Source organism: Phaethon aethereus (assembly GCF_964289735.1).
Source record: "Phaethon aethereus genome assembly, chromosome: Z".
In the NCBI taxonomy this organism is placed as follows: Eukaryota; Metazoa; Chordata; class Aves; order Phaethontiformes; family Phaethontidae; genus Phaethon; species Phaethon aethereus.
Window position 1 is genome coordinate 85,661,638 of NC_138577.1, and position 144,179 is coordinate 85,805,816.

Here is a 144,179-nt window from a genome sequence, read left to right on the forward strand (position 1 = left end):
AGCCCATAGAGGCATGCCTCTCCCTCTCCCAGCACCCTTTATTTTGTGCAGTGTGAAATAAAGATCTCCAGGAGCTGCCCCCCTTCCTCTTCGCTGAATCATTCACATGCAAAACATGATGTCCCAACTGTGGTCCACATTTTGGGACTGAGCCCGCACAGTACCTGGGGCAGCCTGATGACCACTCCAGTGCCAATGACACAGCCCCGTGGAAGTACTGCCCATGGCTACACGAGAGCTGGTCAGCTGTGCCACAAAGAAGTGACCCGGTAACACCAGCTCCCATCCTGCTGTCCCCGAGACCCACAGCTCAGGTCCAGGTTTGACGGCGGTCCACAAGGTGGTAATGAAAATGATAAAATAAGGTGACAGTGGAAAGAAATCACCCCTTTGGATTTCCGTTAGACCATCTCCCTCAAGATCTCTCTTCAATATACGCTACTGTTTTCTAAAATTGGACATATTTGAAGAGGAGAGTCTTGTCACCTTCTTTTAGACCTTCTTCACTCTCTTCTCTTCATCTTTATTGACACCTTCCAGGTGACTCTGTCTTCCCAACTTTTATTTACTTGTACTGTCACCTCTGTCCCCTTTTCTCCTTGTAGAGGAACTTGTCAAATCTCTTCACCTCTCCCTCCACATCAGAACACAGTGGAAAAAGGTTACTGCAGTGCCTGTAATTCAAACTAGTGCTGTGCTGCGACTCAGCATAGCCCTGGGTAAATGCACACAGACATACGCTCCCGTGTTTTGCTTACAGAGATGGTAATTTAGTCCATTAGTTGATTGTCTTATTTCATGACATAAAGTAATACAAACAGGTGAAATAGATTTTCCCTATGGCCAGCTTTTTTTGGTAAGGATTGTCTGGTATGTTGTCTTAAAACCATGCCCTCTCTAACACTGTAGCGGTAAAAGAACAGACACCAGTCATGAACTTTTATCTGCCACTGATTTCACAGAAAGGTAGGGCTTTTGTATTAAGCTCACAAAGTCTTCTTTTACATTGAAATTCCATAAACTAAGCATTTATATTTAAATTCCATTATTGTGTATCATGAGTGATAAATTTAACCATAACATAACTATATAGTTATGCATAACTATGGACTTAATTTGTCTTACGCTTTGTAAGTTACGGGAAATATAGGCCATATATTGCTAAATTGCAAACCCAGATATAATTACAAGTGATCTTCAAAGTCTTGTCAAATATGCCATGGGCTTCTCTGAGGAGAGAAGGTAATGTCAACTCATAAGAAAAATAGTGTTTCCACCTTGGAGATTTAAGGTCAGAAAGGAACATTTGTATCACTCTCTTTCCAAGCTGTGGAAGTTGGTGCAGGAAGGTAACACGAGTGATATTTTTACCAAAAGCTTGCCAGCTGGGAGCGGCAAAGCAGTGGCACTACCAGTTTCTATAGCTGCTCTGCCTGGTGGGAGCTGCTGTTGTGTTCCTGAGGGCAGAGCTGGGCCCGCAGGGACTATTAACAAGCTGGGGTTTTACCTGCGGATCTATTAAAACACAGAGTTATTAACACAGTCGCACACAGAGAGAAGAGTGCACGACTGCTTCCAGCAACGCTAAACGTAGAGACTGCAGATCACACAAACAGTGGGGAAGTGTCACAACAGCTGTCCTCATCTCCCCGGCTTCGACAAGTACCTGCTGCTGAAGACGAAAAGGAGCTCCTGCTGCTCGCCCAGGAGTTGGGAATGGGAGCACTGAGGAGGGACGCAGAGTTAAGCTCCCAACAGGGGCAAAACACTTGAAAATCACTCTTAAACTGCTTTGCCATTTTTCATTAGTGAAACTCTTGCATCATGAGCAGGGGTTAGCAGATGAAGGGGCGGATCACGCTTTCATGGCATGGCTTAGCTTAAACGGGGTCCGTGTAGCGAAACCAGCAGACGCCCAAGGGAGATGCCCAAGGGAGATGCTGCACAGAACACATGTTGTCTGCCTGCTGCAGTGGCCAGGTAGCTCCCCAGGTGAGTGTTAGGGAAGTGCCTTTGGGCAGACAGGTCCTGCTCCAAAACCTGCTGAAGGCAGCTGGAGGCCTGCCAACACCTCCAGGGAGCTTCAGCTTGAAAGATGCATGATGGACCTGCCCTGGCCAGTTCAAGCAAACTGGTTATATAGCTATGCAGGGTTGTCTTGAAAAAACCCTTTGTATTTCACATTTCTTTGTCTACGAAGCTGGACTGATAGTCACACAATGTGGTCTGAAGCCACCTAATCTCTCTGCCCCTTTGTGGAGATAGAAGACACTAATTCCACCGAGAGGTTTCTCCATCCCAGCAGCAAGCCAAGGCAAGCCTGACGTCCTCGCTCGCCGTGAGTACAACGTGTATGCTCACATTCATCTTTTGCCCACTTGGGGATTTGCAGCTGAAAAGGTCCTGAATAGTTCAGGAGTCTTTTTGACACAGGAGAAAACTGGGAGGCAGGTAGAATGGCTTGCCTGGGAGGAACTGTGGAATATTTATTAATTTAAATTAAAATGGTAATTACAGTGAAAGAATTGCCTAAACAAGGCTCTAGGGATCTAAGACAGAGTTAATAGTAACATACAATCCTAGCAGCAAAAATAATGATTTGTAACATCTCAGCTAGCCAGTTACAAAAGTTTTGTTGCAGTCCTACATCACTCCAGGAAGAATGTTCCCATTGCTCTCCAAAAAACCTTACCAAACAGATGTCTTTTGCAGCATGCCCAGAAGAGTGACAGCCCTAAGTCATACACATTACACAACAGAGAGGTTAAGATTATCTGTGCAACCTTAGCTTCAACATAACACCCATATGCCCTGGCTTGGCATGCCTTTGCACACTCGCAGTCTTTTAACGAAGACTTTAAAAAGTGTTTCTGTCTTGTTGTCGGTCTATTCACTAAGTCTGCTATTAAAATTAAAATTTTAATCTCCCGTCATTCATAAAAAAACTACTTTGGAATTAATGGGAGACAGGGTATCAGAAATGAGTGGCAAAAACCTGAATTTATTTCTTTATAAGCATTACAAAGATCTTTTAAGCCCAAGCTTGCGGGCAGGAAGTTTGGTTGTTTGTTGTTTTTTTTTAATAAAAAGGCAAAAGTCAAGAGTTTGGTAGACTTTCTTTTCTCTTCTGTACCACACAGGCAGGTAGACAGTGCAACACCGAGATCCAAAGCATTTTGGTAACTGTTGAATAGGCACTAACAATTCACAGACGGTCCACCCACTGACAGACTGGTCTGGCACAGTAAGGAGACCTGGACAGGGAGACCCTGTGTAAAGTCTTAAGGATCACAGCCCTTACACAGGGGATCTACCCAGGATCTGGATAATCTTTGAAAAATCTCCTCTGCTTGACCTGTTCTCTGTCTCTTCTAAACCTGCCCTGGCGTTCCGCAGAGGTGTCTGTGGATGCTGCCTGACCCTCTGCGCCGGTCCAGAGCTCATATTCCTTGCTACGAAGATGGAGCCGTGTGCTTTAAAATCTTCACCACTTGATATACGAGCTGCCCTCCAGGAACACTATGTGATGAACGTTACGTGTGCCTCCACCACCTGAGTACCCTACAGAGCAGGGCAAGTTGCCGCCTTCTGCTTTGGGCCGTGTGAGGACAGGATAAGGTTTTTCTACTAACTGTAGCCACACAGAAGAGTTGTACACTGTAAATTAAACCCAGTCCTGTTTAGCCTGTACTCTGGGATAAGACAGCATTAACCTCAGGGAAATAAAGTCACCCAGGAGTAAGGCTGAGCCAAGGTGCTGCTGTGCAAAGCCTCTGTGGCCTCCCTCTCTCTCTCTGGCTGACTGTTTGCATCTACCAGCTAAAGGGTTGATAAACCTGGTTGAGCAAACCATAGAAGTGGGACCACTTGCTGACGGAGAGCATGATTGCACCCATTCTCCAAAATTCAGTGGAAATTCATGCAGGCAGCGGTGAAGAATGAGGTACCTTTAAAGTGACTGGATCTAGTCCAATGAGCAGAACTGGGTTTTTTTTGGTAAGGAATGGGGGTAGCTGCTTGGGATCACTGGCTGCCAAAGAGCAAGATCAGAGGAAATCACCAAACACCTGTGAGGTGGAAAGGAAGGGACTTCCTGAAGACTTTCTAAGTTGAATACTCTGCATCTCCAAAAAACAGGATGGAAAAACTATATAAGAGAGATAGGTACTTCTCTCTACTGGCAAAATTATCTTCCTTATAATTTAGTAGGCTGGAGAAATCTGCTGCCATTCAGAAGATGAGAAAAGAAAAGGTCTGGCTAATGCTGTCTCTTTAGCAGCTTTTCATAGATTGGTTGAAGGAGACTGATGTTAGTTTTAGCAGAAAAACCATCCAAGCTTAGCAATGTGGCCTGACCCCAGCTGGCAGCATAACTACAGAAGCTTCTCAGAAACAGCAGTCAGTCTGTTTAGCTTTGTCAGAGGAAATCAGTGCGAGTGGACAGCTCACACTCTCACAGATATAAAAACTTCTATGATTAGAGACTATATTGGATAAAAAAGATCAAGAGGGTTATACAGTCTACTGAAAAATTAGCCCTAGTTTAAGGAAGTTTTACTGTTAGCATTATCTTTCCATGCTTGGCAAACAGACCAAATAATTATGAGGCAAACTGGTTCGCCATGGGATAAATATATTACTGTGTTTTTTCTTCCAGCATCTGGCTAGGAAAAAGTAATTTTTCAGTTAGTGAGGAACCAGAGAGGGATTTTACAACTTAACACAGAACAAACCTTTTGGTATAGACTAATTGATGTTTTTTTGTGCACCCACAGTGTCCTAGAAGCTAAGTTCTTATATCCTTAAATAAGTGTTTGATGAGAGCCTTGGCTGAGCTGAGCCTTCAGGTGACACTGTCTGACTTTCTCTTACTGTCAGCACCCTCACTACTGTTATCTCTCAAGCAAGGTTTTCTTAACATGCTAATTGCTAAACAAGAAAACTTTAAGTGGCAGAATATCAGGTCTGCAGGAGCAGATATTAAATAAGAGTAGGGGAATTAACTCCTTTGTCTCCCTGTTCATTGTAGTCTTCATTACCGGTCTGACACTCCACTCCAGCAGCTTTTGACAGCCTCTTGCACTGTAGAATTTTTAGACAGTTCCCTCAGCCTCCTTGGAAATGTTCCTTCCCCTCTCTCTTTTTAGTCTTTTCTGGGGGAGGAGATTTCTTGCCATGATCAATACCCCACTCCTGCTGGGTGGCTCAGCCTGCGATTATACATCATGCCAGAAACTCCCTGCTCAAGTACTCTGCAGGGAAGGTTCCATCTCCCTGTTTTTCCAGAGGGTTCTGCCTGCCTAAAATAGTAAGAGACAAGGTAAAGCAAACTGGTTGGCTTCCCAGACACAGCCTTTCAAACAAAAAATGCTACCTGCACACAGTAAACTGCAAAGAGATAAGACACTCCCTTCAGAAGGTGTATCACCTGTAGAATAAGCAATGCAGGAGCAGAAGAGAGATCCCAGTCAAAGAAACCATCTTATTCAAGCAAATGACTTCATTATGCAAAAACTTGCAAAGTCTCAGAATTATAAGCAGTTGCTTATAGTTTCCGTGTTTCTTCCCTCAAGACCCTCATTCAGCCGTTACACAGCCTGTGATTTTCAGTTAGGATCTTCTTACACAGAGTGTAAGTAAAACTAAACAAATCATTAGCCCTGAGGAAGTGAAGACCTCCCTCGATATCCTGGCTGTGAGCGGAAGCCCTGATCCGAACTGAGGAGGGGAGACTACACCGGCTGATGGCTACTCGCCAGCACCTACAAGGGGGTGGGAGAGGGGTGGAGGGGGTTCATGATTCTAATTATTATTAATCACCCAAGTGACAAGCCAAAAGTGTTGAACACAAAGGAAAAACTGTGATCCAAGCGCTGCTAAGCAGTTATGTAGAGGAGCAATGAAACTCTTACACAAAGATGTCCTCAAACTAGTGCTCATTCTCACAAACCATTTCTTTGTGGTCAAGTCTTCTTGCATGTGTAGACACACATTTAAACAGCACTATGTAGATTGACCACTAACTCTCAGCTTAAATTTTCTGATTAAAATGGTTTCTCTCACTGGAAACATATGATTAGCTCTCTCTTTCTAATGTGATAGCATTCTGCCCTAAATTCTGCCAAGTTATATAAAAATGTCACCAGAAAAATTAAAAAGCAACAAACTGGCACCTTGTGTACATGGCACATTAAAAAAAAGAAGAAGTCATGACAAGTCAGGAGAAATTTGGGATATCACTTTGCACAGGGAAATCTTCTGAAAAAACAAATCCACAAAGATATGCTATTACATTAAATCATCCCTCTTTTCTGTCCTCCATCTTAAAATGTGTCAGAAGGAGATAAGCAACCCCTGAGGTCCAGCATAAAAGACATGTGCTTCAGTCTTCCTTCTAGCCAGAACTCATCTAAGGCAGTACAGCAGAAGGGGGCTGAGGGAAGAAAAGGGACTTTTCTCCTTTTCCTGTTAGCCGTCAGCAATGGGAGAGAGGGACAGCCGAATGTTTGTTACGACATTGCCTTCACTGACTATGCAAGTTGTTGGAGCACTTCTATTTTTGTGGTTTTTGTGTGACTGCCTTTCCCTAAAACAATAGTTCAGCTGGCACTGTGTTTCAAAGCTGCTGTTTGTCTGGCAGTTTTCTGAAGCAAAAGAATTTTGCTCTCTCTGAGCCACGTCGATGCAATGATGGGGTTTTGCGTGTGTCCTCACAGTGTCCCAAAAGCATCTTAGAATAGCAAGAACTAAAGAGGGGAAGTGCTAGATATTTATTACATTGACTCAGGAATTTAACTGCAGTATGTAGCTAGTATTTAATAGGTGAGAGGCTCAGAAAAGCCAGCAGTGGAAGGAAATTTAAATGAAAAACTCAGGAGGTGATCGGTAGGTATCTGTTACATATTGGAAGAAGCAAAGACTCCCAAATCGTGCCAAACCACAATATACCTCATGCATATCCCATTTAATCCTGCAGAAATCGAGTGAATCAGCCATAAAAACTGTGCCTGAAAAACGTTTCCTATGTTTTTGGGAGGCAGAGTATGCACTTCCTCTGCTAAATTCACAAGTTAAGAAAATAGTAGCCTAATGCTTCAGAAATTCTTGCCCGTATCATACTCCTCTGTGTGCTGATAGGCCATCTTTGTTCTTTTGAAAACCTGGATTACAGCCATACTGTTCTTACTCTTTTCAAGGTCCTTTACCTTTAAAAGGTGATTAGAAGTCATTGCACTGGTAACTTCCATTGCTTGATCTGCAGGCTGATTCTAGTTGTGCAAACTCCCAAACAACTGCTATTTATACTTGTGAGTGACACTGACAGCGCCATATGAAAAGCTAGACCAGGATTAGCTTTACAACTGTTTAAATGTAACTTCTATTTTTTAAACATTCAGATTTAGAACAGCTAAGATTTCAAACAGATTTCAAAAAGATGGCACTGGAATGATGTTTGTACACTCTTTACTCTTATTGTATGCTTTTTCATTTGTCCAACTGCAGCCTACTATCTATCTTCTATCTTGGGACAAAGTTTGTTTTCTTGCAAGAATCAAATGACTTTATACATCGAGTTGTTCAGCTAATATTCAAAGGGTATAAATAGAGAATTCATTGCAGGAGGCTGTGTTTGACAAGGGCTCAGCCTCTGACACTACATGCTAGGATAATACAAGTTAAATTTGTAAAAATCATTGTTATCTTTACACTGCATCTGTCATGAGCATTTCTCATCAGTTGCAGAATTATTTTCACTAAATGGTTTCATGGTTAGACTATTAATAAACTTGACTAGTTCACAGTCTCACAGATACAAAAACATTTTTGGAAACTCCTAAAATACCTCAGTCTACACTCAAAGAATCAGAGGATGTAGAAACCACAATCTGGAAGCCCTCGAGTTTGAGCTGTGTGGAATTTTGCTCAGGAGTTTCTACATTTTGTCCTGTAATTTTGATTAAACTACAGCATATCCTTTGTTAAATTTTGTTAAATAAAAAAATGTCAGTCTAGATATACAAAACAAGGTCTGCCCAGGGATGGTGCGGCTGACACACCTGAGGGACGGGATGCCATCCAGAGGGACCTGGACAAGCTCAAGGAAGGGGTCGGTGTGAACCTCCTGAGGTTCCACAAGGCCAAGGGCAGGGTCCTGGACTGGGTCGGGGCAACCCCCGGTATCAGCACAGGCTGGGGGATGAAGGGATGGAGAGCAGCCCCATGGAGAAGGACTTGGGGGTCCCGGTGAGTGAAAAGCCGGACAGGATCCGGCAACGTGTGCTTGCAGCCCAGAAGCCACCCGTGGCCAGCGGGGCGAGGGAGGGGGTTCTGCCCCTCTGCCCCGCTCCGGGGAGACCCCCCCACAGGGCCGCGTCCAGCTCCGGAGCCCTCGGCACAGGAGAGACACGGAGCTGCTGGAGCGGGGCCAGAGGAGGCCCCAGCAACGCTCCGAGGGCTGGAACAGCTCTGCCGGGAGGACAGGCCGGGAGAGCTGGGGGGGCTCAGCCTGGAGCAGAGAAGGCTCCGGGGAGACCTTCCTGCAGCTGCCAGGGCTGAGAGGGGCCTGTAGGAAAGGTGGGGACGGGCTTGTTAGCGGGGCCGGGAGCGACAGCACAAGGGCCGCTGGGTTTAAACTAGAAGGGGGCGGGTTTAGACGAGAGCTAAGGAAGACATTTTTCACGAGGAGGGTGGGGAAGCCCTGGCCCAGGTTGGCCAGAGAGGTGGTGGATGCCCCGTCCCTGGGAACCCCCCAGGTCAGGCTGGACGGGGCTCTGGGCACCCTGCTCTGGTTGGGGATGTCCCTGCTCACGGCCGGGGTTGGACTGGGTGGCCTGGAGAGGTCCCTTCCAGCCCAAACTGGTCTGTGATTCTGTGGCTAATCCATCATATCCATCTGTACACTGGTCCAATGGGATCCTTGCAAAAGGCATCTTAAGCCCCTGAGCACATGGAATACATTTCCCAATAATGCCGTCCTGTGGAATTTCCTGTGAGGCTGGGTATTCTGACAGTAAACAAAGATTTCACTATTTATCCTATGTGTGTATGTGTTTTATCAATAAAAATTTGCTGCCTAATACTGGCATATTTAGATATGCAAGCAGTTTTTTTCATGGGGGAGTAGCCCCAGTGCATTAACTGCCACTTTGCAGACAACTACAAATCTGTCTTATGAGCAAAGTTTTGGTGCTTGTGTTGAACAGCAGGTATGTGAAATTACAGGCCCAGGTATTTGTGGCACCCCCCTGTTTTAATTTTCCACCCCCTTATTTACACACTGATATCGTCTCATGCTCGTACATGCACATTAATTCTCTCAATCACACACCCTTAACTGTACTCGTGTGTCTGTGATTTATGCAGTTATTAGTTTTTCCTGGCTGTTGTGGAATAAACAAACAGGTGCATGTTTACGCTTAAGTCAACTGGGTGTGCCTCACAATATTGAAAAAGGGAAGCCACACTAAATGGAAAGGCCTGACAGTTTCAGCTCTTGGCTTATTAAGTATGCTGACTGCTTCATTTGCACTGTATTAATTTCTAACACTGTAAAATCAGGATGAATAATCTGAAGAAAGAAGGGTTTGTAGGGAAAAGAGGGATGGTTATGTTATGTGATATCTAGAAACAAGAACTGCCATATGGGATCAGATCAAAAGTCCATTTATCTCATTATCTTCTCCCTGATAGTGGTCTGTAGGGGATTTTCGGGGAAGAACATAAAAAAACATGGCATATAAGAATTCTCCCCTAGAATACCTCTCATTTTCCAGAAATAAACTGTGAAAAATCTTTCTTTACTCCTTTAGCTGGGAACTGTAAGTAATCATGCTTAGTAGGACAAATGTAGCTATGTCCTGTTAACTTATCTAACCCCTTGTGAACTTACCCAGGCTTTTGGCTCCCACGACATCTTGGGGACATAACTGCCACAATTTAATTACGTGTAATATGGTCATTATATGTCCTTGTGAATCTGCTGTCTGATGGTTTCTTTGGATATCCTTTGTTTCCACTGATTTTGAGAGAGAGCACATAGTTGTTTTCTGCAGATCTGTGTTCTCCATACAACTCACATAAGGATATACTCTCTCATTAATTTATTTTCCAAGTTGAAAACTCAACATTTTACGTAATATCATTTCAAGCAGATTTGTCCCCAGTTCATATTATTCTATATTATTTTCGTGTATCAGATCAGGGTTTCCCACTGCAAGAACACATAAGAACACAAGTCTTGCTTGACCAACCTGATCTCCTTCTATGGCCAGGTGACCTGCTTAGTGGATGAGGGAAAGGCTGTGGATGTTGTCTGCCTGGACATTAGTAAAGCCTTTGACAGCGTCTCCCATAGCATTCTCCTGGAGGAACTGGCTGCTCATGGCTTGAATGGGGATACTCTTTGCTGGGTAAAAAGCTGGCTGGAGAGCCGGCCCCAAAGAGTTGTAGTGAATGGAATTAAATCCAGCTCGTGACTGGTCACAAGTGGTGTTCCCCAGGGCTTGGTTCTGGGGCCAGTTCTGTTTAATATCTGTATCAATGATCTGGATGAAGGGGTCAAGTGGTGAGGTGGGTGTTGGTCTCTTCTCCCCAGCAATAGGATGAGAGGAAATGGCCTCAAGTTGCACCAGGGGAGGTTTAGACTGGATATTAGGAAAAATTTCTTCGCCAAAAGGGTTGTCAAGCATTGGAAGAGGCTGCCCAGGGAGGTGGTGGAGTCACCATCCCTGGAGGTACTTAAAAGACATGTAGATGTGGTACTTAGGGACATGGCTTAGTGGTGGACTTGGCAGTGCTGGGTTAATGGTTGGACCCGATGATCTCAAAGGTGTTTTCCAACCTAAGTGATTATATGATTCTACGATTCTAACACATCTCCAAAGAATGTCGTAATCATATTTCTAGTCTAGGACTCTGTTGCTTTCAAAAAAATTCCTAATGTATTGTAGAAAGTTGCAAGAAAGTGACTTGGGCTTCTGCCAAGGAGAGATAAATTTAATTCAGATTATATATGCATTATATTTTTACAAGCTTGTGTTTGAAGGTGTAGAGTGTTGCTGTGAGACACAGCACTAAGTTTATATGCATTCTCCTCCAAGTTCATGTCTTAAATGCTGCTGAGTGAAAGTTCAGTATCCATAGCCTGAGAGTACTGCTGTAAACCAGGCTACTTTTCCTTGGCTACTGACTATGAATTAAGCATACTTAGGCCAGGAACCTCTTTTCAGCTTTTCCACATTAACTAATGTGTAATACAGTAAATCATAATTAGAGAAAGTGGTGTTTTTCCTGAGAAATGTCAGAGTGAAACAAAAGGGTTGCATATTTCAAGCACCACACTTTTGACATATATTGAGATCTTTAGGCACAGAAAGGCAGAAATGTATGCGTTTTGTTTTGCTTTTTTTTTTAAATATGAAATTCCTTCCTTTGTGATTATTTTCTCAGTGGTTCAAAACGTAACCTGGTAAAGGCAAGCCATTGCATTCCTACTGGCTATTTTGGTGGTCTGAGTGCAGTACCTTGGCTTGTCAAATCTTTGTAGTCAGATTTCAGATGCTTTTTCCTTTTTCCCTGCTTTTGCATTTTGGTGATACAACACACTTTTGTACATACTTGTAACAGGATTCTGTGTTGCCACTGTGAGACTGCACAGCCTGTCCTGAGAAACTCTCCTAAACACAGAAAATACTTAGCTACGTAATGTAGTGTCATAACAAAATTGTTGTTTACACCAATTATGTTTATCATGCAAATATACTACCTTTAAGCCTTATCACCTTTAAGTTTTTCCCACACAGTAAAATGTTCTGTTACATCACTCGTCTTCAGTCAAAGAAGTGAAACCTTCATAGCTAACAGTTATTAACCATGCCCCCTCAGAATAAGGCAATATATTTTCTAGCCTAATACAGCTTACGAGTCGTAGTCCAGACAAATACAAATGGACACTTGAAACCGAAAGCTCTGGGCAGGCTAAGAAGGAATCACAAATAGAAGCACGAAGACAGAACAGGGTAGAAAGGACAGTTAGAACTTGATAGCTTTTGGAAGCAATGTACTCATTTCAAATCCATCATTCGCGCAAGCATCCTCATGTTAGCTTTAAACTATCTCTAGCAATTAAGGTGATGCAGAATGGAACAAAAGCGTGCTCTGAAATCTACTGGAAGAGGAGGAAGAAACACTTTCATCAGTAGAAATACTATTGTTAGCCACAATGCCTGCTAACGACAAAGTCATCTTGGATGCGTTTACATGAACTGCAGAGAATGCAGTATAGGTTTATTTATTGCAGGTGGTCTGAATACTCAGTGTAAACTGTCAAGTGCAGTACAGGATTATAATGCAGTACAGGATTATAAAATAAATGCAGCCTGAGTTTGCTATGGCTAAGCAATCTGAGCTTCCCAAAATCAAGGACTCCAGAAAACTGGAGTTCCATTTACATGTGTATATAAGGTGGGAACATTCATGTAGCAGGTAAACCCTTGCTGCATTGGTCTGCCTTGGTAAATTTCCACTGGATTAATGATGAATAGGCTACGTTTGTCACTAGAGGCATGAGCAATGTCCTTCTGCTGCTTGCAGACTAGATGATCCCATTGTTTTAAAATCATCCTTCTTTGCTGCTCCTTGGACTCTCTTGCCTCCCAAGTATTTTACCTGTAGAAATGCAGGCATTGTGTTTGAGGAAGGGCTAGGTACAAATGGGTCACACTGACAATTAGCAAGGATATGAACAGAACTGACAGTCTATGCTCTCTTTTGAGAGACATATGCAGCAACTCTCTCAGCATCGTTTTCCAGTTCTAAAAAGAGGCTGTGTTGATTTTTCCTGAAGAAATGGAGAAAAAACATTGGAGGGAGAGCAAAGGCTTTGGAAGGAGAATGTCTCTTAGTTATCTCAGACCACAGACTTTACAATTGCTCTTCAGAATGACATACATGAGCCTGAAGTGAGAAAGCTTATTTAAAGAACCGGTGACCTCCCCACTGCTATTTCCATGCACAGTTTTAAAAATTGATCACAAATACAGTTCATAGAATCTAAAGCAAAGTAATCAGTATGTGTATGGTTATTTTTCTGGAGTAATAAATAACAGAACACGATATGCAACACACTCTATTTGCTACGTGCAGGTATGGCATTATCAGTATTAATCACACAGATGACTGATTGCGGGAGCAAGGACTCCCAGATATGAATTCTCTAAGATTTCAGACAGTATTACACTTTGACCACATTTCCAGAAATATTTTGCTTATCCTTGCCAATAACGACAAAAAGTGATTTACTCAAGAAAAATGTATTATGTAATAAACCCAATGACATTTAGTCTCAGTTTTAGCATCTAATTATTATGCTGTGTCCAATACTGCAACACTAAAAACACTTCCCTCTAAAAAAATTGTCATTAAAAGCAACATGTAAATAACAGCACGGCTGTTTCCTTTCATAAACAGATTTAGAAACTAGGCCTGGTAATATTATGTTTGAAATTGCCACATTCACCAAGAACCTCAAGCTATTAATAACTTGTCTGCCTCTGGCGTGAAAAAACATCTTGAAATAAAGTGATCCTTGTATTCTTAGACTCCAAAATTATAAATGTTAGCAGGGAAAAAAATTGAAACACAACAAAAAAAGTCCACAAAAGGGAATAGATTAATTCTGATGCAGTCCCTATGAAGTTGTCATGTTAACTTCATATATATATACATGAAGTTAACACATATAACTATAGAGGATATATAACACATAGACCCAACGATATATGATTTTGACACAGAACGTGCTTTTTTTGTAGTTTTTTTTTTGCATGGTTCTCTCCATGGGTAGAATTTATAGGACATGCATACACAGAAGCCTGGATTCCCTGTTGGGGACCACGTACCTAAAAGCCAGGCAGGAACTCGCCCAGCTCCTCTGCTCGCTCAGCCATCAGGGCCAGATTCAGGCGGCCTCGTTCAAAGTGAGACTAACTCCCAGAGCAGTAAATGGACTTTCTCTAACTTGGTGGTGTGTGGTGGGGCATTAACCGTTGAGGCACCGATATGCTCAGGGTGCCAAAAAAAGGTGCTTAACTTCCTAAGGAAGCACAAGTGACAGGCAAAGGGACCTCGAGACAACTGCCAGTTGTTAAAGAGCTGATTCTTTTGCGTGTTACAGTGCGAAACAGTGAAAATGGAACATTGTTTAATAAAAAAATGCACCACAGACACCGTATCACTAAGAAAGCCAGTAACTTTACTGATTTGTCTGCAAAATACAAATTATACCTTATTTCCAGCAGGAGAATCTTTTGAAATTTTCCCATTTTTGTTCACTACAGACAGCTGAATTAAGTCCCTTGAGATACACAGATGTGGTTTAACTTAGTTATAACATCTTGTCATCTAGTGGCGACAAAGTCCAGCTTATGCCGCTGTGAGCCTCTACTTTAATATTTGTTGCAAATGCTTGTATGCTCCCATTTACAAGCTATTTTGTTATCACCATTGTTTTATGGAAGCAAATCCCCATGAAAGAGAAGAAAAAAAGAAAAAAAGGATACAACAAACCATCTGAAGCAATCCAAGTGTAATGCCTGCGGTAACCCAGGGCTGATATTAGTTACTCCACAAAAGACTCTGGTACTGCATTTTTTTATTTTTTATGTTTTTTTAATGAGTTACTTAACTGACCTTTTTTGAATCAAACTGAGGTACGGATCAGTCTGAGGTATGAACAGGGAAGGTAGAAATGCAACACCTGATTATGAAAATAATCAAATGGATACTTTTGATGCAGAAGGTCTGTGGCTCAAAGCTTGGATTGCTCCACATCTTTGGTTAAAATATATTAACAAAAGCCTTTTATTACATCTACAGTCTGAAGCATTCTAACAGACACCAATGTTCCATCAGTCCTTCAAGAGACCTGTAGTGGCAGGAAATTAATGCCATATAACTGACGACATCACAGCAGATGGCACAAACAGGAACAGATGAAGTATGCCATGTTTAGGCAACAGGCTTTATTGAGGTTTCAAGTGGCTTTTAAAAAATTACAAAGCATTTACCTTCAAGGCGAAGGAAGAAGGAAAACAAAACAGCTCTGTTAGGACTATAGATAAAAGAGGGTATATAGGATAACACATACAATACAAAAGGGTTGACATCCTTGAAAACAGTCTATGAGTTCTTTTATTCTTACGCTAGCTTTACCTGAAAAAGATCTGAGGACAACAGATATTTTTATATTATTCATTAAAAACTGCTAGATTCCTCTTCTGGGAAAAATATAAGCCATTTTGTTATAAAACACAACTTTTGAAAAACACTGAAATGACAAAAGCTTTACTGCGAATGGCTCAATGCATACAATATACAGGTTGTGCAGATAGGGTATATCATATAATTGTCACCAGCAATTAAACACTAACTGACAACACCTTTTAATAAAGGTTAGCTTAGCTATAACAATACTTGCAGATGTCTAGAATGCCACTTCAGGTGTTTGAACTTACAATTAAGAATGTTGCCTAAAACATTATATAGCATGGGTTAAGGTAAAGTAAATGTTAATACTCTTTCAGGGCTCTGCCCCAAACTCCTTAAATACAAAGGAATCACACAATAAACCCAAATTAGCTTTGCAAATACAATAAATGGTAAGGTACAGATAAAGGAACAAGAAAGGTAGACAGTAATAGTTTACAGAAAGTGACTTCACAATCAAAGTTGTGCTTCTTATCATTAGATCAGTTTGCAAATATGCATTATCCCCCACAATTTTGCCAGTATAAGTTAGTCGCCCTCTGCAGCAGGAACAAGAGGGATGACTGGCATTTATTTTCACGTGATTCTGTTCTACTTGTGTTTATACAAAAATCACTGTCAGAGTTAATATAAATTGCCCAGGCAATACTTTTCACGCTACTTTCTGCTTAGTTACTTGCAGTAATATATTACACTGCATCTTCGTTAAATACGATATCTTTCCTTTTTCATGCGTTGCTGAGGCAAATCGCAAGGTAAACTATTAATATGGCTATTCTTCATATATCAATAGACCAAATCCCCTTCCCCACTGACAAGTTTCTACTACAATACTGATAAAGTTGTATATTTTCTTGAAATGACAAGGTACATTTGTGATATATTTGCATATTTTTGACACACCGACGTTTAAAATTCTCAGAAGAGAATATGAGTATAGGTTCATCTGAAGGTGAAGAAAGTGGTTTCAAAAACAGTTTTTTTGTGTTTTAAAATTAATTATGGGCCCCATTTTACCTTTTTTTTTTGTTTGTTTTGGGTTTTTTGTTTTTTTTGTGTGTTTTGTTTTGTTTTTTGTTTTTTTGTTTTAAAACATGCGTATCTTTTTCTTTACCCTGCAGATTGCTACACAAGATAAGATGGATGCATTAGTAGCACAGTATTCTGCTTAAAGAGTGTCCAGATTATGCACTAGCCCCTGCACGGCTGAGAGTGCCTGTAAGGCAGGCTTCTAGAAAGTCATGATAAGTGACAAGCGTATGTCCTGATGCACACTGTAGTCTGTTCATCATCCTCTTCTACAGAGAGATACACTCTCCCATTGAGCAGTGCACAGCAACTGCATGTCTACGTGGGAAATAGAGTGTGGATTTCCCTTAACAAAATATTCTGTGTTGATGTTTAGCTGTTGCAGCTATATCCTTCATCATAGTGTCAATGTATGTAGGTGAGGGTTGGAAGGTCTCTTGGAAAAAGGAGAAATATTACGGTTTTACTATGGCACTAACTTCTGCTTACACACTTTTTCCCTTCAGCAGAAAGGTTAAACTGAAACAATTGAATATACCACCTTCTTCTAATGAACAAGAGGGACAAAGAGGGACTTAGAGAAATGATACATTCCCTCTGGTCAAGTTATTTTAGTCAAAGGAACAATATGAGGCAGGAGAAAATGTGAGTGCCGTATTTGTGGAAGCAAATCTTCCTAGGGTGCAAATACCCAGGGAGCGTTGTTCAACAACGTGCCCACTGCGAGACGATGTAGCCGCAGAGGTCCGTCAGAACCAGGGACCTGATGGCCAATATTGGCTGCGTAAGATCAGCCGACTTTGAACGGTCCTTTAATTGATGATTTCTCTAAGAGTTTTAAATCTGTGAGAGGAGAGTAATCTTTATAGCAGGCATGTTCGTGCCTACCCCCCCCTTTAACTTTCCCTACTGCTTCTGCAAATATTCACCTGCACTCACGTAACTGACAGCCGTTAGAGCTGTACATCCAATTCTGACAGGCAGAATACCAGCTTCATTAATGAGAAAGGGCCAAGTTATGCCACTTTGTCATTTAACCCATGGAAAACTACAAGATACGCAGGACGTTAAGTAATAGAAGGGCCCTTAACTTGTTACAATGCACAAAACAGCATGAAAGAACTAATCAGTATATACAATGGATCGCAGTTCACCCAACTGATTGTAAAATGCTGTATTAAAATGATTTAAGTTGTTACACCATGGGTAAATTCTAACTTTTTACAGATCAGTCTTCCAACAGCTGACTTTGATCTGTAAAATGTATACCCAGTAAAAGAAAACTGAAAGAAAATAGTTAAATGTGCAACTGCACAAATATAATTCCCCACTATTAAGATAACAAAAACTTTTGCTATTACCATAATTATTATATATATTAGAAAGCTATACACAAGCATGTTAATTTCACAGATTTTTTTAAAAGATTCTTAATATTTTATATAATTAGAAATACACATTTCAAAAACAAAACTTCTGCAAAGAGAAAACAGTTATCTTGGTTAGCAAAGCATGGAGTTCTTCATGGCTTAGGGTAGTGCTTTCTATACAAAAAGTCCTTTTTGTTTGTTTCTTCAGGACTGTTTAAAAGATTAGCGAAGCTATCAAGGAAAAAAGAACACATTTTGGCTTAAGGAAACTGCAAAAGCCACAAATGCTTTGCAAACTCTGTCTTACTTTTTAATATGAAAATAAGCAAAATGTAATGTACATATTTTTATATTTTTTTTATTTAATAAGTGATGCAGACCCAGAATTTTTAAAATTAAATATGTTAGCCCTCGAACTCAACGTTTTTACAAGTATGGTCCTCTTTAAGTGTTTTGATCCTTTTAAACTGAGTGCCATACTCTAATGATATGCCTGCATGTTTGTGAGCATTTTCGGTGTGTTAGGTGACCCAGTCTCTTTCTAGCATCAATTCATGGCCACCCAACTGCTGGGTCTGTCAAAACATCTGTACATTTTCTATATGTTGCATAACAGCTGCTTTCTCTCTCAGTAAAGATCTGCCATTGCTGGCAAATGTTTTCCTTTTGTCTATTTACATGTAAATAACGTTGAACCTGCAACATGACACTATCTATTGTAACATACATTTTGCAAGGGAGCACAACAGTGAAAAGAAGTTAGCCTTAAAATCTATTTTGTACAAGTGTTCTGTTGTACAACTCAAGTGCTAAGCTTATCTCAGCATTTCTGTTTATCCTTATACTGTATCACTGAGGCAATTTAAAAGTACTTTTACAAAACAGAGTACCTGACTTTTTTTTTTTTTTTTCCACACACGGCACATATAATGCATATCGACCCCCCCTCCCCCATTAAGGTATAGCACACACACACTGCAAGAAAAAAAACTAGTAGGTAATAATGTTATCATGTCGCCCATCCTTCAGAGAGCCGCATGCGCTTGACAGAGGGGCTTTCCCTTTCGTCCGGCGAAGGTCTGGTGAGTCCAATGGGGGAGTGGAATTCGTTCCGGTGATCTTCTCGGTCACTTCCATCATAGGAACTGCTACAGCTGCTCAAACTGTCAACGGGAGACCTCCCCGCCTCATGGCGCGTATGCTGTGGGTATCTCGAGGGTGTGGTGGTACGGTCTCTAGGAGGAGAAACAGGTTCTGACTTGATGTTGAGGCTTTGAGTAGAAGGCAGGGAGAGATTTGTACTCTGAGATAAATGAGTGCTAGTGCAAGCTCTGTAGGAGGAAAGGAAACCCAGTTACAGACGGAGGAGGCATGGAGCCCCCAGATATGCACAAACACTCACACAAAACACCAGTGTAAAGGCTCGCCAGGACCAGCGCATGCGGAGAGCATGAGGACTGCTTTCCAGGCAGGATTCACAAATTCAGAGAGATGAAAGTGTCACAGCAAATGTGGTTGGCTTGAGCGGGACATGCCCTTGGTTCGAAAGGAGGTCTCGCTTTCATCCTCTCTCTCCTTTTTTTGACTCAAGTGTCACAACAAATTTTGGAAGGCGAGCCTTTGCACTGTTGGAACCACCTGCAGGTTTCTTGGTAACTAAGGCTTGTGTGTGTGTATGCACCAGCTGAGACAGGGGAGGCAAAGGACTTTCTCTTGGGATTAATCCAATTAGTTTGAATGCACCCGGCTATTTTTATCACTGTTCATTTTGACATGCGACTTCAGATGCAAAACAGAAACAAAAACGTGGGCCGGGCACATTTTATACCTTTCAGAATAGAGCTGAAATTACCAGTCCTGGGATTGACATTAATTAAATACCACAGGCAGGCGAGGATTTAGATGGGGTTTTATGGTTTAAATCTATGAATGCATAACTCAGTCCAGAGTGCTTTTGAATAAACTACCAAAGAGAAGCTGAAGAGTTGTGGAAGATGTCAGAGCATTGGACTGTTTGCCTGTAGGAGAGCCCAGCTCAGAGGATGCTCCAAGCATCAAGAGAAACTGCTACGCTAAAACTTTTTCGAAGGCAAGCTACGTAACCGTCTTGCGTTTATTTTCTCTCCATGCATTTTTGTGGGCAGGCAGTGGCAGAAGAAAGCTGGAGCAGGCAGGGAGGTGAGTGAATACTGAGGATATGCTTTATCTCTATGGGAGAAATGAGATCACTCGCATCTGCAGGATGTTCTGTACAAAAGCACCACCTCCTGGTAAAACCTGGCTTTTCTCTTCATTATTAAAACAGTTCTCAACAGGCAGTTCACATTAGGTTCCACTTCAGGGACCATCTGCTAGGCTGAAGTTAGTGTGTAACCCCAGAGACACAGTTCCAAGGTTTCTCGTAGTATTTATATGGGGGGGGGGGGGCAGAAGGCAGTAGGGGCAACAGGCCACTTGGCCTCCTAAGGTTTTAAACCCAAAGGGATGTGCACACATTTTTACAGCAAGCAGAAGAAATGCTGGCATTTGGAATTAAATTTTTAAACATGTAGAAGGAACAATTAAGTTTAGATGTGGTCTTTTCATTTATTGAAATATTTCACTTTTCCTGATATCCTATCAACTGGGAGCTGAGCTTTACTTAAGCAACATCTACTGCAACTTTGATGAAAGACAAAACGTTGTTTTCTTTTCTTCTGACAGATTTAAAATGGAACTATATGGCTTCAGTATGGAATGATATTAGCTGCTTTTGTCAGGAATTATTGCAGTCTTTAATAATGGATGGATCTTGTTAGAAAACAGACAAAACAAGATGTTCTACCTCCAATTGCTGTTATCTACCCTTCATTCCTATACAGATGAATGTGCCAAATTTGCAGCAATCCCTTTCATAAGTCACAGAGTTAGTGAGTAATAGCCCTCGCAGTAGCAAATGTAGGCTTATTTTTTTTAGCAAAAAGGACATTTTCTTTGCTTTTGTAACTATTAAATTGACACATAAAAGAAACTGTAAATATCAGACTTTGTCATTCCAATTTAGTGAAATATTTCACTCTTTTCCCATAAATTTGTTGCAAAAAATCCAACATGAATATAAAATAGATTTCGGGGTTTTTTTTGGTTTTTTGGTTTTTTTTGCTTTTCATTTCCAGTGACTTTATTTTTCAGTTGCTTAGGAGATGCTAGGACTTCATCTGGGAAAACAGGCTGCCAGTTTAGCATGTACAGATTACATATGATTTTAGATGCCAAGCTTATAGCTAAACCCGTAAGTCCCATATTACAGGATGGTGGAGCCTGGGGATTTTATTTAGAAGTGTTTGATATGAGCAGATGACATGTCACTTTGCAAAGCTGGAGACAGCTAAAAAACCATGCTAGTTAAAAACAACCATATTCAGTCAAATTTGTTCACATGGAACATGCTTGCATTTTATTGTGTGACAGCCCTCAAAAGAACAAATCTAGAGGGGTAAGCTGCCTTTTCTATGAAATAGAACTAGTATTGCTGCACTGTAATGTTGCTTTTTTAATAGTGTTTCAGAAGTGAGTATGAGAACGTATCTCCATAGACTTTCCTTTAGATTCCCAGCAGGGTTATGTAAATACCTGGCATACATATTTGTGGCAGTTTTAAAAATGCTACGGCTTGATCTGTACTTTGAAAACTGTTTTGTAAACTGAAAAAAGGTTAAGAAGTCATTTTGGCAGGTCAGGACTAAATTTGTGACATTTAAAAGAGTATAAATAAATTAAAGCTATTATTTGGTGTCATCATTCAAATTGTTTTCTTTTTAAATATAGTCTTTCTGCTAAAATATTTCTGAATTTTAATATCTGTTTTTTGGTGACTGTAATTAACATTATTTCATTAAAATTTTCTGAAACATTTTTATGAGAATCTCATGTAAGATAAAACAGTCAATTACAAGGGAAACCTACTGTTACACATAGATGTGAATAGTGAAATAGTACATAGGTCTTAGTCTTTAGATCCGTATTCTAAACAGAGGATTGACCTCTATTTAGAATAGAAGCTGTATTATAAAAACCTCTGTCTGCTAATAAAATTATTGCTTTTCATTATGCATATGTATCAGTGTAGAAAAAGCTGTTTGTATCTATATATATCAATGTATATTTTACATTGATCCTTCATATAATTTTGTAATTTTGGTCCAGGCATGTTTTCATTGTTTGAAACGCTACACTTCACTGAAAAACAAACAGGTTTTGAATATGGAAAATCCACAAAGACAATAAAGCAAATGACTTCAAAGGATTGTGTATCATTATAAGCACTCAGTAAGTGCCATGCAGTCTACTCATGTTGACGTAATCACCTTTTTCCATATATTGTATGAAAACATTTCATTTTACGGGGACAATGAAGAAAATAAATGTTTTAATTTTACGCAGGAGTTCCTACTGAGACCAGTAGAGTGAAAATGTGATGTTTATTTAGAATACAACAGCCACATGGGAGAAATGTTCGTTCCTATCTGCCTTCATCACTGAACAACTACACAGCTCTGCTGTGTGAGAGGTGGGAAGCAAGTCAGGATGCAACGAGCTTGCAAGTGGGTTTAGTCCTTGCTGATGCCAGTGAGATCAGTTCTGTGTGTGGTATGGAAGCTCAGCATGCACAGATAGAAGTGCAGGTCTGAGCGGGTGATGAGTGAGGACATGAACATGCACCCGACAGGTTTTTACGGAGGGAGAAAGTCTACTGAAGGAAGAGAGAGCCTCACATACCTTTTCTTTTATGCCCACACTTCTCTAAATTAGTTTACTTCCTCACTTCATATAATTTTCCCCATAAATACATACAAGGAACCATTGAAAATGCACTGCAAAATTTAGTTATGCAACTTTAGTTATGTGCTAGTATGTAACTAGGAGAATAGAGGATATTTTTAACTTGCTAGCAATGCAACCTTCCTTCCACCTCTTGGTTTTTCTTTCAGCTAAAAGCAAAGTTGTTTTTTCATATTTTTTGATCAATGTAAAAGTAGAATAAGAATTTCTGTGTCGAGATATTTTGATTAGCTCTCACATGTTAAGGTCTACACTTTAAAAAGAAATTTCTAAATGAAGGATAATATGAAAGTGGATCACTGGAACATCTTATTTACAATGATGGCATAAGAAAAAAGGCTCAACCAGAAATATATAAGGCTTTTATTCGAAACAAGGAAGTTGGCAGAACTGATACAAATGCACAAAACATGATGTCACTGCATCTAAATTTTTCATTAAAAATTGTTCAATGGAGAATATTTGTCCATATCTAGCTATGGCTATTACCTAATCAAAATTAATCACTGCTAAGTAATAAGCTTGCAACGTAAGAGTCACAGAACAAGTCATCAGTATGCACGAACTTGGACAATTTTTTGTTCAGGTGGGTAGAAGTTGGGAGAAACTTCTTTTATGTAAACAATTATCTATATTGAAGATTCTTCAGATGAAATATTGTTTCTATGTTTGCACTTATATTTTAGGAAAGCCAAAATTTCACCTGTGGATAATACTTAAGGAATAAAAGATTCTATCTTAGACTGGGAAATATGGATAAAAGAGAACATTTTACAGATAATGGACTTGTGCCTAAGAAATTTAGACCATTTATTTCAAAGTTTGGAATGGACTTCGCTTCTGGTTAGCAGCAATTAACTTCTGGTAGACTCTTTGGTCCACGTTAAGTAATCAGTTACCCTCTCTGCAAGAGACATTGCAGTAATATTCAAAGAAAATCCCAAAGTATTGGGAGGGATGGATTTTCAATATAATTTGTGTGTACTTTTTATAGATGTAGACTTAGTTAAAAGACCATGAATGTACTTTTTTGCTTTTTAACCTAAAAGGTTGAAAAGTTTTATTTAACATCACAATCATATCAAAACAGACTCTACAGTGTTACCCTATTCATTAGGCTCAGCAAAAGCCCAAAAGCTGTGCAGACAGGGAAGGTGAGCTGCTCCCATGTTCTCAGGTATTTGCCCTCAACCCCACTGGCACTAGTATGGTTGCTAATTGCAGAGACACCACAAAGAGTTAAGAGCTAGGTTGTAGAGGCCTTCTCCAATTATCTTAAAGATGGTTCTGACAGTGCTGCTGAAATTGTTGGGGACTCATCTGGAGCAAGCTAGTGCGTCTAACCATATGCTATTCTGTTATTAACCATATTCTGCTGACATGCATTGAGGAAGCAGAGCTGTTTTTCACCTTTAGGCATCAGTGAAAAACAAAACCTGCTGGAGAACTAGGATGCCTCTTCCAGTAACTCTGTTTTCTTACAGGTCTTTACAATTTACTGTTGTCAGCAAACATCTCACATCTGCCAAATCTTTCCAGCGTACAACCTCACTCAGTACAGGGATTTGGGCTGTCAAACCCTTTCTAGATGTATTTTCTCAAATGCCTGGTGATGGCTATGATTTTGTGTGATTGTTTTAATATCCCTGCAAATTCTAGCTCAGGTTGACGTGGACTGAATATGTTCTGTATAATTTCAACTTTTTCAAATAATCCAAAAGTTAGCACAGGTGCTTTTGCATACAGAACTCAGTGACTAACATAAAGAAATGCTTATGATTTTCTGTACAGATAGAAGACTTCTCCAGAACTGTCAGTGAAGCAGCTTTCATAGCTGAATTCATTTACAAATCACTGAAAGAATAATAATAAAAGTAGCAACTCAGAATGTATTCCACCAGCCACAGCCATTACACTTTGACATTCTGTGATATGAATTAGAAACAGATGACTATGTGTGACATATCTGAAAAGGCATGTAGTTAGTTTAGGATTTAATGTATACTTTTTTTGGTTAACCAAATAGCCTTATTACATTCTTTGGTACACCACTGAAAACAATCAGCTTATTGTAAGGTTATACATTGATATGTAACATGTGAATTTTCAATTTATTTGAGACTTCACATTTTTAGTTGTACAGTTAGTCTGAATGTTGCTCCAGAAACAGTGCAAACTCAAAAGGAAAATGGAAGAAGCATAAAAGAAAGGTATTAAGATTATTTTTTCTAGCACAGAAACTATTTCAGTTATATGTTTTTATGTAGTTAGTATCTATATATGCTTATTTATATAGAAGTGAGGTTCAAAAAATAGTTTCCTCTGAAACATTTGTATGGCTGTCCTTTAGAAACCCAAACCCGCTGTACATGGTAAAGAAATTACATTAAGTTACAAAATGTGGTCAGATAAATTAGAAGGAGAATTTTGAAGTTTAAGCCACATTTACAGTATTAATATTTTCACATTATAGCAACCATCTTGCAAAAAAAAATCAGTGCATATGTGCAACACCTCTTTCTGGGGAAAAAAAGAAGTTGACTTCTCAAATACATGTGAATTAAATTTCTCCTCATAAATACACTCCAGTCGTTTTCAGCTTCTGTTTTTGCAATGAAAACTTTTAAAATTCAAACATGTCTAGCCATACCTTAGGCTGCGTGTGGCACGCTGGTGAATGCCTACAGTCTTAATAGAAACTGTGAATACCAGGATTTTTGAAAACCATACTCTTAAAGTTCACTTCAATAAGCCAACTCGTTGCATTTTCAAGAATGCATTAGATGATTTCCCCGTGTGAATTTTTGCACTTTTAAAAATCCTGAAATGATTTAGCAGTGTGCTTCACTGATCTTGAACAAATGTCTTGAAATTAGCCACTAGAGGGCACGAATACCTCTCCTCCTCCACACAGGCAAATCACAAAGAGTTTTGTGGGCTTACAGTTCTTAGGCCTAATTAAGTTATTTTCTTGTGGAAAACATTTCCAAAGAAATGAAACTTGAATGTCATAGCTGAGCAGAAGGCAGCATGTGATTATTACATAAGGTTAAGGCTTAATCTCAGATCAAGTCATTATGTCACTCTCACTTGCTTAAAAATGTTTAGAAAATTTTCAAGTTCACTGTAAAAGTTTGTGCTATAGTAACTGGAAATAAAAAGCATAAATGGAAAAATACAGCAATAGCACAGGGTGTAAGTGTTTAGTCTGGTCTTTAGCAGTGAAATAAAATGCTATTTAAAGAAATAAAGAGTAAAACATGAACAGGAGTCTTTACTACACTACTGATAAAATGTTATGGGCACAGAATATTTCACTGTAGTTACCTAGCAGAGTAGGTAAATGGAGCTCTTACACATAGCAAATATGTGCTGGTATGTTATCTCTATATATTTCAGATTTGGGATTGCTGAGAAACTGAAGTCACTATAGAACAATAAAATAAACACTGCTTACCCCAATTGACTGAGGGCAGATGGTGGCATATTATGTAGGTGTTGCTGTTGCCAGCCAGTCACAGAACCAAGATGGAGAGCACTGGCTGTATTAAACCCAGAGAGAGATGATATATCTGCACTACTCAGAGAATATTCTAGGTTTGAAAACAGAAAAGACAATAATTAAAAGAGGATTAAGGAGGAAGCAATTAAACAATAACTAGCATCATAATTTTCACATCACTTTACAAGCCTTTTAATTTTAATTACACCAATCACATTAAGTTGCAGCAGAAAAGGTAGACCTTCTTCTTCCCTCAACTTGTTAACTTGGGAGCAAATAATGCACTAATAATTACTCTGTAATTTAGCAGGGCTTTTCTGGATCTGGAAGTTTCAAAGCATTCTTAGCCTGCATATCCACCATAACTACAGACGCATTCTCACAGAGTCACAGGCTTGAAAAATGTAATAATATTTCAGTCGCAGTCTTTCTTGCAGAGCCCAACAGGAAACCTGTGTCTGAACCAATGCAAGTCTTCTCTACAAGCATTGGACCTGTACGCCAGCATGGTCTATACAGTGTGCAATGGGAATGGGAAAGGATCTCTTGAGGCTTCATTCCTACTCTCTCCCAGGTAACTATGTGGTAGACCACAAAGTTATCGAACTCTGTTTTGAAGACAGTGAAACTACTTGCTCCCACTACCCTTATGACTTTAAGAAGGTGCACTCAACTACATGAAATAACCTGTTGTGTTAAGAGGTTTAAGAAGTGTTTTTTAAGCTACATTTTTATTAAAGCCAGTGAAAGAAAGCTACCAAAAGAAGTTTTCCATCTGAACAAAATAGCTAACTTTTAAATAGATATGTCTCAAGTTAGTGACAGAATGAGTAAAAGAAGTGCAAAAGCATATCAGCCATGAATTTTTCAGTTTCTCCCAACACGCGTTAGCTAACTTGTTGGTGCTGAGATAGACACTTGTCAGCAGTTGCTCCCTCCCCCACCCTTTACATCTTGCACTGATACTTACCAGTACCATATGTTGTTGAGATGGCTGATGGGTATCCTCCCATCCCTTGCCCTGGCAGAGTAGGAGTTGCTACGGAAACCACTGGAGTAGCCAATGACTGAGCAGACTGGGAGTTATTTATCCTCTGATTCTTTTAAAGTAAGTAAAATAAACATATTATTGACTAGTTTTAAGTTGGTTGAGTGTATTAGCTTTCTGGGTATGTTTTGTGCATGAGAAATACAGGCTGATACAATTTTCCAGAAATTAATCATTTAACATGTGGCTTTTATGAACTCTGCCAACCCTATCATTTACAAGCCTTCAAGAGACCAGTTGTCACCATAGTAACCCATTACATCAGTATCTCCTAGGTAACTGAACTAGTACCAAGTAAGATTGCTTTTATTGTGGGTAGAAGAACAGATCGTGTGAAAACTAATGAAATATGTAAACTCTATTTCCATTGTTTTCCTTTTCACTCAAATGAAAAAAAAAGGGGGTGAAGAAAAAAAGTGAAAGAAAAAAACCCCAAACCCAGTCCTATTGCATTTTATGCTTTGAAAGTGAGATTTCTGAACACTGAACTCTTACCAGCAGATGGTGCTCTGACTACTTCGATTTCGTGCAATAAAACAAACTTCAAGAGCGTTAGGTACAACAGCAGTTACGCGCTTATATTTAACTCTGGGGCACTAGGTGTTGCATTGTAAAAATTGCACTAGAGAACTCTAATCCTGTGAGTGGCAGGATAAAATGACCAGAGAGCCACTCAAAAAATGTCATAAGGCTGCATCATCTTCAAGAGCGCAAGCTTACATGCTCTCAAAGCAGCAGCAAGAAAGCTTTATTCTAGCATGTGTAATTTGAATATGTGCAACAACTGCACCTGGCCTTCCATATTGTTATATTTCAAAAATTATGATTACCTTTTTGTTCACAAAATAGTTATGGTGAAGTTTTCCATCTTATTGCAACCAACACTTCACCTACACAGGTATCTATCAATCATACAAAAGAACTGATTTTCTTTTCCTCGTTATTAAGATGAACATCACTACCACTTACCAAAAGCAGATCAACATCCTCAGACTGAGTGCATAGGAAAGGAGCATTAAAAATTAGTGAATATAAATATTTACCAGGATGCAGATTTCTAGGCTAGGGAATAGCTTCATCTGATAGGCGCAGCAAATTAAACACTTTCTGAGCATAGTTTGGAAAAATAACATTTCATAGATCTCTTCTTTGTCCTTCTAATGAGATGTGTGCCTCAGTTGCGAGGATAATCTATGCAGTTTTCAGCACAAGACTTTCTTTAAGACTTCATTATTTCTTCCACAGCCCCAGTGGCTGCAGACTGTGGTGTTATACCTGATTTCAGGAGACCTGGCCATTCACAGAATCCCTTGGAAAGTATCAGTCTTAAGGACCTTGGAATAAATCATTTGATACAGACAGCTTGTCACTGCCTTGGTTGACTTAGAGCGTTGCCCTGTAGGAGACTATTTGTTATTATCCTCTTAGAAGGCAGCATCATATTTATGGGGGGTTTTACTTTGATGTTCAAAGTGAATCTAGTATGCATCAAGCTAAAGTAGTTTAAAAGTTTAAAGTAGTTTAAAGTTGTTATAATAGTGTCTGTTATATAATGGAAAATGTGTTTATAGTGTCATTTAAACTTACCACCAAGATCCTTTCTAAATTAAGCTCACTTCTAGTGTTAAATTGCTCATGAAAGATTTACTTGCAACCAGCTTTCAGAAGGGAACTACAAGTTATGCACGCGACACCTCCACAATTCAACCTTCTAGCTGTTATATAGCCTGCCTAAGTTTTGTTAATCCTGGCAGGAGATATAGCAGTGTCATACTCCTTTTTATCCTGCTGTATCTATTTACTACCTCTTATCTTTATAAAATTTGGAGCTCAGAGTGATAGAGTTCAAATTAATTTGTTTGTAGTTACTCTGCCATCTGCTGAGAGTCTGTGTGGCTAAATATTTAAGACAAACATAGTAGGTTAGGAACACTCAGGGTTAAATTCAACCTTTATAACAAATCCAGGAAAGACTCTTCCAGCTACTAGGAAATGGAGTGCAGAAGTTTAGGCTGTGCAGGACACAGTTCCTATTTTGCAACCCAGTAGAAAAAAGGGAGGAGGTAAATATGACTTCATAAAAGCAATCGAACAGGCTCTGCCTATATCCTCAGCTTGATATCAAGCCTGAAGGTTAGACAGAAAGACCAAACAAGCAAGTTATTCTGCTGATTTTAGTTGCTTGTCCAGGCCTTGAAATTCCTAAATGTCTCTTATCTGAAGGAGATTAAAAAATCTTTGAAAACGCATTACCACTGATGGCATTGTATTCTTGCTGCCAGGTGGAATAAGCACGCGGAGATCTGGTTTACGGTTGTTCATTCCCAAATTCATTGGAGGCGGAGATTTTGCTTGCATATTCTTGTTCAAGTTGCCAGGTGAGACCAGCAGACCTGGTGAGTTGCGGGGGTTGCCATATCCATTTCCTGTTTAGGTAAAAAAAAAGGAAAAAAAGGATTATTAACTCCAATGTATTTTTTTAAGACTGAACACTAAAAATGTCAAATAAAACCAAGCCAAGGTAAATACCCGTGACATGTAATGCATCTTTATAGGAAAATACCACACATACTGCATTTGGAACAACAGCACTTGAAATGGTTTCTCTCATGGCAGGTGAATTCTCAGTGATGTGCTGAAATTAACTTGATTATATGACTTTGTTTACAGCACTATGATATATAGCACAGTATACTGTGCACTCAAAGCAGCCAAGACCTAACGTTTGCCTTACAGGAGAATCAGGAAAGTCAGACAGTCGTATGACTAAAAAAAAAGGTCAAAGCTATGCTGTGATTTCTCGACAACTACAGAGGATTCTGCCTTGCCTGACTCAGCCCTTTCCAGGTCATGATTTTGTTTTGTTTTTAAAAAAAGGGTGAGTGTAGCAAGGTTATAATTTCCAGAAAAGGCAGGGGGAGGACTAGGAAGATTCTTAAATGCTTTTGGCTCTCTTTCACCACACTTTTTGGACCTGATTCTGTCAACACTAAAGTCAATGGGAGCAAGAGCATAACCTTATTTGGAAAATACCACGGTATCTTTCATCCTCATCTCTCCGCTGCCTTCCGCAATTCCGACAGGCAAATGCTTCATTTGCCTTTTCCAGAAAAGGTTTGCCTTCTCTCACCACAGAGTAGTGACAACTGGGTATCCACAAGGTCACTGACCTGTCATTCCACTAAAAACGAGACCTTCCTACTCTATCTGCCTAATTTAACCTCCTACCCACACCACGTCTGGGGAAAGAGATAACTTTTTAGTGTAGCCTTGAAATTCTGTCTGCACAACTCAAGAGAGGTACAGAAACTGCCCAGCCACTGAGAGGGAATTGTATGAAAACTAGTACAGAAAGAGAAAACCTTCATGGATAAATACCAAGAAAACAAATGCTAGGGGAGACTTTCTGTTCTGGGTTCATCTTTTGTACACAGCTCGCAAGCTGCGACACACAACCTAGAAATAGTGTGGGAAGATGAGCTAGTGAGTGTGGCAGAGCCCTGCGACTTAGAAGCTTTAGACTTTCAAACTTCCTTTGTAGTCCCAAAGTCAGTGAAACACTCAGTATCTCACTTTTTTCCACAAGTGAAATGGCGTTTACAGCCCTAAAGGACATAAATGGATTACGGAACTAAATTTGACAAAGTCTGTGAGGTGGGCATAAAAATAACAGTACGTGAGAATGAACCTGTCTTCTAGTTAGGATAATGAAGTGTGTCCAAGCATGGTTAACATTAAATCATGTTTTTAATCTGCAAGCACATCAGCTAATTGTATTTATCAGATCAGAAAATCCACGGAAAAAAAAAATCTGTCAAAGGCTATTAAATACAAAAACACCACTGTAGGCTCTGGAAGACACTGAGCTGTGAACACCAGGCTTAGGACACAGGAGAAGTTTCACAAAGTGCTTGACTTCCATATTTGTGAGGTACCTTTAGTCATTGGTCTGGTCTGCCTTGTTTATTCTCATGTTTTTTATTACCATGATCCCCCAAGCCTTTGTAAAAAGGAATTAAGATGAAAACTTAGAATTACCCAGATCACTTCAGAGATTCTATATTAAAATATTTTTCATAGTTCATCTTGTTGTGTATTTCTTCCATAATATCTTATAGTTAATGAGATAGAATGAGTTGATGAAAAAAAGTGTTTTACACTTACCAAGCTAAAATAGCAGAACACTGTCAAGAATTTTCCATTTTGTGTCAGTAGTCTTTTTTTTAAATGAACTATTGCTCTCAACATGGATTTGCTACATATTATGCTCTCAGTAATGCTATGTGTTACTAGAGGCAGAGAAATTAGAAGGGGCATTTTGAATATAAACCAGTATTTTCTTCTAGAAACTACAGTGCCTTTTAAAAGTTGATCTTTGGCAACTTGAGCACTGAAAAGCAGAAATGACGTGGAGAAGTGATCAACAGAAGAAACTGAAGCCAAAGTAGAGTTTCTCTGGTGCAGGTTTCATACAGGAGCTATTTTACGAGCAGGAAGTAAAACTGCCTTGTGAAATGTGTCGTTATGACAAGCGTTTGTTCAGAGAGTGAAAATGAAGCTGTTTGAAGAAACAGTGTATTTTTTTTTTTTTAGTTCTAGAGCATAAAACCTAAGCTATTTAACAAAACAGCATGCACCGTAATCTGTATGTTTGTTTCTATGGTGGTGATTTCCAGAGAACAGAAGCCCTTGCAAGAAAGAACTCTACAGAAGGTTTACGTAATATAATTTTCAGATAAAAATTAAGAGAAAGAATGCGCCCGTATCAAACTCTACTCTTCAGAAATTTTTGTCTGACCTTTATATTATTTACGTACTGCTGTAAAATATTTTGAACAGTGATAACATTTCTTACATTCATATTTTTAGAACACCAAATTATTTTTAAGAACTACTGCAATCTTCTCTTTACCAGTAAATTTCTGCTGCTCGTGGCATATTATGCCAGCTAGCATTTTGGAGCCATATAATAACCGTTCCTCTTTCCAGTCACCAAATTGTTATTCTTTGGTATAATGTGGATTCAGGAATGTAAGACTGTAGACCTTAAACCAATGGTACAGAAACCCATCATTTGAAAATCAATGATGAATGCATGCATGTGGTTTACAGTTAAGAAGAGTCTGCATTTTAACCAGCTCTTTAAACCGTATCCTCTTTACTCAGAAAGCTGTGGCCTGCTCTGAGGCAGCTGTCCCACCTTCAGATAAATCCACTGAAGAGAATGGCCTCATTTACATTCAGAAGCAAAAAAAAGTATAAGACTTCTAATATACAAATTAAACCTTCCTTCATCCTATACTTTAAAATTACACTCTGCCTGGACAATTATCAATTTAGATGTGACTGTATGCAGAACATTGCATTCCACTATCCACTTGAAAGCGCAAAAATTATATGTCGTGTATGAATGGATTTCCTGATTACAGATTATAAGAAAATGAAAAACAGATGGATTTTAGAGCAAGTTGGCTTTACATTTTTATTTGGTTAAAAGCCATATTTTTTCTGGAATAGAACATTTTTAAACATTACAGATATAACTTGTAATGTATGATGAAAATAAAAACAGTAGATGCACAAGTTTTAAAGGGCATATGTCAGAATTTGTAAATTTACAGCATTTTCAATTCAAGGAGTTTTCGGAGAAAATAGTTTTTCCTCGTGTTGTTTGTTATACTGACTTGAAAGAGCAAAAATATTTTACACAGAAAAGAGCTTGTTTCTAGACAGAACTACTGGAGCAGCACGTGTCATGAAACGCAGTGCCAGACTTTGTATTTGGACTAATGGCAGACTATAAAGACAAATGCTTTCTGAGCATAGAATGCTCTTCTTGGGCATGTTCCCACATGCTGCAGTGAGGTACAAGTGCGATTGACTTTAGAAGGAATTCTGCCCAAGTACAGACTGCATGATTAATGCCCGCAATAACACTTTTTAAAAATGTCCAGAAAAGCTATTTTTGTGCACCTGTAGTTAGAAGAATTAGTAAAAAAAAAAAAATCATTTACTCATGGAAAACTATGATTTGAACTATGTTACAAATCCATGTATTACTGTCTTAAGAGGTCACTTGCATGCTTTAGGAACTTAAGGGTACGAGTAGAGCACAAGTTTATTCAGGACAGGACACAGAGAAAAGTTCACTTCTCTTCTTTCAATCCCCCATTAGTAACACCTGTACCTTACATGTAGTTTTGGTCATTGGTATTACAGTGGTTGCAAAGTGGTTTCAATTCTTGATATTCTGAGTTAGGGCAATAATTCTGTACTGAGCATTTAAGCCATAAAACTTTCCATGTGTTAAGGTAACACCAATGAGGAAAGAACAATTTATTTCCCTGTCTCTCAACATTCTTGAGCAGCATTGTCATGATTCAAAGGCTTTAAGTCTTGAAAAACTGGAAAATTTTTGTATTTTGATTTCTTGAAGTTTTGAACCTGTCGTGCATCTACTTTTTTCTTTTTAATTTGTGAGTTCAAAGATGTAAAAATATATCAACTGAAAAAACCTCTGCGGTAGTCCTGAAAGAATGAGGAACAAGACACACAATTTATATGTCCCTTCTTTGATCTCTCTTTCATTTACTCTAATGCTTTTCACTGATCATGTGGTTTGAGAATTTACAAGATTTTTAGGAACCTGGGATGCCTACCTCCTATTAATTTTAGTGGGAAAAGAGCTTTCAAATTCTCTAAGGAGTTTCCATACATATTAATGGTCAATTCAAGTTTCCAACAAGTGTATGCTCTTACTTGTGGAAATTATCATTATCATATCACAGTTATCAATATGTACATTCCATTTCATGGAGGATTCCTCTTTCTTACTGGGTTGTGCACACCCCATATATATGACTTTATGACTCACCACAAAGCCTCTCAAAACCAGTGTTAAATTTAGAATGAATCTATGCAAACATGAATGCCAACTATGCTACAATTTGCCTCCACTTCAAAATATATATATATATATAAAAGAATCAATGCAGCAATAGAAATTTTCCTAAATTTACACCCAGTTTTGCACTATCCACTCAGTTAATTTTATCACTTTCTGGAGGAATGGTAATTGTTCCTCATAGTAATTAAAGGGCAATGAAAAGGTTCCTTTTCCCTCTCACATCTTATGTGTAAATTTTTTTTTTTAATGCATACACACCATTGGAACAGGCTATGATTTACCATCCAAACAAGAGATACCAATAGTATAGCACTAATGCCAGGAAGTTGTACTGGTATTCACCTAAATATAATTTTTAAAAGAGGTAATTGAAGGTTCTTACTCACATGTTGCATGTTAGTCATTTCACAGTACATGAACTCTACTAACTGCAAGTGGTAGAAGAAAACCAATCTGCAGATATGCTCATCCAGAAAAAAAAAAAAAATCTTCACATTAAAGTAGCTGCCCATTCCCACATTACACTAATGGACCTTCTTTACTGAATTACTAGGAGCCAGCTCAGACAAATGTGGTATGTGAAACATACTGACTTTGTATGAAAGAGTTCTCAATCATCTTGTGAAATATCAGCTGTTTTTTGCACTGAAATAGGATGAAAGTGCTGTGAACGCATAGACATTTGGAAGAACAGGAAGAGAAGGAGGAGAAAACTATCTCAACAACTCTTTATTACAGGTTTAGAAATGAACCATTTAGAAATAATGCAAATATAAAAGTAGAGATTCCTACAACAATGTAAGATTAAGTTGATATTCAAGTCTCTCTCTAACTCGCTCATTCTTGCCATGCAGATTGTATAACTGTCAATAGGAAATTCTTGCTCTTTAAGTCTAAAACTATGTGAAGAACTCTAATGGTGCTACAGTTGTCCTGTGCTGGGAAAAAAAGACAGTATTAAAATACTGCTAATACTGTAGGCAATTTAGGTGTACATGGAGAGCCACCAGTACTGGGACTGCACAAAGCTAAAGGTAACAGTGTGCATCCCATTTCACGATTCTGGCTGTTGGTGAGATCTCATTTTGGAAACCGGGAAAAACTCCACTGCTTCCACTACAGCGGAGGTAAATGATCTCATCAAATTTCCCAAGGGAAACTGTGTGTATGATCTGCTTATATTTGTCGTATATTACGAAGAAAGTGACTTCTCTGTTCTGTGGCTCATATTTTTCAATTTTGCTATGTCCCTGGGCTGGTTCAAGTACTTGGGCTCAGATCCAACATACTGAGGTAGTAGGGGTCTTACTGCTAAATCTCATGTTTAGTGTCATTAACAGTCCTCTAACCAGTCTTACGGTTCTCCTCACAGGGCTTGATCCAGACCCCCACCCACAGGCCAACCTCCTGACCCATCCCTGTCCCCATGGAGGTGCCTGATGCCTGGGGCTGGGTCAGCCGCTGGCTGCCCCTCGCCAGCCCTGCTCCCTGGCCGGGACAATGGGGTGGGTCCTGGATGAGAAGTCCTGCCCTGCTACTCCCAGAAACCTCCAATGCTCCCAGCCCCCCACTGGCCCCAGGCCTCAGGGTGTCCTGGCAGGATGTTCCTCATCATGAAAGAATTAAAACCCAACTCTTCCTCTTCAAATCTTCATATTGAGTACTGTCAGCTAGCTTAATGAGCTGTTTACATGGATGAAGCAGTCAAAACTATTTCTAACCCTTGGGCTAGTGCCATATAAAATTTGGAACATCCTTACAATCTACTCTATGTGGAGTATTTGCAGGTGCACACAACTATCGCTGAAAAAGGGCATGCGTATCCCATACTGCAGCAACCAGTCTCAGATTTCCTTCAGGACAGAGATGATGCTCCTCAGGCAGAAGTTGAAAGTAAAGAAGTGGCTCTTTGGCCACCTGACAACATGGAACACATTCCAAAACACATTTCTGGAAATGTAAGTACACACCATGAACCTAGGAGGCTAGAAATCGGAGATGCTTTTTCAGCCAAATGGAGAAATAGATGAGTTTATTTAGATGTAGAATGAAAGACTATGACAACAGAAACCTGACCTGTGTAGCACAGACCATTACACTTCATGCAAATACTTTACTGCTGAGTCAAGTGCATAACTAACTACATGGCAAACTAATCTGATCACTAACGTTGTGGTTATGTGTTGTTGCTATAATAAGATCCATATTTAAAAGTTTCTAAAGCAGTTCTTGCACTAGGTATCGCCCTATTTTAGTCTAGGACTTCACACCTTAATAAAATAAATGTAAAGGTGTCACCTGACTGTCTACAGAAGTAGCCTGTGGCCACCCACAGAATGAACTGTGAGCAACCCTTTGAAATATTTCTTATTGCAGTTAGGTTTCCCAAGCTGTCAGCAGATATTTCAGCACATCTCTGGACTCCCTCCTTGCAACCTTTGGAATAGGGGTATATCGCATAGGCGGTGAGAGCCTGTTACATACTATACACTGAGAGAAGGGGGAGTACTCTTCCTTCTTCAGGGATGATCATCCTTATTCCCTTCTGGGCTGCGAGCACACATGGCCAGCTCCTGTCCAGCTTTTCACCCACCAGGACCCCCAAGTCCTTCTCCATGGGGCTGCTCTCCATCCCTTCATCCCCAGCCTGTGCTGATACCGGGGGTTGCCCCACCTGGGGGCAGGACCCTGCACTTGGCCTTGTTGAACCTCATGAGGTTCACACAGGCCCATTCCTTGAGCTTGTCCAGGTCCCTCTGGATGGCATCCCGTCCCTCAGGCGTGTCAGCCGCACCACTCAGCTTGGTGTCATCTGCAAACTTGTGGGGGGTGCACTCGATCCCACTGTCTATGTCATTGATGCAGATATTAAAGAGTACTGGTCCCACTACAGGGACATTCATCACATCACATGTGATGCATCACATTCCCACACCATTCATCACTGATCTCTATCTGGACATGGAGCTGTTGACCATTACCCTCCAGTCCACCCAACAGTCCACCCATCAAATCCATATCTCTCCAATTTACAGAGAAGGATGTTGTGGGGGACCGTGTCAAAGGAATGGCCAGCGGGGCAAGGGAGGGGGTTCTGCCCCTCTGCCCCGCTCCGGGAAGACCCCCCTGCAGGGCTGCGTCCAGCTCCGGAGCCCTCGGCACAGGAGAGACATGGAGCTGCTGGAGCGGGGCCAGAGGAGGCCCCAGCAACGCTCCGAGGGCTGGAACAGCTCTGCCGGGAGGACAGGCCGGGAGAGCTGGGGGGGCTCAGCCTGGAGCAGAGAAGGCTCCGGGGAGACCTTCCTGCAGCTGCCAGGGCTGAGAGGGGCCTGTAGGAAAGGTGGGGACGGGCCTGTTAGCGGGGCTGGGAGCGACAGCACAAGGGCCGCTGGGTTTAAACTAGAAGGGGGCGGGTTTAGACGAGATCTAAGGAAGACATTTTTCACGAGGAGGGTGGGGAAGCCCTGGCCCAGGTTGCCCAGAGAGGTGGTGGATGCCCCGTCCCTGGGAACCCCCCAGGTCAGGCTGGACGGGGCTCTGAGCAACCTGCTCTGGTTGGGGATGTCCCTGCTCACGGCCGGGGTTGGACTGGGTGGCCTGGAAAGGTCCCTTCCAGCCCAAACTGGTCTGTGATTCTATGATCCAAGTCAAGTTCCTGTTTGTGTTTTTTTAATTTTCCAGTAGAATTACTACTGTCAGTATGCTTCTATTCTTATACTGTCTGATCATATTTACTTTCATAATTCTTCCATGGCACTTCATTTTGGGAACCTCAGAACATACAGCTTTCATGCAGAAACACTATCTTTCCTGTATCTTTACTTCTGATTGTATTGATTCATTCATTTCCACTTCCACAACACTATTTTGCTCTAACATGGTTATTTATCAACAGCTATGCTCATCTCAAAGCCCATATATTTCAAGTTATCTTCTTTGCTTGAAGCTTCATCTAATCAGCACTGTAACGATGTTGTAATTATTGAGAAAAATTACTCAGTGGTCTTCAATCTTGTGCTTTATGGGTATTACATGTCTGTAGTTCAAACACATGGGTGCTGCACAGTGAGCATCAGAAATATACTCCTGTGCATTACAAGTTTTTAAAGGCCAAAAAAAAAGTCAGGAATCAGAGAGTCATTTAAAAGTGTCTTACCACCAGGCTACCCTGCCTCCGCTGTTGTAGCTGCTACCACGAGGAGAGGCACAGTGCAATGTCCCCGACCTCGTGTAGTGCTCCTCCTCACTCGCTCTTCACGTTTGCAAAGGTTAAGTCCACGCTTTGCACTAGGAATGGAGTCATCTCCCACACTAAGGTTTAGTCTAGTGGGAAGGGTCCACACCAAAAAAATGAGGCTGGTTTTCAAAGCTGCTAATCTGAAATTTAGCTCACATAGTAGCTTTTCAAAAAATCTTGCCGTTACTGGCATAGGCCTGCTCTTTTAACATGTGCAGGGTGCACAAATCATATCTGGTCCTCACCCATCTGAGATAACGCCCTCTCCAAAATAACTGTTTTCAGGACTTAGCTGGACTTTTATGATTATAAGTTGATTCTTGTTCCACTAAAACCAGTAAATGCATATTAGGAGCATGTATCTTCCTTCATCTTGAATGCTAGCTGAAAAGATTCTCCATTCTAGTCCTGCTTACGCAAAAAACAAACAGTATTTTTCCTTTCTTTATATGAGCTGTTCTAGAGTCAGAAGAAAGGGAAAAGAACTGGCTTATGTGAGAGAGAAAACCATATTACTGAAAAATATAATCTTTTCTGTAGGTATACAGGAGAAATATATGAGCCTGGGAAGAGTAGAGGACATGTCTCTGCTCCTGACTGCCTGAGTAAAAGCCTTTGACAAGTCATCTGGTTTTAACAAATTATTTGTTGATGAGAAATGATTTCCTTTTTTGAGTGTTTAACATCAATTATAATTTTGGGGAAAAATGCTTCTTTAATGAAAAATATTTTGAGACAAGAAGTAATTACAATTATAAACTGAACACATTATTTGAAAATGTATTTTCTTGCTTCCCTAAAGAAATTTTAGAAAGAAATATTAACATTTTTTTCATAAACATATAGCTAAAGTTAAATTGTTGATTTTTGTTAAATGCACAATTATTGCAAAATGAAGAACGCATAATTTAAAATTCAATGTCAGGAAAGCTTCAGGACAACATATATTAAACACAAATGATATATACGTATATTTTTAGCTTACCAATGCTATTAGAATATATATGCATCCAAAAGAAAAGTGTTTTGCACATAGATAATACTACTTAGATTTGTTTTGAAATTTAAGCGGTTGCAAAGAAAAGATCAGTAGCTAACCCATCCCTGTCTCCTCTAGCTTTTCTTTCTGGGAGACTGTTCCAGCTGTTACCAAAGGAAAAATAAACTTGCAAGAGATTCAGAAAACAAATGGAATTTATGGATTGAATATCTTAATTGGGGAGTCATGTTAAAAGTTAAAGGGCAGGGGTCACATTAACTTAATACTGCCAGGAGCTTCCACATGTGGCTGCAGTCCCAGCTTCAAGACGTTAAAAGCATTTCTTGCTTTCTTTCACAGAGCAAAGTCATTGCTGCATTCCAGATCCAGAAGGCATCAACTATCTCTTTCAGGACTCAGGATAGGCATGAAATCCAGATGTTTGTTAATTTGCAATGCCTTCTTATGTTTTCTGAATTTGAACAAGAATATGGATTGCAGTGTGCATCAGAAGGCAGTGTGGTGTCTTAATGAGCAAGAACGGGCAGACAAAAGAAACAGTGAAATCCCTGTCTCACTAAAGTAAAGCATAAAATTCCCCCAGACTTCACTAGGAAAAGGAATTTATCTAAAGAATCCAAATTATGCTTGAGGAGCATTTGAAACTGCTTGTCATAAAGGAAAAGAAGTCAATCACGCCTGTCTTTAAAATCCCACTTACAAAGAACCACAGTTTGTATGACTCACTTAATTGTTCATTACATGTGAACTTAGGGCTTCCTCCCTTTCAATCCTTTCAAGCTGTCTTTTTATAAATACAAATATTGAGACACTGCTGATTAGACAGATGATGAGACAAGAGAATAACTAAATAAATTATTAAGTCAACACTTACACAACTGATGGAAACCTAATAAAGGCCAAATTTTCACAGATTTTCGTTGAGGTCTACTTAGCGTGAGTTTACATGGATTTCTCCATTGGTAAGAGGTCACACCAGTTAGCTGAAAATACACGCATCCAACCTTTGCATGACATCCATTGCAAGATTCTTTTGATTTTTACCTGGACAGTAGCATCTATGCTTTCGAACTTTCAAAGTTTCACTGATGTAATTTTTACCTGTATGAAACTAGTCTGAATAAGCTGTATAAAACAGATCAGTTGCTTAGGGTAGAAATAGGACTTAATTTTGGAGAGGCCTGTGTTGACTGCCTACACAGATACGAAGTTCAGGTGCTGTTAGATAGACTATTTCCTTCACACTGTGTATTAGAGCTGTCAGGCAAGTCCTAGTGTTCTTCCCACTTTATCACAAATCTCCTACCTGTAGGTTCTTCCCTTAAAACAGTGAAAAAAAAAGAGTCTATACCATCCTTATATGGAGGAAAGTTTGGAAAAGAAACACTTAATGGCATAATGAGTGGAAAAAGAGAAAAGAAAAGGAGAGCTGTTGTGTTTTTCATTTCTTATCCCCCTCCATGTTTTTAAGACAACCTGCCAATTTATGATTTCTTATTGTTTGGATTTGGCACTATTGCATCACGAACTCTGTTATGAATGACTGCATGTTCTTTCTTTTGGACTGTAAACTTCCTTGGACAGGAACTATTGTTTACTATACTTTTGTACCGCATCTTGCCCAATCTTTGGATCAGAGGTCTGTGGGCGACTGCACTCATCGAGTAACAAGGGAAGGGCAATGACTTATCATGCTCTCCCTGGCAAGCCCAGTCCTAACAGGTTGCCCATAAACTGTGGTTTGGGAACCATTGTTCTAAGCTCATTTATTTAACATATTCCACACTTGTAGCCTAAGAATTATCTTCTCTTGACTATGCCAAGCATGGTTTCAGGGCACAGCAGAGAATACTTATGTAAACTTTCAGTTTTTAATCTTTTTATTATTAGTATTAGTTTGCTTATTTATATCTATAGTTTCAAAAGACACTAATGCAACTATGTGCCTTTGAAATCCCTGCTTATTTTTGGTGCTGCTTGGAGGTTTATTTGGGCAGATTGCTTCGTTTTAGTAAATCACTCTTTTTTTGAGAAGATACAATCCAGATTGCTTCTACCCTGAGGACTTATAAATTAACCCCCCCCTACTATTACATATATTCCCATGTGGCTTGAAATACTAGTAGAACATATAATACATTTACCCACAGTCAGTACATGACCAAGAAAAGAAAAAGGAGCAGGAAAGCACTAGCAAATTATGATATTGGCTGGCAGATCCAAGACCTCAGTGCTCAGAAGATGAGAAGGCAGCTGTTAGCTTGTGGTTAATTTCCATAAGGAAATGACTAGCTGCTGATTTATAGGTAAATAAGGGACTGAGTTATTAGAAAGACATAGGATGAATTTTTCAAAATGCACTACTGATCTTTTCAGTTTCCAATGATTTTAAAGAACAGGTTTAAAAGTAGTTTGAGGATGCTTGATTTAAAGAGAACAAGGACTTAGCCCCTCTGACAGCATTTGTAGAGTCCCAAGTACTTTTGAATAACTTGCTTCTTTAGTTTAATATTAATGTTAAGATGGAGGCAGTACAAAAATCAAATAGTGAAATATACAAATTACAGGAAGTGAATAAACAGTTCAAGCTAGTGTATTTTTTATTATACCCATCCTGGATTTAGAACTTCAGATTGAATTTTTCCTTCACTTTTATTATTTATAGTGGTTTAAAACATAAAGTAATTATGTTGATTTAGACAGGCTTATTCCATTAAAAAGAAAAATTAATTATAAAAGACAAAATTTCATAATATGAAAACCATATAAAAATGAAAAATATAACTAATTTAAAAATATAACTCAGTCTGAAAATCAAAAGCTTAAAGTACAGATGCAGAGAAAGATGTCCTCCAATACTCTTGTATTTTCATTTTAAAACTATTGAAATATTTTTTGTTTTAAGATTTTATCAGGCTTTCAATATAAATATTAAGCCACTAAATAAAATTTGAGTTCATATAATTTACAGTACTTAAACTTCATAGACATTATTTATTTCTGGTCAAGTTACTGTTAAGTAGTTTTCTTAAAGACTATGGTCTCTATAAATTAATAGAACTTCACATAGTCTACTGTGTAAACAGGTAACATGTCACTTAGTCTTCGTATGAGTTATGGGTTAAGGTCCAAAAAGTTCTTCTTCTCTCTTTCAATCAAAAACCTCTGGTTTGAGAGAATAATGCCAAAGACATTGCTGTATTTATAAATTAGAAACTATACTGAATGTAAAGTTCACTCCAGTTTTGCTGGCAGTTGCTACTATCACATGATAGAAACTATTCAATTAGTGTTTGGCTAAGAACAAATTTACTTTAACAAACCGGAGATAACCTTGGTTTAACTTAAAAATACCACTGATGGTATTTAGTTGTGTAGGATAATAAAGAGACAGTCAGCTTTTTAAAGTTCTGCTTATGTCTTGTGTTGACTCTCGAGGTAAATTGTGGATGATTTCAGGGTTATTACCTGAAATAATCCAAAGCAACAAAATAACATACTTTTCAAAACACAGGCTTAACTCATCTTTTTCCACTTCTGATATTGCAGTTATAATGTCATTTGTTCTAGTGTAATTTGTTAAAGTAGAGCAGAAACTGAGGCCTGGTGTTAGCTATCAAAAGTAGTTTCATTTTATAATGGCAAAAATGAAACTTTTTAGACTCTTCTTCCTGAAGTATGTTATTTTGAATATACGCTATTTTTGGTCACTGCAGAAAAATGCAAATTTATAATGTTCTAATTTGGCCAGAAATATGAACCCCAACAGATTAAACCACATGGTCATGCTACCAGCTTCTAAGATGCCAAATAGAAAAAAACAGAGAGGTCTCTGTTTCTTGCGAAGAACGATGAACAAAGAGAACTTTTGATGTTTATTCTTCTGCACCCTAAAGAAAGAGGACCGTCCAAAATAGTACCATTGTGGAATGATGCAACTAAGATAGAGGATTCAACCTTATAGTGACCTTTTCATCTTCCTTCAGCCCTGTATCAAATTCTTCCTACTGCTCCGCATTTAAGAGATTTAGAAAACACTTCCTTAATGGTGTTTAAAGCTCTTATTGCCAGATAAAGAACAGAGACTATTCATACAATTAAATATTTATGACGCATTCCTAGCAATGCCCCTCATATATATATGCCTCTCAAATCAATTGCCTACTCCAAAGCTACATTGGTTGAGAGCTTAATGCATAACAGTGTGCACAGGAAATACAAATTCTTAATTTGTAAGTAAATAATCAAGCTATTCCTCTTCCTATGCTTATGTATGCTTTTAATATATTTCCAAGAGAAAGAAATTTATTTAGAAATAATATACATTTTCAACTGGCATATTGATATACAGATTTTATTAAGCACAAGGATTATTAAGCCAAATGCATGTGCAGAGGAACTTTTATTTTAGTATGTGCGCTTTTTAAAAGAAAACATTGCCTTTACTCATTGCTTCCCAGCCTCTCTTTAAAGGAACAGGGAAACCAGGAACGAGACAATGATATTTCTCAATAAGCCAGTAGAGGGAGCCAATTAATAGGGCAATCAATTTCCTACCCAAGTCCCTCCGTTGCCGTTCCTGAAGTTTCTACTATACATGAGGTTCAAGCGAGATGAAATGCGAACATCGCCAGAACGAATCTTTCTTTAGCTGTGTTTCGCAGGCTAACAAAAGATAATCATGCTTTCTTTTTTCGAGAACAAAGGAGGCTAATAGCTAAGTTCCCGTGGTCTGCCTTCCCGACTCCTAAATTAATAGAAAATGACCCCTCGAAGCTTCAGCATGTGTTTAAAGTGCCTTTCTGATACAATGCTGTGCAGTTTCAATTTTACTACAAATGCATCACACAAGCATCTGTGACTCATCTACGCATGAAGATAAAGGGGGGGGGGGCTAACGCAGGCTGAGAAGAAAAGATCACTATTTCCATAATTTCTTTATAAGTAATTTTATGTTATTAAGTAACATCAGAATTGGCATATATATCAGCCTTGGTTTATAGCGCACAAAATGGATCTTCCAACTATTTTTCCATACAGTTCTTTCTGAGAGCAGTTAACCCAGTAAAATTGGATGTGCTCCATGTTTTACCACTCAGCTTATTTTCTTCAAACATATGTGTTTACTTCTCAAACTGAAACAGTAATCTTGCCATTGTCTTTTGTAATCCGTATTTGCAATAATGCAACATTGCTGACATTGCTAACAAACCACTGAGTTTACTGAGCAAAGGGGACTACTCTGACAACATTGCTTTGCTAACACAGACCGTAGCAAGTACAGTTCTCATTAGTTCTATGGGAGCAGGACTAAAGGGGCTAATCTTTTTCTCTGCATGGGTATTTTGAAAATCCTTTCCCTGTTGTGTACCAAAGAACTTAAGTAAATACATAAAACTAAGCTTAAGTTAATTACTGATTATTTAAGTAAATGCTAGCAGATTTTGCTGACTAGCAATGGTCTTAAAGCAGGGGCTTGAAATCAAATCTGTGCTCAGCAGATTGAAGTCTAATGAAAGACTCAACATTGAAATCTTTACTCAAGCTTAAATTCATAAAGCAAAACACCAGTTCCATTAAAGTCAGTGGAAAAACTCCATGTGACTTAAAAAGGATCAGGGTTTCTGACACTGGCCTCAGTAGGAGTTTTGCCTGAACAGGGGTATGCAATGGACCCAAAAGTTTTTATGGAAAGGCTAATGTGAAGGAAAACAGACATTTGTATCTGTGGAATTTGTTGAGGTGCAAGATTTTCAACGTTGCTGAAAACAAGCCTCTTCCTACTAATAAGAGAAGCACAAATACTAACTCCCCACCCCCAAGCTGGCAGAAATAAATCAATGCTGATCACTTTCTAATATCCCACCTACAGTATGGAGCTATTTTAGGACTCAGCCTTTGAAGGAAGTCCTTTGTTCGCTTAGAAAAACAAATATAAATTCTTTTCTCTTTACCTGCACTGGTGCCTGCACCGGTTGTGAGGTCCCCACCCATCAGGCCACCTAGGGGGTTGAAATGAAATACTAAAAATGAGCATGATGAATTATAACAGGCAAACATTCAAAACATTCTCTATAACTTCAAACGGCCAGTACCCACCTCTGGTTTCCTCTGACTACACCAGGCATTGGATCAGACACATAGTCATAAAATTGTAATGTTTAATATCACCCATACAAGATATTTGCCTTTCAAGGGCAAACAAAATTTGTAGTAAACAACATTTCATTATTTTATTTTCATACTTCTACAGCATATGAAAAATAAATTAGATTTGAAAGTTATGTATAGTAGTCCTTCATTTGAAAAGTATCTTTAGTTCAGCATTAGTCAGAAAAGCAAAGGCGTCCACATAGAACTGGGAGGAAGAGACTGAGTTACGTTCCTGTACAAGAACGTAACTCAGAAGCGATAATATATATTTACATAGCTCTTAATTTTAATTTCCTCAGCCTTTCATAGACATTCACTCTAAGGATTTTTAAAACTTCTCTTTGTACTTGGAGACCTCAAATGGTTCTTTGAACCCAGTATATTTAAGGATCTTGATGTTGCTTCAGCCAGACGGATTGAATGAACTTAATCCCCATTTATCCTATTCAGAGGTGAGCCCTCATCATCACCAGAGCAAAGTACAGCCTCTTGCTATACAAGGCACTCAAGTACCGAGCTCAACTAACATCTATCCATCAAGGAACCTATGAATACATAAATAATAATAAATTCTGCATTTAGCCTCTAGATTGTTGACTTAAGTAACGAATGTCCTATTTTACTTGCCTCAACTTTTTTGTGTCGGCTACATTTTCTCCCCTGCTCTCTTAAGCTTTATGGTATAGTGAGTACTTGCATGAATTAAGCAGACAAGCTGCCTTTTTATGAAACAGCAGATTGTCTGCCCTTTTATCCTTTATTGATTTTCTTTAATCTTAGTCAATATCCAGCTTTTTGTAGAACTTTTTTTTATTTTCTAAATTTGGAATAGAAACCACTTTGACTCTTCTTTTGATTTTTCAACACAGCAATTTTGGACAAACTTATGACTGGTAAAAACAGAGTTCTTGTTTCTCAGATTAAATTTTAAAGTGACCTAAGGCACAGAAGCAGCTGATAAAAGAGCATTTACAGGGATGGGACTGAACAGAACCTACCTGTGTTACCTGCACTTGGAGGCCGATGTGTCACGCCAGGAGACATGCTATTTCTTTGCAAAGAAGGATGAGCCAGCGGCAAAAGGTTGGGATTTCCCAGTGAGCTCACTGGGTTACTGTATACCAAACTGTTGTGGTTGGACACTGGGATAGAAACTGGCATCTCAAAGTTTGGTGGTGGAACAGCCTGTACAAGCAAAAAAGGGAAACAAAGACAAGAATAGTACAGAAGCACAACAGCCTTCAAGTACAGTTACTCTATATGTAGTTCAAATATTTTGTAGTTGGTGGTTAAAATATTTATGCTTGCCCCTCTCCCCAAGAGTCAAGAGAAGAATTTCAAAAGAGTTACCAAGGCTTTTAAATATGATTTTTCAAATAATGACTCCATCTTCCTTTAATGCAGCTTGCACGTTTACTTTGTAAGAACCAGAAAGATTTTTTCACTTTTTTTTTTGCTTGAAACAAACCCCAGCTTTATGAGGCTTAATTTTCTTTTTCTTTCATTCTGTGAAATCATAATTGTTCATTTGTGATATCTTAATCTAGTGTCACAGATGACTGCAATATCAAAGGTACCTGATTGTGATGACTTCATTGCATGGAGAAAAATTAGAAGGTGTGGAATGCAAAAGGAAAAGATTTAATTTCAGCTTATGTTGCTTTAGCAACTAGAATGATCCCAAATCACGTTAAAGGCACCAACACAGTAAATTATTTTTTTAAAAGTTTCTATCTTAGCTTGGAAAGGCTTAAAAGAAACAAAATTTTACTTGGGAACAGGTAGCAAATACAAGACCTTTAGATGCACACCAGTCTTTGGGTTCTTGGTGTTTGGGTTTTTTCTGTGGGTTTTTTTTTTTTTTTTTTGTGGGGGGAGTGGTGGTGGTGATGGTGTTTGGTGATGCTTTTTCAATATACTGTTTTCACACTTTAAGGCAGGATCCTCCTCTGAGCCAATTTCCTTTGCAAGAATCCCTTTCAAAACAGAACCAAATTATTGGCCACTCTGACAGAGGGTGTCAGGAGATGCAGCGCCTGATTCTCATTATGCTCTTATTAAGCCCAACTGAGGTTTTCTTGGTTGGTCGGTGTGTTTATTGGTTGGGGTTTTCTTGGGTGGCAGTTGCCTGAATTTCTCTAAAATTTGTGACTCTGGTGGCATTCAAATACATTAGAACTCCATGTTTAATTTCCCTGTTTTAAAAATAATTAATCTCTTGTCTTTGTGAACAGAAAAAAAACTTTTTCAGAATTACCTGACAGCATTTTAAATATTCAAATACCTGAATGCAAATGAAGTACCCCTTAATTTTCCATTTAAAAATCTTATAAGCTTCAAGAGTCTAAACCCATTAAAAAATTCTTCAAACTAGCCTTGTAACATCTTCAGAGGGAGGAAATCACAGATTTTAATTTTGTTCTTGGCAGCTGATAGTACTGGTTAAGTCTTTAAGGACCGAGAGCGAGTATATTGAGAGCCGGACACATAATCTGCTGTGTCAGGCAACAGAGGTGACCATTTGCCACCCACATACCTTTTCTATGGCTGCCCAGAGCTCTTGGCTGTGCCCTGCATATTACAGCGCTGACCATCAAATTACGGTTATCTCAAGGGTTTTTGGTTTTTTTTTTGTCCTCTCCCCTTTCTAGGGGCAGACATAATTTTGGTCTAAATATAGAGGAATCATTTTGCTTAACCACTGAAACACAGAGCAAGGTTTTAGTTCAGGGTATGATGTGAAGGATACATTACACAAATGCCTCGGGACTTATTTCAAGGTGTTAATTTAGCTCTGAAACTCTCTACGTAGCCCATGGCCTGGTTTTGTGAGAGGTGGCCATAGCATAATGGCTGAGATCAGGTCGGGCACTTGGGCGGATGGACCTGCTGGCACCGCTCCCCAGCCGGAGGGCTGCATGCTGGGACTCGCTCCCTTCGCTGAGACGCTGGAGTGCACCCCAAGGGCCTTATTTTCCACAGAGTTGATCGGTCTAAGTAGAGGTGGGAAGGGAAGGAGCGGTGTCTTGGGGAATCTATGTATTCACTCAATAAGGGGCAAAACTACACATGCTGCTAGGTCTGTGTAGGAATCCTGCAACACACGAATGTTTGTGTCTCACAAATAGAAAAAAAAGTGAATAAATGATTATGTGGGGCAAAATGCAATTGCTGAAGTATGTTCTTTATTTCTTTCAGGACCAAACTTTTTTTGCCTGCAGATGTTTTTACAGTTGAAGTCCAGCTCACTAGCTGCACGTGAGGCTTGTCTTTCAAAGGAAAATTTACAAAATACATAGCACAAGGAGTACCAGTGTATGTCACAGCTGAGGTCTAGGCTCCTTGGAAGTAGGTTCGCATAGCATAACCTGAAACATTTTATCAGCCTGAAGGTAGGTTTTGAAGCAAGACGCTCTCTTCACTGGCTACAGAAGGACCCAAGAGGTTCCCAGCTCCCATGTAAATCAGGAGTGCATGGCTGCTCCTGGAGCTCAAAGCCAGCGGCTGCTGCTGCTCTTGGTTTCTGTCTTTTCAAAAGGTTTTAGTCAGTGAATTCACATGAGGATAGATGTCTTAGCTCCACCTCCAGCCAACTGTAAGACTTGAACAAGCCAACATGGAGTCTCTTGTTACTGCAATGTTCAGGGCTGTGGTGGAGGTGTTTCTGCCTGGTGGCTTCGGGAACATGATCGTGCCTGCTTGAGTGCCAGCCCATGTCAGATCGAGTGTCACCCACTGGGGAGCACTTTGCACAGTGTCTTCTTCACCTCCGTCATGAGATCTGTGAAATCTGCCATCTGACCCTGGGTAGACACCTGATGATACCAATATTGTCTCTATTTTCCTAATCCCAACCTCTGCTGGGCTATTTAAACTAAAACTTGGGTATAAAAGCAAATCTGAAGGTCTTGCCAATCCTCGACAGGCTCATCTACTTCCATCATTATGCTCTGTAATTCTTCTGCAAGCGAACCAAACCTTTCAAGGTCTGCAGTCTTCTTTTTCTACATGAGTACAGCACAAAAGAGCTCCAGTCTTGGTTGCTCTTGCGGCTGCCAGTCTCACTAGTCATCACTGAAACATACAAACATTGCTGAAACAGATACTTAACTTTCTTTTTGGGATTTTAAAATTATTTATTAAAACTAGTTAAGCAAATTATTTTCTTAATTTCTGTAGTAATGCTTTAAGTTTCACCATTTTGACTACTGTCTGACTACTTACATCTTTTTACAGACTACTTCATGGGCAATTTTATCATTTTATCACGGCAAAGTCAGTTCACTCTCTGCTTTGCAGCACAATACTCACTCTACCTGGAATATAGTAGTTTTTATTCTTCTCCTCAGTAGTCAAAGGTTAGAGGGAGAAGTTTGTCTGGATAAGCACCAGCATTAAATAGTAAGTCTCCAGCTACAGTTTTGCTCTGATTGCCCAAATTTTCTGAGTCCTATATGTCCTTCACCAAGAACTGCAACCTACTGCAGATTCCCTAGTCATTCTTGGTGGTAAGTCACGGGGCATATCTATTCCACATCAGCCTGATGGACATTAAAACTTATGATGCACTTGCGTAATATCTATATTAGTCAATTAAACTCGCCTAGGAACTGAGGCCATCTGAGGCCACAGAGCAGTTCATGTCCATAGTATTAAGCTTTCTCAACCTCAAAAACATCATGACTACATATAAACTGACAACTGGGAATTGTTCCTGGCCTGGGCTAACTACCAAACAGAGCTAAGAAATTGTCTGTGAGAGCGTTATTTGGCTGGTGCCAAAAGCATGCCAGGGACTGTTCAAACAATTCAGGGCAGAGATAAGCACCTCCCGCTGCCTCGGTACGTTCTTTGCCATTTGCTAATTTACTAACATAGATGTAGCCTTACTCTAACGTGTCCACAGCTTGCCACATTTTGGTTTTGGTTTTTTTTGCCCCCTCTATCTTTTCTCCTTTGGACACAATTGCCAAAGAGGGCCGATGTCTCACCTGAGAGGAAACCGCCAGTGCACAGCACACGCTGTGTTAGATGTGCGCTCCACAGGCTGTGGTGTGTTGTGCAAAGCAAAGCGCTGGGGACTCAAAACCCTTGGAAATGAATGGACCAAACATTCTGTGTTAAATACTGTTTTTATCCTTCCCATGTTCAACCAGGCCTTCATTTATTTAGAGACAGAGATACTTATAGCTCCCTTCTAGTGGACTATTTCTGTCTCCTCTGCTTTCATCACTCTTATGCAAACTACAAATAAATGTCTAATTATTATCAGATGTTTTAGAACAATATAAATACTTATCCCCAGAAAATTATCTGAGGAAACATTATTGGCTTTAGCTGTTAGGAGCAAAAGCCAATTTTATTTTCATTTGGCAGCAGCTTTATTCTGTTACAAGATCAGGCACAGGCATTGCATTGTTTTATATATTTTGTAAGTAGTGATTTAATGACTTAACTTGGTGACTTTTTGTTCAATTTTGCTTTCTTCCCCCCCAACTTTTTTGGCTACCTTTGATCATCACAAGTAAATGAATAAAACTTCCCTGACTTCCCTAAAGTTGTATTGACTTGTACAGTTAAGGATATTATTGTATATAAAAATATATTGTATTTACAAATTTCCACTAGCTTTGAGCTCCATGTTGCCCATTACATCTTGGCTTATGCCAAGAGAAGGGGCTTCTGTTGCATTGGGGGAGAACACCTACTGATTCTTCCTTTTGTAGTAAGCAGCTTGATGGAGCACACAGACCTTGAGCTCTCCGTGTGAAGTATTCAAAGAAGGGATATCCTGTCTCACATGAAGAAATGCTAACATTTTGCAGTTCTGTATCTCTGAAACATCTCTGAAGTATTTGCACAAAAAGATAATACATTGTACCTTGTAACATCCCTGCAAGGTAGAAAGTTACACTATACCCAAAATACAGCTCAGGAAACCAATTTAATGACCACGTTAATAGACGAAGTAGGACTCTCAAAATGTTAAATTTAATGAAAGTAACCAGTGGGCAAGTTCATTAATTTTTGGGTGGACAAAAGTGATGTACTAGATTTAGATTAACTGTGTTGTTTATAATTCTTAGAACTTTACTAGTTTTATAGAAAAGACTGTTTCCCCAAATGCTTGTGGAGGTAAAGAAATTGATAGAACCCGCTACCAGAGGAATGAGTTTTTTTACAAGGGGTTTTTTGCATGTCTTAAGATTTCAAATGGTTATAACATGTATTGCTTTGTTGGAACACAAACAGGTAGCATGAGAGAAACAGAGGATCTGAAGGATCACCCCAAACACAATTTTTAAGGTTGAAAACTAGTTTGGTTAAATACTACCTGATTGAAAATTCCATCACTTTGATTTGAACAAACCAAAAGTTGTCCTTGGAAAAGGAAAGGAATGGCAATTGGTAAGATTGTGATGTGAAAAAGGGTTAAGCATTCCAGCTTATAACAGTCACCCTAAATGTTGCAGTCATAATTTGTTGAACTGAGTTCCACTCCGAGAAACCAAGTTCATGGTGACAGCTTTAGAGCTTTTTTCTGGAGAAAAACAGGTATGCAAAAGAAGCAAATAAAAAGGGGGGTAAAAAAAGATGGAATATATATGTATTCCTCCCTAATATTTTATATACATGTTGGGCATCTTCAACCAGTCCTTCCAAATACTAATTTATCAAATTTTGTGCCATCTGGTCTCTGGGAAAATCTTTATTATTTAACGTTTTTTTTGCAAAAATATATTTGCCATGATGTGAAAACTTCTTCAGATTTTAGTTGAGTGAAAATCTTTCTGCTGAGAATTAATGGAAAGAACACTTACAGTGCATGAGACAGAATCTGAGCATCCTTAGGAGGTATCCTCAGCTCAGGTATCAGATTTTGTACGCACAGTTGACTAGCAGCAACAGAGGAGATTTTGCTCATTCTGGGTATACAGACATCCTTTTTGCCAGCTAACGCTACATATGGGAATGAGGAACGAACACATCCAAGTGATCTCTTCTAGAAGCAAGCAGTTACCTATGCAAATTCAGGTGCTTCTTTGGACCTGGGCAAATCTTTGGCTTGCTACTTTCTGTTCCACACACATTTGGAAGAAGGAACAAATATAACCTCCAAACCTCCACATTCTTTTTGTCGGTTTTATAAACGTAATAGTAAACATAATGACAAAGTATCCTCCCCTTGTATGTCTTGTGCAAACAAAATAGCACATGCAGAGTTATTTCTCTTAGATATCTGGCAAGGCATATGACTGATGGTTAGAAATTTTGACTTGGTTAACACAAAATTTAGCTCATGTTAAAGCTTTAAAGAAATGCTGATGAGGTCAAAGCAAATTCTCTGATAAAGCTGTAAAATCACCCCAACACACAAACATGTCTGAATCCTACCATTAGGCTCTCATGCAGTCTGTTTCTCTGCAGCGAGCAAGTAGCTGTAACCCTTCAGTGCTGCAACTGAGTTTAGCAGAGACACTCGAGAACTGAAGTGACACGCACATAACGCACTAATTGCTACAGGAATTTCGGTTCTACATTGTTTTTTCTATATCACCACAGAAAGTATTCTGTGGGTTTGTTAGCCTGTCCACAAAGAAAGATTTCCATCGTTATTTTTTAGATATAATTTGGGCGAGTGATGTGGTAAAACAGTTCTATAAATCAAGTGAGTGTAATGCATACATGTATATTTCACTTCCTTCTGTAGGTTTCCCCTATAGTAGCCTTTGTCTGTGTGTCAGAGGTAGAGACTTGGAAGAAAAATATGTTGTGTGAAATTTTCTGACCACAGTGTTTAATTATATACTGGGCTATTAAAGCCTGTTTCCAGCTGAAATGCTTTCCTTAAGAAACCAGAACTGAAAGGGTTATGGTTTGTTACTGCAGCAGTTATCAGCAGACAGCCATCTAACCTTTGGTACTTACAGGTATTTTATGGCTCTTGATCATATTATCAAATTCTTCATTAATTTTTTTGTATTTTTCTTCAGTGCGTGGGGTGAGAGCGTAAGAGGAGTCAGGATCGGGGCTTTCACAACCTTTGTTTTCTTTCTTGTTCAATGCCTGCCAGGTTCAGAGAAATATCAAAAAGTAAAAAAAAATGAAAGGGAGCTCAGAGTACTTACACATAATCTTTGCCTGCTGATCATTAGATCAATATCTTCATTAATTTTTCTGTACTTGTCCTCAGACTCAGGGCTGTGACCTACTGAATCGTCTGCATCGGGGTCTGGACTGTCACAGCCATTAAGTCCTTTCTTTCTCAACGTCTGAAATACATAATTTGGAAAGTTCAGTCCTTGACACAGGCTGCAAGAAAGACTCAGCAGTGTTACAGTAACACAAACTGCCCAGCAGTGGAAGGTTTTACTTTATGCTTTAGGGAAAGAAAGTGACTAGAAATCCGGCACACTGGTGCTATAGGTCGCCAGTTACGAGCAGAAGGAGAGGACCATACAGATCTCCTTCTTCTGGACTGGAATCAGTCAATAAAGAATGAATTTGGCAATCTGGCAAAGTGCCTGTGCTAGTCCACCACCTCCCACCATACCCGATAGAATTAAGGAGTTAAGATACCCACCCAGAATTCAATTTATGGTAACATATTTATCCATTTCAAATGAATCAACGTTAAAAGCAAAGGACGCATACTGTTTTACAGTGGAATACACTGGTGCTTTCCTTCTCTCTAAAGAAAGATACTGGAGGAAGAACTGAAACCATCCCTCCCCGCAACAAATTTAGGAATTCAAGCTCTTGACAGAAGAAGAAGGAGAAGCACTAAATTGAAGTCTTCCTTTGAAATGGAGATAAGGGATGACATCAGCACTGCCCTGCCATTCCTAAGTGTATGCTTTTGATAGGACAAGGGGGAGGACAGAGTTGCTAATGTGGCTGTGAAATACCGATTAAGAGCTTCTAGACGCGGTGTTTACTTTTTATTGACTCCAGTTACAGTGCTACAAATGCACAGTGCTGAAGCTTAATGTACAGGAAAAAACACTGCTAAAACAGATGCTTAGTGAGAAGTCAAACCAGATGCAATTCAGAAGGGTTGCCTGACCTCAGACAGGTTTTAGCTGATCTGCCTCGACAGACCACCAAAGAACAGTCAGGGCCTTTGTTAAGATAAAAGAATATGAGAAGCAAGTCTTTGTGGACTCCCCAGGTACAAGCAATAGTACACAAAGTCAATATTTGTAAGATTTCTCAAATTTAGCTTCAGGAATGTCTCTGTCAAAGACTCTTCAAAGAGCCCATTTGGCTATCTACAAACTTTATTAGACATCTTGCAGTTAATTCTGAGTTGAAACCTGGCTAAGCAATCTCAGTTACAATGTACAGATCACATCATAACTGTTGTGTTAATAAGTGGCTATGCTTGTGCTGTGTATTAGTGCGGAATGCTCTTAACTGGTTTCTTTTTGCTTTCTCAGAATGGCTGCCTCTCATCTGATCTTTTATTCCTTTTGGAAAAGTAAATTTCCTAATTATTTTTTTTATGGTAATGCCCAGTTTACCACCGTTAAAGCCCTCAAGTATTATAACGTCATGCCTTGTTTCTGTTCTATTGTATTTATTTATTAAAAATTAGATTTCATTTTCTGCATTTTACCTGAGACTTGAGAACAGAGCCCTCTTATTCCTGCAAAAGCTATAAAGCTGTTCTCCTTGTGGAGACACACTCCCTCAACCTCACATTTTGATCAAGTCAGCAATGTGACAGTCATCTGGTCACAAGAGATCTGAGACTTCCAAACTCATGTTGTGGACCTCTGAAACAGATTTAGGCAACTGGCTGGCTCAACATAGGTCTTTATTTTCAAACTTGGTATCTATACAGACTTTATGTCTAATCCCATGAGCTACTACTGACACACAGACAAAACTATAAATCCATTGGAATCAAACCTTTAGAAACTAAAACAACCTGAATGATTCTCTACACCTCCGCTCCTCTTACCTCTCTGTTATCTATTAAATGTTAACTAGCAGAACAGATAGTCATGTACTATGTCACCTACTGCTATTAGCTTGAAACAAGTCAATTATAAAGAGGGCTTTTGCAATCAGCTGTTGGTTGATAAAATTAATATATACAATATGACATTAAAAGTGCTGTTTTTATTTTACATGTGCATAACTAATCTCAACTAATGCTCTTCTCTTCATACAAATACAAAAGTATTGTCCTCTGAATACATAAAATACTTTGTTTTCAAGATCCATTGGATCAAGCTGTCCAGACGTGAAACCCAGATCAGCACTCTTGGGACATTTTCTTGAGCTCATCTGAGTCACTGATGGACTCCTGTTGATTCACCTGGGGTCTCTGAAGAATGATGCTGGTGTGAGCTGGATTGGATGGCATCCTCAACTCCAAGCTCTGAGATGACAGTCCAGCTCCTCTATTTATAAATGGCAATGACCTCTTTTTTTTCCCAGAGGTCAACACAGCTGCAACTGAATGGGCATAGGTGAGGGTAGGGAGCTGCACAATCGTTAACCTACCAGTCAACCCTGATGAAGAGCAACATGAAAAGACAAAAGGGAGAATATCTTGCAGCCTCTTTGAATCTTTTCCTCTCCTATTGTTTCCAAATCCTTCTCTGCTGCATTCACAAGACCGTGTCTGGGTGAAAGAAGATGCACCTTGTTCTCAGCATACTCACAATGTGTGACACTCACACAGACAGCTCTGTGACTGTCTACTTAGCATGCATGTGAAACAGTCACTTTTGTGATTTGTAGACGTTTAGGAATGCATTGCCATCTTTCAGATGTTCAGAGGAGGAAAGGCAATGTAACCCAACGAATGCCTTGCAGCATCTCCAAAAAGTGACCAGATTCCCTCCCAACATAGTAAAGTTTTTATTTTCATACATATTTATTTTTATTTTCACATCCTTAGAAAGCAGGTTGCTGCTACACCAGGTGGAGAAGAAGCAAACTCTGTTTTCACCAGAAAAGTCAAAGACCAAATTTAGTAAAATCGTGTTGGTATTCTAGCTGAAATTAACTTTAACCCTAAAGGGTAGAGGCAAATTTTGCCTTGCAAAACCCATCAATCCAGTGTGTTTGGCTGGTACCTTTGTTGTCATGGCTAATCAAGCTCACTAATGCAGTGTGCTGCTCCTCTGCCCCTCACTCCCCAAAAAAACCCAAACCCGAAAAGAACACGCTTCAATGAGTTGGGTTAGGCAACCGATATTTCCACAAGTATGCTGCACTCAGAGGCAGAGCGCCTAGCTTTGTGAGTGCTGGAACCAATGCCTGCTTCCCTGTGAATTGCATTTTGGGGTAAAGTGCAATATCCACAGAAGCTTTCCTGGGTCTCTCGGGGCTTCTTTTGCCCCCTACCTTCTACTGATTCTTTGTTATTTCTGTGTGTAAGGACTCATGCTGCAATGCTGCCTTCAGCTGGGAGTCTTTCTGGGAGTAATTTCTAGTTCTCTTTTTCTGCATGAGAGCATATAATTTTCACGAAACTTGTTGGAATTTCATTGTCTGTGAGACCCCTCCCTTTGCACCAGATTTGCTTGGCACTGAAAAAAAATGAAGAAATTATATGGGAAAAGAGAGAAGAACAGACTGATAGACTGCACAGGCACATGAACACACACTGACGTACGCAGTCCTCCTCTGGAGAGGAGAGCAGGCTGAAAGTGACACACTTGTCCTCTGCACTAAGGTACTGAGTGGTATTCAGGACAAATATAACGAACATCTTAGCATTATCTCTGGCTTCTCAACACGCAGGCTACAGTTTTGCCTGTTCTATTGCTTTGTTTGTTACTCCACTCTCCTCCCCATCATTACCTACCACATTATACCTCTCATGAAGGTCTTAATAAAGCACAACAATAAAGTTGTGCTTCAACACAACAGAAGACATGTTGACACAGCACAATTAGAAGTGACACTGACCAGTATCTAACTGATCCATCCTTATTCACAAACTCTCTGGACTCCGTGTCAATTTTTCCTCTTTTCCTCTGCTCTGTGTCACCTCTTGAAAACAGAGGCTGATTCTGGACATCGGAGAAGACTGGAGTCATAAGGATGACCAACTGGGCTTCAGCAAGCTAGAATCTTTGACCCAGTCTTGCAGCGATTTAGAAACCATTTTTCTTACCATGTTAAGCTGTCATAGTCTCTTGCAAACCCTGGAAAATAGCCAGACCTATCGCATCCTCCTGGAGATTAGCTGGTTTCCAAAGATTTAATGACTATTCAGGGAATTTTTAAGAGGATAAAATTACACAATTGTATAGTGCCTTGCATTCTAGAGAACCCCAAGCCAGATTTCAGTTATTTTTAAAGAAAATAAGCCATTTTTGAACTACGGAAGCTCTAGTTCTTCCAAGCAATTAAGCAAGTAATTATATTGGACTCCAATAACCTAAAATCAGCCAAGGCATTTGAAAAACAAAATAGTTAAAGGAAAACAACCTTTGGCTGAAATCTCATATGCCAGCAATTTAGCCTAAATCCTGCTCTATAAATCTCGGAAGAGAAGTGCTGACTTAGTGACATACTGGCTGCTGTAAAATGAAGTATAAACAACTATTTACTTTCATTCCATGCAAAATTTATCACCACTACAAAAGCACAAAAGAAAATACAGCACTACCAGCCAGGTCTGATTTTATCAAGGCAATGGAAATCATCACAATTTGAAGGCTTTTGAGGAGGAAAAGCCTTTAATTTTCCTAATCCAGTCTCTGTTTCTGCAGCATTAACCTCTTCTTTTAGCATTTCTTTAACAGGAAGAGTGGAGAAGGTTAGAAAACAATTTTTTTTCCATCCTATTCTTTAGTTTGCTCATCGTTGTAGAGTGCTATCTCCTTTCTTCTTAATCGGTTCATCTGCTGTGGAACTGCTCCCCAAAGCACTCCAGGGCTTGAGAAGCCACAGATATTGGGGCTTGGAAATGCTCATGACATAGCTGCCAAATTAAAAAGACCAGGTCAGTTGATAAGGTCTGCAAAAGGTCCAGACCAGCCCACTCTATCTGTTCCATTTTGATATCCTTCTGTAACAAAGACCTAACTATCGCAAGGTTAATCACTGTCTTCATTTGTGTAATGAAAAATGCAATCTCACAGGCTCTTCATGTGTAATCAAAATTTACAGTACGGAAAAATCTAGAATTACAGGTCTACTTCTACAAATTCCCGTGTCTGTTACGTTGTCTAGAAGCCACCACAATGATCTCTAACTGATAACCCCACTAGCAACCATGACAATCCACAGAGTTATAATTTGGTAAATTATATTCCACTGTCAGAAGACAAAACCCACAAGTGCCCTCAGTTTTCCACTATCGCTTTCTTTCCTGTATCTGCATGGGATAAATCTTTTAGCCACAAATGAAAAATGGTTTCGTCTCTCTTTTGCTCACTGGAGCCACATATCTACGTGGCAAGGCAGACAATAGTCAATTACAAAGGAATGATATGCTATTGTTTTCAACTGCTTTATTATTTATAGCCCTTCCAAAGAACCCGGCCAAATTTATGGAGGCCCCCCAAAAAAGCTGAAAATATTTAAATCATGGGCCTGATTCATTTAAGCATCAGTTAGCTGTTGGAATGGGTCCACAGGAAGGCCACCAAAATGTTCCGAGGGCTGGAACAGCTCTGCCGGGAGGACAGGCCGGGAGAGCTGGGGGGGCTCAGCCTGGAGCAGAGAAGGCTCCGGGGAGACCTTCCTGCAGCTGCCAGGGCTGAGAGGGGCCTGTAGGAAAGGTGGGGACGGGCTTGTTAGCGGGGCCGGGAGCGACAGCACAAGGGCCGCTGGGTTTAAACTAGAAGGGGGCGGGTTTAGACGAGATCTAAGGAAGACATTTTTCACACTGAGGGTGGTGAAGCCCTGGCCCAGGTTGCCCAGAGAGGTGGTGGATGCCCCGTCCCTGGGAACCCCCCAGGTCAGGCTGGACGGGGCTCTGGGCACCCTGCTCTGGTTGGGGATGTCCCTGCTCATGGCCGGGGGCTGGACTGGGTGGCCTGGAGAGGTCCCTCCAGCCCAAAGATTCTGTGATTCTCAACTGTGTCTCGGGCTGCCCCCAAAGCCGCGTGGCCAGCGGGGCGAGGGAGGGGGTTCTGCCCCTCTGCCCCGCTCCGGGGACACCCCCCTGCAGGGCCGCGTCCAGCTCCGGAGCCCTCGGCACAGGGAAGGCACAGGAAAGACATGCTCTCTGGGCAACAGAAACAATGAAGTTAGAAAGTGTTGAGTGGAGACAACCTTCGCTCTCTTCTCTTGCACAGTTATATAATGATGAAATTTTATAATGAAATTGCAGGATACAATGTATGGTGCAATCAAGTAATGAAAGTTTCTAGCCAAATGAAAAATACAAAGAGGAAGAGATAGGTTGCTATGGGAACCGTCCATCTGAATTCCCTGACTTCTGTGTAACTAAAAACTCAAATTTTATGTTCTATTAATGTAGAGGTTTTAGATTTTTACATTTAATAATGAACACAAACTAGTATGCTGGTACTAATGTACTTTAATTGCATGTTTAGGAGAATCAGATAAAACATTATTATACTTGCTGTTATCTAACAAGCTGCATACAAAAAAAAAAAAATTGTATACCAGTCACACAGAAAAATGGAACGTTTCTTACTTCTTTTGTATAAATCATAAAACGCTTTTGTGGTTTATACTCTTTTTGAAATAAGCTACAGGGCTTATATAATACCTGAACTTCTATAACCACATGTTAACCTCTTTGTTACCATTTTATTTTCACCAAAGTTTCAAAGAGAAAAAATAGTTCCGTTGTCTGGTCCTGTACATCTCTCCGCTTAAACGAACGCACGTATTTTCACAGCAACACGCCAAACCCTCTAGGCTTGGATTTGCCTCTCATTTTTGCGTGCCAACTGATTATTCTCTCCTCCTTCAAGTACCTTCTCTAATCGCACCTCTTGTGAAGCCAGACAGTGCCGACACCCTTTGCCAGTGACATCTGCTTCTCTTTGCCTACGGACGGTGCACCAGCGTGCCACGCAGGCTTGCACGTGTGTACCGCGAGCTCATGGGGACGCGAGGCTTCCACCCGCCTACGGAGCTCGGTCTCTCCCCTTCCACCCGCGCCCCACTTGCCGTCCGGCTGCGGAGCCTGGCTTGCCCCTCCGGGGCGATGGAGATGTGGAGACGGCAAGGTGTGCCCTCTGAAAGAGACCAAGCGCAAGCCCTTTCTCTGATGTTCATTCTTACCCACTTGCCAGGGTTTTTCTGCTCAGTATTGACTTAAATTACAGAGCGCAACTTTGCCTCTGTGAGGACAAAATGTCAGGTTCAGAGATCTCAGAGCAGCTAGTCTAAACCAAGTATCTTTTTGGGTTTTCTCAGAACGAAACAACAGCAAGTCACATGAAGACTCCAGCAGGAAAGCCTTGTATTAAAATTTCCGTTAATGCATGCAGCTAAGCTTACACCGTCCTACGTTCACAATCATTTCACAGGACACGCGAAAGACTTCTGTCCGTCGCTTCACTTGTAAAACGTTTTCTTAAGAAGAACTTAGATCTGAATCATTCCCGAGGTTCTAAGTAAGGATATTTCCTCATCCCTCAGGCTTATTCCCGTCCGTCGCCATGGCGCAAAAGGTCTGAAAACCCCACAAATCCCCCCGGGCAGCTGACGTAGGATTCCTACGCCAACCCTCAACGGAGGGGATCGCGTTTCCCCGGCCGTGACAGAGGAGACGGGCGGCAGCACCCGCTGAGCCCAGCCGCCCGGGAATCCACGGGGGGAGCGGAGCATCAAGTGACGGGCGGCGCTGGCCGACGCGATGCGGCCGCATCCCGGTCCTCGTCCCGGCCGCAGCAATGCCATGCATCCCCGCCATCCGCACCTGTCAGCGCCGGCGCCTGCTGCCCCGTGGCCATAGATGGCTGTCCCCGGCGCCGCGGCGCTGGCGGGGGACGCTCCGCTCCCGGCCCCGCCGGCCGACCGGTTTGGCTTTGGGTTGGTTTTTTTTGTTGTTTTTTTCGCACCCGTGCTGCTGTCACACTTCTTGGCTCTCGTGTGGTTGCAGTCTGCGGCGGCATTTGTGCTCTACAGATGTACGTATATAAATACATGTGTATATAGATCTCTACATGTATTTATAGATAGGCATACACACCCTCTACTAGATCACTTCTCAGCATCTCTTTCTTCACATCTAGAGGGATTTTCTAGAAGCCTTCATGCACAAGCATGACAAGCCTCCGTGTGCTATGATGCAGTATAATACCGGCTTAATATTGCTTGTGTGTTGGATTAGAGGAGATAAAAAAAAGGATGTGCTTTTCCAGACAAGATTGGCATTTCCTAAATAATGAATTCACGTGTGAGATTAATTGGAGGTGTTAAGATTAGTGACATAAGCATAATGCTGACCTAGTTGTGATTACAGCTTCTGATCAAACCACCTCTATTTGGTTTGAGGTGAGGTTTAAACCAAATTTAAATACGTGAGGTTTAAAAAGAAAAAAAAAAATCAGCCTTGAACAACAAATATTCCTTCTAAACATTAGTCAAAATTTTCTCTACTGTCAAATGCACCCTTTACACCCAAAGACTGTGTTAAAATGAAACTTCTGTGAAGCTGTTTTTTAAACCTGTACTTTGAAAAGACAGTCAAATTCTGCTCTGTTGTGTTAAAAAAAAAATGACAACTTTCCAGAGACTGGCTGTCAGTGCTTCACGCACAACATTAGCAGATTATTGACTTAGATCAGAGGTATCAGGGTATTTGTGTTTTATGGACGGAATCGTTGTCACCGCTCTTTGAGCACCCCGATGACCATTACCCCTCATTGAGGGTTCAAAGGCCTGTTACAGGCACTGTTTTTGAGTGATGGAAATAGAGAAGATGTAGGTAAGGGCAGAAAACGTCAACTTGCCCCCCCGTTCTTCCCACCACTCCTTATGCACGCTGCCCTGCACGTAAACATGTGCCTTCTCCTGCGGCATGAAGGCTAGCACCACAGCCTAGCCGCCAACACCTCGTTTTCCACACCCTGTCTTCAAAGCTGGATTTTCAGAAAATCCAAAAATAAAAAAAAAAATTACCAAAAAAAAAAAAAAAGGATGTCCCCTGTTCCTTAAGGCTCAGTACTTGTGGAATGACTCCATGAAGACGAAACTTCTATATTCTGGCCATTTCCACTAGTTCACTGGCAGGAGCACCACCAGTCCGCAAGCAGACACGGTTTGCTGAGGGGTGCAAAGATGGCTCGAAGCCATAGATGCATCTCTGACTTGCCTCCTGCCCCTTGGCCACAGAATAATACCAGTCAATTATATCCTTTACTGATTTTTCAAAAGTGTTGAAGTGTGTGAAGTATTTAATTTTAAATGGCCAGGTTTTCTCTAAGCTTTATTGACCATATTTAAAATAGAAGAAGATATTGGTGAGACATAGTGTATTTGGTTTTTTACTAGGTTTTGCTGCCAGACACAGAAAGTATATGAATGGAAAAATAAACTTTACAGTAGTTCAGCAGAATCAGATCAGCTTCTTTAGGGAATATGAGGCCACTTAAAAATAAACACTGTAATCATCAACAGGTTTTTATTTCCCTCCTTCTTTTTATGTTCATCTATCTATAATCCTTCTCCACCGACTCCAGCCCTTCCAGATGGAGCACTGCCCTCAACATTTTCATTTGTGTCTAATTTAGTCAGACATATACACAAATACAGGGCTGAAGTCAGCTCTCATTTACACTGGTGTAAATCTGTAGCTGGATTTGGAACAGCTGTAAAGACACCAGTTGAGTTATTCTAGATGTACAGTGATCTTACCAAGTCCGTTACATCAGTGTTACTATCTCTTGAAACATACAGTATTTGAAATATGCAGGGCTTAATATAAATGATGTCAGAAACAATTAACTATATCAAAGGCAGCTGGTGTTTTTCCATGATATAAATGGGAGCCTTTAATACTAAATGCCATATGCAAAATACTTGAGAAATGTGACATACAGAGTGACACATATATTTTACAGAATCTTTTGTCACAAAAACTTATTACAGAAAGAACGGCAGCTGATAGGAATTATACTTTGCATACATTTTAAGCATTATCTGTGTTCTAAAAGATCCCAAAGAGATTCTGAAATTATGTGTTAAAGGACTGCTTCACACATCATTAAAATGCAGCCATCCTGGGCTGAATATATTGTTGACTTGTGTAGCTACGCTAGCCCATGAGATGTTCAGGAGCAGAAGTGGTATATACCTCAGACAAGTAAAATTGTAATGTATAAGTTACTTGGGAACTTCCTTTAGCACCCACGTTTTCTTTGGAGGTCTCCCATAAAAATCTTGAATGCATCAATGTTCTGAACAGATTCCCCCCGCCCCAATTTGAACATTTATTTCACAGCAGATCAAATTACAGGGTATTACAAAAAATGGTACCAATATGACAATGAGCAAATGTTGCTGAATAGCAGTTCCTTTTAAAGGAAAAAGAACATTCCCTTTTATTTTTATAGTACCATAATTGTTTTATCCACTGGTAAAAATGCCCAAATCGATATATTTTTTAAAAATGGTGAAATATAATAGAGGTTAGATCTCTGAAACTCTAGCCTCCTGTTTCTTTGCAGGACAGAGGCCTTAAATAGCAACAAAGCAATAACCATCAGCTCACGGTTCTGCTGATAGAGTCAAGATTTCACCAAGGAGAAAGAGAAGGAAGTTTCTCCACTAAGTATAGAGTGAACAAGCACTATTTGAGAAGAAGAATTGGCCCATGATTTTAACTATGAAAACAGATGACTCAAACAGTGCAGACTTTCATACTTGATTTAAGATAGCTTTGTTGTTTTCTGTTAGACCAACAATTTATATAAGTTCTGTTATTTACCAGAAACATTTGTGCAAGTTGTATCTATCTTTAAACATCTGCTAAAATCTTTAGACTATGATATACATTTGTCTGCTTACCAAAGTGTCATCTGCTAGAAACAAAGAACTGGGTTTTGTTTTCCCATGGAAAATCCTACAGGGGTGTTAAGATTCAGACAGAAGCTTTGCAAGCTGAAACTTGCAGATAACTCAACTAAAACACTAGCCAAAAAAGGAGTGAGAAAGTACAGTCAGGAGTTGTATAGAGGAGCTGGATGAAATTCCAGAACTTCACAATTACCCTACAAAGCTTGTTCTTCAAGCAACTCTCTCTCCCTGAAGTACAACTTCTTCAAATGTCGTACTGCTCCCATGACTCTGTTCTTCCCTTGAGAGGACTAAGCCCTTCTCTCAAAAGCGAAGAATCAGAAATGACAGAATTAGCAAAAAGTGGTCAGATTTTGAAAAGATTTTGAGAATTTAGGAAGCTTTCCAGGCAAGGGAATTATAGATTTCCAAATTGTGTTATCATGGGAGCAAATGATTAGCCCTTTTACATAAGATTATCTGCACTCTATACCCCAAGAAGCTGCAGTTTACCTCCCACCTCTGTTACTAACTTCCTGGGCTTGGGCTTTGTTAATTCACTTTTCTATAGTTCTCCCTCTATAAAAAGTTGAATGATAGTAACTACCAATGTAGTTGGGGTGCTATAAGAAGGAAAAACCCAAGCAAGCTGTAATGTACTCAGTAAGGTGTCTAAATTTAATATAGACAGACAGACCCTCACATACACCTGCAAAAACTGGCTTACATGCTGCCATCTGTAGCTTTGTTGAGTAGAGGCTAAGTTAAATTAACAACGTAATGGTCAGTTTCAGTGCTCAGTTTGGGAAGGAAGAAAACTTGACACACAGAGCAACTTCTAGTTCTTATCACTGCTTGAGAAAGTGGAAGTGACAGAGGCAGACTCAAGATCTATCAAAAATTTTGACCAGAACTGAAGACTGAAATAAAAAAAAAAAAAAATCACAGCTGAGAAAGTAAAATAAAGAAGAAAAGGGAAAAAAAATCTTCATTCAGAAACTAAGCATCTCTTTTGAAAATTTCAACTCCTTCCAGAAGCAGCTAAACGTATTTTAAATGTTAGGGCTTTTCATTGTAAAACTGAATCTCTTTTTTTGGACAAAATTATAGTTTTGTAAAGAAGAATTGGTATATTGGCCTGCCAAAGCCCTACTGTCTGAGATCTTCAAACCTTTAATCATATGGTATTCCCACACAGAGAATTCTGTGGGCTACAAGAGATGTTTCTACTTGGGTCCCCTAGTTCTGCAGGAGAGTTTGAGAAACACCAGCAAGATTTCAGCCTATTTAATTTCTCCGAAGACTTGGTAGAGGTAGAAATGAAGGATGCTGTGAACACGTTCATGACTGATACTGTCTCCCTTGGTGGAGTCTCAGCTATGGGCTCTGACCAGCTTTGGTGGCTCTCGCCACTGCAGTACAAATCACCGTGGAGGGCTGCCGGCTCTGCCCTGCCATCTGAGATTACTCACCCCATACCAGAGCTGCGGAGGTGGAACGGCCAAGGGGTGGGCATGCATTCCCTTCCTCTGACTCTGCTGCGAAGGTGGTGACCTCCAACAGAGGAAAGGCAATAAATAGCTTGGGGGTTACTCGCATCTCCAGATACTGCAGCTGTTTCCTCAGACAGCCTCAGTCAGAGTCTCACAGAGCCATGTTACACATGAGAAAGGGAACTTTTCTTATTGGGCATCCCAAACGCAGAACAGCCTGAAGGACTCTATTTGTTTTAAGGAACTGACCTCTTTCATGGTTTATCACTTCACAGTGTTTTGCAACATGGACACAGGTACTGTTTTGGGGACTGTGTTTCATGAGAAAAGGTAAATCTTCTGGCTAGCAGGGAAAAAAAATATTCAGAAGTCAGTAACCTTCTGACTTTTTTTCTAACGTGCTAAGCTTGTGTGCAAGGAAGAACCATACTGGATCCCCACCTAACGAGGAGCTGAAATCCACAGGTGCACAAGCACTACTCCCAGTTCCAAAACCTAGCTATGCCAGAGGCTTGGACCAACTACAGACTCAACCTGAAGCCATTGTGCTGAGACGTGGAACCGTACTATTTCCTATCGACATTATTGTGGCAAGAAAACCAAGCTCATTTACTTATTCCATTATCTTGGCTATCTTCTAAGCTGTTTGCAGACATCAGCCTGCTGGCACAGTAGCGAGAGCTTTTCCCTAAGCTCTGCAGAGCATTTATAATGTAATAAGACAATCTAGAGGAAAGGTAGAAGTGTTACATGGAATGATAAAGGAATACATCAGGTTCTTTAACATTTATTTCATGTTTGAATATGAAAAGTCAATTTTAAAATCAATCAGAAGATGACTGTGCCAAAGAAATCAGAGACTCTGATAAGGCTGAAGATGAGATTACCCCAAAATACATGTGGCTTTGCCTCTTACTATTGATATATTAAAACGAAAGATCTGGCAAAGAGATCCTGGTTGATTTCAGTGGGCCCAGGCCTTCACACAGCACCTAGAGTGGAAAAAGGAACCAGTAATGTCCTAAATAACCAAAATGTCAGTGGAAAGCAGTAATGCTACAAGATCCTTTTCATGATCAGACCAATGGGCATATAAGCAATGAGCATATAAGAATTTCTCCAGTTCAGAAGTGCACAATTTTCTTCCAAGTATCTGCAGAGAGGTTCACAGTCCTGAGGTTTGCCTGCAGTTTCTCAACAACATGAAACTTTCACATAAACGGCACCAAAGCTTACTTACATTGATTCCAAAGTTTGGCAGGATTCCTCTTTCTGCCTGGGGTATGCTAGATCACAAGACCCCAGAATAAAATAGTGATAGCAGGAATAGATGAGTACTTCTTTTATTCCTGCCACTGAATTGGTCATGGAGATCAGTAGGAAGCAGATTTAACTGCAGAATGTTTAATCAGCTCTTTCGCTCCATCACTCTCCGTGAAGGAGGAGGTGGAATTAAGAACGTTTCTCCCATGAAAAAGACTGTACAGAAAGAGTAGGAGGATTTCTCAGACTTCTTAATGGGAAGTGAATGAAAAATTTAGTTTGTGGGAGAGACAAGAGAGGTTTCTATAACCCTTGAGGATCCAGTGTTTCACCTCAAGTCCAAGCCCAGAAGCATCTACTTCTGTTCAGGCTACAGTTGTGAATCCCTCATGGGCATGACTATCAATCAGGTGAGTTTAGTCCTACTAAACAGACTCTTTACTGTTGACTCAGGTCAAGTCATGATTGTCAAATATAGTTATCTATGGGTGTCCTAAGAGTTCAAGAGTTTTGCTAATGAGACCAGTTAGGCAGAATGCTCCTATACCTGCCAGCATTTGAAACCTATACATGAAGACATCTCCAGGGCAGAGAAACAAGAACAGGCGTTTGTAAGCATCCTTTAGAATAGAAGCATTTTTTTAAAGTGACAGGGTAGGTAAATGGTCAACGAGGAGTGTTCCCTCTTAGTCACATTGCTTTGAGCTTACACTGAAACCATAAAGAGCAGTCAACTGCTGCAATTCCCTTGCTGCAAGGAAGGGCCTTGTGACAGGAAAGGGCCATGGAATTGGTCCAATAAAGGATTCAGGGACATAGAAAGCTCAATTTGGCAATACTTACTATTTAGGCACCTGACCTCCAGAGTGGAATTCACACTGTGTTAGGATATGAGGCTTCCCATGCAAGGCACCGGAAGTTTGGTGCTACAGAACAGGATCCAAACCTAGCAGCATGTGTTGAAGTTGTGAGTGACCTAGACCAAGCAGATGGGATTTTGGAAACTCTATCCCTCAACAGAAGTTACACTGCTTACCCAGGACTGCAGGGACACCTTCATCCACAATGCCCTACCAGGCATTCAAGCATTGACTCAGGCATGCTGACCTACAGCTAATCTTTCAAAGACTTGAGGAAGAGTCACTCTTACCCTTCAGGAAAAGGTTGCTTTTGCAGAATTTCTGTAAAACAAATAGTGGTTAGACACCTGCTACAAAACTGGAAACACAGGTTCTGTTTCTTCTTTGATCTGACTGGGCTCAAATCTGTTGTCTCCCGTGTCCCTGCAAGGATTTACGCAGCTTCCCATGCTCTACACACTTCTAGATAGGTTAAACCTCTGCATTACCCTGTAATATTTTGCTTTTGTGCATTAACAAATGTAAATTTGTTGGGTCAGAGAAACAGAACTCAATAGAGCACAGAGCTCCGTGGCTTGTTACAGCGTTTTTTTTTGAGGGAAGAGTTTGTTGAAATCTGATTTCTGTTCCAGAGCTTGGGGTTGCGTTTTACGATAAATAGGCTCTCAATAAAATGCAGAAAGAATCCTTTAAGAAAGGAATTAAGCTGAAGCCTCTGTCCCTTTGATAGCACACAAAAACCAGCCATATTTCCTCATTCCGTTCTGTGAAAATCCTGATCCTATACTTGTGCATTGCATTAGGAATTGCTTGCCAGGGATATTTTATTCATGGAGGACTGAGAGTTCCTAGACCTTTTGGGGCTTAAACTGCAAGAAGACTCTACATTTTGGCCCAGATTGTGTTAATACTTAGTAAGCACAGTACAGGCCCCTAGGAATCTTCAAGATCAAATAAGAAGATCTCTCACAAAGTTCATGTGCCTCCAGATTAGGCTTTTGGATAAACTGCCTTGGTTGACATATTTTAAAGTTTATGTTTAGTCACTTCTGCGAAACACTTTCACACATAGGATGGAAAGTACTGAGCATAATTATGAATTTTTATTCATGCGTTAAACAATGTGAAAATCTACATCTGAGAAGGCAAGCCTCTTTCCACATAGGTCACAAATGTACAGATTAAATGCTAAGGCACATACTGCTAACTGCTGGTGACAAAAGTGTAAAGCTTCCATTTTACTGCTATATGTTCGAACATGCTAGAAGTATGTAATAACCAAGCCTTGGATTATAAGAGTGAAAGGAAAAATTATGTGTTTTTATGTTTTTCATGTTATAGCCATGATTCTATTGTAGTAAGTTAAATATAGTTTAAACACCATACACTCCATTAGGAACTGCTGCTTTGTCAAGATTCTGATCTCTTTTGAATCAATCTATAGCAGCTGTGTGCTGTTTAAAGTACTCTTATTGACTCTTCTATAATTTGCTTTCTTTGAACAGCCTGTGTGCTGTAACATTTGATCAAAGAAATAAACGTATACTTTAGCAACCCAAAGTAAAGTGCATGCACATTTTTATAACTCTGCACTATAAAATGTAATTATAGCTGTCTATAGATCACAGAGGATGATATAAATAAATGGGTTTGTGATTCTTTTTAATGCAAGCCTATCCAATATATCACAGATTTTTCCCTTTAATACTACCGTCTATCATGCAAAAGCATTAATGAACTGTTTAGAACACAGATGATGCAACTTCTTTTAGCAGATGTTTTTACTCCTCCATTAACTGGTAACCATATATAAAAACACTCATAGCAAAATTAAATAAGGAAAACACAACAACTGAAAGTTGTGGATTTATAAATTACAGCATAAAGAAAATGTTGATTGAAAGCCTGTTTTAAAGGCTCTTTTTTAATTCAAAGTATAATAGCTATTTAACTACATTCAACAGTTCTGGACTACGGACATTAATTCACAGCTGACCGCTAGACTTGTGATTATTAAAAATGTAAAGCAATAAAGTATGTGTGTTTGAGGTTTTATAGCCCTGCAAATTCGGTAACTTACATTAATTTCAATCGTCTTTTATATAAACAAACACACAGAGGCCCCCCTGAATTCAGGGCAAATGGAGTCTAATCAATATGAACTACATAATACATAAAGGATGGATGCAAATTTCATAGTACACAAATAAATAATTAATTTATATCTTCTTACTGTAACAAGGAAGAAAAGTCAGCATGTTCTGAAGTTTAACAGAACTTCTGCCAGACCTGTGAAAACTGTGGAAAGGCATCTCAAGAACAGATAGTGCTATCTGTGTGCAGTCCAGGGAAGGAGATGTATGGAGATCTTTTGCCTCATCCAAAATGGACGGACAAGGTGCTCTGGCCCCAGCAGAGCATTTAAAACACCAGCTCCCTAGCCGAGGGAGTGAAGGAGGCAAAAAGCCAGGATCAGACTGACTTTTTGTATCCCCATCCTCTCTGGTGATGAAGCTCCTCTTGCACAGTGCCTTTGTTACACAGGGAGGGGGATCAATTATTGCCAACTCGCTGTGGCATGGAAGGGAAGTGGATGTTTTTATTTCTCAGTATACATACATAAACGCTACTCATGGTATGAACTATTTAGGTCCCAATTCTGCCACCCTTACTGACACCGGAGAAAGCCATGATTCTGCAGATATCTGCAGGAGCATCAACTTCCTTCTTGTGAGCAGTTGCACTGTCTGAAACAGGACTTCTATGAATCTTTGTAGAAATAAGACCTGTTCTAGTATTGCTTGCTGCAAAAGGTGACAGAATCCATAGAAACTGGTCTCTGTGCTAGGAAATGTAACCAGAGAGATTTGGAGTTAGTCAGGGGGCTCCCGTTGGCCACTCTAGGCTTTAAATCAGGGGTCTTAATTAAACCTGAATGGTGGACTTCACATATCAGTTTTATGGCTTTTGATAGCATAGGGCTCTTTTTACCTAATACAACCATGAGCAGTGGCTAAGGGCCCACATCTGGGAACACTTATACACTAAAAAAAACTTTGCCTATGTGTAAGCATATGAAGAACTGTGCATCACTTGCTGATTTTGCTAGAAATTCAGTGCTGCATAATCTTCAACACTGGTTTGACAAAGAAGAGTTGGCAGCTTATGGGAGCCCAATAAAACAAAAAGTCTTGGGGGAAAAGAGGGCAAGGTCAGTAGTTTGCATTACAGATAGTTGTGAGGTAAGACAAGATGTGGTATTTCGACACTTGTGATTACTACTGCTGTGTAAGAATCCAGGTAAATAACCACATTTTGTATTTACCTTACAAAGCAGAGATGCCTCAATGATGAAAATGAAAAATAGGTTTGCTCACAAATGCCTTTGTGTCTGGAACATAGCTATAAGTAGCTCACTATCTAGGTTGAAAATGGTAATGCAGGGTAGTGTGTCCTATTTTTCCATGCTTGCAGTGAAGATACAATACGGGAATTCAGCCTTGGTAATTACTAATACACCACACAGACACAATTACACCCTGTGTAGTGCATAAAGGAATCACTTGTGGTCTGTCTCCATTACAAAGAGCAGTAGGGGGCCAACATGCAAGAAGACAAAATGCTTTACAAGGAGGAAGGAGACCAGAAGAGTCGATGTACCCAAATACAAGGACCTTGATTCTTTTTGGAGTGATTTAAGTCCCTTTCCATCAATTATCGTCCTTTGTCTCCAGAGTCTTATCACAAGCAGCATTACAGGAACTGAACAAAACAATACTCAGGCTCAAATAACCCTGTGAACTGCGCTGACATTTCCACACCCTGTTGCTGTGTTTGACCAGGTTACTTAGATGTAAAAAAAACCCCAAACCCAGAAAACTCCATACAGAACAACAACAAACATTCCTGTTTTAAAGAACATGCTCAACCCTTCCTGGTGTCTTTTCTGCCGTCTAGTATTACTGATACCTCGCACTGCAATACCACAATGGTGATGTGATATAAAGACCTCTGCAGCACAAAACAAGATTGACTTTCTTTAATATGACAGCTTTTCAAATGAAAAGTTCCTGCTTTGTGGGTCTCTCAGGTTTATTTTTAAGTTAATTAGATCCTGCCCCTTGCCATTCCCATCTCCTCTACCCTCTTGGTGAAATTTGAGGATCAGAAAAATGAAGAATTACAAATGAAAGACTTCGCTGATATCTATATGCAGAAGAGTTCTGCAGCTAAAGTATGATTTCTTAGTGAAAAACATCAGCTGTCTACCCATTCACTTTTACTGCTCGGAATCAGAGGCATAAATTTTTCTTTCTTATTGATACATGAAGTTTGGAGGGCATGATTTTAAGTATGAAATCAATGAAAAGCATCTATTTTTTTCATTCATTCACACTAGATATGTGACATTTCATGGTAATTCTTGACAGAACATTGCAGCCATTGCTCATCTGAAAATAAATTAAAAAACATGTGGAAAGTAAAAAAAAGGACCTTAGGAAAGTCAGCTATTTTTGACAGTAAGTTAGCTTCTGTGAAACAAAGCCTTGTCTTTCAGAAAGTGTTTACGATCTATGAGAAAAAAAAAATATCCCTGGGCTAAAATGTTTATTGGCACCTAGGAGTCTGAAGAGAGCAAGTCAGGCCTGTGGTTTTTTGAGGGCACTTTATCATCGCCTGCATTCTCAAAGGGATCTGTGAATGAATAGAGCTGGATTACTCAGCCTTCTATTCCACGCCTATTCCTCTCCATTTTCCTTGGCAAGACTGAGAGCCAAGCTATTTTTAGTTAGGCAGTTTTCTATTTTTAGAGAAATATCAGTTAAGAGACATTTGTTAGGAAAAATATAAAAAAAGAAAAACACAAAAGGGGGAGGGGATGAAGCTTCCCATCTCATATTGTGAAGCAAGCCCTTCAACCTGTAACTCCAGGCATTTCAGCTGCTTCCAATCTTGGAAAAATAAAGAAAATTCAGAGTTCAGGGATTTAAAAATAAACCTACCCTCTGGCAAACAGACCAAAATGCAACAAGCTGTTACTATGTGAAACAGTGACTACAAAAACAAAGAACATTCTCCAATGACTAGATTGGGATAAAAGTTTGGAGCTATTAAGTTATAAGAATGTTACACAGACATGTAAGATTTTTCCAGCTTCTCAGCCAGATATATCATGTTTTGGAGAAAGAAACAGTCATCTGTGAAATAGACCTTGCTCTAAGAAATACAGTTTTAAATTCCCAGTTTGACAAAGAACTATGAACAGAGTTTGAAACACATTTATATTCTGCTCATACTTTTCACCTTTGTCATCACAGCATTTTTACAAAAATCCATTTCTTAAGTTATTAAAATATTTTAAAAATGATTACTAAGTAGAAAAGAATAAAAGAAAAATAACCTGGGGACATGATTAATAACAAAAACTGATCCTCAATAAGTAAAAATCAGGAGGTGCAGAGCTCCCTCAAAATATACTCAAAAATAGCTTTTGTTCTACCATGTGCTTTAGAGTAACTAACTTTGCATCCATTTTAGTTTTCTCTGTCCCTATTTTCCTCTTCCAGGTATGGAAAAGCAAGCTATCAGGTGAGCTATTTCACCTTCATTTTTAATACATTAGGATTACAAACTATGTTTCATGTCAACCAAATACTTGTTGCAAATAAATCATAGTGGATTTTTTTTTGAGAGAAAGCAAAACAAAACAACTCATTATATAGCTTTCCCTTAGCTGCATTTTTCACATGGTGGATTAATTTGAAATATATTAGGAAAAAAATAATAGTGTCAACACTTGACCTCTAACTTTCTTCTAGGCTGCAAAGCATCAAGTCTGTCACTTACGGGATGCACAGCAACAGGATGCTGCAGAGTTGTTAAGGAGAGCTTAAACAATAGCCTGTGGATGGAAAGATAGAGTCAAAAATCTCATGTGGATAAGTGGGAGGAAGGGAATAAATTGCTATCAATTGGGTGTAGTAGAGGGACTAAGTTGGACAGTCCCACTGACTGGAACAGCAGTCCCATTGAGGGACTACTTTGGACAGAATAGAATTGCCTTCTGCAGTTTTCCAGCTTTGAAGTTTTTCTTGTGGTCTTGTAATAGCTAATATTTACATAAACCCCAAATTGATAGAATAATAACATTGGGTAAGAATATAAGTTTTTGTTTAAAAAAGATGCATTTCTAAATTAATTGCTTGAAAAAATGAAATTGTTTGATTAAGCAGAGAGCTTTTTAGTATTTTTAAAATAGGATATTTTCCCCTCCAAGATCTTTTTGTATTAATCATGGTTAGAAAAAACATAGAAAAAACTCACATGAGGATGTTAGGTTACAAACACATTTTTCCAAAGGCTCAAGACTCAGAAGGCAAACAAAGAAAGACCAAAGGAATATTACAAAAATGCAGAAGATCTTGAAACCAATCCCATGATTTTGTCATACATGAGGTTAGCAATAATGGTTTGGCTCATTTTTACTAAAAATGAAACAAGAAGTAAGCATTTCAAAAGCCTAAATCATCATCCAAAGGAAATTCTTTGGCCAGTTGACCCTGTCCAATCATCTCCTGGTCTGTGGAAACTGGTAACAGTAGCTGTTTTTTTAGCAAGCTGGTCTTCAACCAATTTACAAAGGAAATCAATAATGCTATCCCCATTTTACAGATAGGGAAACTGAAGCATTAGGAGGAAATGTGACTTGTCCAAGGTCACACAACAGTATTTGGCAAAGCTATTAATAAAATCCAAGTCTCATGAGTCCAAGTCCAGGGCAGTATCCAATAGACTGTACTGTCTTTATATCACCCTGAATAACCTTTCTTACATACAGGCTTACTTTCTATACTGTCCCAGATCTTCAGCCCATGGTAGCTGAAATAATTCCCCTGATTTCAACAGATGAAGAGCTGACCTGATGTGTATTTCACAGCTTGTTTATATGCAGTATTATGTTATGATGACAAGAGAAGAAAATATACTTATTACATTAAACAAGCTACAACAGTTGCCTTTTCCTAAAAAAAGCACATTTAGAGAGTTATATGGGCTTATTTACTACAAAATATACAGATAAGAGTCTTAATTGATATGAAGAGGCTTTCAGAATCTAATTAACCTCCCAGCTAGTCATTAGCTCTGTGACCTTTAGAAATAATTGACAGAAGGAATTTTTTTTCTCTTCATCTCATTCAGAACTTCCACACCAAGTGACTAATCCTACATGTGCTATAGGACCCACAGAACACCTGTAAGAATTGATGGGATAATGTGCAGTAAGTCCATCAGCAAAACAGGACTGTGGCATTCCTCTCGGGCACAATATACTGCCCATGTAACATGTCACATGCTTTTCATGATTTTCAAAAGTCACCTTTTGCTGCCCAAGTGCCACCCTCATCAACTCCAACCTTTCAATGTGCTAAAGCTGTACTAAGATTTAAGCCTCAAGTCCCTCAAGCCCGTAGGAAATTTAGTAGTATTTCATGGCTACTCTGTTACTGGTCATACCAAAAGTGATCGGGTTTTCAACTCAAGTTAGTTCTGCAAATCTGTGGAAGTATTTATTGTTATCTATAATTAGTTGCAAGTTTTCATTATGCACATTTTTTAGGGCAAAATGTTTTTTTAACAAGCAGTAACACACACACAAAAGCAAAATTCTGAATTCCACCACCCTCTAGGGCTTGGTATTCGTTCCCTACCATCTTAACATTAAGGTCTGTAAAGATGTCTCCGTGTGTTGTAAAACACAGAGGATGTGCAATCTGCAGGGAGAATTTCACATGTCCACAAGCTCACTTCCTCCCCTTGGGGGAAAACGCTGTTGCAAATGGCCCTCATCTCTCCTGCTATCTCCAGTTTATTGTCCCTCACCAAATAAAGAGTCCACTGGGGAAGGGAAAATATTCTGCAAAAGGTCAATTCATCAGCAGTTACTAGAAGATGTATGACCCTATGCAAAACGAGCAAAAAAGACAATGCTAGATGCTGATTATCTATGAAAAAGAACCTATAATTTGTACGTTATTTAAAAATCGGACATATAATTGCAAATTAGAACTACTTTTTTCCCCTGGCCAACCAACAGCCCCATCAAAATGGTCCTAGGATAATTAAAGTCTCCTAGAATAGCTCAGGCTAATTCTTGATAAGGTCTTCTGTATCACTAAAAGCAAGAGTTCACCCAGTGTGAGTTTCTCCAAACTTGCCCAATTTCAGTGAGAAAGAAGAGGGAAAAGAGGATGGAGTAGCGTCAAGTGTAATGGAAAAGTGATCCCTAGCACGCAGGCTGAAGGAGCAGTGGGTGAGACAAGAGACAAAGGAGAGCACAGCTTAACAGTCTCTCAGGGACAGGAAGACAGGAAGAGAAGTACGTACTGGAGTGCAGCTGGCAAGAGATTAAGGAGAGTGAAACTGAGGATGAGCTGAAGATGAGGAGATGCTGAGAAATGGTCAAAAGATAGTTCTTGGTACAAGAGGAGTAAACTTCGTTTGATGGAAACAGGATGGATGTATCTTACATGGAGAATCATGTAACTGTATCATCATCATCTTATTTGCTACCTGTTCTTACTCTACTGTGAAGTAGGGCTGTAAATACTTTGAGGTAGGACCTGTTAGTGTGCATTAGAATACAACAAAACTGCAAGAGTGAGCGGAGTGGTGGGTGAAAGGGCATTCTTGATGGGTACTCAGGTAAAAAAAACCCCCACAGAGTAAGACAGCGTATATTTGAGAAGCCAAACTAGGATGAGGTTTTATTGAAGCAGAAGGGTATGACAGTGTATTGCAGGAGCTGACATCTTCCTATATGTAAAAGCCTATGTCAAGGACCCTGAACCCTTTCTAAGTGTAAAACAAAAGAAAAAAGAAAAGAAGGAGTAGTTGAAGCCAGATGCCAGTAAAAGATAGAGCCAAAGGCAGATAGCAAGAGAGATATTTCAGGAAAGGAAAAGAGACTGAGGTCAAGGAAGAGTTTCTTGTAAGATAAAAGACTGCTGCAAAGATCAGACAAATGTGTGTGCATGCATGTAAAGTAGCAGTTTTAAGTAGTGAACTGTACAAAATTCAGAGAAGATTTGGTGGGTAATCAGCATTGATAACATAGAACCTCATTTAGCAAAGAGAAAAATGGAGGAAGTTTGTGTTGTTCCTCTTTTTTCTCTACCAGTGATTAGTGGTATGGCAGAGGGGAACTGAGGAGGTGGATGTAAGGTGGCCAGAAAATTGAAGGTATGTTTAATGGGATGAATTTGAAAGGGCTGACCTAGTAGGAGTTCTTGAGTTGAAGGTAATGACCACCGAATCAGTAGAGGAATAGAAGCCAGCTGGAGAAAGAGGGACAATAGGAGCAGCAGGGTCAAATAAACTGATGGACTGGGGGCTTAAAAAGAGCGGAAAGATGAAGTGGTTAGTGATTTGTGCAGGAATGGTTTATGTGCTCACAGAGCAAGGACCAGTGTATTAGACTTGGTATCTAAGAAACAGAATCAAAACCAGGGCTTCGTAAAAACTCACTAGTGGTCTGCTGAAGCTGAGATGGTAGCTGATGCTTTGAGATGAAAGAGGTGACAAGGAAGAAGAGAGAGTGAGAGAGAAAACAGGCAGGCAGTTTCACCTTAAATCAGCAAAGGCTTGATGGCTTAGCTGAAGAACCACAGCAGATTTCTGTAATTAAATTTGTAACCAAGGTGCAAAACATTTCCCTGTATTCTTACTTGGAAATATGTCCCCTACAATCTAAGGGGAGGGGGTTATCCTTTCTGAGCTCCTAAGCAGTGGGCTTACAGTGCTTCGTCACTGGATTCTCGTTACTCACAGTGGTGTGGCAGTGAAATAAGTTGTGTTACATCCACTTCTCTTTTACTGAAACAAGGAAAGGATCTGGCCTCATTTTAAATAAATGCAAAAAATGCATAATGCACGTACTTGTCTATTGTAAAACCCTTGACATTTGCTCTTCCCCATTTCCTCATTGCCACAGGAAAGCTGTTGCCTAGTCTTATACAACTGTATTGATAATGGTAAACAACAAACTAATAAGGTAAGTTTTTTCTAATACAGCATGTAGAAACTGGATGTATTGACAAACTTTGAGGGACAGATTGGAACGCCAGTTGTAAAAACACTACTTCTGTACCAAAGACTGTGTACCAAATGCCACATGATTTTGTAATGAGAGAAAATGTAATCCTGTTTTAAAGTAAAGAATTACAAATCTTCTAGTAATTATATCAGAGTATTTTAAATGACAGCTGATGAATACATTGTTGTTGGTATTTACACACAGCTTAAAGGCAGCATAAAAAGGAAATTAATCTTCTTTTCCTTGGTCTTGAATGAACCCTGCACAGGTTCTGCTATTTCTTAAAATAAGTTACTATATCCAGAAACCAACATGTGCTTTTTAACTGAAGCAAAATTGGATGAACAACTGTGGTGTGAGTGGTTTGGTGGGTAAGGACATAAAGTCTTCAGTTTTAAGAATCCAGTTAACACTAAACAGAAGTCTCAGAATGAACATCGTTTTTGCAGAACTAATACATATCATAAAACCTCCACATAGATTTTGGTAAGACGCACAATAATTATCACTGTCGCTAAAAATGGATAAAATTAAGTGTTGAACGCAAATATTTTCTCCTTCGTAAGTACACACTGACTTCTAGTTACCTATGGATGTTGTAAGTATATTTACTGGGTAATACCTGAAACACATTCAGCTGGTAGATAGTTTTTGTGATCTAAAGAACTCAGATGTACCAAACTGCATGTTAATCAACTCCATTTTGAATAAAGCAACTGGAAAGGACCATCTCGGTTATATTTATTACACGCAAATAAAATTACTACATGTGTAAAGAAAGTATAGGCTATTTGTTTAGATCATTAAACCAAAAGAGCTCAAAGAATAACAGTAACTGAGCTTTACAATTCTCGTAATTTAGCCACTCCATTTTACATATGACAGATGTAATGAGACCATATACTTATAAGTTGGGTAGGACAAAACTGCTTGATTTGCAGTAATACAGGTACTAAAATGAATGTCAAATAAGTTTTCCCTTGAAAAACAATGTAATGTTTGTTAGATGTATGGCACTTGGTGTCTTCTGATACTTCAAATAACAAATTATGGCCTGAAGACTCATTCCTTCAGAAATGCTACATATAATTAATCTCAGTAATTAAACTGAAAACATTTGCCTAATAAAATTAACAGCTTTAGCCAGACCTACATGAAAATTCATGTAATTTTTCCATTTGAATAGCAGTGGTTTAATTTAAAAGTAATTAACTACATATTGGAGACCTATTCTTTTGATTTTCTTTGAATACAGATTGTTCAAAGAAGTTATAACACATTCTAATGACTGATAACATAGTTTTACCACAACCAAAAAGTAACTCAATAGTTACATTACACTGAATGTGAACAGAAATGGATTCTAAATTAAAGACCTTTATACAGTTGACAGTTATATTTCAAATTTTCATAAGTGGTGGACTTGGCAGTGCTAGATTAATGGTTGGACTTGATGATCTTAAAGGTCTTTTCCAACCTAAATGATCCTATGATTTTATAAAAAAGTTTTCTTTCTCTAATACTGTGCAGAAATCTGTGAGCACAGCTATGCCCTTTTCTTCTGCTGAAATATAGTTATTGAACAGTCATTTAGTTGAAAATTATCAGATTTAATAATACTGTCTAATTCTCAGCTGCTGTTGATTGCTTTGGAAGAACAAGATTAAAAACTTGCAAGTGTGAAATCTAGCTGTCTGAAAGCAAAAAAAATGGACTCCTCATACAAGGAAAATATGTGTAATGTAGCCAGTTTAACTGATCAATTTAAATATTTAAATGTGTGGCAGATTTATATCCTTTACCTAAAAATATATCCAAACTACACTAAGAGTCAAGCCGTTTCTCAGATTGCATACTTTCATGGGCTCTGTTCATTCCCCTACTGTAGTCGTAGCTGTGATGTTAATTATCAAGTAAAGCCACGATAATATGAAACCCTGTTCAAAACCCACACCCCGCACAGGTACTCCTTTGATCCTGAAACAGTACTGGCATCGGCATGGCTTAAGTATTTTGCATTAAAGGCAGAATATTAAAAAACATTAACAGCAAAACAATCAAATGACTGAATTCAGAGCCGACAGAACATAAGGAAAACCTGTAAACATGCACTTTGTTTGTCCTTTTCTGCCTATCGTTAGCTTACTCAATTTAAATAACGTTTATTTCAATTGCCTACTTTTACTTGGCTCCTTTTAGAGGAGAGAAAAGTGATGCCCACCAAGTTTTAGTATAGCCAGAAAATTACATGTCTGCATGCAAAATTACCTATCAGCCTATCCAAACTGGCCCACTATTTTTGCAGGTAAGGGACCTTGCTGGTGCAGAGAGTGCTCCTTCTGAAAATCTCAAAGTTACAACAAAATACACATTATTTTAAATTTTATGTTTTCACTCAAGTTTCTTGAAAAACTGTAGTCCTCATGATCAGATGTATTCATTCATTGTGAAGTGAGTAATAAATCCCCAACTGCTGGCTTGCCTACTTATTCCCACAAGAAAGCCTGCAGGAAGAAGTAAAGAAATCACAGGAAACTTTTCCTGCTAAGACTATTCTGGCTTTTTGCCACTAAGAGAGAACAGGGCATTATTTTGGGGACAGAATTTGAATTATGCTGGACAGGACATGGGCTTACCAGAGCTAGGTGACAGGAAAGGCTTCATGTCTATAAAGGAGATTTGAACTAAGAGAGGAAAAGAGATGATGGAGAGGAGGAAGAAATTATGTACTTTCCTCTGAGTCTTAACTCACATAAATTTTTGTTCTGCTGTCAGAACCTCATCCTCTCCTCATGGGGAGAGATGCGAGATCATGAAGAAGCAAAACAGTGTCGTCCTATATGTTGACAGAAGAGTAGACAGAAAAGTGATATATACTCTTGGGTTGCAGTCTTTGCCAATCTATGGTGGTGTGACTGTGACCACCTTGTAACAAATATAATGATGTCTATCACACAGTATTTTTGCTCCATCAAAAACATTTTCTATGTAATTTACACACTTACTTTCTTCCATTGCGAGTCTCAAATACATGTCTAACCCCAGGTGAAGATTCCAAAAGCACCAAAGCCCCATTTTAGACAAGATTCAGATTATTTAAAAATCTGAAACTAACACCTTTAAAAAGATCTGAAGTAATCTCAGTGTGTAGGCCAAGATACTCAGTAGCATTTATCTTTAAGACAGGACGTAATTCTTCCAATAAAATACTTTTTAAAATGGTACCATTAGATGCCTAATCACTTAGGTACTTTGAAAACAGGATTTGCATAAATCACATAACCAATTTTTTAGATATCACTCTGAGTATTTTGCTATTAAAACAAAATCATTGAAAGCTTCAGTTATTTTGCATGTCTTGAATTCTAATGTAATTATAAAGTAAATCGACTTTTCTGCAAGTACTAGAAGCTTAAAATTGAAAATCTTAAATTTAATTAATAATTTTCAGTAATTGTAAATACAACTTGACCTATATAATTTAAAAAAAAATAATTACAAGGTGTCTTTAGCAATCTGATAGTATTGCTTTGATACCGTTGTTATCATATTGCGGTAACAGCATTCTGTGTGAGGTAGCTGAAACGTGTTATTGTGCGGCTCGTAAGTAAACTTTTCTTGCATTTTATTAAATCTCCTTCCTCTTTAAGTAATCAAAAAGTGATTCTAAATCTTTTTCTTCCACACTTTTTACAAGGTACTTTTTAGCTCCTCCTGGATGTAGGACATTGTAATGTCCGGCGTGAGGAGGCAAGGCATGCAATGTTTTCTGGAGAGCATCTCGCGGGGAACGACTGGGAGAGCCGGGGGAGATTCCGCGGGGAGGAGTGGTGATGGCGTGGAGAGGACTAAGGGGACGAATGGACAAAGAAGCACAGGAAGATGGATGGCAGCGAGCTAGAGATCCCATCGCAGGAGTTTTGGCGGAGCGTGTGAGCCTTAGCAGGGTAAAGCTCTCAAAAGACCGGTTCCCCTCCAGTCTCTGCTGCAACGCTCAAACCAACAGGTTGCCCCTGTTCTGCTCTCCTGCTGCTATGTCACCTCCAGGGAACGTTCTACGACCCTTGAGAAAGGTGATCAGGCCTCTCGCTTTGAGTACCTCTGTCTCAGAGCAAAGTAAAACAGAATCCTCACAGAACACAAAGCCTTACCTCAACAATATCCGAATTCGTTCGACTCTCATGCGGCTCATTGTACTCGGTATATTTCAGCAACACTTTGTCCATATCAGTGCTGGCGTACTGGAACAGCTTGTTGGTGCTGTTGAAGATGATCAGAGCAATCTCACAGTCACACAGAACACTCAGCTCGTAAGCCTTCTTCATTAACCCAAATTTCCTCTTTGTAAATGTCACCTGGACAAAAAGAAAAAAAGGTCCATCAAAAATCCCCACTCTGGTCTTCGTAGTCCTTCTTCTTTTTTTGGAAATATAATGTGTGACTGCTGTAGTCTTTGAATTGAACATGTTCAAAAGGCAAATGCATAAATATAAATATAGTTCAAAAATAGAAAATAAGAATATGTGTGTATTACATAAGTGAGGAAATATACCTAATTCTCACTGCACAAAACTCGAGGTACACATAAAAAGCATGGGACATTTTCATTACGTAGCACTGTGAAGTGCTGATACCGCACCTTTCTCTGCAACTTTTAAAGTAATGTACTCTTTATACTGCATGCATATTTCCTATCAATATTTTAAAACTGCACTGTGGATTCACAGCTGCACAAAGTTTGAGCATGTGGAGTCAATTGTTATTTTTGATAGTGATTGACTTTGATTCCGTGTCCTCCAAGTTCTGCGAGATTTTTAGAGAAAGAAATTATTTCACACAGAATTTAAGCAGTGTGAAACAGATACATTGTTTGTATAAACACACTGACAATAGTTTTGAAGAAATATTTGGTGTTAAAAATTCAAACACTCATGTGAGAAATGAGAAATATAAAGCACAAATGAATAACAAACAATAGCTGACCAGCAACAAATACCACCTTTGAAACAAGGTCTTTTCTAAACACAGATGTAGCATACTTTATTTCATTTCAAATTAGATGCTTAGAATTATGAATTGGCATTTTTTAGTACAAAGGACTTTGGGTCATATTATGTAGAAAGAAATAGGGATAGACTTATAAGTTCTCAGTAGGCCAGCTAATGCCCTGACAACGCGCAAAACCTAGGCAGCATGAAAAATATTGTTACTCTGTAGAAAACCATAATTTTCCACAGGGACTGTTTTGACAGCAAAAGACCTTGACATAAAATAACATTTTTTTTCCTTTTCTTTTCTGCACTAGCTTACAAGTTCCAGTAAGACACGTGACTCAGAGTAAGAAACAAACCACCATGAACTGTTTAAGCGAATTGTATGGTTGAAGTTTTCTCCTTTTGTTTCTGCATATATGCGATTTCCATCAAGTGTATACAATGACTGTAATTTTTCTTACATCTAATTTTTCTTTAATAATTTTCAGTTACAAGAATTTTTAAGATAAAAATATGGTTTTGCTAAGCCCTTTATTAATCAAATTTAACAGGTAGTCAAGGTATTTGATATGTCAAGGAGAGGCACGCAACCAAGTTTACAGGTCTGCCTAATTCCTGCACTTGTTGCTACCATTCCTGAATATCCACAAGCAGTAGCACCTCTGCACTTTAATGCCAAGGCAAGAAAATTCATCTGTGCATGGTTCATACGGCTGCTGTTTTATCTCCTCACACTCCTAATGCAAATTAATGCTAACTGCGACCCCAGACTACCTTAAAATCCCAGCACATCAGGCCATGGAAAATGTGACCTTTAAGTATTGCTAATCCCTATTTGCTAGACCATCTCAGAAAGATGAGGCTCTGAGCCAATACTACGGACATTTATTCTCCCAAATGTATAGCAAATGCTATTCCTCTTATTGTCATTTCAATCTCTTTAGCCTCTGTCAATGTACTGTTAAGAAAAGATGAATTGCCATTAAATACAATTACTCAAGCATTTTAAAAACACACTTTCCACAGCGCTGGTCTCACATATACACAACTGATAGTAGTTTTTTTCTAAATTTGTCTGTCTCAATGGCTTGTGATATTTAGAATGAATAACAAGACAGGTAACAAAACTTCATTCAAATTCTGAAAAAACCCTTGTCTTTCAAATACTCCTTTAGTATTTTCTCTGATTACAGAAAATTGCAATGTATGTGTTGAAACATATATAAAAACATGTTTTAGAAAAAGCAGATAGAAAATAAAATGTACTAACTCAACATATTTTTCTGCATCTAAAATGCCTTTCAATCAACTTTTTGATCACGGTGCTGTAGGTGGAGTGTTTCTGTACAGTGTGGTTTCTGTTGCACAGAAACCTCAGAATTTAGCATGTTACAGCTTCTTACCATCAAAGTACGCTCTGGTACAGAAATATCTCTAAAGCCACTGTTTGTGTTTACTGTTAGGTGCTCCTGAACATTTAGAATAACCACACAGCTGTGCTGCATAGCACATACTTATTTCATAATACTTATCACCAGAATGACGCTGGTTAGAGTTCCTTTTTGTGGAAAGGGAAAAAACGAACATCTAATCAACTAGATTTTTTTTTCTTTCTATAAAATATAATCTTAATTTCTCTGAATTTTATTTGTTTTTAACTCTTTGATCTTTCTAATATTTTCTAAATCTATCAGACAATGCTTTCTGCCACTGCTGATAAATGCACTAAAACCAATTGTATCTACTACGGTTTCTATGGTGATCTAGAATATTACTTTTTTTTTTAAATATACCATTCATTGTGTCTTATCTTTATGTATGTACATTACATATATAATATGTAAATTTATCATGCTTTCACAACAGTTTATAGTAGGGGTGAACTTGTATTTTCAAATATATAGTGAAAGCTCAGTAACTTCAGAAAAGATTAAGAATACTCTTCAAGCCATTTAAAAAGAAATTATCTTTTTGCATACATTCTTCTATGTGGCTACATAAGGAAGATGAATATATTTCTCTTCCATATGCTAAAATAATTTTGTAAACAATGTAAGTGGACAACATTTTTCTTACTTAACTTTCTTTGGGTTTCAATTTATTAACCACTTGTTATGTTAACTATACTCACTCAACTAAAAGTATCTAATAAATATTGCCTAAGGTAACAGATAATATTATAGTGTTGCAGAAATTTTGCTGAGTGGTAAGAAGTGGCATAAATTGTTTAAAACATTCAGTCCCTTTTGTCTAGGTGGAAGGCACTGTGTGCAACCTACACTTTGGAAGCTTTGACTACGCTTGAAATGACTCAGTGCTGAGAATGAACAAGACACACACAATCCACATGAACAGAAGCTTTTGAGTAGCTGTAGCTGCAGTACCAAAAAATCCAGGTGGTCACATAGTCTTACGTCACATACTGCATTCAAAGTTCTCAGTCATGACAGCACCGTATAGCAATGAACAATGTCATTCAGTCATTTGACATAAAGAACACTAGCGAGACTGAAAGAAAACACACATACAGTGAGGCAATTCATCAGCATATGTAAAAAAGGACATCCAAAAAAGTGCGTGCATTTCCATATCTGTTTAATATTTAACTTTTTTCAGCAGCAAGAATCAAATCACTGCATTTTCTTTTGTGACGATACTAGTCAAGATATGATTAATTATCCCTGCTCTCTAAACCACTGCTAATTTGTAGGTGTTCTTCAGTTCACGAATTTTCTCCTTTTTAGGAGAATGATAGGCAATTTAGGAAGTCCCCCTCTTTTTGGGGTATAATATTTTATAATGACAGTGTAAGAATTGTGGAGAATGAAAGTAGAGTGGAAGGAGGAAGTGGAACCGATAAGAGGCCAGCATTCAACTGTCTTCAAAACATTTTTAAGCTTGTGTACATAAAACGTAAAGTGTAAAACACCAACACAGTTTCTAAATACTGTTATGAGGTGCTTTTACACATGGTTTCATATGCATTGCAAAAAGAGCGGTGTGTGGAGAGTACCACGTTTACCTCTGAAATATACCAAAAAATAACCCAATACTATCCCTCCATATTAACTGAAAATCCACTAGTTCATTACTATTTGTCTTAGTGCTATGGTTATTTCACTTATTTAAAGGTATTTTTAAAACTTTAAGAGCCCTACTGCCCTCATAACAGGAATGGTGGTACTGAGAATGTAGGTTACTAAAGCCTGCAGCATTTTTGTATATGAAGAAGCATAAATGCTGATGACTTTGTGGGCTGCGAGCAAATCAGATGCTGCTTTCAAGTACTGGGAAAACTAAAAAAAAAAACCCAACAGTGAAGTAGCCAGGTTCCAACTTCCTTGATATAAATCGATGTGAGCTTTTTATGCATTTTGGATGAAATTCTGACTAAAGGTGAAACGCACTGTATGTGCTAAAGGAAAGGCATTGACAAAAGAGGATTGTTAAAAGAAGGTTTTTCCACTTCAACTCCGGCTCTTCTTCAATACCATGGAAACATCTCTCAAGTAGCTCTTCATGCATAAAGCTGCAAGAGTCTTCTGAGAGATGGTTCATGGACTAGTCATTGCAATGCCTGTAAGTGGGGCTGTAGACAGCTTGAATTCAAGTGTGCATATCACTCACTGTGATATGCTCCATTTAGAGGGTAGTTCTTAAATTAAATTCTCAAACTAAAAAAACTAGGAGGTAATGCTGCTCGGTTGTGAGAATAAATTCTTTCACGTGCTGAAACTGAAATTTAAATGTGTGTCTGTGTAAATGGTCATAGTGTCCACTGGTAATAGTCTTTATTTAGCTAAAGCTGTAACAGCAATTATATGCATCTTATAGATGTTAATACATCAGCTGAGGAACAGAAGCAGCCACAAATACTCCTGTTTAACAAATACAGCCTTCAGGATACGTAATTTATCTTTGTTGCAATGTAGTCTTTGTTTCTTTCTGTATTGTTTGGTCGGAGTTTGTTTGGGATTATTGTATTTTATTTCGTCTTTGTTTTTAATTCAGGTCCTTCTGGTGCTTTTTCTGAAATCTCACACGCTCGAAGAGGCTGAGCCATAACAGCACTCCGTATTTGTCACTAACAGTCACGGCATATGTGCTAACATTTTAAGTTTTGAAAGTAACAGTCCTGTGATCTTTCACGCAGTTCAGTCCAACCATGGCAAATTACCAGTGTTCCCCCTAATTCTTCCTATCCTAATTATAAAGATATATAGCTGCTGACATAGGAAAATGAAAGAAACAGAGAAATTGCACATAATCCTTGCCGTATATATTTCCTGCCACTAAACATGTATGAGTGACTAGTGAAAATCAGGGGCCACTGATGCACAGAAGTGTCTGATATAGACGCTGCCTGGTCAAGAAGAAATACTGTTCTGTTTCTTCGTTCTTATTTCACCTGCAACGTACAAATTTATGGCACAGGGACCAGAACAAGCATGGTAGATACGACGTATGTGACAAATAGGGGGTACTACACTGGCAACCTACCTAACTTCAAACGCAATAAAGTCAAGTTGGCCATGTGTAAACCAAGGGGCTCTTGACTAAAATGCCACTGCCAGGCACCTAATCCTATCATATGCTGAAACCCCGGATAACTACTCGAGAGGCAACAGCTCATGTCATGTTCTCTCTTCCCCTTCCTCCTATTTAGTTTTTGTTCGGATCTGTTTGTCATACGGCGAGGCCGGGCTGCAACAATCTTTACAGTAACGCTCAGTGGGACTGGGAAGCAGCACCAGTGCAGGATTCCGCTCCAGACAAACCCTCCTTTATGCAATAGCTGGGCACGCCATGTTAAATGAAAGACCCTTTAGAGAGCAGTGAAGGACCTTCAGCAGCCTACTTCCATGTTCTTATAACCCTCCAGCATAATTTAGAGGGATGAGACAGCAGTGATTTATGCTGGTAAAAGAGCTATTGTCCTGGAAAACCTCAAGTGTATTGAGCTACTACTTGCTGAATAGTCCAGATAAAGAGGAGCTCTAAGCAGGATAAGCTAAAATTGTAGCTATAGCAAATAAAATGTTCGTGATTAATCTGTATAAAATGGAAGGTTTTGTACTTGTGTGTTACACCTCATTTTTACTATACTAGTACATAAATAACAGATCAAATTTTTAAAATAGTAATATTATTCAGTCTGTCCAAATCCAACACATGATAGTGGATCTCTCATACAATTTTTCTCTTCGTAAGTAAAGAGAGGAGGGGTAATTGGAAGACGTGTTAATTAACATATGATATAGGAACTCAGAAATTAGTAGGTTAGGCAGTATCAATATGCTTCCCACTTTAACTTACAAATTAAGATATAAAACCAGACAGGGATGCAAGAATGATAATGGTTAATCTCTGATACTTCATTTCCTTTTGTTGAATCAGAGAGATAAGATTAAGTCTGTTAGATATAGATGTACAGATATGTACATATTTTAGACAAAAAACATCATGTCTATCAAAAACACAGTAGCTAATACAATATAGAAGCAAGACTTCTTTTTTTCGGTATGTTATCACCAGTTCTGGCAGGTACAAATAGATGTTTAGGGTAAAAAACATGTTTACTAGTTCTGTGCTGCTAAAATGTTCATAAGGTAAAGGTCAAAGAATATTTCATTCCCTGCTGAGCAAATGGTCAGGAAGCACATTTGTCTGCATTTCCTGTCATAACAGGAAGAGTGTAACTTCTTCCTCTCTACAATGGCTTCAGTTCTGCTTCCCACCTCCAGCTCTTTCTCCCCCAGGGCTTTCCAAACCATTCCTTGCAAGACTGCAAGGCTGTGCCTGTGCACTGGTTTTCAAGTCTGCTGTGTTGGCAGGCGCCTTGTTCACTACCTTGACTTAGGCTTCTTGCTCACACTTCAAATTAAAAGTAATTTGACCTAAATATTTACGTTATGCTAATTCACTCTAAATTATGCTCAGAACATATATTTGTAATACAAGCACACTTAACCTTAAATCTAATACATTCTAGAAATTCATGGTTCAGTTCAGCAACTCTCTTAAATCTTTATTGCTCAGGTAATTTGGCATAATGTGAAAAGTGTTCCCATAGTTGTACAAATCACTACAGTTTAGGAGTAATGAAAACTTGGGGTGTATTCTTTGCTTACAGAAACCTAACCTCACCCTTGAAAAAAACAGGACCAAAGCCTAACTCTAATGCTGTATTCCAGGCACATGTCTTGTTGTGTGTAATTTAATGTAAGCAAGAGAAAAAATTCAAATATGTAAAAGATAAAAAGCAGGTGATGTTTAAGACAAAGTTTCATTGAACAGAATGATGCTTAGTTGCATAATTAAGCAGTTATGTTTTCATATGAAAACATTTCCCGGGGGAGGGTAGAATCATAACACCTCAGATCTTAGGTTAAATGAAGATACCCCATGAAGGGAGATTGAAAATATCAAAATATCAGGAAATAGGTGGAAAAAAGTTTTCTATGTAACTTGTGCTCATGTTAGCACTAATATGCAAGGCTCTTCTCTCTTTCTACAGGGGAGTTTCTGATTCAGCTGATACTCTCTTACTCTCTCCTTCTAAACAGAGCTGAAACACAGATAAAAATAGATACATTAGGCTGAAATTAGTTTTGAAACTAGCAGCATTAGGTATCGAAGTCAGTAGAACAAATCTAGGTCTTCCTGCAAACGGTCATTTCCCTCCAGGATATTCTTCCCCTGCCCCATAACCTCACTTTACTTATCTGTTTTAATTTGTTCTCTATTGAGCTGATAACTGCAGTAAGTCTTGGTTTATAGCTTTACATATTTGCTGGAGTCAAAGACTGATAAAATGTCTGTGCATGAAAAAGTTAAATATCAAGTGTTTGTTAATGTCGTATCCCATAGAATTACACAGACACGATACTTTAAAAAGGGTGTCTTACTATTTAAGCACCTTAATATTGAAATGTACACTTTCTATACTATTTAACACTTAAGCTCCCAGCAGCTCATTACAAATTGAAAGAGATGTCTTAAACGCTATGCAGAATCATTAGCTAAGCTCAACTTAGTTTTAACTGTGAATCTGACAATAGCATGCTTCACAAGCAGGAGAAAAAATGCAGAACTAATGACCAAGATGATCAGAGGGAGAAAAAATGGTGGATCTCCATATGAGACCTGATATTTCTTAATACTAACTAGAAAAACCAGTAGATTAAAAGCAAGAGGGTATTCCAGACCTGATACCAGAATGTCACTGGGTCAATATGTCCTCTTTCCTGGGTCAGTGTATCTCTGGATTTAGCTCACAGACCATGGATTTAATGAGATATTTTGTAAGTGACGTTGTATAACACTAATACAATATCATTTACGTCATTACACCTGTTTATTTTAGGCCCAGGCAGCCCAGCCTGGACTTTTGCAAAAGAGAGTTTCAGATGATCCCAGTCTATAACAGACCACAAAAGGCCTTAATTAAAACTAACAAAATATTTCGAACTGATGAAAAACAAATAGGAAAAAATACAAGGACTTTTCTGAGGTGCATGAATGCAATTGACCATTCATGTGTTGACATAACAGAACGAGCTGAATTATTTCTTTCAGCTAAGAAAACACATGAAAATAAAGTTCACCCATGTTTTTGCAAATGCCTCTCCTCTTTTCTTTTTTTTTTTTTTAAACAAACCAGAATTCTTCACAGCAACCTTCTCCAATCTGTGCAATTGAAATTTCTGCACAAAGAACTTGTAGCAGTCAGGAGCTTCCAACATCAGATGTCAGTCCTAATATTTTTAGCTACTGGTTCTGTTGGTGTTGCTACTAATAATGTGTATGCAGTCTCCTCGAATGGGCTGTTGACAAGGCTACCACGATCGCATGAGCCTGAGCAACACTACCAAAGATTCATTCCACATTTATGAAGACTATATTATCCAGTGTCATAATAATAAAAAGAAAGTCTAGGGTCACATTGGCTTCTTATAACATGATTCTCTTGAGGGTTTTAATTTCCATTTAATATCATGACGGATATTAATAAAATAACCATATAAAATAATATTTTATTTACACAAATAAATACACATTTAGTCTATCCCTGGCAGTTACTCATACTCCTTCTCCCTACGGCTAAAAGCAGAGTGAAAGGGAATTTTTGAGATGGGCTTTTTTTAAACTTTCACAGCCAAAGAGAATTTGTGATCACTCACAGAATATTCAAACATCCTTGCCACCTTTGTCACCACACAGTAACTGTGAGGGCCAGGAAACTACAGCCAACTGGTAGCCCACATGAAACAACATTAAATTAATGGCTCCTCCTAGTTAAAAGCTTGAATTCTGCACTCACTGAAGTAAATGACAGAGATTTTATGCAGTCCAGAGTAAAGGGCCTCTAATGTCTAGGTTGCAGTAGTTTTCCTTTAACTTATCCCAAAATGTCAAAGTTTCAAATAGTTTTCGGAAAAGTGCAGATCATATCCCCATATTGCACATTTCTATGAGATTGTCAGCCAGACACTTGATGCCGGACAGTTTCAACTTACATTTATTACCAGTACAGTCGCTAAAGTATACAAATCCAACCAACTAGACTTGCTGAGGAGAAATCCTCTTGAAGGGAGGTCAGCACTATTTTTGCCCTTCCCAGTCCACTCACAGAAGCACTTTGAACAGCCGGGGAGTCTCCCACCATAGCAGACAGCAGCATGGGGGAAAACAGCTGTCATAGAACAAGTACTCCATTCAATGGGTAACGTAAATAGCTAGTGAGGATGCTGGGCAAATGAATGGAAAAGCAAGGACAGAAATCACCTTCCACAGGCTTTGTGACAATTTAAACCCTTTTGCAAACACTCTGTTATCCAAACAGATTCACCTTTGCGCTGGGAGAGGGCAGAAGAATTAAACTATTGCTATATCCCCTCGTTTGATACACGTGCCACCATGAGCTGTCCTGCAGAGAATTTATGTGCTTGAAAAGAGCTGAGGATGCACTATCCATGTATATCATGTTCCCATCTAACATGCCTTGTATTGTGAAACTGTTTGAATATAAGCAACAGTGAGGCAGTTTTAAGTCAACAGATTTGCTGTTCTTGCAAACATCTTTTGGTTAGGTGGTAGGAAAGAAATGAAAACAGTCTCCATCCGTATCATGGTAAATGGAGCTACAAATGAGCTTTGTGGAACCATACTTCAGCTGGTATCTTAATCTTACTAAGCAAAAATATTTAGCCTTTCTTTTCCCAGTGCAACTCTTTAATCTTTTCTGTGCGTTCAAATATATTTATGTCATCAAATAAAAAATAATATAGGAATATAAAGCAGTTACTGTTTTAGGATTACCAGAAGTGTGTAAGTTAGAAAACAAAAAACTGATGCAGCTTCACTGAAGCAGCAATAACTTATAGAATACATTATGTTTTTAAAGAAACAGTAAGGCTTGTGAAAGAGTACATTGCATACAAATGGTTAAAAGATCAATTGGCTATTAGTGAAAATCCAGTTGTATTTAATTACATATATATCGCTACAACTAAAAAGCCTGATCCAACAGTCCAAATGAATCAATGGAAATCTTTTCATCGGCTTCACTGAGCTTTAAATCAGGGCACTAAATGCAAAGAAAGAAAAGCCAGCAGAAACACTTTATAAATTTTTCTTCAATGTATTAGCAGAAATAAGAAGTAGAATCAAGCCAATTATACTATGTGGAGGGTAAAGTAATGTACGTCCATACATTCAGCCTCACAGGGACTAATCAACATGACGGATATGACCAAATGTTAGCAAGATAAACACTTTCTGCACTAAGACTGCAGTTGTTACACACTTAGTTGTTAGTATTCTACTGTTATAGTTTTATTAATAATTATTAGTTCTGAAAGCTGGTGCTAGAAGTCTTGAAAGTCTATTGTGAATGACTTGAAAGACTAGCTGTCTTAATTTTTTAAAGTAAATTCAGCCTTTTGAAAGATATCTCTGACAAAACTGGGGATTAAGTTCTCTGTAAATCCTGTACTTCAGTAAGCAAGTTGACACTGAAGCTATTGTATGAACTAATGTTACTAGTGGCAAAATTTTGTAGTAGCATTCACAAAATAATTCAGGTTCACTTCAAAAAGAAACCGTGGTAGTCTGGGAAAGTTCCAAATAACTAGCATCTAAATGTTTATTGATAAATTCAGTTCAATATTTCAAATCCAATTTCAATTCCAAGCTATAAACCAATTAAAATAAATATGGTGATGATTTTATATTGATAGAATTATTGCTTTTTGGCTTGGCCCACAGCAATAGGCAACCTTTAGGGAAAACACAAAATGTATCCATCATAAATATAATTTTGCTTTTACACACGATTTTCTGCCATGGAGAACGTAAATTACTACTAACACTAAAACATTTTAAAATTCTTGGAAAGCATATTTAAAGATTATAATTTCTTGTTGTCCTGAGGCTGAGGGTTTTACGGCTTTATAAAACCCTTGAAGACTAATAACATAATTTCTTAAAAAAACCCTGAACATATGAAGAAATTTATAGATCAAATGAATAGGACTAACATATTAATAGTAACTCAATATGAAGTTCTTAAAGAACAGCTACTGAAGATTACTCCTGAATTGCAGCCACAGGTATGAAGGACACTAATCATAGTGTTAAATAATTTTATGGAGAGCTTCTCACACTTGTGAATCTCCAGTTTCAATGACACATCCATCCATTTACATCAAATGTAAACAGCAGCAGCTTTGCACTGATTTTATTTCAAGATGCCAATTGTTGAATTACATTTTTCTGAAAACAGGAAAGCAGTTTCTCCAATTTATGACCATACTTTAACTAGCAGAGGTAGTGTTGATAATATGTGACAGCTACACAGCCATTTTATCTAAAGCAGTGGTAATAATTAATTAACCAGTCCTGCTGGACCTATTTAGCCATAGTATCAGTCACAGAGACTTTATTTCATAACCACAACATGCTAATATTATTGTCTGTGGGTTTTAGAATGTGTTAGGCTAGCTGAATTATTTTTAAAATTCAGACAGGAAAAGATGAGGTTTTTAATGAAGTAGTGTCATTTTTACATGAAGGATGTAAAAATAAAAACACTGCAAACATCTAGAAACCTAAGTAATTTTGATCTATGAATTTAAATCAAGTCCTCCTGCAAATAAACTATTATAATAGTTCACAAAATGCTGTACTAAAAGCTTGTATCCTGTAACAACTTGCAGATGCACTTAACCATGTATATTACTGAAGTCAAAGTGAGTGCAGAGGGGGCCCAAAGCAGAGCGTACATATCAGTCTTTGTAGAATCAAGGCCTCGAGTAATAAATTCCTAACTACACATGTCACTAAATTTGAAAAAACTATGTGTGAGGTTTCTGGTTGTTTCCAAAAGTACTTTTCCTTTGATAGTCTTCCATACGTTGTGTATATGTATACGTATATGTAGCTATATGTGCATATACACAAAGTTATCAACTTTTTAATCACTTATGAGAATAAGTCACCTTAGAAATATAGTATCCTGTTCAAATACAGTATTTTTGCTACTCACCTGTCTGTTACGTTCATCCATAATCCTTGTAATCTGAATCTTTTTTCTCCCCATAGTCCCCGTTTTTTTTTCTCTCTTTCTTCCTTAAAATTATGTATTTTTCCCTTCTCTTTTCTTCCTCTTTCCTGTTTCCTCAAAACAAACCTCCTTCTTCAGCACTTCCACTACTCAGTTCACAGTCCCCTGCATCCGTTCCTGCTGAACACAAAAAGGAAATCAAATGTTATTACAAAATTGATAACTAGATGAAGGTTATTATATGGAGTTGACCAAGCATCCTAATTATAATTTAGTGTACAAGTAATTTATAATAAAAATTTACTGCATCTATAAAATAAGTAATGCATAAAGAAATAATAATTTAATTCAAAGGCTTCTTTTTATGAACAAACCCGCCAATATATCAAGAAATGAAGAAAAGGACTGAAATACACATTGCCAAAATTTTAATGGAATTAGGTGTCTCTAGTTTTAAATATCACTCACTGCCCTAATATGAAAAATTACCTAAATCAGAGAGTTAATGAACCTTTCTGTACCTATGTATGCTAAGTAGGCCAGCTAATTCATTTCTGAAGGGAAAACAATCTTGTGTTTTGACAGCAGAGGTGATAATGTCCCTCATTATGCAAATAGGATGGACCTTTACTAAAGTGTTATTTGATATATGAGACATGTCAGCTACTTTAAATCTAAAATTTTTAACCTTATTCTTTAAGAATATAGATTGGTGCAAGCATTACTCAAGATGCTTGAAGTAAATAGTAGTGCGCTTTGCCTCATTTCATTTCAATGTAAATTCTAAAACATTCTGACGAATTATTTATAACTAGGAAACACGTACATCTTTCCTCACAAAAATTCTTGCACCAAAAGTCAAGTTATATAGCACAGAATAATAGGGACAGATGATAATTTAAGAATGTTTTGAAAAATATTTTCAGTTTTAGTAATGCACTGATACTAGCTCCCTGAACTTTTCAATACTGGTTCTATCGCAAAAGTAAGGACAGTTAGATGCAATGTCTAAAAATACATAACGCTGTACACATTCCATATTTCACAAAATGTCATAAATCACAAAATTAATTTCTATTATATGCAAAGTATTTTAGCAATAAAAGACTTGATAGAAATATAAGAAAATACAGAAATTATGTTCAATCTAGTATGAAAGTAAACCATGTAAATTTTTTCCCTTTTTAATCTTGGTTTACTGTATTTTTATATTTATGTATTTTGTTCAGAACAGAGTTGTTTTAAATGCAGAAGAGAAAAAAAACCCTGAACACGATTAATTGAAAATTATTTTTAAAGTTTTTATGTTAGATTAATAATGTAGTAAAAACATTTCCTTGGAAATAAAAAATTAGTAATTTTAAAACTGAGGCTGGTGTTTACTTATTTATTTTAAGCTTGTAGTCTCACAGACAACCTGATAAATTCTCACAGTATGTTACGTAACACTAAGCCGATGTCCTGGCCACTTAATCCATTATTTGGCTCTGATTCAAAGCTACTGAGGTAGAAAAGCTAGACCTCACTCATTCTGATCTTCAATTTTCTCTTGATTTTCTTTGCATACATTAAACTTTAGGCTGCTCAAGTGTTTTATCGCTTTAAGCAAAAAAAGAATTAACAAATAGGTAGTCAGTCTGAGTCTTCTAACTAGCCACTGCGATTACAATTTTGGCAAAACAAATTTTCAGGTATACACTTACTACCTTTCTGTACATGAAGGCCTTTCTGTATTATTTGCTAGTCATATTTATACATGCCTAAATCATTACTGCAATGCAGAACGTGGAACATGGAACAATTCACGTTGCCAACACAGTGAAGTGTAAAGGCTGCAAGATTTTTTTTCTGCTTTTTACTTCTTTGAAAACAGTTCAACTTTTCATTGCTTAAAAAGACACAAAGGCACTTGATCTGATTTACGGCAAAAAATGAATGTCCAGAACTTTGAAATAGATTAAGTTGATTAAATGTATTCATAAAACCTTTTTTTTCCAAACAAGGTTAGGAGCCAGTCTTATCTGATATTCAGTGTTGACAAACAAACCCAGCCTATTTTTAGAAACAGCTTTAAATTTCCTCGGACTGGGTTTCTTTCCTGTTTTTCCCATAGTCTTACCTCCGATACAAAGAGCAAGTTAGGATGGTGTTTCCCATGCACATGCAGGACCCAAAGGAGTCTAGCGGGCTTTCTCTGTAACCGTAAGCCACTACGCTAAATCCAGCGCAAAAGCACATAGAACAATTTCCCTGCCTTTCATCGCTACGCCTGCCCAAGCTCCTACTCCCTGCAAGGTGGAAGGTCGGGGTGGACAGGTCAGAGCAGGTTAGCAAGGATGAGAGCTGCTCTGCAGGTCAAGGTGCTGGTGCTGAGAGAGTTCGGAAAAATCACTGAACGTGGACAAAAACTACAGGAAGGACAAAAATCTCAGTGGAGGAGCAATGCGTTGCGTCCCTCCCACACGCTTATCAGTTCCACTTTTAAGACCAGTCTTCAAACAACAGAAGCTGTTACAGGCAGTTTAAAGTCAGAACACTTAAAATTCCTGTGAACTAAAATTATCTTGAAGTAACACATGCAACACTTGATGAGCAGAATTTTGTTCTTCGTTACCTGTAGTAATCCACTAAGTACACTAGTTTGATTTTAAGAGGAAAAATAGATGTGCTGAAAAATAAAGTTGAAGAGGAGCAAGGATGATTTGGTTATTAAATTTTATCATACAATCTGAGAGAATCTGAAGGAGAAGACAGAATGTGTTAGGCCATATGTATCCAACATACAATTTGCAAAGAAACACAATTTTGCTTCCACAGACGGCAGGTTAAGTTTTCTTGCATTGATGAAAAAGATGCCTCCCCTGTTTGCTTTTTGCTTACTAGTCTAATTTCAAATATAAACTTTTCAGTTTTTCTAGCAAGTTTATTTCCTTTTTCAATAATAATATCTGCAATTTTTACTGCTACTAGAAACAAATTGGGAATGCTGTGATATTCTCTGTATCTGTCTTTTTTACACATGTATATGTACCAACACATACTGCTGCACATGCTATTCTTAGTACGTGTTTGCCTATAGTTCTACTCATTTCATTAGTACGTACATTTGCACATGTACATATATAAAGCAGAGAGCTGGACTGATTCCAAATCAATTGGATTCAGATGAGGAAATCAAGGCATCTGATTCAAGGGCTATAACCTTCAAAGGCTGGTAACTTCCGAGTCAAACAGAATATAAAGAACTCTGGAGACCAACAAATCCCCGTGGCTGCTTTAGGACTTCACCAGTGTTCTCAATATTTTTTGGAAGTTCTTGCAGGATTAAGGATTACATATTAAGTATTTAAAATTCCTGTTAACTGATAAATTGCATTTCCCTAATGCAACACTGATAAAGCATATTAGCTATGAAAGTCGAAGGTACTATGAAGTTCAAACAGTACTGCAGGATTTCATTATCCAAGAGAATCTGAAAAAGAACTTAAAATAATTCCAGAAGCTTTGCTGAGGTAACTCTCCACATAAAAGAAACCTTCCAACTTAATGACATGGTTACATGCAAACAAATTGCACTTAAACACATAGTTACATGCTATGGTGTTACAGTCTTCAGCATTTTTTCTTTTTGCAAACCCAAACATTTTAAAAAAAAAAAAATCAGACTGCTTACAAAAAGAGGAACTTCATTTTTGGCGGGCTTCTGTTCAAGATATGATTTGGCAGAGGCAGCGGTAGCTGACAGAAGACTGATCTGAGCCTTGCGAAGGGAAAAGAGCTAAGGGACAAGTGCAGCAGATCGCTCGGCCGCTCCTGCCTTTCGCACACGCACAGGCAGACGTCGGCGCGCGCGTACACGCACACACATGCACACCCGCTATCCCTCCTCTGCAACACAGAAGAATCTTGATAGAATGGCAGGAAACACGCACAGAGTGGTCAGGGAAGGATATGATGTCAGCAACCACGAACAATAAAAGGTGTAAAGGTGCTTCCTTCCCTAAACTGTTCCAGAAGTGCAAAATGGGAACCAAAACTCTCCACTTCCTTCTCCAAGCAGAACTGTCTGAATCTGCTCTGCTGCAACACCCCAGACAGAGACTTCTTTGAACAGTCACACCAGGGGCAATAAGAAGTATCAAAACAGGAGAGTCAAAATATTTAATTTATAAACAAGAAGGCAGCCAGGGAAAAACTAAGTTAAAATGTGCTAAGGTTTAGCATTTTCATGGTTGCTTTACAAAAGAAACAAACTTGCCATAAAGATGTCCCCGTTCCATTAAGCAGCTTGCATCTTGAGTGGATTAATTAGGTTTAAACTAGAGAACCAAACCAAATTTTTTTTTTATTATCCTGATGTAAGGATTCTCTTACCATTCTTATCTTGATAAACAAAAGAAACTTCAAAGGTCTATGAAATCTTTTAATGCAAGCCTTTCTGTTTACTCAGAAGAGTTTTGAATTAGATTCTAAATGAAAATCTAAATGTACTGAGTAAGAATGCATCAGCTACTCTTCTGATGAAAAATTAGCTGCAAAAACTGCAACGTAACCATGAAAACCCACCGCAGGGAACACATATGCAAATAAAATGATCGCTGAAATATTTTCTGTAAAAGCCCTGGCTAATTATGTTCCATATACAGACAAAGGCAGTGAAGGAACAGCTGGGTATACTGCATCAAATAACAACACCGACCGTTTTGGATCCGTCACCTTGAGCTGGATAAAGTTGAAAGAAATACAGAAAAGGGTGAAAGTAGCCCTCATCTTTCATGTCATCCGACAGACATCAGCTGACATTAAAGATAGAAGTGGTCCTTCACATTCGATGTGGTTTGGTTGCACAGTCATTACAGAAGACACAGTTTAGGCCATTAACAGAAAGGTTACGATAAAATTATATATGTCATCACCACGGCAATACATCCGTGAAGCAGAAATGGCACCATCTACAGTATGGTTATCCAGGCAGAAAGCCATGCAACAAATGAATCTGAGTCATCTTCAGGTTTCAAACATCTGTCCACAACACCCTGATTTAGAAATTAAACATAACCTACATTTATGTGTTCTGATCTTATGGCCAGGCTGCCACATGAAAAGATTGGAAGTGAGATAATTTTGATCTACTAAATTTAACTCTCAAGAGATCATGCATTGTGCCACAGGAAGTATAAAGCAGACTTTCAAGCCATAATGGATATAATATAACAATTAAATACTAGGGACTACTAGAAAGAGAGTACATCAAACTGTAAATGTCTGTACATAAAGAAAATATTTGTAATCTTTAACTACCAAAGCTTATTAATCTTTTCCTTTATCTAACCCAATTCCTGATTTATGGCATGAGTTTAATTTATAATGGAGAACAATTCAAGGGCAATGAAGTTCTGCATGAAGGCAGGAGTAAAATGTACATAAACTTGTAAGCTGCAAAATCATTCCTTATATTTAAGTTGTTAATTACAGGTTTTAGAGAAAGACTTGCATAATTTGATCTGTATTCATATTTAATAATTTTAATACTGATTTTGAAAGCATTTCGGAATTTGTAAGATTCTCTACTCCAACTGATACTCCATTTGTCTATTTATTTATAAAGGAGAGCAGAATCTGTGTATTTTTAAGTCTGAGCTTCAGGAGATACACCTTATTTGCTTTTCACATTTATATTTTAATATATACTTATTACACTGACAACATAGCAACGAACTGCAGAAAATTCCTTTCTTCCAGCCAAGTTACTGTCTTATAATCAATACCATTATTTGTACGCGCAGGAGGAAGAGGCATGAGAATATCTAGCATTGTGAATTTTTTGGAATTTGGAGTTAAACACTCTGCAGCTAGCTGTAAGAATACTTCATCTCCCTTGAATGAGACAACTGTGGTCACTGTAGCTTACAACTCAAATACAGCACCAAGTTATCTCACAGAGCAAGAACTTACGCAACGTGGGTAGAAGAGTTTCCCTTGCTATCGTTTTGCAAATCTCCCCTGAAGAGTTTTTTTGGGCAAACTAAGCATCATTGCCAAAATAGTGGAGAAGATGGTACTTCCCAATAGTAGTCCTACTTCATTATGCCACAGACCCTGTTTTTCAAAAGACTGAGTTACCCAGAAGTTGAATATCTAATCTGTAGCCATCTATCAAGTTAAGCTGATCCATACATATGTGAAAAGGAAAGGAGTGACTTCAGCTTACCTTCCAGAGGATGTGCTGAGAGTTGTCCATCAGGCACAGCGGAGGAGGGTTTTCTGAATAGCACATGCATGGTACACCAAACCTGGACATGCTGCTAGCGACCCACGACAGGAGGCCAAAGGCCTTCCAAGTGATTGTGGAATTGGCCACAGATGGTGAGTCGTTCCTTGCAGTGGTGCACCAAAAGAGGAAGCGACCACCGGCAATCTAGATGAAAACTGATTGTCTGCAGCCCAGTAAGAAGAGATATGTGCCTGCTATGCTTGATGAAGAAAGACAGACTTGGCTAATATACATTTTTGAAGGATAGATAAAGAGAATATTTGATTTCTAAAGCACAGGTGGCAGACACTAATGCATATTTTAAGTAAAGCAATTAAATGAAATGCTAGGATACTAAAAAACATACCTGTGAAAAGTTGATTTTAAATCTGCTAGGACTAGGATACTAGTCTACTGATAACCCAGTTGAAAAAAACGGAAGCAAATAGTTTGAAGAAAAAGTTTACAGATTTATGATTAGGTTCATGACGTACCTTTGGCAGCTATACAGACATGATGGAAGTCTGACCAATAAATATGGAATAAGATCCTTGAAGTACTTGGGAGACTGGTTAAGCATAACAGTTTATTGAATCAGACAAGCTAACAATACAAGGGAAAAAAAAAAGGACTGAAAACTGAATCACCTAATTGGTCTGAAATGGAGACAGTGACTAGGAACGGAAACCTGCCTGAAAATGGAGTAGGGAAATTCTAGGAGTGTCAACAGTTTTGGGCTAATAATTTGATTGGATTGCATTGTAGTTAACAGGTGTACAATAAATATCAGGAACGGTGTTTTACAAATTCAGCCTCTCACTTGATGAGCTGGAGGACAAGAGGAAGCATTTCAGTGGTCAACAGAGTATGATTTAGCACCTTGTGTGTTGAAAAGGTTTCTTGGACCTACTCTGATCTTGGTCTACTATATTTAAAGACATCTTTCATACCAGGTAAAATACTAGTGCTTATAGTTTGGGAGCAGTCTTATACACAAACGCAAAGGACCTTGGAGATTGTTGGCTTATTACAGGAAAAGTCCAAGATCTCTAGAGTTAAGTCATTGCATCACCTGAGAGCAGTCTCTGGCTGTGGTTAGATCTAGATTTACAGATTTGTTACTAGAGCTCGTATGTGAGGAAGCCTGTGGTGAGGAACATAAATCCGCACAATGGCTTTTAAGAATCAGGGGACAATTCCAGCTATTATTGGATAAAGCTATGTACTGCAATATCAAATCATAGTCTGAACCCGGGCATAAGTGCTTGGTAATGCCAATATCAGTGGCAGACAATTTTAGATTATCCACTGTTGAAGCAAGTAAGGATTAATCTCAAACGGATTCTTTGTTACCAGAAAATATTTTGGATTATTTTCTGAATTTGCTAAACTGCAGTAATGCAAGGAAGCTTGGTAACTTGGTACATGCACTTAGACAAGAGAGCGGGAGACAGCAGTGTCTGAACTATGGTCAATCATCAGTCCTGAAGCAACAGACAGAGTACAAGGAGAAGAGAATAAAATTTTGGGTAAAACATGGGTAACAAAATTGGGTAAAAAAAATTTGGGTGGGTTTATTCAGATCTACACAAACCTGGTCTCCTTCATCCTCATCCAAAAAACTCCAGAGGAATTTTATACACTCTGACCCAGGATCCTCCCTTTTCTCACTCAAAGGGCACTGTAATCATGTCTGTCTATGTTTAACAACACAAACCAAGTTCTGCTATCCTAGGTTTGTGATGCACGACCACTTCATCTTGTTAAGGAGGAACAAAGACTTGGATTGTAGAAACCTAATAACCATCTTTTGAAAAGGCATATCTTACACATTTGCAAATGAAACTTTTCAGGAAGCTTTTAGAGAAAAGAGAAAGCTTTTAGAAAAAGGAATTTTGTGGCATGAACAAACAGGACAAAACATAATAAGAACCCAAACTCTCTTTAAATTACTAAGCAAATAAATGAGTGAGCACTCTGGTTCAAAGACTAAGCTGAAAATGAGGAAGAATCATCTAAGGAGGTAGAATAGGGACAAAACTGAGGATGAAAGTACCTTAACACTGGGAACATAAGTGTAGAAATTAAGAGAAGAAAAACTGAGATGTGAATAAATTCCTCATTAGAAGAAAATGTGTGCCTCTGCCTGACATCAGATTCTACAGAAATATTGTGAAGAGGTTAATAAAAGGGATCCTTTCCAACATGACCAAAGTGAGTGACAAAAATTGTCAAGATAAGGCTTGAATGAAAGTATAACTGTGTTGGGTTAGTGATGGGAAATACCTTGACAGGAAAGCTGTATAAGTATGTTAAGGTGGTGTAACATTTTTTCTGGCTGGGAAGTGTTGCTCATGGTGTTGCCATTTTGAGAGTTAATTTGAGTAATGGCTGGAAGATGAAAGAAGGTACAACGGTAGGACTACTGCTGGTAAGCATAACTTCTGTGATCTTATAGACCTGGATACTTGAATAAAAGACAGAAAAGAACTTTGTTAGGTATTATTTTATGGAGGTTTGTGATTTGTGACCATGAAGAGAAGCTGAAAATTGAGAGACATTGGGAGAGAGCTCGGTTATAGAAAATACAGAGTAGAGCCCTGTAGTAAGACTGACACAGAGAAATGGCTTTGGAGTTATTGCTGATGGGAAGGGGAACTCATTAATACTAGCTAATGGTCATTAATTCTCCAGTCTTGCTACAGTTAGAGATATAAGAAATCTTCATAAACAAACAGTATCAAGGAAATATTTGAGTCACTTGTCAGTTTCCCTGCCCTAACAGAAATAACCTGTAATACCCTGAATTTGGCTAGCTACTCAAGCTAAAAGGGGGCAATATCTCTTAAGCATATCCCCTAACATAGTTCAGCTTCCTACCAGAGAACTGAAGTAATCAAACATGAAAGACTTCAGGCAAGCGTCCCTGAGCCACAGAAATTCTTCAAAGCCTGAACAAATCTTGGGAGATCCATAGAAGCTGTATGTGCCAGTTTCTCAAGCTAAATAGCTAGTAGTTTGCAGTTACCTTATTCAGGCTTGAAAAAAATTGATTCTGTATGGATTGAATAGTGCCTAACTTATTTATTAATTTATTTTTCACCAATATACCCTGTATGATGCAACCAGTTACCCAAAGCAATCACTGACTTGTCAATGATGGACTGAGTCTCAGTCAGAAATTATTTTAAATCCATAGAATGCCACTGATTTCTATGTAGCTACTCCTTTATACTAATGCTTTGTAAGCAGGGTAAGTATCTAATGTAGGTTAACAAAGGTGGAAAAAAGAAATTGCCTTTATGGTGTACAAGCCTTTCCTTGGATCCTCACTGTACTCAAAACTCATGTTTTTTTTCCAGCTATGGAAGCTGGTCAAATGAAATATATTAACTCTGCTTAGAAACCATCTCTCATTTGTGGTGTTAGACCATCTCAGCTACAACTATACAGAAACAGAAAGAAACATAGACCTAAACACATAACTTTCATATTTAAATACCTTTATTAGTTTTCTAAAGCAACTTCAGATGAGTACATCCTTCATCTGGCAATTCACTTCTTAGAGAGGAATGATTAGATACAGAGATGTTCTGCTTCTCTCTTTTGTATACCCAGTTATAGAAACATACCCTTTTCCCTTTAATTCCTGACCTTCCCAGAAATGTCAAAAATTAAATATAGTTCTGAAATGCAAAGTAGACTGCACAACATGGTGGCGAAGTGCTAAACTGCTAACTGTTCATTCATTCTTTGTAAATGTTAATATGATAAATATGAGCATAAAAACTGTGACAATCCCTGAACTCAACTGCTTGTCCAGAGACAGCTGCAGGCTTAAAATGAGGAGGAAGAGGAAAAAAACCCAAACCAAAACAAAAAAAAGGGAAAGAGAAATATATCAATCTTCCCAATGACCATGACAGCTGAAAAGTCTACATTAATGCTTCCAATCCCACTCAGGCATTTTTTTTTTTTTTGCAAGGACAAAAGGAGATGAAATGTATGTCAAGTACATAATAAGGCTAATAAAAAAAATGAAAACACCTGCATTTCACTGAATAGGGGTGAGGAACTGCCTCTGTCTGTGAAATATATGTCTTTTTCTAATGGCAAAGCTCATAAATTAGGGCAGGTTGCTGCTTCTAAATATACAAAATACACACAATTTAAGTAGAAACACATGAACTCAGAATACATCTGTTCAAAAAAAACGGGGAAAAAAAAGTAAAATAGCAGTATAGCAAAGAAGCACTTACATTGTGATTACAAAGATCTGATACCCTTTATAAGCCACTTGATAAGAAATAAACCTTGGCACATATATCATCTGGTGCCTCATGTCTGGAATTTTGCATGTTCAGGATGAGGCATCTGTTAGAAAAATGGAAGGTTCTGGCTACCAAGAAATAAAGTACCTGGCCTAGTTCTAGCAGACCATCACTCATTTGCTGAAGCTATTTGCCTTCCACCTCCTGGCTGTATCTTGACAAGAAGCATCTCTCTACACTGGAAGATCCAAACTGGATCCCCACCGGTTTGGAACTAGAAAAGGTGCATAAACAGGCACGGCTATAAGAAAGGAAAGATAACATAGAATTTGCTATGAGGGAGAAAACAAAAAAAAGATGCCTCATGGGAGAAGAAATGGGCAAGATGCCTGAAACAACTGATTTATGTTGTCTGTTGAGGAAGGAATTTTCTGTTGTTCCAGTTTAGTGGGATATTCTACAGATTTTTTTAGTCCTTTTTGGTGGAGAAAGGGGCAAGTAATAGATACATTTTTATTAGTAATGTTCACGTGAAAAGAGAGAGAATAGGGAAATGTAAGACATATAGCACACCGAGGAGTTATGCTCTGATATGATAAAGAGCTAAAGGAGCTGGACTTCAGATACTAAAGATCCACCCTGAGTCAGTTACCAAGACATAAATATCCCCATCTAATTTAGGGTACTGTTCAACCACATCATAGTTCACATTCAGTTTTTGAAAACTGTATTAAGTAACTAATTCCTGCTTCCCACAGGACGATTTGTTCTTCTAATTTTTCACAGAATTGGAGTCTAACAGCTCTCGCCTCAAGACCTGTAAAAGCAAATGTTCTACCGAAATGAAGGTGTTTACCATGGAGGTACACCTACCACTGCCTACAACTACAGAAGCCACAAGTGAGCATCACACCCTGCCTGCTGAACCTCAGCTGTAACCACTCCATCAGCACATGCAGATGGATTTATTTCTTTAATTTCTTACACATACAAAACACATTGCATTTGGTGGTAGCCAATGCAAAAGGTCAACACCCTCGACAAATATCAGAAGGCGGCAGACATATAAAATGTGCTTAATTTGCAAGGGCAAATACAGTGCAATTTGCTTGATAGTCTCCATTCTATCTCGAATGAGCATTTTTTTTTTTCTAAACGGATCATTGCCAGCATTCCTCATTTTATTATTGTCCCAGAAGCATGCTAAAAAAACAAAACATAATCAATACAAAGATACATTAGCTAAATCTTTTTGTGGCCTTAAATGTACATTATGTTTTCTCAGAAATGGCATTATTTGAGGTCTATTGATATGCAAGGTGATTTCTGACAAAAAATATTCTTAGAAACAGAGAGCTGCGCAAAAGTAGCAGGCAGAGAATTGAATATAAGGCTGGGATGCAAACATGGCTGAGATCTGCTCCTTTTTCTGCCAAAAATATTTCATGCCACCTTCACTTTTTACTCAGTTTCTCTGTTGGAAACCTGGGGATAAGAAACTTGGGGATTTGTTCACGCAAATGTTCTGAGAAACAAGTATAGTGAATATTTATTACACAAAAGAGAAATTCTGAGGGTTTTCAGTAAATATACTATAATTCTCATCCGGCATAGGCAGTGAGTATGTAAACAAATAGAGAAGATAATTTAGCAGATTTAAAAATGTATGAAAGCAATGTTGAAGGCAGGATTATGGTCATAAAAATATTAATATCTGTGCTTAAAATCACTGATTTCAGAAAGTTATAATTATCTTGTATATCTAATTCATTTATATACACATGTTGTTCTCACACTATAGCCCTTTATGCTAATGTATATCTTCATGAAATAAAGATATTTGACAGTACTGTCATATAAGGTCCAACACGGTACATAGCAGATTCATCAATTTCCTGTTTCTTACCCTCACTCTCTTACAGCATCCTAATCAACCTAATTAAAGCTTCGTTCATTTGAAACCTCAGATGACAATTTGTTTAACTCTATCCCACTGTGGTCTTTTTATAAAGAGAATTAAATTTGATCTTCTGACAGCAATTATTAAATGATCCCAACTGGCCCCAATTAAGACACATGGCTCACAGGCCTCAAAGGCCTCAAAATCCAATAAAGTGCCAAGCCCTCTCTTTCACTCATACATCTTCCTTTACATTGCTTTATTTTCTTAAAGCCAATTAAGCTCATCTTATCAAGTGGAACTGCATGCCATTGTGTAGACCAATTCAAGATACAATGCCTCAATTTACTTTTACAGAGATACTGAAGTAGGAACAACACGCTCAAAATCATCCTTTTGCACCCCCCTCCTCGACTCAATTCACCTAGCTTTAACGCCTTTCGCTGTGCTGCACATGACCTACATATGCTGACTTTTAAAACACTGCCCACGATGAGCAGTGATTAGAGAAATATAGGAAATATCCATGGTACAAGGTCTGCACCGCTTACAATTCTCCTCATAGTAATACATCTCTTCTTTAAGCGTTTCCACTTGGTCATCCTCATCTCTTCATTTCAGAAATTCAAAGAAATGTGACACTCGTAACTTCTGAGGTTAACCGGTTTTTACCTTTAATTTCTGCTCTAATTTTTCCACACGTGGTCAGTAGTATGCTGTGAAGCAACGTTCCCATGATTTCACATAAAGGCAGGTAGCCCCAGGATTTGGAACTCATTGATTGTGCGGTACTCTGGGGAAACAGCTGAATTAAAACCAGCCTCATGAGACCGGAGTAGCTTCCATACACATCTGGCTCTTCTTATTCTAAACTTTAACACCTGCCTGGAAATTTAACCCCCATCTTTTCTCTGAAGAACAAATGGGACAGATTTATCTACTGCCATTTGGTTTAGGTCAAAGCTGAGCAGTGTGGTGTTCTGCTAAATTAATTGCAATGTAATTGGTATTGTTTGACACAGTTTTTAAAAAGATGATGCTCCATCCATTTTATGACCAGACTGCTCTCTCTGTATTAAAATACGTAAGATTTCGTCTTTCTGCACATTTACCCTAAGTACAGCTTTGAGTAATAGCATATTAAAACACAGCACACATTTTCTATCTCAATATTTCTAATGAATTGCTGTACAAGATAAGATTATGTGCACAATTATGATCAAGGGAGTAAATAACAAGTAAAAAAAGCTCACAGCGATACTACTTCCATGTCGTGAATATTTTCTATATTTCTTTAATTTGCATACAGAACAAATGTAAGCATGATATTCCTTAAACACAAAAAAGATAGACTGACACTAAATTCCAGTGCAACATTTCCTTTACTAGTAGGAATATGTGCAAGTTTATGTAAAACATAATTAGACAAATTTCCTGTTTAACTGGGAAACATACTTTTCTTTGTAAAAATTACAAAAATTAAAGTGATACCAACCACTTCTCAAAAAGTAAAATAAATTTATTTTTAAAGAACTTGCAAATGTTACATTTAGGAATTTAAAAAATACTGACTTCAAAAGACAGGCAAAAGTTTTACTCCCAGAAATGCTATATGACTCCGGTAAATTTGAACTGTAACAAGAGTAACAGTTGGCAGAGAATTTCTAATAGTGCACTGAAATTTCTGAAGATTAAAAAAGATTTCCGTATACTGTGCTGCAAATTATTTCTCATTGTATTCTAATAATCCCATACAAGATGTTAATTTTAGATCATTCTTTCGCTAAAAACAGCAAACCCTGTAACAGATTTAGTGCAAAGAGCTGAAAATATCCTGCAGAAAAAAAATCTGCACAGAAATCAGATCAACCCAAATCCTGCCATTACTCAGCACTGCAGTGACGTGCAGATGTTTGTAGTGGTTTAAGGAGCCAGCAGGGGCTGGAAACTCCACGTACTCAACTCCAACATGATTGCAATTGAACCTCATCAAAGTAAGAGCTCATAATTTGTCACAGAAAACAGCCAATTAACATATGTTAGAAAAAGGCTCCCATAAAGATATTATATGATTGAAGATCCAGTGCAGCTGTCACAAATCAAAATTCTGCATTTTAAAAAGAAATATTAGTCTGGGTTCCTGAATGTAGTTTCTGAACATCCATCGATAGCGGATACTATATTTTAAAAAACTGCAGACCCGCCCCCTCAAGTTATAATATTTCCTCCAGGTTTGGAATTACAGCTTATGGAGATCTGGGTACTAAAGCACTATTTACAGTTCTGACTGTTGTGCTGTAAATAGTTAAGACCCTTGCCAAAACACAGCAGTTATTTTGTTTTAGTGCTATTTTAAAAGACAGACCTTCATTGTGAGGGGGGCGGCCTTCATTGATGCACTTTGTTGTCAGGACATTCCGCTGAAAACACAGCATGTCCTTATTGCCACAAAAAATACAGTGCTATAAAACTGTGTACTACAGCCCCAGGGCCAGCGCTGCGATCCTAAGACATTCCAGTGCGCGGCTGCGAGTAAAACTGCGCTGCAGCCAGTTCCATTATTTCACATTTACATAGGGGAAACGGAGATCTGAAGGTAGCCTGCAACCATCCTCCAAACAAATACGTTGATTAAAAAGAGTTTTCACATGTATATGCATGGAAAATGAAGCCTGTTGCTTTATTAACGTCACTGACTGTGATTCCTATTCTGAACACTAATCTTTATTCCCTATATTTTGCACAGCAATAGTCTACTTACTGAAACACCGCACAATTAAGCTGCTATTTTTTACAAGCATATGCATTTTTTTTTCCTGCTACCATTTAGGATCCTGTGTGTCAGTCACTAAACTGAGGTGATTTGGCTAGTACCTTGTTTGTATGTGTGTGCATACGTGAGCGTGTGTGTCCTTGTCTTGACATCGTGTTGTAAAAGGAAGTGTTTCCTCTTTTCTGTTTGAAAGAGACCCAAGAAAAACAAAGTTTTGAAACTCAGTAGTCTAACTGGACATGACTCAATGTATTTTTAAAAATGCTTTAACTCCTATTCAGTCAAATAGAATTTTATGTTGTTGGATAAAAGCAGGGACAAGTTTTAATCAATGCTAACAGAGAATAATATAATGGAGGTAGTATTCTTCCGAGGTGGAATGTGATGATTTTTAAGCATCTTTTCTCCCCTTTAAAGACTTTCAATGATTCAGAAACGCCGTTTCCATTAATGTTAGAGGCTGTAGTTTGTGTCATCGGCACAAAGTTAATTCTCTTAAAATAGTACTTATTATATGGCACTGCAGTATCTGTCAACATCAAAGCTATGGTTTCAAAAAACCTCAGTGGGCACGGACTTTTGAATATGCTTAAACTTAGTATGCCGAGAGGCCAAAAGAAAAACTCTTCAGTGTTTAAAGCCACTCATGTGTGTGAGACTCTCTCAAAAAGATCGAAAGCACTGAACATTTCTGACCCACTTACATGGAGCAAAAATTCCTAAAGTTCTTTAATATTCTCCACTTCATTATATTAAGTTAAAAAAATAATCATTATGAATCACTGTCGCTTTTAACAAAACACAGTGAATAATGTTAAGGTTATGCTGCTTTTTTTTTCCTCAGGAGTGTGTTCATTGATTCCCAAGCAATCAGTAACACTTTTGATTAAGATCTCAGAAATAGCTGAAAATCCCAAGGCTTCTCTACTATTGAAACTTCACATGTCTTTGATTGTCCCCAACTAATGACAGTAAACTATGCAGCCTCAAGCTAAAGAGATTAATTTCCATTTTGCAATGAATAGATAAAAAGACTGGACAAAATCCATTCCATATCAAATAAGTTGTTATGTCTATTACAGAAAATACACTATTGGCCCTAGAGACAGTCTGAGATGGGAATGAGAAAATTCAAGGTGCAAACAAGCAGTACTTAACAAATGATACAATAAACAAGAGTTAGATGAGAAGTCTATTTTTTTCTCATACTTTTTTTTAGAATAAAACTATATGTTTTAGATAAGCCAGCTTCAAATTTAGCATTTATTCCTGATAATAAATTTGCTTTAAAAAACTTCTTCTCACAGTAGTAGCAGAATAAATAAAAGTAAGTCCTTCATCATAAGGAAATGTTGTGTCAGAGTGATATCCTATTCTGTAAACCTAATTTTACTCTCTTCATAGGTAAAATTAGATAATTTTACAATTAGGTGATGCATAAATGCCAAGTAAGTATCTGTCCATTGCTATTATGCAACATATTTTCCAAGCTTAATTATCAAATTGATCTGCTCTTTACTTATCACAATATCTCTGAGAAACCTCCACCATCCTGATTGTTTCTGTGCATATGGAAGTTAGTGGCAATTTTTCTACTTACTTTAACAAAAGTAACACCGCGACTTTGGAAAAAAAGTTGAGACTATTGCATTCAATGCCCAAGACTCCTCTAGTAGCAAGGCTGCAGACTCTACATGGTCTTACCCACACATCTCTATGGCATTATCCTGTTTAAATAAAGGAAAAACATGCTGATGCTTCTCAGTCTCTCTGATGAGTCCACTGGGTGGTTCTGGAGAGGAGAGATGAGTTATCACGATGTGGAAGGCTGTAAATCCCCATAGGCTACAGCAATGCTATACAGTGACGAACCATCATAAAAAAGCAGCATAAAATTTTCAAAGTAAGTAATAATGATAATGATGATGACAGTGATGATGATGATCATAATAATAACAATAACAATAATAATAATAATGACTCTGTACCAGCCATGTCAATACAAAGGTGTTAGTCCTGCATATTACGTAGCAATGACCACTGAGGAATCAAAGGCTCCATTTTGCAATTTTGCATGAAACAGCTATAGAATGTATTGAATATGTTCAGTATAAATTAAGAACTTGAACTACAACTACAGCTTTCTCTGTTAGAATTCCTAAGTTACTGAAACTTAAAGTGATACTTTCAAGTCATTTTAATCATCCAACATTTTCCCATACCAGCTCATGGATTTACTTTTCAACACCAGAAGCCTGAGACAAGAACAAACTGATTTATAGCCCATGTTAGAGGAGCTTGCTGCTCAGTTGTCATTTTTTTTCTTGGCTTCAGTAGATGGAAGCAACTCTCTCGCTGGGTTTTAAGTTTAGTGTGGTTTCGGGGCTGTTTTTTGGGCCAAAATCTTTATTTTTATATTTATTTTGTTGTCTGTTGATCCTTTGATGTTAGGTTCCCAGATAATTTGTTCCAGTTCCCAGAGCAGTTTCTTCAGATGAGAGCCATGCGTTAGTAAGCCTGTAGCTCCTGCTGAAACCTCTTGCAGGGATAAACAGAGCCTGTAGAAAATCTACATGAGCTTGTCTCTGGAAACCCCACTGCTGCACGGTTCTGTAGAAATAACCGCTGACAAGACACATGCAAAAAATTGTCTGTGGTCTGGCTTCAGGTGTGTACAGACTGGTGGATGTCAGTCTTACAGTACAAGCCCTTGTCTGATAAAAAAGCATGGAAAAACGACAACCTGCGTTATTTGCTGTTTTGGATAAACCAGTGCATCACTTGTTTCCCTTCACCAGCCAAAAATATGCTGACTGTGACATTCAGCATCATGCCCATGGCAGGCAGGTGTTAGAAAGATTTCAAGTATAGAGTCTTAGGACTGTAGACCACTCTCCTCATCCTGGCTTGCCTGATGAAAAGCGGAAGACCAGCAAGAGTAGAGATTATGACACTACCTGGAGCAGGTAGTTCAGTCAAAATTAAGCAGGCTTTGCACCTGCCACAGATAAAGCATATTCCATATCAAGACAGATATGCATACAGGAGACGAGTAATAATTTGCGCCTGTTTCCTCAACCCGTAAGTCAGTGCCATGCTCTTCTGCCATGTAAGAGGGTGGGATTAGATGTTCATCTTTTTAAAGACTTGTCACCCTCAGTTAAAGAGGTGTCAGCTACTCTTAACCTGTATGGCATATGGTCACCCAAACAAAAGGGACACTTCTCTGACTTGCTGCAGTCAAACCAGCATGTGCTGGTTGATTCTCACAAGCTAATCAGGGTCAAGCTGGGTCAGATTTATGTACTGCAAATTCTTTAGGACAGGGACAGTCTCTTCTTATAAGCTTCTGTTGGTACAAAAAATAACAGGTAAAATAATGGTCCTTCAGTTGTAACTGAAACATCAGGATATTACTAAACTCTTTTACGTATTTCACTGTAGTTAACCAAAGATGTCCAGACATGTGCAGGTAATATACGAAGTTACAGACATTTCAACCAACAGTGTTTTGAAGGCACTATGCTAACAGAAAAGCGGGGGTTACAAATGAATTGCAAAACCAAGCTCCTGATCACTGAGAACATTAAAGATTTGATGAAAATCTTTATAGAATGAATTCTGTCTAATGTCCTGGTCAAATTCCATCTTAGATCATTATTCTGCCCATATAAATTCTAATGCAGTTGAAGGAAGCGTTCTTTGCTTTTTCGTTTAGACAGATTTAGTGATGTTTTCTCTTCTTAGAAGCATTAGCATTTCACCGTGGCTCTGTTTTCAGAGTCAGGTGAACTAATCATGTTCCTTGCTTATATTTTGCCTTCAATGGGTTGTATAAAGACCCGTTTCATACTATACAATTAGAAAGCATTTTTATTAATAGGTATTTCATCATGTCTGAAGTGAGCAAGTCTGTCTCTCCTACCAGCTCTTCTAGAAAAGTAACACAGAAAGAAGACAAATACTTCTAAGAACCTCCTTTCAAATTAATGAAGATCAATGAGGACATGAACATTTTGCATCCAAAAACCCCCAATGAAATTAATATCTCAGTTTCTCAGATATAATTGATTGCAACATGGAGTTTTTGGAAATACCATGTTATGGATGACTGTAATGATGCCATGAAAGAAAATAATGGACCAAACCTAAAGGAATGACAATACTTAATTCTTGAGTGCTGTCTGAAAAAAAAATAACCTAACTGATAATCTTTTCTTAACAATCATATGGTTTATGTGGACACAGTAGATAGATCTAGATCTATTGATCTAATAGATCAGAGAAAGAACAGCTTCATATCACTCAGGGCAGCTCTTGTCATCATGACAGCAGAAAGACACATTCCTGTAAAAGTTGTAATAGTCTGTATTTCTCCCTGCATTAGTTTGCATACAGAGTGATATAGAACAAGCCAGTGGACATAATTCGTCTTAAACAGACTAAGGCGTAAATCGTGACAGAGTGTTTGGAGTGCAGAGATCCTTCTTAATAGAGTTTTAAAAACTATTATTATTATTATTACTATCATTATTATTAATCATCATCATCATCATCAAATAAGGTCAAGTTTTTACTTTTTGGAAGCTTGTTTTACTACTCACTATTTTCAATAACCCTTTTCTAACTGTTTTAAAGTTGTTACAGAAAACAAGTATCTTAAGAACAATTGCATTAGTGGTGGTATTTTCAACCAGATCTTCAGGAAATTTGATAGACTTTTTGTTCAGTAGCCTGTTTTTTTAATCTAATTTTTAGTAAGGTTATGGCAGTGATTACCTTTTATGGCAAACATGCCACTTATTTCTTAACAAAATGATGCCCCAATTTCATATTAACCTGTAGATGTGAAATCTCAGTATTTGGTAGAAAATGGTTAGAATGGCCAACTTCAGGTGGCAGAAAGGTGGGGGTAGGGAGGGAAGGGGCTAGATTGTGTGACTAGTGTATTGGATCACCAAAGTTTATGAAGAAACACAATTTTTGACCAGAAGGCCAGATCTACTGCTCAGAAACAGGGAGTGATGGTCTTCATGAAAAGAGATTCTTGGTAATATAAGAATGTATTAAGAAACACACACAGAGGACATGAAAGTCCACTCTACACAGCTGACAGCATCATGCAAAAGAAGACAGAACAGAAAGTTCTCCACACTAAAATACTATGTAGAATATATGTTTACAGTTTAACCCAGTCAAAGATGGAGTTTTATGTACTGTAGATGCATTTTTTATACCCTACCCAGTCATTAAGTTTTATAGGTGAAATTCAAATTCTCTATATTCTTTTGAGATGGAGAGATCAAAAATGTCCACTAAGAAACTACTTCTATTATCAATTCTTCCTAGAAGAACTTCTTAGAACAGAAGCTTTCACATTGTGAGAAATCAGAAATCAGCGATCCACAAAAATATTGCTAATTACCAGGACATAACTACATTATAATGTGCTAAAACATGATAGAGTTGGAGGCACTTTCATTATTGATACTAATAGATTGTGTTTCCTAACACCATTCTGTCACATACAGTATAGCTATTCTTTGTGTAGAGATTTTATTCTGTTGCTAGTGATGGGTGATGCGATGATTTAGGTATTGTCCATTTTATTAAATAGGTTGAGAAATTCCTATTTCTGAAAACTCAATTTCCTATAAATTCTGTCAGTTGAAAATGACAGAACAAATTTTCTTCTACACATGCATAGCTTCTTACTGAAGTTAGGCAAACTTCTACAAGTTATTAAATTTGCTTGCCTGCCCTCCTGCAATAATGCATGGAATATGGCTTTTAACCTTGTTGATCTGAATGTTAACATAAAAATAAAAAACAAAGCTGCAGAAGAATTATTTGTTCCTTCTCATGCATGTGTCACATTAAGCAAACATACACAAGGGAACACACTGACAGACATATGGACAGAAAACGTCAGAAACTAAGTTTCGATAAGGGAGAATGATAGCCATCAGCAACTCTGAACACTTCCTTAAAATCTGGATAGGCAATGCTTTCGTCTAAAGTCAGGCTTTAGAAGGCAGGATCTGCAATGTATGAAACAACTCCGAACAAATCTGAGAAGATGTCAGATGCTTATTGTGTTTAAATGTCTGCCACCACCAGCTCTGGATGTGGTCAAATTCTGCCTGGAATTGGACTAAAAGGGTAGAAGGACCTCAAAAATGCCATAGGTTAGAATTGTAAATCAGCAGTTCTGGGACAGATACATCAGTCAGAAATAGTAACTTTCAATGGGTACAGATGTTGAGATTAGTTGAGACCAAACTGAGGAAAAATTATAGCATATGCACCAATTTAGTTTCTATTGAACCATATTAAAAAAAGAAAAACCTTCGCATTTTAAAGCAGACTGTATTTTAGTGCGTTACTTTTCTCTGGCTGATGGAATTCAACTGTCTTTCAAATGCATTTTAAAAAAAAAAGTAGTTAAGATAAAGGTGGTGCTGCAGCACAAGATCGAGTTTCTTAGCATTCTGTTTACAACAGTTCCAATGTCAAATCTGTTTTCCAAGGCTGAGCCTCAGTCTGCTTCTGCCAAATACCAGCACTGACTTGGAGTAGATTGTTTAATGTTTGCTACCAGCAAGAAGATACTTCTTAAGCCTGAAAATATAGCCAGTAATTAAACAAATTAATCTTACATTTTCCAAGGTACAGTCTGCAAGATTCACTCAGATAAAATAAATTATCACTAAATGTAGGAAGGACATTTTTACATTACAGTTTGCTGTTAAAACTGCATGGAAGAATATAGTGATGTATTTACTTATATTTTTATGGGGTTTCCCCCTCAAATTTTGGCTATATTTAAACTGAAGTGCACGGACTTTTCCACTCAACAGGGTAAAAATCATTATAGAATATAGTCAGACCTAAAATTAGGTGTAAGCAGAGTATAATTTGGGCCTAGTCTCCCTGAAAGAAAAGCACCTTGTGAAAAATACGATACAATATACTCAGTACATTAAGATCATTAGCAAGTAATTACATATATTTTAATTAATATCTTCTGTGAGATTGATTTTTTTATAAGTATTATAAACTTCAATCCTTTGTGAACTACAGAATTAATATTAACTGTCACATTGTTTTTAACTAACTGCATGACTTTTTACGTTTTACTGCAGAAAATGGACCCACTGTTGTGGCTGTGGGGTTTGTATCTGCGCAGCAGGATTACACGTTGTGCATATTATGAAATCAAGAAGTGTGACAGGTCAATATGTGCATTGCGTAGAAATGGTGGCTCATCTCAGCAATGCTGTGCACTGGTTACGGTGTGCTGTGACTCCTCTTAATTCTTCCCTGCTCACGGAACAACGATCAGTCACAATAAGTAGTTTAGTTCTACATTCTTCTTCTTTTCTGCCAGCTAGATAATAATGCAAAAATTCCAAGTTTCCATTTTAATAATGACTGTGTATTCCCTACAACTGAAAATCTGGTAGTGCTGTAGTATAACATTTTGCTCTTGCTGTCTTCAGTAAACCTGAAATTATTTTTAAAGATTTGCTATAGCACAGACCTACAGAAACTACATTCTACAACTTCAGTTAATTTTTAATCTCTTGCTGCTTATCAATAATTTGATCTGAGATTATGAAGCGGGTTCCCTTGACTTCCCTTGACTTCCTTTGCCTGAAGTCTCTGTTCTGACTTTTTGCATCTGTGCACATGTATCTTATTTCCCTTTTGCTGGCCATAAATGCTGTATGCATTAGTTACACAAAATGGAAGAGAAAAGGAAAACACTTTGAAAATGTGTAATAATGTTCCAACTTTTACATATATTTTTAAGGAAAACTGCAGTGTAAATAAATGTTATATGCGGTATCCTGAAGCTTCCATTAGAACCAAACACACAGAAATTTAAGAAACAGAAAAGCTCTGATTGATCAGTCATCTGACTTCTCTAGTGTCCTCCATCTTAGTACCTGAACTCAGGGTAATGCCCATGGCATCACTCCTTTTACCTCTACTGTGTCTCTTTGCAGCAGTGCATCTCCTTTGATGAGGGGGAAAAGTTCATCATTTTAGTTCTTCTTATGCCAGTGAGATTAAAAATATGTTCCTGCTGCCACCTTGTTCATTCTCATGCAATTTTCCAGCTTAAGGTCACTAAAAAACACCATCTGAACTTGCCAAAATTCAAAATTTACTCCAGAAGTAACCTTCACTTATGCATTCCATCACGTCCCAGGGTACTACAGAAAGGACTGAGATCAAACGAGAAACAGAGAATTGAAGGTCCTGGACAGCAGCTTGTTTAAATACATTTGTTCAAGATAAGAAGGAAAAAGAAAATATGCATTCCTTGTTAAGGGAAAAGCTTTTTTGCGTCTAATAAATTGGAGAAATTGCTGAAAACAGCTCATCCTTACACAAAGTTTACTTGTTCAGCGCTGCCAAGGTCACAGTCAGCCTGGGTTATCAGCCAGGTAAGTGACAGATGAGCCAGCTAAGCTGCCTTGATTCTCCTTTCTGCACTGCATAACAGCCGCTTTCTAACTGCATGCCGAAAAACACGTAAGTGAGTAACAGTTTCCCTCAATTTAGAGATAAATATTGCATTCTGACACATTTCTTTTCTAGTTGTATAAATTCAGACATATGTAGGGCATAAATCCCTGAAGAACAGTGTCCTAAGGATCCAATCAAGAAGGAAAAATCATATAAAATATTGTCATTCTTTCAGGATAATTTTGAGTCAGCTCACTGTGAGTATTTTTCTGGCACATATTTGCAACCAGCATTGAAGCACATTATCTATTATTTAATGGAGCAATTTTAATGCTTTTGATTTACAACAGTGTTTTGAAAAAACAGTCTGAAACAGAAGAACATATTATTTAGGAATGATCTGTAAAATGTGCTGCATATCTGTATCTGTAATTGATCAATATTCTTACTGTGAGCATCAGATATAGCATGACTAAGAACGAGTAGTATGTTCATACTGGTTATTCAATCCCTGAACTGTAACAGAGCTATTTCTGTACTTTGAATAAAAATAGATTAACACATCTCTTTTACAGTTTTGTATCTAGGGAGAATAAATCATAATGCAAAAGAATGCATGGTATTCCACGATGCCACAATAAAATTTGCTCATAGGAACCAGTGCTATTAAAAACACCACATTCATCTGGGATTGTGGTTCAAGGCCTAATGATTAAGAGTAAGTTACCCTGAAGACTATCCAGTAATGAGGATTTGTAAATTCCCGGCTTAATAATATGCAATACTTTTGGATTGTTTCAAGAATTATTTGTGCTAAAAAGTTCCTTGGTATCCTCACTGACTGTAATCCATCAGAAGGCTACTAAAAATAACAAGACAAAAAAACATGTTAAAAAATAATCTATTTAGCTGACCTAGCTGAACAAGGAGTTTGTACTGAAGTTAAATTTAGAAGGATCTAAATATAATAAAGTTAGCTTCAGGTATGCATGTCAGCTTCCTCCATTTCCTTCTTTTTTCCGGAAATAACTGATTTGTAAAATTTGATTTAAGAAAAAATCCCCCACCAACAACCTTTTTTTTTTTTCTTCTTAAGTCTAGCTTTCAATTTGTAGTAATACATCTAGAAAATGTTCTGAATTATGATCATTTCAATCAGACTATTTAAGTAACTTGCATCCATGAAATACTTTAAAAGTCAAAGGATTTAAAATAATTTAAAAGCACACCATCACACCAACCAGTGAAGGCTTAATGGGGGGCATTTTACTTGGCAAAAATAATTGCCACATCAGTACATCTTCCAAACATAGCAAACTTGAACAAATGTGTAAGCCTTTGCAGTACTATGGCTTGTAGCCCCAAACCCACAAGCACGAATGTATACGCCTAATTTGAAACACTTGAATAGTTCAGTGAAGGCTGCAGAACTGCTCATGTACCTAAAATTAAGTACATATGTAACAGTTAATATGAATGAAATCACAGACGACGTTACTGCGTCCCAATGAGCGAAGCAAGCCAATGGGAATCTGAAATCAATGAATACATTAGAAATTCAAAAGCAAATCCTTGATGCCGTTCACAGACCTTTGGTGGACACGAGTTGCACGCATCTAAATACAGGTGCTGTATTCAGGTGAAAGGCGGTACTACCAGTGCATGGAACAGTATTTAGAGCGACGTGGTAAAAAGTGTCCCAACCGATTCCACAACTAGATTCAGGTGTGAAAAATGCAACTGAAAATGCAGACATGGCACTGAAGAAAAAAGCCTTATGTATCGCACAAGGTACTTTATGAATGCTCACAAGCCTGACCTCATTGAGGCCAGCAACATTTGGCATCTAATCTTAGCATCTTCAAACGTAGGCTTACTTTATCATCAATGGAGGAAATTAGGCACCATATAAACATAGCTGTAGACATCTCATCATAATTATAAGGACTATAATAGAAGTAGCAATACTAACAGACAGCAAAATGAGCAAACAAAGTTGAGGATTCCTTTCCATCTGAAGCTTTGTACAGCTGAAAACTAGTGACTTAGATTGCACAATGGGAACAAGAAAGGAATAATTCCTTGTAAGGAAGTGGAATAAGGATTCAAACACAATTTAAAAAAAATACATTAAATGTAATAACGGCCCACATGTCTCATTTACTAAGCAATTATGTTGACATACCGTGTATGTTAACATGGAGAGGCTTGTACACTTATATGCGACATGAAACTCATCATTAAGAAGTTCACTGTCAATAACTACTCCACTAACATGCTTAGGTTACGCTGCAAATAAGGAAACAAGAAAATTTGAAATAACAATCTCAAGGAGAATATTGAGAGCAACAATAATAAATATGGTCTTACTAGGAATTACGCTGAAAAATAATAATGGAGAAAAAATAAGTAGCCAAAAATTTAATTTTAATGTTTTCTGATAAGGATATATGGTTCAAGACAGATTTCCTGGGGGAGTTCCTTAACTGAAGGCCTATCACAGCAAAGGACATAACTTGCCAACCTAAGATGTGATGCTGAGATTCCTAAAATGTGCTATGGGGGTGGTGATATCTGTCAAGATGATATTTGTGGAGGAGTTCTTGAAAATAGCCAGGATCTAAACCATTAAGGATTTCAAAACTAAGAGAGCAAACTTTAAAATCAAACAGTACTTCATAGCAGACAAAGTACATGAGTTAAGGTACAAGAGGGATGATCGTATTTGCTCAAGATGGGAGTGTGCCACTGCATTCTGAACAGGCTGCAAGTGACAGAGCTGAGCTGCTGGAAGCCTTTCTAGGACGGAATTACAATAATCCTCTCCATCAAGAGGGCATGTGCTGCTGCTATGAGGTCATCACAGGATAAATAAGGGCACTGTCTGCATCAAGCACACCACTAAAAAGACATTTTTTCAATCTCATTCACTGCAGAAATCTCCACAGAGGAGATGGGAATGAACTGGACATCAGAATTTTTACTACAATTTCCTACTGCACTCAAATCCCCCAAATCAGTCTGTAGTGACATGTAAAGAGAGAGAAGAGTCTCCTAAAGATAACAAATACACACCGGTAAGATTTGGGCTTTCGCTGCGGCTGAAGCAGTCCTGCTTGCGCGGAAACAGAGCTACACTCGTGGAATCCCGGGAGTGAGAGGCACACAGCTCCTTATCGCTCAAACTGGGATGAAGTCTTTGATATTTAGCATTCCTGCAACACCCGCCGCAAGCACGGACTTCATGACATGATTCTGGTGTTTGCCACACTAACCTTGAACTTCAGCACTGCTTTGAAGAACCATAAAATATTTTCGTCGTTAATCTGATAGTCTGCACAGCAAAATAGTTGGCTAACGCAGCCATGAGGCTGAGCGTTTGCAATACAAAGTACTTTATTTCCCCGTGCTTGTGCAAACTAGGATCTCCTTGCATTATGTGCGTGTTGAATCGGCCTATAAACTGAAAAATGTATTGTAAGGCATAGCACACAAATCCTCCTTGTGTTCTTAAATCATGAAAATATTAAATACGTATACAATTAAAATGTCAGGGGTGTTTGGTTCATCAAACTGAATTCAGGTAATAAAGCATCATTACATATATTTTCTAATACATTTATATAACAGTTACATCTTGAAAGCATATCAAATTATTCACATTATCTGTGATTTAAAGTATTTAAAATTCAGCACTTATCAGCCCCCAATGAACAAGAAATAACTTTCTTAAAAGAGAAAGCTTGTGTGAGGTATACAGTATAGGAAACTTCGAGTAGCATGATTATTAAAAGTAACAGCTTGTACCCCTACAGCCTGACTGAGTCTCAAAGAAAGTTCAGAATGGAGTGGGGGGATTAGCTGATGAACTTCTGTCAACTATAGCAGTAGCCTTCATGAATAATTCAATATATGCCCCATCCCCTCTATGTCTCAACAGACTAACAGCTGCAGCTCTCAAATGACAAGTGTTATTTTTTCAGAAGCTTCTGAAAATAGTATACTGATTATCAAATAACGTATGTAATAAAATAAAGTTTTCAGTCCCGGCTTTTCACTTCTGACTTACAGTAACTAGTGAAGTTTTACAGCAAAAGGAGGAATTTTCAAATGGAGTTTTATGAGTTATGCAGCAGGTCTACAGAAGCAGTTGGGAAAAGAATTCAGGTCCTCTGCTAAAGCTTTGGTCCCTTACCTGAACACAGTCACACAATTCACCTAGATTACTGTGTCCTCAAAACCTCATTAAGAGAAGCTTTGTACATAAAAGGTACAAAATTAAACTGTCATAACATGGATCTTTATCTCGGCTTCATACAAACAGGAAGAAACTTTCTGGTCTGGGGTTTTTGTATTGAACAGTTTCTGTAATGTTCTCGACTTCATAGTGAAAATTTGGCAGTTCAGGATGTCAGAATATTGACTGAACAGGTTTGGTGAATATTCTGATGTGGAGCAAAGTTTCTCTTGAGCTAACAAGGCTGCAGGAAAAGGGGAGAGAAGCTTAAGTGGAAAGTAACACAAGTTTTCTTGATGGCAGTGCAACTACATGTACCATCTAGTCTAGCTCAGGAAGAGAAATGGCTTTCACAGAATGCCTTTTCACACTCCAACAATTCAGAATAGAAACGTACAAAGCTGCTTACATATTTTTTTATCAAGTGAGGTAGACAAAGAAAGCAAAACGAGGCAAACATTAATCACCCAGAAAAAGACCTTCCACTCTCACCAGGCCTTACTGCATAAAGGAAGGGACCTCTCAGTTAAGTTTGTTTAAACAATTTGAGTATTCTTCAGTTCTGTAAAAAGATTTTTCAGTGGCATTATGTAATGTTGGGTATTTAGGGAAGGAAAACATTAGCTCAATGCAATGCTGGAATAGCTACACACATAGCTGTTTCCTGATTTACTGAGACGCTACTGTGTGCAGCACTTCTCACTGAAAGCGGTAGTGGACAAAATCTTTTTAATGATACGGAATGAAAGATCAGCTTGCTGCTTTGCATTTTTTTTTAATGTAAGTATATAATCATTCTGTCCATGACCCGGCTCCTGTTTACAGGAAGTGTCCTCTATGCACAAGAGAAGAAAAATTCTTTGCCTTGCATGCCCGGTATGGATAAACACCATAAAAATTAAGCAAATATTGAAAATTTGAAGGTGATCTTGCTGCCAGGAGATAAGCTGAAAGGTTTCTTAAACATCTGCTTTTACCTTCTTGTAATGAACTGTTTCTCTTCTCAGCTCCAGAAATGCCCTGGCTCTTCTTGTTCAACATAACGGCAAGATCCTTCAGTGCTTGAGCGCCCAGTGGGTCTGGTCTAGGCATGACTTTAATTGGGATACAAATTATTTAACCGACCATTTACGTAAGAGGTTTCTTGTGCTTAAATTTTTTTCAGAATTGGAGTTCTATCTCCTACTGATGCCTTGTCACAAAAACATAAAGAAAGTAAATTTATATGGTGGATTGCTATTTATACTGCTAACTCTAATGAAAAATAGTGAACAGAGAGGTTTCATTTTATCCCATCAAAGGGATGCTTTCTATACAGTAGGAATCTGCACAACCAGAGAGCTATATTTGCAGCTGTTTACATTTCATACTTTAACAGTTAAGTTTTCAGACAAACTAAAACAGAATTATAAGACTTTGGAAACAACAAAGCTATCTGTCTGTTCTTATTTTCACATTCTTTAGCTAACAGAAATAAAAAATTGGAACAGTTATTAAGATAGTGTATTTGAAAGCTTAATAACTCTGCCAATTAAAAAAAAAAGTTAATATGGTATTAGCTAGCTTTGTCAGTTAAGCTGTTTTTAAGATAACTTAGAAATGCTACTACCAAAGGGCTGCTTCATCCTCAGCCATTTTAACACACTTAACATGGTTTATTTTTCTGACTAGTATGAAAACTACACTCAAAAATAGAGTATTTTTCTTCAGAATAATAAATTCATAATTAAAGCACTGTCTGTATTTTTGCCAAGGACAAATCGTAATAGAAATGGAAAGCCATAATAGAATTGACGAGAGAATTGATTACTGACATTTTTGTTTGTTGAATATAGTGATTGGATTCAAAATGAATCATTTCTAAGGTGTCTCTTGCACTGTATAAATACATGCAACTTCTACTTATGAGAATTATGCAGGTGGAGCATGACAGCGTACCACAGCCAAATCTCTGTGCTGTTTAAGAGTCAGTGGTCAATTCTGGCTCCAACCAGACAATCCCCTTCTCTCTTAGATTGCAGATAAGTGCAATTTCTTCTTGAGTCATGTGTTGGTCCTGCATCCTGCTGCAAACAGATGAAAAAGGGTAAATGTATTTTTAAAAAGAAAAAATTCCCCAATCAAACAGTGCTTTCACTAGGGGCAGTACTAGCCCGAGAAATCCAAGCTATCATTACTGGTGAAGAGCCCTACTCAATGAATAATACATTTTTGAGGCCAGCTCACATCACAAAAATAGGTTGTCTCTGCTCATGAAAGGTTCACATCTACGCTGATACAGGGAAAAAATCTGCTTCATATCGCATTGGAAACAGGCTACGGGCAAGGCACCGGAAAGTATTTTTCAAGTGAAAAAGCCCCTACTGTTCCACCTTGTGAAAAGAAAGAAAATGTAATTTTTCAGTATTGATTTTACCTTAATTTTCCAGTTTTTAATCATACACCAAACTAATCCCTTTCATGGTATTTTCCAGTTCTCTAAGTTACTGTTAATAGTGTTAGAAAGCATAAAATGCAAACATATACAGGACTTACTGACCTATTCTATATATTTGTATATCCGAAGATACACAGATGTCTTCATAACATCACTTCAGTAACTATCAATATTTATTCCCGAAACATTACTTGGAGACTGAAAATACTAATCCCTGTTCAATGTAAGGGGAATACAAAGTTAAGTGCCCTAGTCTATGTAAACTAAACCCAGCACTGTCTCTGGAAAAGCAGCTCCCAGCCTATTGTTTTTCAGCTAATCACTTGATCAGCTTTCCTTATGGATCTGTTTTTTTAGACTTAAGTTATTAACTATGTATAAAATCAGAAAAAAACCCCAATCTCGACTTTACATCTTCTTACTTGTGATACATTTACAGCTAAGATCAGCACTGGTGTCTGAAACAGACTCTGAAACTGGTAAACTTACAGAATAGAGTTCTATATCATAAGTCTTCAGCTTTGGAATTTATCATCTGATTTGTCCAATCTGGATGTGTCTAAATTTCTTCTTTTATACTGTAGCAGGTTCCAAGTAGGACCGTGAAGTACGAGGCAAACAGATTTGAGATTCTTGTGCTTAGCATTTGGATCTAAAAAGAATTTATTGCTATGCTGAACTGTTCAGTTTATAGGTTGTTTTTTTACAAAGAAAGTATAATTGATGTGCTTAAGTTTAAAAGACAGTGCATTAAAAAAAATCAAGATAAATACAGGTCACAAATAACGATAGGGTGTCACATTCCATAGTCTTTCATCTGGTCTTTGGCCTCTTTCCTGACTCTTCGTAGAAGTATCAATTCTTGCGACACATATCAGGGTATAAATTCTGTCCTTTTAGAAATGTATTAAATTATCCCATTCACTTCTTGCTGCCTGACTAACAGGTGTATTGCTCCTGTTGTAATCTGGGTCTTAAATGTGTGATAGCTAAGTGGCAACAATATTTCTGGAGTTGAACTGTGCCTAGCAATCAATGCAGAGAGGTAGCAAAAGAAACCATTTGAGGACCCGATTTCCTCTTAGCTTTCTTTTTACGTTATGTGTGATAACTGATATACCGAAAATATTTGCCTCTTAGAGATACACATATTAATGACTCCCATCCAAAAATAATTTTAGAACTAATTAAAAAAGTCAGTATTTTTTTCAGAAACCCTAGAAAGATCTAGCTTGTAACAAAAAATAATATTAAAAATATAGATATGGAAACTAGGGCTTACAGTTATCTTCTGATGCAACCTGCCTAAAAAACCAGGAAAAAGTTATGTTTAGGATGCTTATATATATAATTCCCATACCCCCCCCACAAACAAGTATAAAAGTACTTACAAAAAAACCCAAAAAATACTGTATTTCTAACTCATAATATAGAAGGATTGTAAGTCTAGAACAACAGGAGAAAGAATTTCATTTTATATAGTAACTGTATATATGTGAATAAAGAGCACCACGTGTTTATGGACTGATTATTTTTATGAGGTCTAACTGTGAAGAGACATTTTGACAGATTTATTTACAGTGTAAGGCGTACCCAGAGGCATGCAAGCATAGTTTGAAAACCATATATATTTGTATATAAAGCACACAGATATATAGATATATGTACATATGTATAAATATATGTACATGATCATAGGAAGTGTTTTACAGAAAAACCACAAGCCTAGTTAACATGGCAGTCTACCACTGTAGCATATTTCTAGGTAGCCTTTTTGACATATATACCCTATCAATAACATAAAATCTGCAATTATGTGAGGTATAAAGATATGAATTCAGAGTTTTAAGTATATAAAGCACTCCCCAAAACAAAATAGTGTTTAAAAATACATCCGAGAAATACTGATCAAATTTCTTTAAATATATTTAATTTATGTTAAGGTATATATGCAGCTATTTCAAATGCGGCCAAGTCACTAAGCTCATTAAATTAGTTTTTGATTTTGGGAATTAATGGAGGTTTCCACTGTTGAAGATACTTTTTTTAGCTATAGATGAAAAAGAACCCTGAGACGTCAACCCCTCTGAACAAAGTATAATTCAAAGAGAGAAGTTAGATCATTAAGCATGAAAATAATAGGATTAAAGGTAACATCAGCTTGTAAAACAAATTCTATTCTTTAATAAACATCTAATGTGCCCATACATATTTAATGTTAACAGTTTTTTAACGGCTTAGGCTATAACCTTAGTAGCCCAGTGTGAAATTTGCTATTGTCATCTCTGTCCTCATTGGGGTGGAAGTAGAAAGCAGCAAAGTGGAAACTCAAAGTTACATTTACCAAATTTGAGCTGTTGATTAATTTTCCTCTAGCAAAGACGTAATGGGAACACCCCATCACCTCATAAAATATTATGCTGGTTAGACGCCTTCCATACAGTTTAATTAACACACCAACTCTTTCTACTCATCACTGAGAAGGACTGCAAGGCATTCATAGTAGTGAAACTATCTGCATTTCTTTTCCTTCTACCTTCTTTGTTCACTCTGTTTATTCATACTGCTAATGCCTTGAGGTAGAGGCTGTCCATTAATGTATATTTATATGCATTACGCATCATGCACTCTGGGCCCTAATCTCTGTTAGGACCTGTACCACAACACAACAATAAGCAGTAACGTTAACTGTATTTTAAGTTTATTTTCTGTAGGCAACAAAGTCCAAAATAGTCAAATTTCATTTTGCTATTTGTATCTACTCAGCCTCTTATGGCACAAGTACGTTGCACTAGAAGGAACACAACCCCCTTATACAATACCCTTTTGTATGTTCCATATGCATGCAGGATGCTTAAGACTCCCTATTTTTGGATGATCAGCAACATTTATAAATTGGGATATAAAATTTAAAAGAAATACTATAATATTTTCTAAATAAGAGTTGTGACTATTACATTTATTCCAGAATGGCCAGGACAATGGCCGCCACTTGAAACTGAGGTCTGTCAATGTAATGTGATGATTTCCTATATACATTGTTGACAAATCTATATTTTACAAACTAAGAACGAAAAAGAAAGCTAAGATGTTAAAAAAATGCCCCGTTTAACCTGGTGCAGAGTAGCCTGGATAAAAGCCTATGACTGAACAATATATAAAAAAAATAAAAAGAACTAATTTATTCTCAGTTACTTTTTAGAAAAGAGAATCCTGTATAAGTGACTACAGCAGCATGTTCTGTCACATTCTTTCCATAAACTGAGCTCTGTCAGTGACAGCAAAACAGATTGTGTGCATCTGCTGGGAACGAGCCAGATGACAGTGGAAGAAACACACATGGATACCTTGGCACAACAACTAAAGAAGTAGAAGAAAAATGGACAGAAAGAAGCAGAAAGTTCTACACTTCAATTAAAATGGTTCCCTAACAAAAGTGAAGTTATCGAAGAGTCTGTTGCAGTCTGTATGCTTTGCTTTAGACTAACTTTCCAAAAGGAACTACATATTTATACTCTACGATGTCTTGTTTACTCCCTATGGTACTCTCATGGCCACCATTCCCACAGTGTCTGGGTCCCACAGAATTTGCCTCAGGGAAATATCATCCTCATTCTACAGACAGGGAACCGATGCACCAACAAAGTGAAATCCTCAAAGTCATCTAAAATAGGTTCTGGAAGAAAGAGTTAAATCACACTGTCCAAACCCAGGCTGCCATCCTAAATGCTAGAATATCCTTCCTCTGCTTGGCTCTGCTTTCAAATAAAAATACTGTTATACCTAGACCTGGCATTAAACAAATTAACCTGCTAGTACATTATTTACATTATATATATATATATTACATTACATCCTGTAATGTGCATTACAGGACTGGTGAGCCTGATGAGTTAAATTAGCACAAATGGTGACGGGGTCAGCTTTGCTATTGCTGCTTGTATCCTCTCAAGTTTTTACTGTTGAATGTATGGATTGAGAGCCCAAGCTGGCTCTAAAAAGGATCAATAAGTGACAGTCTTCAGTACAGAACGGTACCCCAAATAGTGGTAGCTGTGTATTCTCATATAAGAGGAGAACCTGGTCTTACTCATAGTTAAAAAGCACTCCCAGATATTGACTCATCATGCCAGCAGAACTGCATGCTCAGGAATAGATTCAGAAATTCTGCTGAGTCTCTAAAATAAATCTTTTATTTCAGGTGTAAAGTAACTTACATTCTTTCCCTTTCAGTTAATCACTTGACGATAGACCAAATAGACATGGAAGTGCATTTCTTTCTTTTTTTTTTTTTTAAAGAAAACAGTATGCCAACTACAAGGACATACAAACTCTTCTGAATTTTGCACTGATGTTTTACACACTGTTGTGCTTTATATATCAGGAATAAGATGTGACTGCCAGCTGAGTAAAGATTAGTATAGCACCTAATGGTCCGAGCAGCTCAAATCATCTATTTAGAGCATCTGGAAGCCTCATGGGGCCAGCGGTCTCAGCCTGCTATGTATTCCATATGCAGTGACTATCTAATATTCTGATGGTACTTCAGAATCACATTTGTAAAATGGAATTATTTGATATTTATAAAACTCGTATATATCATTACATAGTACAATTAACATCTAGCAGACTGAAGCTGACGTATACTCGCCTCGTCTGAGAAAACCTCTAGAACAGCGTATAATGCACCTTCATGTTCCATCTCATTTCAGGATGCGTGAATGGCAGCCGCACATTGTACAGACTTTAATGCCCAAGTGGGACTTTGAAAACTGCTTAAGTCTGCTTATAATGTTCTTGATCAAAGAAGTGGTAGATCTCTACATACTCTTCCCAGTGTTGTCCAGAAGAGAAGATAAGGAGATCTTCTTTTGAAATGTTCTATTCAAATGGTACCTTTGTTTCTAATGAGTCTGGAAAAAGAGTCAAAGTGGAACTGAGAAAAAGAGGTGGATGTTAATTAACAACATGAATGATAACTCTGTATATAAAGCAGTTTTTAGTAGGTCATCAAGTCAGTGGAGTTACACTGGAATACATGAGCAAAGGACATATTTTCATATATTCAGTTACATCTGAAATAATGTTACATAAACATATTAGTATCTGTGGATGTAAGTTCTCTTTGTATTTGTGAAGTTGGAATTTCCCAATTATATTCGAAAGAAAAGATAAAGGCAGCACATTTTTACAACTTACAGGCTGTTTTCAAGCTCTTGGATAAATACTAGTCAAGACTGAATATCAGCACAACTTTTTAACCAGAGTTGTTATTCTTCTTCATTAATTCAAGCATAATAATGTGGTCAGGAAGTCAGGTTTGGATTCACACCCACATATTCAACAGGCACATTAACTGTACAAGAAACTGGCTGAAGAGGCATGCGTGCTAGGCCACAAGGTCTTTCCTGAAGGACCACCCAAGCTCTGCTGAAGATGACTGAGAATAGGCACATAATGGTTATTTTTGAACTATTTGTTCTCATAAAGGTTTATTAAACACTCCTAGGTAGCCTGAGCAATTTATCACACCCTGAAGCTGTACTTCCTGTCTCAGCCAACCTATAATCAATCCATTAGTCATTTACAGCATGCTCGTTGTCCTCATATTCAAACACCTCTTCATATTTCTAACTCCTATCCTAGATTTCAGAGCTTTGCTAGGCATGGTATGTCTCAGTCAGTTCAAGAAACAAACTCAAATGAAAGAATGAGGCCACTAAAATTGCAGAAGACTGACACAGGGGTATTTATAAAAGCTCTAGTTTCACATATTTACATGGATACACTTATGAATGTAAAGATAAAGCAAAAGGCACTTTCTTCTTATATGTTGTATTTTATAAGGTAAAATCGAACTTTTCAGACAATGCAATAGGAAAGATGGCATGGAACTGGTTGTTTAAAGTAGTTTTAAGCTATATTACAGACTAGAAACACAGAAAGGCTTGTATTTTTTGAGTAAGAGAGATAAAAGAGCACAAGAGACCAAGTCAATAGCTAAGGAACTATGGCATTTCAGTGAAACATGACTCAATTACAGCCCTTCATTTGATGAATATTTAATTATCTATACAAAAATGGGATGGCCTCACATTTGGAAACTGAGAGTATCTTTCTCCCAGAATATTCTATAGCCAACTGATTAAGGACCTTTCCAGAAAGAGATTATTGTCTTTTTGTGAACTGCTCTAAATTAAGAGTAGGAAGTATTTCAAATCGGGTTTCTCAAATCCTGAATTTCTGCTACAAAAGTTAAACCAGTTCTTATAAAGAATTTATAGACTTAATCTGGGGATGGAGATTCCGGTAGGCAACAGGACACAGAAAAGTAAAACCTAAATTCTCCTTTTTTGTGTTGCCCTAAGTCCTTTCTAATTATGTGGATACATTCTGGCATGCTGAATAGATTTTAGCTTTTACAGCATCTCAGTATAGTTGCCAATTTTCATCTGTGTTTTGCCCTTGCCCCAATGAGACATTGAGTAACGGACCTGCAGAACGAAAGTTTGCAGCTGCATTTAAGATTTCATTTAGAGGTTCTGAGTCTCTTTCTTATATTTTATGCATAGGAGTGTTGTGCAGCTTCTGCATTTCATTTGCAGAGTTTTTTACCTTGTATCTCTTGCCTCACATAAAGTTCATCTATCTTTTTAGGGATGATGATTAGTGAATCATACGTTAAAGTTATACATTATATTTGAAAAATTCCCCCTTTATTTTAAAGTTTTGGAATTCATATTGAAGGATTCTGGTCCCTGGTCTTCTCGGAAATCACCAATGGGCTACATGTGGCGCTGAATATTATTATATTCAAGAAGCTTCTTTAAAATTTGGAGCACACTTTGGAACTGAATGTGTTATATGTTAACTTTATCAATAGAAAGCCTGTATTTTAATCTTAGCTATCTAGTTTAGATCACAATATATTCAAAATGTGATCTGTGAACAGACACGATAGTGGGTATTTATTTGACTGTTCTGCATTTGAGATTAGCATTTAGACCAACATATGAAAATAGAATGCTGATGATTCTTTTTTTCACAAGTATCAGCAGGGAAATCTCACAAAACTATATGTCTATAGATTCCTTGTGATTTTAAAGAGTCCTCAAATTTTTAACTTATATCAAACATGGAAGATCTATTTTTAGGATGATGTTTAAATCACAGAGCAATCTTCTGACCCATTAGTGGAACAGCTTCCCCTTTCCGATCACATCTGGAAAACAGTAGAGCGAAAGGAGAGAACAAATACTTTCTTCCTGACCATCCTCAAAATTACTTTTTATCAGAAATCTGTAGAAGTGCTATTCCATGTCCTGCTTGGGGTAAAGTAGTGATGGTCTCACAACAGGTTTGCCTTTAATCTTATACAGAAAAACGTGGTACAACACAGCGCTACTGCTTTACAGACAACATTTAGCGACTTGTAACAGAAGGCAGCACCAGAAAATCACCACTTGTCCAGATACATGACAAGCACTGCTCTTCAAAACAGACCACAGTATCTTTCTTTTGTGTCATGCCTCTTTGCTGCATCAGGTATTGCTTCATATTGTTATTAATTGACAAAAAAAAAAAATGTTAAATAAAGAACACACTCTGAATCTATTGAGCAATCCTGGTGCTCTCAATTAAGTAGTTTCCTACAGGATTAGCAGTAGGGAAAAAAATGCTAATAGCATTAAAACACCATGAAAAATACCACTTATTCTGTTGCTTTCTTTGTATCTGTTGTAAGGATTTGCATTATGCCTATCACCACCATATCTTATCCCTGATATATTTTTTTAAATACATGAAATTCCAGAAAAGATAGCACTGAGTAAGAATGCCTTCAAGATGACTATTCTGTTGATCACCACATAATGTAATACAGAGCTTGTGACAATATCTGCTGGAAGCATAACTGAACTAAATGTAATGTTCTGGATGGGGATTTAAGTACTGGAACTTGTACTGAAGATAGATTCTCATGGCTTTGAGACTATCAATTGGCTATATCTATATTGCTATATTTGGCAATATCTATTGGGTTTGTCAATATCAACTTTTGGAAAAAACACAAAAATATTAGTCCTATTTTCATGTTGTGTGACAAGAATATTATAGGAAATGTAGAAGAATATTCTTCTGTTTCTGTCTGATGCATTACCTTTTTTATTGCAGCATCAACAATGAAACAGAAACGCCAGATCCTATTGTTATCCCAGTGAAGATATGTAGGTTTCTACCTACCAAGGATAGAGGTAGGCATTCTCCATTTCTGTACATGTAGTTACGGGCAGTTCCGCTTTAATTAGGTAGCTTGCCAATCATTCCATCGTGTTTCTTTTTCAGAAAAAAATGGAATATTGTTTTCCAATTAATACACATTTTAAAATGTAGTTTAAAACTATTTCCAATCGCTACAACATGCCACATAAATAAGAGTACTAGTAATCCAACAACCCTGGGTTATATTTTTTTCAATGTGTGGTCCCAGGAACATTAATGAAATTCTGCTTCATCTTATTTAGTTTTAAAAGAGTCTACCAGTCCATAGGCTTTTACTAACATTCATGGTCATATTTCTGAAATTTATTGTATGTGTGCTTTGGATAAAGTTGTATATTTTGCATGCCACTGCAAGGCTGTATTCCCTGGCTTAGTATTCTGACATAAAAAATGTGTCATGTATAAGTTTGGTAAGCGTGCAGTTTCACATTTAGTTCATAATTGCAGTGGGGTAATAAGCTGTATTTTTCCTTACTCTGATGTTTTATCTATTCCTTGTCTGCATCTTATACACATAAGCAAGGTAAAGGAAAAACTGACCACTTCTCCATGATTCTGTGGGCAAAAGAGATTGTCATCAAATACTGCTTCAGAGATCAGTTCCTTACAGGTCTAGAACATATTTAAACAATCATTGCTATTATTTTGGTACGACCATTGCCCTGTGTCTGTAGCAATTAAGGATTATTCATAGCAAGGCAAATTCTCTACGCTTCAACAGGAAATTTGTTTGAAAAAAACTCTGCAAGATTAAGGTTTTAAGTTCGTCTACCACGTTACTGTCCACTCTCCTCCATTTGCATACCATCTAACCAAACAGTCCGTAGCCACATTCTTCCCAACCTTCCTAAAAGCCTTCCTCCTTTTTTGCGATTTCTCCCACTTCTCTCCGTTCAGGACACGGATGGACAGAGATAAAGCAGGCCTGGGGGTAAGCGTAGAGAACGTGCTGTCTCCTGCTGGTTTCACAGAATGTCCTCAAACTGCACTAACTTTTTCTGCAAACCAGGCATTCCCAAGGGTTACGGCAACCAGAGGGGAGTTCCTGGCAGCACGTGTCCGAAGCTAAAATGCCAGGCTGGAGGGGACGCGTGGCCAGCGCTACGGGATGGTCCCGGAACATCAGTGTCCTCTCGTTTCTCTACAACACCCCCCCATCTTCAGGGACAGCTTCTCCACCCAATTCCAGTGAAATGTTTTAAAACAATCTCCACTGAGAAGTCTGTATGGAATTTTAAAATTAAAAGTGCTGTAGCCTAGCTTCTTACACAGGTGGATATGTCCTGGCACATTTTAATTTCCATAATGATCTGTCAATAACTAAATTATTTGGATTTAAATAATGTACCATTATTTTGAATATAATATCATATCACAACATATTTGTCAGTAGGGGGAAGAATTTATTAGAAATCAAATAAATAGCACATGCTACTGTGTTGTTACTTATACTACTAAAAGTAATGTTTCACGTGGACAATGTTCTGCATTATGTTTACTTTTCCAGATGTGTTTTATAAACAATTTCACAATTCTCCCTCCTTGTCCTTTGTACATACTTTGCTAATGGCTATCGATTTTCTACTTAAAAGTAAATAGCGAAATTTAACTGAGCATGGGTTCCACAAATGGCATGCGTCCTGTATCTATAAAAGCAAACATAAATAATGTTATTTCTAATTCAGTTTACTTAACTGTACATCTTGTGATTACAGGCTGAGAGATAAAAGACAGTAACGTCTGAGGTGAAGTCCTGCGCCGGCATTGGGTTAATAACCATTTTCATAATAAACTTCACTTAATCAATTACAAAGTTGAAGAAACAAGAGTCAGAAGACCCGTTAGGTTGGATTCTAAGTTTCCTATCAGCAATGCTTTATAACCTGGGAAAAGGAGGCAGAGGAGCTTTCTGCCATCTGTTCTGTTCTGTCTCTCATCTCTGGGCTGCCTTACGGTTAACTTAAACACCAGCAGTAGATAGTGACTTCCCAGGACCTGCTGTCCTGGCCAGGATCTCTGAAGCTCTCTCCGCTCGAACCTCTGCAGCCTCTTCCCAATGTCAGGGAAGCTGGCAGAAGGCAGAGATAAGCACACCTACCCTGCTGAAGCAGCTGACTGCTAAGTCACCTGTCCAGGGAATTACAAAAGGAGCCCAGGCTATACAGACCTCACTGCTGTGATTACCGAATCCTGCTTGCATGAGAGTTTATTCCATACAATTTAAAAATAATTAATTATCAAATAATTTATCCAGGCCTGTTTCTAAATAAGTCAAATAATGTACTTCTACAATTTTCTAGGACATATTTCTGCAATCTAATTGTACTTACTTGTTAAAAGCAAAGGGAAAAAAAAAAAAGAGAGAAAAAAAGGAAAAAAAAAGCTTAGTGGAGTTTTGTTTAGCTGTATTTCAGATTAACAGTCTTACACTTGAACTGCCTTAAAGATTCTTTTTGTCTATGCTTCCCTTTATTTCTCTTGCAAATCTACTTTTCTTCGCAAGGGAAGAAGCAATGTAACTATATGAGAAAATTCTATCACTTTTGCATGTTAGCCTCCCTGGCTGAATCGCGGGTGTCATTTGCATACTTTGAAATTCTTTCAAGATACAAGGAAGTTTAAAGGCTTGGATACTATCCGATGTTTAGTGGCTTAAATAAATGGCAGATCTTGGACAGGTCTCTTTGCAGTTTGAAACTAATGGGAGAAAAATGTGATACTAACAGAGTTGATGGCAGAACACAATCCTAAAACCTGCATTTTTTATATGTTCTAAAACCAAACACTCATTCCCATGACTGAGATCTGCATGTGTAGATTTAACTCTCTGTATAGAGTGGGAAACAATTATTTTATCTATAAGCAGGCACCTAAATGTATCATATGTGCACTAAGAAGAAGACACAAATTTTTATTACTCATATTAACTAGTAAACTCAGGATTTTTTAATTGCAAAGTAATTTCATTTCTCTTTAAAGCTTCCTTAGTAGAACAAGCATCTAGGAATTTCACTGCTTTTCTTCAAAGTCTTAGAATAACAGGCTGTATTTCCAATGTCATCATTAAATTGATCTCATACTTTACATAAAACTGTGACATTAAAATGTTTAAAAGTGCACTCAGTCTTGGCTGCTTCTTTATCATTGTAAGACCGTACCTGACAGTTCAAATATACAGCTGGGGCCCATAAGTTGTATTTTGTCACACTGATGCTAGGTAACTTTTTGAAAATTACACCCTCCTGTCAAGAAAATAAAATATTCTACTGTTGTATGATATAAATCTAATAGAATTGCATGTTTTTTCAGGTATTCACAAGTCCTATGGCCAGACTGAACTTCTAGGAAAAGGACACTGTATTTCAGTCTTTACAACTTCAAGCTCTGTTTCAATATTTTATGCACATGAATTCCTTTTCAAAAGTACTGATCATCCACATCTACAATCTAAAGTGTAAAGTGCACATTTTCAACATTTGAAGACTGTCCTAATACAGTTTTCTTTTTAATACAGCAGTAAAATAACCAAGAACAATTACAAAATGTGATAACTTAGGTATTCTTTAAGGACTGTAATGAGCGACTGTGTCTCAGACTAGTCTTTTTCATCTTATTTGGCCGTGAGGTACTGCAGGATATTTCAAACATTTCTAAAATTGCATTTATTGCCTGTTTCCAAGGGCTTACTTTTCAAAACATTATCCTACCAAAATTTTTAAAATTCCCATTTGAGCCTCATAATACATTGTCGAGAAGTTAGTGTAATGCACATAGGAAGCAGAAGGAGAAAAAGAAAATGTACTTTTCATATAACATAAACTTTTCAAGATACAGCTAGGCAAAGCTAGAATAAGAGAAAATCAAAACATACTTTCAGTGTCCATTAAGATAAAACATCTGAATTTATAGGAGTTTCCTGTCTGATTATAATAGCACACACAAAATTAAATACATAAATATTAATTTTATGTATCACATAAGAGGAAGACAATGAAAAAAACAATGTTTACATTTATGGTTGACTCATTAGTGTTTTATTATGTGAAACACTAGGAGGCATCAGTTGGGCAAAAAAAAAAAAGAGTTCTTCTTTTGAAAAATGGTAAGAAATTAGCATAGAAGTTATCAGCTTGGAAGTTTCATACTTCCAAATGTTAAAGGCTGTATGTTATAACTATATTATGCAAATAGCCAAAACTCTGTATTCTCACTGCTAAATGTCATATTTATTAACATAGGGACCACATTTAACTTTCTAACTATTTTCAAACTAGACTACTCTGTTCACATACGCAACACAAAGTATAGTTTTACATCATATTATGTTTTTAAAAATAACAGAATAGAGGTAAACTAAAATGACTTACTTGTTCCTCTATTATTATACTTCTTGATAAATCTGCAAAGCCCTGACATGTTTTATGCACTTTCCTCTGCACGTAAGCTCTTAACAGGGTAAGTGCAGTGAATTTAGTATAGTCCTAGGCACTTTTAAGAACTTGTAATTGCTATTACAGGATATCAGCTAAGCAAAAATATTTTTAAAAAATCCCAGGAAAAACATCTACTACATTTTAAATACATTTACCAAAAGTGGTGAATTAACCAGCATTTAAAAAAATCTGTATACAATGCTACAAGTGGCTCTACCTTTTACTATAAAGTCATATGAAACCAGTAATGATAAAATTGAATTTTCCTTCCTTCAAACTGCATTTAACAATGACTAAGCAACAGAGTTATAGTTGTCTTATAAAATAATCAACTGAAATTGAAGTGTGCCTTGCCATGCTGCAGCAATCAGCTTTTATCTCTGCCCAATCAAAATGACATGTGAACTGCCTAATCCTTCTTTTGTAAGGCACATAAGACTTTGTTGTCACTGTTGGTTTTGTGAATCGCCTCTATAAGCTGGTCTGATTTCCTAAAGATGACAGATCCTAGTGAATAGACAAGCTCTACTGCACTGCGGTCAATGAGACAGTGAGATTAAAGTGGAGAGCTGAAGACACTAGCTTCTAATCACCTGTCGACATGCAACATTGACCATCAGTTCTGAGAAAATTACCTTAAAGCTTATCAGAGGACTCTACCTGGGTCCTTTTAAAAACAGAAAATTAAAAAATTCAGTTTTGCACTTGCATCATCAGTTGCATATGCTGACCAGAGTTCTTCTAAGCCCGTTTTGTTTCTGAAATAAAATGCAAAACTGTGTTTTCACCCTTTTCAAATACCAGAATACTAACCCTACTATTAAGCTTGAAGTTTTCTAGCTGATTTGAATTACGTATATAATTTTTTTGTATTTTATACCTAAGTTGCTATAGAGCCTAAATGAGGATGTAGCAAAATCTCTCTGCTGATATCAGACAGCAAAATTTAAAAATATTAAAATACATCACAAACATAACTGCTTCGGTTATTCTTCAAAATGCTGAAGCAGAAACTACAAACTCCTTGAAATTATATAGTACCTTATTTATGTTCATCTTTATAATCAGTGTTTCAAAAGAATACCACTACACCTTACTTGATTTTTGGATAAATTATCATGTAATTTACAATAATGATGTCCAACAGGTAAAAATGGAGTTTATGTATCAAAATCCAAATGCTTTTCTTTTGGGCACCTAATAGCAGTTAATAACTTCTTGCTCAATGAGATGTAGAAATATCCTTAGCTGTCTCTGAAGATGAACTGAACTATTCTGGCAAACAATAAATTAACCTGTTACAGAGAAAAGTAAAATTAAAAGAAATGAAGTTGGCAAAAGTATTCTGTTCACAACTCCTGCTCAGTTCCGAAGATTGTATGTAGTTACACTTATCTGCTAAATAGTGAGCTATCAAAATCTGTCAGAGGTAAACTTTTAGAAAAAGCATCAGAAAGCTTAATTTCTCTATACTATTTTAGATGTTTTAAAAACCAGAACCATTTAAGGAACACATCCCTCCGTTTTTGAATATACATGTTGCAGGTACACAAATTAAGAGTGGTTACCAAAAAAAAAAAGAATTTTTTTCTGATCCTATACTGAAAGAAAATTCACACTAAGAAAGCATTTGTATGATTTTTCTTATCATGCTCTAAAACCAGCAGCTCGGGAACATAACTCTAAAAAACTTAATCTCACAAACTATTCATCATTTAGTACCAATTTCTATACGGCTCTTAAGCCTAAATTTCCTTTTTTACTGGTCATCTTAAGGGGATACAGACATATCTGATTCCTGCATTCATTTATAGGACATCGAAAGTGACATTCTTTACATCCCTGTCCTAAGGGAGCTATGGGACACTCAAGAGGCTTAGGTCTCCTAGGGACCTGATCCTGTGAATCGTTATTCCTGTGACTTGTTCATTTTCACACAAGTAGTCTCAGCGTTGTCAGTGGGACTAGCTGTTTAAGTACTGCTTGCATGAAAGAAGGTTTTCATGTTCAGGTACCAGAACTATCTTCTCATACTAGCTATGTTAGGCATATTAGTTAAAAATGTATATAAACAGCAAGTTTTTGAAATAGAAGGATGCATACTACAAGGAAGATAGACACCTTGAACTATGGGCCATTCTCTTAAGTTCTTCTTCAAAGAATTTTTCCATTACTTCCAAAGGGACTTAAGTGTGAGCAGAGACTTCAGTATTAGACTCGATATGAATGACGTATCCATTAACGGAGAAAGAATAATATAATAGCTATTTTAATAACACTGATAAAGTAAGAAGGTCTGGCGGGTTTTTTGACTTGACGTTAGGTACCTAAAATTGTGTAACAAAAACAGTTTACAGAATAAAAAATCCCCAAAGTGGCCATTTGCCTGAGCGTTTGAACTGGAAATCAGTATGTATGTAATACAGAGGTTAGAACTGGTTCACAGGTGGTTATATTTCCATGCCCTGCCAAGCCTCTAGGGATTAGAGTTATTATACTCCATATAAACATCTTTACTCTTCAACCACAATACCCAGGAAAGTGCCAATAAAAGAAATCTAGTCACATTTGCATCTAATATAATTGGTTTATCATCCATCTTGCAGTTCTTTTAAAGTGAAGGTATGAAACTAGGACATTTGCCATTAAGCTGATTGTCAGATATGTGCTAGGAAAATGCATTTTGTGTCAAGACGATTCTTTCCTGATCCCCAGGAAAATGCTGGCAAAGTGCCTTCCTCTGCTTAATTCTCTTAAATCTTTAGTCTTAAGTTATGTATTGCATTATTTAATTTCAGGATACAGGTATTTGCTAATAATAATTATTATATACAATAAAGAAAGTAGAACTCTGCTGTAAAAGACAATGCTTAGGTTCCCACACTGATTCACTAAGTATTGTTTTGCATTATGCTGCTTTTTTTTTTTTTTTTTTTGCAAAGGAATTATTAGCTTGTCTTTATACTTGTTTTGTTTCTCAGGCTGATAGAAGGTCACACCAAGTTTTATGGGAAATGCTAAGTATTACAGTTACATAATGCACAAATAGTCTTATAAGTCTCTCATTTACATTAAACTTTATCTTAGCCTCTAAGTAACTGCCCTGCAACTAAACCAGCCAGTTTTGTAAGGCTGATCAGCTCTACTCTCTTGTGTTAAAAAATGTAGAGATTACTCAAAGTACTAGGCAAAGACCAAAAGCATACTATTCCAAAAGAGGTTTGCAGCCCATGATTTAAATTCCCACATCAGTGCAAGGGGTCTTTCCACCTCAAACCTAAGTATTGAAACGAAAGGTGCACAAAGTTAAACACTTGCAAGCATTACCTGAACTCAAGAACTGAAGAGCCTATGATACAATGAAGTTTAAGAGCATTTCAGTCAAACTGGATTGCTTCCTTAGTCTGATAAAGCAGGGTCGCAAGCACTGCAAGGTCATAGCAGTTGGTGAACTATTCAAATCAAGTAAGCTTTGAACACTTCACAGTATCAGGCACACAAATGATGTAAGCTAACTTCATAAAAGTTTAAACACTTACAACACCAATAGAGACAGTCAGCAATAATTTCCTAGGCAGTGATTTAACTATGTTACTTGTCTAAAAAGTTACTTTTAAGCAATTGACAGCACACCCATACTCTCAAAAAGTCTGCAAGCAACCTCAACCCCAGTCCACACACAATGACTGATGCATTCTTCAAACGCCATGGGAAATGTACAGAGGGCTTTTGTACCATGCCCACTATATTTTACTTCGATGCTGAATTTGACATGTACTTACATTATAAACATTTAGCTGAGTGGATGATCAGACTAGTCCTTGAGATATTTTCCTTTCATAGGAAAAAGAAAAAATCCCTTTACTTCTTCCAGCCTTAAGTATTCACCACCTGGTTCAACATGCAGCCTCCTTGAATCACACACACAACCTTCAAAGTCAATCCAATAAGCAGCCAGGAGATGTCTGGGGTGTGTGTATGTATGTGTGTGTGTGTGTGCTTGCGTGTGTGTGCAGCGTGGAGGAGGAGAAAGTGGCTGAGCTGCTGGTCGGATTAAAAGTAACCGGACTCGTCCCGAAAGCGTCCAGGAAGGAAGTGACAGCAGGCGAATGGGAAAAGGCGAGCAGCTCACTGCCTTTGTAACATCGCGGAGGGGAAGGGGGAGGCGAGGAAGGGGCTCAAACTAGACGCCTGAGGAGGTGTCCTTTCCTGCTTCGCTCCCTCGTCCTCCCTTTTCTTCTCCTTCTCCTTCTCCGTCTCTCTCTCTCCCTCTCTCTCCCACAATCCCAAACGAATGACTCTCTCCTCCCGAGCTGGAGAAATAATCAGTTTCACTCTTGCAAAAAGGGGGCGGGATCAGATCCCGCAAGCGTTTTAATAAAACAAACATAGAGCAGCAGCAGCGGCGGCGGCAGCTCCCTTCCTTGCCCCTCTAGTCTAAACTAGATTGATAAATTACTCCACTACACTACTTTAATTATGTATATGGTATGCAGAATAAATCACTGAACATCAGCACCTCAATCAAGCACTTTTTAAATGATAATTGCATCTTGGGTGAATCAATCTTTCCATTCCTGACGTTTTGCTAATTTTAGTTTTACGGCGGGGGTAAATGGCACATGCCACACGCAACGCTAATGACAATCCTTCGTTAGCAGCAGGGGCGAGCCAGTGCCTCTTTTCCCCCGCTCCCCGCTCTCGGCGGGGTCTGGCAGCCGGGGCCGCTGCAAGACACTGCAGCCCGGGGCAGCGCGGGGGCCGCCCGGTTCCGCGCAGCGTGGCGAGGCGGGGGTGGGGGGCGAGCTGCCGAAACCTCCCCAACGTATCGCGACCCTGCAAGGCCCGGCGGGCACAGGCAGCTCGGCTCCGACAGCGCCGGGGAGGGGGGGTGTTTTCGGGGAGGGGAGGGCGCGGGGCAGCAGCGGCCCTTCCCCGCGGGTCTCCTGCCCCCGCGGCCCGCGCCGCCGCCGGGCTGCCTCCCGCAGCCCTCCCTCCGGCCTCCCGAGCTCATCCGGCCTCGCATCCCAGCCCGCGGGCGGCAGCGCAGAAGCGGTCCCGACGGCACAGTTTGGGGCAGCACCGCCTTCCCCAGGGCGGAACGCCGGCCGGGGCGCGCTCCCCGCCCCGGGCCCAGCCGGGCCAGGCCGCCGCAGGCGCTCCCTCCTCAGCCTCCCCCCGCAGCAAAGGTAACGCTGCGGGAAAGGACAGGGCCTTTTTTTGGTGTGTGTTTGGTTTGGGTTTTTTGGGGTTTTTTTTGTTGTTGTTGTTGTTTAAATAGCTTCGTTTGCTATTAAAACCGGACTGGAAGGACTCTGCTGTGTGAGGAGCTTGAATCCAAATTAAGCACATGTAATAATCTGTGAGTAATTCGCAGGTACTTGTTTTAATTTCGATGTAGCCGGCCAACTTTTACCATCCTTCGAGAGCAGCAGGGGAGTTTATAAAGGCACAGACCATTATCTTTATGACAGATTAAGATACTGGAAATAGGAACAGCACGCATGGTAAAACCAAACAGCTAAATTCAAACAACAGTGATAAATATGTTTGGTTTATTTTAATACGAGCCCTTGGTCTCTCAGTCTTTTCCCCCATGAACCTCTCATTGGGCCACTGACCTACTTCCAAAGTTCCGTATTCTACAGTGAATAAATGCCTTTTCAATGCAACTGTACTTCTTAAAACATGGATGCTCAAAGCACGGTCAGAGCAAAAGGAAGCTAAGGCAGCTCTAACAAGCACCCTGCAATTGCTCTCAATGCGGATCCCGGGAGAATACCCCTTAGTGACTTCGGGTCTCATCATGCCCTACTCTGTCTCGGTGAGATTTAGATTCAGAGTGGACAAGTCTCAATGTAACAGGCAGTCACATGCTATAAATGCACCCAGAACAACAATAATAACAGTAATACTGATGTGCCTTAGAGCCACCAGGCAGCCTGACACCAGCCAAGCACATTGTACACGGTGGGGAGAGGCACATATGCTCAGCAGCATCAGCAGCAGAGCCTGAATACCGTCGGGGCAGAAATACTTTCTCAGCCTCAGGTTTGGCATGAAGTTCATGAAGGAATATGGAACAGTTACATGGGTTGTATCCTTGCTTTGCCTCTTTTGCAGGCAATTTTGGTTTCCTAGCACGGCACCCAACTATCCAGTAATATTTACATTTTCTTAGTGGCAAAAATAGAAAACTGTGCTAAGACTTCACACTTTTGTGCTCTGATTGAAAATGATTGTCATCTGCTTTATTTTGTGCAGGACATGTACATTTTCAGGTTTCTGGCTATTTGGTGGTGACACAGCCCTTCAACCAGCAGGCCAGAACAGGAGCACCGTCATATCTTGAAAGCAATTACTAGAGTAGGCAAGTATTTCAGAAAATAAAAGTATACAGCAGCTTAGCACATCTACTACACCTCCGTGTGGGCACTTGTGGCCTAATCTTTAAATAGTTGTGACCTTCACATACTGGAGTACCTTAAAGCCATGCCAAGTTTTTGTCATGAGTACAATTCATCAAATCCATGTAAAGGACACCTCGATTTTTTAAAACAGAG

The 144,179-nt window shown here is 38.3% G+C and overlaps 1 protein-coding gene across 11 annotated transcripts; it reads right to left on the reverse strand.

The window, feature by feature from the left end:
• Positions 1-18,451: 18,451 nt before the first annotated feature.
• Positions 18,452-94,590, reverse strand: MEF2C (myocyte enhancer factor 2C; the record flags this gene model as incomplete). 11 transcript variants are annotated; one of them, XM_082013431.1, is made up of 10 exons in its annotated part: positions 18,452-18,898; positions 25,942-26,077; positions 26,957-27,086; positions 29,288-29,460; positions 45,133-45,180; positions 46,330-46,516; positions 53,261-53,398; positions 53,545-53,604; positions 82,146-82,349; positions 94,537-94,590. In XM_082013431.1, the coding sequence occupies 10 exons, from the start codon at positions 94,588-94,590 to the stop codon at positions 18,673-18,675; spliced, it is 1,356 nt and encodes a 451-aa protein (XP_081869557.1). In that variant the 3' UTR covers positions 18,452-18,672. The 11 variants fall into 11 exon arrangements, with proteins under 11 accessions (XP_081869557.1, XP_081869551.1, XP_081869558.1 ...); XM_082013425.1 differs by having other exon boundaries at positions 18,452-18,994; XM_082013432.1 differs by lacking the exon at positions 53,261-53,398 and adding an exon at positions 28,004-28,027 and having other exon boundaries at positions 53,461-53,604.
• Between the last annotated feature and the right edge of the window lie 49,589 nt (positions 94,591-144,179).